At 33.8% G+C, this 144,179-nt stretch overlaps 11 protein-coding genes and 1 long non-coding RNA gene across 22 annotated transcripts; 9 read left to right on the top strand and 3 right to left on the bottom strand.

Moving 5' to 3' along the window:
* Nucleotides 1-8,851: 8,851 nt before the first annotated feature.
* LOC110637149 (uncharacterized protein At5g64816) lies at nt 8,852-12,719 on the top strand. 3 transcript variants are annotated; one of them, XR_002491467.2, is made up of 4 exons: nt 8,852-9,023; nt 11,229-11,617; nt 11,926-12,043; nt 12,450-12,719. XR_002491467.2 is itself a non-coding variant. In XM_021787110.2 (3 exons), the coding sequence occupies exon 2, from the start codon at nt 11,231-11,233 to the stop codon at nt 11,612-11,614; it is 384 nt and encodes a 127-aa protein (XP_021642802.2). In that variant the 5' UTR covers nt 8,852-9,023; nt 11,229-11,230; the 3' UTR covers nt 11,615-11,617; nt 12,450-12,719. The 3 variants fall into 3 exon arrangements, 2 of the variants coding, with proteins under 2 accessions (XP_021642802.2, XP_021642801.2); XM_021787110.2 differs by lacking the exon at nt 11,926-12,043; XM_021787109.2 differs by lacking the exons at nt 11,926-12,043; nt 12,450-12,719 and having other exon boundaries at nt 11,229-11,763.
* A 359-nt stretch (nt 12,720-13,078) lies between these two features.
* LOC110637140 (uncharacterized) lies at nt 13,079-15,822 on the bottom strand. 2 transcript variants are annotated; one of them, XM_021787098.2, is made up of 2 exons: nt 14,546-15,822; nt 13,079-13,361 (listed from the first exon to the last, which is right to left on the bottom strand). In XM_021787098.2, exon 1 carries the CDS (start codon nt 15,741-15,743, stop codon nt 14,679-14,681), a length of 1,065 nt encoding a protein of 354 aa, XP_021642790.2. In that variant the 5' UTR covers nt 15,744-15,822; the 3' UTR covers nt 13,079-13,361; nt 14,546-14,678. The 2 variants fall into 2 exon arrangements, with proteins under 2 accessions (XP_021642790.2, XP_021642789.2); XM_021787097.2 differs by lacking the exon at nt 13,079-13,361 and adding an exon at nt 14,014-14,342.
* Nucleotides 15,823-33,792: 17,970 nt separating this feature from the next.
* Nucleotides 33,793-45,194, top strand: LOC110637136 (MADS-box protein SVP). Of its 2 annotated transcripts, none has more exons than XM_021787091.2 (9): nt 33,793-33,981; nt 34,265-34,449; nt 43,285-43,363; nt 43,715-43,776; nt 44,007-44,106; nt 44,284-44,325; nt 44,503-44,544; nt 44,633-44,796; nt 44,945-45,194. In XM_021787091.2, the coding sequence occupies exons 2-9, from the start codon at nt 34,268-34,270 to the stop codon at nt 44,955-44,957; spliced, it is 684 nt and encodes a 227-aa protein (XP_021642783.1). In that variant the 5' UTR covers nt 33,793-33,981; nt 34,265-34,267; the 3' UTR covers nt 44,958-45,194. The 2 variants fall into 2 exon arrangements, with proteins under 2 accessions (XP_021642783.1, XP_021642785.1); XM_021787093.2 differs by having other exon boundaries at nt 33,816-33,981; nt 34,260-34,449.
* Nucleotides 45,195-47,062: 1,868 nt separating this feature from the next.
* On the top strand, nt 47,063-49,671 carry LOC110637141 (uncharacterized). The gene is made up of 3 exons (XR_002491466.2): nt 47,063-47,354; nt 48,015-48,187; nt 48,282-49,671. It is a non-coding gene; the product is annotated as an uncharacterized LOC110637141 (long non-coding RNA).
* Nucleotides 49,672-52,217: 2,546 nt separating this feature from the next.
* LOC110637139 (transcription factor bHLH30) lies at nt 52,218-54,585 on the top strand. 2 transcript variants are annotated; one of them, XM_058137923.1, is made up of 3 exons: nt 52,218-52,754; nt 52,859-53,317; nt 53,959-54,585. In XM_058137923.1, the coding sequence occupies exons 1-3, from the start codon at nt 52,533-52,535 to the stop codon at nt 53,965-53,967; spliced, it is 690 nt and encodes a 229-aa protein (XP_057993906.1). In that variant the 5' UTR covers nt 52,218-52,532; the 3' UTR covers nt 53,968-54,585. The 2 variants fall into 2 exon arrangements, with proteins under 2 accessions (XP_057993906.1, XP_021642788.2); XM_021787096.2 differs by lacking the exon at nt 53,959-54,585 and having other exon boundaries at nt 52,384-52,754; nt 52,859-53,378.
* Nucleotides 54,586-55,599: 1,014 nt separating this feature from the next.
* Nucleotides 55,600-62,357, top strand: LOC110637137 (AP-4 complex subunit mu). The gene is made up of 13 exons (XM_021787094.2): nt 55,600-55,796; nt 56,114-56,208; nt 56,789-56,992; nt 57,500-57,616; nt 57,722-57,850; nt 58,277-58,406; nt 59,538-59,641; nt 59,743-59,847; nt 60,121-60,215; nt 60,912-60,999; nt 61,113-61,173; nt 61,270-61,343; nt 62,052-62,357. The coding sequence occupies exons 1-13, from the start codon at nt 55,739-55,741 to the stop codon at nt 62,148-62,150; spliced, it is 1,359 nt and encodes a 452-aa protein (XP_021642786.1). The 5' UTR covers nt 55,600-55,738; the 3' UTR covers nt 62,151-62,357.
* Nucleotides 62,358-75,514: 13,157 nt separating this feature from the next.
* On the top strand, nt 75,515-77,228 carry LOC131174664 (uncharacterized). Its single transcript, XM_058138416.1, has 4 exons — nt 75,515-76,110; nt 76,255-76,390; nt 76,542-76,895; nt 77,037-77,228. The coding sequence occupies exons 1-4, from the start codon at nt 75,515-75,517 to the stop codon at nt 77,226-77,228; spliced, it is 1,278 nt and encodes a 425-aa protein (XP_057994399.1).
* A 6,241-nt stretch (nt 77,229-83,469) lies between these two features.
* Nucleotides 83,470-84,959, top strand: LOC110637108 (AT-hook motif nuclear-localized protein 28). The gene has a single exon (XM_021787051.2). The coding sequence runs from the start codon at nt 83,787-83,789 to the stop codon at nt 84,747-84,749; it is 963 nt and encodes a 320-aa protein (XP_021642743.2). The 5' UTR covers nt 83,470-83,786; the 3' UTR covers nt 84,750-84,959.
* A 5,871-nt stretch (nt 84,960-90,830) lies between these two features.
* On the bottom strand, nt 90,831-100,642 carry LOC110634174 (ubiquitin carboxyl-terminal hydrolase 17). 2 transcript variants are annotated; one of them, XM_021783109.2, is made up of 12 exons: nt 99,898-100,568; nt 97,796-98,977; nt 97,543-97,702; nt 97,360-97,448; nt 96,066-96,151; nt 95,792-95,954; nt 95,548-95,668; nt 95,240-95,397; nt 94,847-94,931; nt 94,561-94,773; nt 93,392-93,453; nt 90,831-93,312 (listed from the first exon to the last, which is right to left on the bottom strand). In XM_021783109.2, exons 1-12 carry the CDS (start codon nt 100,179-100,181, stop codon nt 92,604-92,606), a joined length of 3,312 nt encoding a protein of 1,103 aa, XP_021638801.2. In that variant the 5' UTR covers nt 100,182-100,568; the 3' UTR covers nt 90,831-92,603. The 2 variants fall into 2 exon arrangements, with proteins under 2 accessions (XP_021638801.2, XP_021638800.2); XM_021783108.2 differs by having other exon boundaries at nt 97,543-98,977; nt 99,898-100,642.
* Nucleotides 100,643-110,246: 9,604 nt separating this feature from the next.
* LOC110634196 (aspartyl protease AED3) lies at nt 110,247-111,761 on the top strand. The gene has a single exon (XM_021783140.2). The coding sequence runs from the start codon at nt 110,325-110,327 to the stop codon at nt 111,636-111,638; it is 1,314 nt and encodes a 437-aa protein (XP_021638832.2). The 5' UTR covers nt 110,247-110,324; the 3' UTR covers nt 111,639-111,761.
* Nucleotides 111,762-122,714: 10,953 nt separating this feature from the next.
* Nucleotides 122,715-124,077, top strand: LOC110634195 (mitochondrial uncoupling protein 5). Its single transcript, XM_021783139.2, has one exon. It carries the CDS (start codon nt 122,978-122,980, stop codon nt 123,959-123,961), a length of 984 nt encoding a protein of 327 aa, XP_021638831.2. The 5' UTR covers nt 122,715-122,977; the 3' UTR covers nt 123,962-124,077.
* Nucleotides 124,078-125,405: 1,328 nt separating this feature from the next.
* LOC110634188 (rho GTPase-activating protein REN1) lies at nt 125,406-142,942 on the bottom strand. Of its 5 annotated transcripts, none has more exons than XM_021783131.2 (24): nt 142,555-142,942; nt 142,369-142,474; nt 142,131-142,190; nt 141,631-141,667; nt 140,920-140,996; nt 140,686-140,756; nt 140,492-140,570; nt 139,894-140,050; nt 139,317-139,436; nt 137,479-137,556; nt 137,117-137,172; nt 136,963-137,032; nt 135,892-135,976; nt 134,259-134,502; nt 133,431-133,649; nt 133,033-133,281; nt 132,758-132,882; nt 128,561-128,621; nt 128,387-128,470; nt 127,532-127,645; nt 127,286-127,452; nt 127,070-127,133; nt 126,569-126,697; nt 125,406-126,297 (listed from the first exon to the last, which is right to left on the bottom strand). In XM_021783131.2, the coding sequence occupies exons 2-24, from the start codon at nt 142,405-142,407 to the stop codon at nt 125,962-125,964; spliced, it is 2,721 nt and encodes a 906-aa protein (XP_021638823.2). In that variant the 5' UTR covers nt 142,408-142,474; nt 142,555-142,942; the 3' UTR covers nt 125,406-125,961. The 5 variants fall into 5 exon arrangements, with proteins under 5 accessions (XP_021638823.2, XP_021638821.2, XP_021638822.2 ...); XM_021783129.2 differs by having other exon boundaries at nt 142,107-142,190; nt 142,555-142,941; XM_021783130.2 differs by having other exon boundaries at nt 133,431-133,640; nt 142,107-142,190; nt 142,555-142,940.
* Nucleotides 142,943-144,179: the final 1,237 nt, after the last annotated feature.

Below are 144,179 nucleotides of genomic sequence, written 5' to 3'. Positions count from 1 at the left end.
GGGTAACCCAGTGGGAAGTTGCGGTTCTCGCAACTAGGAGCCCTAGACCCAGGGGAAATTCATAAAATAATTTTTGGGACTCCAGAGAAGAGTCATTGAGGTTTCTATGGCATTAGAATGCCAAGAAAAGGTTTAGAAAAATTTTTCAATCGGTACAGACAATTTTGGTCTGTTAAGCCAAACGGAGGGCATTTTGGTCATTTCGCCTTCAGAGGTGATTTTTGGCCGACTTGTCCAGTTAAGTAAATAATTATTATGATCTAAAATATGAATAAATATTGCTAAAAATTGAATTGAAAATGAGTAGAAAAGAAAAGAAAAGAAAAATGAAAGAAATTGATAATAATGACATCACATGATGTCATTGCAATGCCCTCCACCAATCAAATTTCAACAAGCACTTTAAAAGAAGATAATTGAGACAAAAATTGAAAACAAATCTGCATCTTCTCTCCTAAACCAGCTGGCAGCCACCTCTCCCATTTCCACCATTTTTATCCTTCATTACACCTTGCTAACTTTGAATTTTTCACCATAAAATCCCTACCTTCCTTCATAAAAATTTAATATTACATCTTGAGCAAGTGTTTGGCAGCCTAGAAAAAGAAAGAAAGTGAAGTTTAAGCTTGGGAAAATTCTGCTCAAAAAGGTTAGTGCTATGTAATTCTTTCTTTCTTGTTAAACTATGTTAAGCATGTATAAGGAAGTAAAAATTGAAAGAAATTAAAAGGGATTATTGAGAAATTGTTGAGTTAGGGTTTGGGTTGAAGAATGAGATTTGATCTTGTGATGATGGAAGTAGGTTTTAATGGTCAATTAGTGACCATTTGGTTTGGTTTGAATCAGAAATGAAGTGAATTGGGTTGTGGGATTTGAGGTTGATGTGGCTGCCTAGTGAGAGCAGTAGGTGTGGCTGTGAGTCCAGCCTGTTTGGACAGCCATAACTTGGGCTGTGTAGGTTCAATTGGTGTTTGGCCAATTGGACATGAAACTAGACACATAATGGCATAATTTTGGTGAAGAAACCATGCCCAAAAGACCAAAGCAAGTGGACCAAAAACTTGCCCCAATCCGGATGTCCTGCAACCAGATTCTGCAGAATGACTAAATGAACAGTGATTGTTCATTTGGTCATAACTCATTGTAGAATAGCTCAATTGACCTGAAATTTTTACAGTAACAAGTTAAGATATAGACCAACAACTTTCATGAAGAAACCTACCCCAAATTATGACCAGAACTTATCCAACAAGGCAGTTGCAGTCACTGTTCACTGTATTGTAGATATGGTCAGTTCTGAAATTTTTCAATCCGGCCAGTTGTGGTTTTTGGATCATAACTTGAGTTACAAAACTCCAAATGGAGTGATTCAAAAAACGAAATTCAACTAGACAAAATAAGGAACAACTTTCATGTTTATCATTTTCTCAAATTCCCACTGCAACAGTAACTAATGGAACAGTAAAATTAGGATATAAAAACTGAAAATTCTGCTCCATTAGTTTTAAGCTTAGAAATTGTATTGGTGATTAATGCCAACAAGTTTTGAATGCAAAATATGGTATGTTGGGAGTATTAAAACCAATGTACCTATTTTCTATGCAAAAGTCAATATTTTTGTTGACTAATGAAGTGAATAGTAACACCAAAGCTTGAAATTCAAAAATTACAAAATTCAAAAGTATCAAATGCCCTAGTATACCTAACAAGATTGGTTTGGATAGTTTGGCATGCCAATAGGGTTCATTTAGCAGTACTGCACATGGCATTATTCCATTCCGTGAGTTCATGGCTTCTAGCCATTCTGACATTGTGTTGATATTTAGCCTTGTGCCTATTGTTATTACAGCTTATTAGCTGTTCTGTTGCACACCAGGAGATGCATATGTGACCGATGGTGTGACGGCCTGAGGTACTAGATACCCAGTGCCAGTTTACCCGTTTATCCAGTCCAGTCGTCCAGTATAGGTTACTTGGGCAACCAAAAGAATGAAAGTGGATAAATTTAACGAAATAATGAATATAACAAGTACAAAACAAGTAAGACATCGATACATTCAATGCATATTTATTTCTGTTATTTCCTTTTATTTTATTATTGGCACCACTAAGCATTATTGCTTAGCGCGTTGCTTTTGCCACGCGTAGGTTCTGGAGATACTGACAGAGAGCCCAGTAGACCACAGACTGGGTGAGACCTCCTACAGCTCTGCATAGTGTCCGTGTCACCTCACCATCTTCAGTGCATTGGTAGGACACTAGGTTTCATTTTGGTATTTTGTAATTAACTTTTATTTTCTTTTGTGTAAATGGAACTTATATAATGTATTTTGATGTTAATGTAAATAGTGAAAATTGTGGTTATGAATGAAAAATTTGAGTATTTATTTATTGCTTATATATATGAGTACCATGAGAAATGAATGATTGAGAAATGTTGTTGAAAAATATTGAGATTTTGATGATATTGGAGTTTGAGAATGATTGAATATGATTATCGGAAGTGTTTTTCACAGGTTTCGAAGAACTATTTTCTCCATTTTTAGCTGGTACTCTACCGGATTTTCTATAAAATTTTCGAAACCTCAAATAAATTATAATTTCAATAAATGACTTAAATGAATTATATTTCACAAGTTATATTCAAAACTATGATAAAAATTAATTAAGGAAGAATAAAAATGATTAAGATAAAATAGAGTGTTTCGGTACACCGTGTGACATATCTTACTCGGATATACTGTAGACGGGTAAGGGGTGTCACAATACTCATAGTTCATCTACAGCTTGGGTTTTAGATACTGGTGCCAGTTCTCACATTTCTAATGATATGCAGTAACTAGCAAATAGTAGCAGCTTGCGTTCTCAAGATATTAGAGTCCGGATTGGCAATGGCTCAACTGTTGAAGCTTTAGCCATAGGATCTAAATCTTTTTACATGTTTGGACATGTTTTGTGTTTGGATAATATTTTATATGTACCTGATGCTTTTAAGAACATCATTTCTATATCTAGTTTGACTAGAAATGGCTATGAATTTCAGTTTACAGATGATGTTTGTAATATTTACTTTGGAAATAAATATGTTGGTTCGGGTTATATGAATGATGGTCTTTATTATTTGGATAATAATGACAAACACAAATTGAATGCAAGTGATCTAAAAGAATGCAATGCCATGGTGAAAACCAACTCAAGTTCAAAATATATTTGGCACTTAAGGTTATGTCATGTTGCAGAAGATAGGATTGTAAAACTGAAGAAAATGGGGATTCTATCCTCATTGGGCTCTGAGCCTACTCCAACTTGTGAATCTTGCCTTCAGGGCAAAATAACTAGATCACCCTTTGTTGGACAAGGGCAAAGAGCTGAAAATATTTTGAAGCTAATACATAGTGATGTATGTGGTTCATTTAAAGAAATGGCTAGAGGGGCTTTCACTATTTTATTACCTTTACTGATGATAAATCAAGATTTGGGTATTTGTATTTGATGAAATACAAACATAAATCCTTTGAAAAGTTTAAAGAATTTAAATATGAAGTAGAAAATCAAACAAGAAAGAGCATTAAAGCTCTTCGATCAGATTGTGGAGGTGAATATTTGAGTATTAAATTTGATGAATACTTGAGAGAGCATGGCATTGTTTCTCAGCTGACTCCTCCAGGAATGCCACAGCTGAATGGTGTATCTAAAAGGAGAAATTGTACCCTATTGGATATGGTACGTAGTATGATGAGCTATATTAATATGCCAATCTTCTTTTGGGGATTTGCATTAGAATCAGCTTTGTATATTCTGAATAGGATTCCATCAAAATCAGTTTCTTCCACACCTTATGAGATATGGTATGGAAGAAAACCAAGTCTTAAGCATGTTAAGATTTGGGGTTGTCCAACTTATATCAAAAAGCTGAACACTGATAAATTGGAGACCAGATCAGAAAAAGGTCGATTTGTTGAATATCCGAAAGATAGTTTTGGATATTATTTTTATTTGCCTACTTCACAAAAGGTTGTGATAAGTAGAGATGCCACATTTCTTGAACAACAGTTGGTTCAAGAAGGAGGCAAAGGAAGGCAAATAGAGTTAGAATTGGAGAATTCTGACCAACCAACAGATCAGATGGATATAGATCCATCTAGTCAACCTATACCCGTTGATGAAACATCTACAGCTATTCCTCGTAGAACAACCAGGGTATCTCACCCATCAATGAGATATGGTTTTCTTCATGAAGAAGAACAAGAGTTGTTTACTCATGAAGAAGTAGATCATGGAGATGATCCACTTACCTATGAAGAAGCTATATCAGATATAGACTCTTCAAAATGGATTGATGCTATGAAATCCGAGATTGATTCCATGTATAAGAATCAAGTTTGGGATCTTGTTGACCCACCTGAAGGTATTGTACCTATAGGGAACAAATGGGTTTTCAAGAAGAAAATTGGTTCTAATGGAAAGGTAGAGACCTATAAGGCAAGGCTAGTAGCGAAAGGGTTTCGCCAAAGGCAAGGAGTCGACTATGAGGAGACTTTCTCGCCTGTTGCCATGCTTAAATCAATTAGGATTTTATTAGCAATAGCTGTATACTATGATTATGAGATTTGGCAGATGGATGTCAAAACAGCTTTTCTCAATGGATACATTGAAGAAAACATTTTCATGGAACAACCTAGGGATTTTGAATCCCAAGATGGTTCCAAGGTATGCAAGTTAAAGCGATCCATTTATGGGTTGAAACAAGCTTCGAGGAGTTGGAACATCCGTTTTGATGAAGCCATTAAATGCTTTGGTTTTATAAAAAATGAGGATGAGCCATGTGTATATTAGAAGGTTAGTGACAGTGCTATCATTTTCCTTGTCTTATATGTGGATAACATACTATTGATGGGTAATGATACAGGTATGTTGACAACTATAAAGGTATGGTTGTCAAATACATTCTCCATGAAAGACTTAGGGGAGGCAACCTATATTCTTGGGATTCGTATATATAGAGATAGAGCAAAAAGAATAATTGGTTTATCCCAAAGTCTATACTTGGAAAAGGTGTTAAAGAGGTTTAACATGCTTGATTCCAAGAGAGGATTGTTACTAGTGAGATATGGTATCCACCTTTCTAAAGAGATGTCTCCAAATACACCTGAAGAAAGAGATAAGATGGCCAGGATTCCATATGCTTTGGCTCTTGGAAGTTTAATGTATGCAATGTTGTGTACTAAGCCGGATATCGCATATGTTGTTAGTTTGACTAGCAGGTATCAATCCAATCCAGGTTTGGAACACTGGATAGCTGTCAAGAATATCCTTAAGTACTTGAGAAGAACTAAGGATTTATTCTTGATTTATGGAGGTGGAGACTTGCAATTGGATGGTTATACTGATTCTGATTTCCAATCAGATATCGATGATAGAAAGTCTACATCTGGATATGTGTTCATTTGCAATGGAGGTGCAGTCAGTTGGAAGAGTTCCAAACAGAGCACGACTGCAGATTCCACTACAGAGGCTGAGTATATTGCTGCATCAGATGCTGCAAAAGAAGCTGTTTGGATAAAGAAGTTCGGGATAGAACTTACAGTAGTTCCTTCCATTGAGTCAGCAGTTCCACTACACTGTGACAACAATGGAGCAGTCATACAGGCTAAGGAACCAAGGTCTCACCAGAAATCCAAACACATAGAAAGGCGTTACCACATTATCAGAGAAATAGTTGGGTGAGGTGATGTAGCCATGCAGAAAATAGCATCAGCTGAAAATCCAACTGATCCATTCACTAAGCCTATGTCACATACTCAGTTAGACTCACATCTTGAGAAGATAGGTCTAAGATATTGTAATGAATGACTCTAGTGCTAGTGGGAGATTGTTAGTAGTATGCCCTAGAGCATATCATTTAGTATGTATCTTGTACATATTTTTATTAATAAAAGGCATTTTCACTTTTCCGTTTACATAATATATTTATGTATAATAGAAAAGGTCCATTGATATTTTGTTAGCAATTCTATTCTTAAGTTGTTAAGAATATGAGTGACAGTATTTCTAGTACAAAGTATCATAAATAGGTTCACAATCGAGGATACTTCATAATAAGGACATGACTTATCTAGATAGATTGTATTCATGTTTGCTCCCAAGTTATTTATATGAGATATAAATAAGATGGAATGGTGAGTCTCATGCTATATAACAAACATGATAGGCACTTATACATGATAAGTAGGCCGAACCAGTGACACTTATGACAAGCACATGGAGTTTACTCTTGTCAATGTTTTGTCATAAATCATATCAGTGCATATAATCTTTAGACCTGAGATAGCACAGTTATCTTGTATATAGGTAGTTTGAGTTTGATACTGCTTTCATACTTGTACTATGTATGGGTATATGGGCATATGTTGGCTCCTACTAGTTATATATAGAGGTAGGTGTTGATCAAGATGGAATCTGTTTTTCTAAGTAAATAGAGATAAAATCCTATGTTCATTTAATTGTTCTTGATGTTTCAAGTTCCTGGCCAGGACAGATAGATTTATTCAGAAAAGAATTTCTGATGAGAAAAATCTTTTTAATCAATAACTAGAATTAAAAGATAACATAATATTCATAGCAAATGGAGTTTGACATAAACCATGACTCCAGCTTGAGTTGGGATTTTATAACAGAGAGATTCTAGTGCATGATAACATATGATTATAGGTTCATTTAAGGTAAACCTTATTACTAATTGAGTGGCCATAGCATGCTATGCTAGGTGTTAACCATGGTCTATGAGGTTCATAAAATGATTTAAAGAAATCATTTATGGTAAGAAAAAAGTTCTGATGATATTAAGAGTCGATACCATGTCTCATTGTCAATTAGTGATGAGCCTAGTAAGTCACACACATACACAAGTTATCACCTATTTAAATATGATTTAATTAATTAATTAAAGAGTTTAATTGATTAATTAAATAGGTTTGATTTGCAATTAAATTGCAAAGTCCATAGCATGACTTGAAACCAAATCTAGATTATTGGATGTATAGTATAAGTTAAATTTATATTTAAAGTGTTTAAATATGAATTTAATTAATGAAAAATTAATTAATAGAGATTAATTAATTAATTTATATTTGATATAAATTAGAAGAAGAAAAATAATTATTTTGGGTTAAAAACTCAAAATTAAGACACAGGGGTATTTTGATCATTTCACAGTGTGACACGTGGTACCATGAGATGGTGACACATGGGATTACACATAAGCTTGCCAAATATTTTTAATCATGTAAGATGATTAAAATCAAGATTAAATATAGGTTTGAAACTTGGCATAATGTGATTGGGTCACTTAAACCTAGAGCTAATAAAAGGGTGACATGTGGTAAGGATTTAATATGTTAACCTAGCTATATAAGTGTTGTTATGAAAAAGAAAAACAACCAGCAGCCACTCCTCTCCTTTGTCACGCCATTTTGAGGCTCTCCATCTATTCTTCTTCATCTCTCATCAATTCAAATATATTAGCCATCAATCTCTTGAATTAAGAACACTAGAAATTGTTTTTAGTGTCCTGTTTACATCTCTAATTTTTTAAAAGGCAGAACTTGAATTTCTAATTAATAAAAAAAGTTTTATAAGCTGTTCAAGGGCTGCCATAGATGTTATTGGTGTGGACAAACTAGAGGAACAACATCTAGTTTCCTGAAGATAAATCTCAAGGGCGCAGACACGCTGCAGTGTATCAAGAGGTTAGTGTAATCGTTATTGATTTAATCTAGGTTTCTAAAATTAATCTAATTAATTTTAAAATCTTAAATGACAAATACAGATTCAAAAACATATTAAAAGACTTTTAATATGTTGTTTATCATTGAAATCAAATAGATAAAAAATAAATTTTGCATAATGCATGTGACTCTAAATAAAAATTTTTGAATTCAATGATATAAATTTATATTTTTCACGCTTCTATTCCTTCACGAACAATTCATCCACCTCCTCGCTTGTCGACGACGATGATGTTATTTCACTTCCATCGTGATTGTACTGTACTCTCGGACTTACCTTGGTTCTTTAGCTTTTTGGGTTTTCTCTTCATTTTTCTCCTAGCGTTTAGGCATATCTCTTGCATGAAAACTGTCTTTGTCTACTTCTGTCTGACTGTGATCTCCTTAATCTAACCATGCAAGATTTCGTTAGGCAAAAGCCATGGCTGCGCTCCGTCGATCGTTTGTGGCGCTGTGATTTACCGGTTGTGTCCCTCTATCAAAAGTTGTGTTGCTTGTTTTTGTTTGTTGGGTCTTCTTCATTCGGGTGTAAGACCCGGTTTTTAGAGTTTTAGGGCTTTGTTGTATGTAGCCCTTGGGCTTGATTTATGGGCCTGATAGCCAGGTGATTTTTGGTACTTCATTGGACCTAGAACCTTTCTATGCACACAACTCTACCATTTTAAAGATTTTTAATGAAATAATCTTACCTTAGACAATAAAAAAAAAGAAGAAGCTATTTCAAATATCTAAATGAATATATAAAATATAACTATATCTTTGTTAACCTAAGAAATAAATAAATAAATAAGAAATAGCATCATCATTACAAAAAATAATTATTAATAATTAGCTATATGTGAATTTTTATTACTTTTTAATTTGGCAATCTCCTCGGTGAGGTATGCCCTAGAGTAGATTAAGATGTGATCTCCTTAATCTTATCAAATTAAAAGATGGGATGGTCTTCTCTCCTTTTATAAATTTTATCCATCTAAATATTATAATAATTATCTTTAAAAAAATTATCCAAAAAATAATTATTCTTAATAAAATAGAAATAGAATTATGTAAAATTTATAATGGGCGATTCATGACCCTAAAGAAAAAAAAGTCCATCTATAGCCGCTAGATCCAAAAGTACAGTGTGTCTTACCTTGCGCTCACTCGTGAAGCGGAGCGCCTACTAGTTTACTCCGTCAAAACCCTTTCTACGCTGTAATCCCTCGCATCTAAACCCTCCATGCAGGATTCCAGGTTAGTTCTCGCTCTATATCCCTCTCTTCTTGGTAATTTTGCCCGCTTTTAGCTAAATTTTGGGTTTCGATTTGATGGTTAACTGGTTTAATACTGTGAGAGTTCTGAAAAATTCAATTACAGAGTGTTTGTTAAATCCAGTTATTGCAAACGTTTCTTAGTTTGCCCTGATTAGTTATTTGGGCTAGCACTGATCTACTCTTTGCTTTGTATCTGTGGTGTTAAGCTTTCTGGGCTGAGCAGAGAGGGAAATAGTAATAGCAAAAGGGTTTAGTGAATCAAGTTATATATTCATCGAATGGAAGCTATCCTCGAAGAACCCAATTCATATATTTTCTTAAATTTTCAATCTAACGGTTGATATCTGTGGTTTAAGGAAGAGCCGAAGCCGATTAAAAAGAAAACTTTTTGTACTAAGTTCTTCAGCGATTTTAGTGAATGGGGGACTTATAGCCGATCTCAGCTAGTTTTGGACTGAGACTTAGTTGAGTACTGGCTTTTCATTTACAAGTTAAACTATTTGTGCTTGATTATTGTTGAAGTCTCATTTAACAATTGAATGCAAATAGAAACCCACTTAACCAAGAAATTTTTATTTTTCATTTTTCTTTTTGGGTGAATTACAACAAGGTCCGTGAGTTTTGACGATGATTACGAGTTGATTTTTGTATTTCTATAATTACATTAATACATCCCAAACTTTTTACTCCATCAACTATTAAGTTTTTCTGTCCAAACTTTCAGCTCTTTGCCATTAGTATATTATGAAAAGATCAAAAGTTTCCTTCTTTGCCAAGTCTCAAAGCTACCCTATCCTTTCCTTTTTCCTCTCTCTCAGATCCCATCTTTCTCCCTCGCTCACATTCTTCTTCTCTTTCACAATCTTTCTCTTCCTCTCAATGCTTTTCTCTTTTTTGCACTGCCATCTCCTCTATGCTTTTGCTTTTTTTTTTTTTTTTTTTTCCCTTCATGGCCACCACATTTTCCCTTCTCATTCAGATTATTCCCAAACCTAAAACCCAATTCTTTTCACCCTCAATTAGAATAAAATCCCAGCTTTCTCCATAACTCGTGTCACATTACTCCAACCTCTGGCTTGCTCTTTGCCTAGCCATCACAAGTAAAATTTGCAAATTCTATTTTCCTCTTCTTCTATTATTGAATGTAAAGGAATTTTTTCATTGTTGAGTTTTCAAATTTTCATGCCCTTTTTCTTGGTTTCAGTTAATATATCGACTGTCCACTTAGAAAAATTGACCTCAATTACACCTACCTTACATATTGAGGGGTTCTAGCTACAGAAAAATGGATTGACAATATAACCCCAGCAACTGAGATGGAACCAAGGCCATTGGCAACAAAATTTTCTGGTCAATCTCCTGATGCAACATATTAACCTGTATATTTCACTGCCTTCAGTTGCTTTTTCTTTGTCTCTCTAGCTTGCAATGCTGAGATCAAGCATCAAGTACGCCGAGTGCTTTCATGTCCTCTAAAATGGCAATGCATGAGTCATTCATGATGAATGCTCTGAGTCTTCAGAGCTGATGGCAAGTTACGCTGGCTTCATGATGGTAGGAGCTACTGGTCTGGTGGTTGCTACTGATGCAATTGAAACTGTTGTCTTGGGTTTTGGTTTTGGGACGGTTGTCTTTCACTTTTATATGCATTCTGGTTAGTGGAATGCAAGGGGGCATTTTTTTTTATGATTTTTTTGGGAATGTTAAATTGGAAGGTATGTGTTAAATTGGGATGCAGGGAGACAAAGAAGGTGAGGACGAAGTTTGAGTTGGCGCTCTTGAGGAAGGACTGAAGGGGATTGCCAAGAAGCAACCTAAGATTGGGAGAGAGAGGGATAAAGACGGTAGATGGAGGCAGAAGGGAGAGAGAGAGAGAGAGAGAGAGAAGGGGGGTAGGGGTGGTGTGATGGAAATGGAAGGGCAATGGGATATAAATTGGGAATAGATGAGGGTAAAATTTGATTTTAAAATTTCTCTCTCCTTAGACTTATTTCTTTTAGCTTGGACTATTGACAAAACCATTTTCAATTGGATGGAATGACTAAATGGTTGACGGACTAAAAATTTAGGGATGTGCTAATGTAATTGTGAAAATACAAGGATTAAAGGCAATACCCAAGGACTATTGTGATTCATCCTTTTCTTTTTTATTAACTAATTGCTGATCAAGAGCTTATGTTCACAGCTATGGTGGATCCATGGTGGTCTCTGTTAGGTGCTGCAATACCAGCTGTTATTGCAGGGCAAGCTTTTAGGATGAAGAAAAAGAGAGCTGAAGAGCAGAGGCTAAAGAGTGCCAGAGGACGTGAGAAAAGCTCTGATGAAATTTTTGTTTGTGAGAGGGTTTGCACTTCTAAGAGGATGTTAAAAAAGGTTGGTGCATTATCTAAAGACCCTACCATTGATACCTGTGTCACCGTTTGTGGTGTTTCTGAGCTTGATGCTTGTGCTGATGCTTGCGCGAGAACTGTCTGTGTTAATCAACATCAAGTGCCCAACTGGAATGATGTCTGTCTACGGAGGTGCCAAAGCGAGTGCCTTAGGCTATCCAATTCCTCTGTTACTTCTTAAGAGGTTAATGTGGCTTCACTAATTTACAAGAAGTTTCATGTAATTTACATTTTTTTACTATATATTGTTGATACACTCATTCCAAAGTGCTTGTATTATTCCTTTTTCTGCCTGAGCTTCTTAATTCTTATGCTTCTTTTGGTGTTCAATATGATGTTTTTAATATTTTTCTTTGCATTTTAGATCTGGATAGGTTTTTGTTGTGCTCAAAATGTCTTTTTAATTCTCATGCTTCTGAAGTTTGAATATTTTCTCTAGTTTCCATTGACCGCCAATTCTTTAATTGTATTGTTCCTATATTACCTGGGCAGAGAGTAGAAGCTGCAAGAATATAATTGGATGTTCGTATCTGGATATCAATGGATGTTTGGATGGAACCCATATTAGGCATGCATACTGCCCTAGAGCATCTCTTACAAAAAGATATAGGTGATTACTAATTCAATACTATATTCCAGCTGTCCATATCTGGTGTTCTATATTCTGCAGATAAGACTTCTCCGTAGCTAGCATATTATAGACAGTTATGTAGGGTTCCTCATTGGTGAAATGAATGCTCTGAGAGATCAAAATCTATGGGAGAGTTAGATGGCATTTTCATTGAATGCACTGGAAACTGAGCACACATGATGATGAGAGTATTAATCTGCAGGCTTTGGATAACTTCTATTAAGGAGATATAAATCCAGTCCCCCTAAATATTTTTTGCTCAAGCCTAATTGGTTAGAAATGCATAGTCTTGGGTGTTACTAACAATTTCTGTGTATTCTTTCAAGGCTAATTTGCTTCCAAGGCTTAGATGGTTCTCCATTGTGGGTTTTCTGTGGTTTTGCAGCATGTAGAACTGTGGAAGCAATGTTGGCTGTTGGTTCAGTGTTTGTAGTCCACTGCAATATGTAAATGTATTCTCCGGGGCACTCTAGTATCGTCCTGGCCATTGTTTTGAAGTCCGATCATAAAGCTGACGAGCTTGGCTGATGTTCAATGAGCTTGGCTCACAATGGATTCGGAATGGGAGCTCAGATCTTTTTTAACAACTGATAAACGATAGTTAACAAATTTTATTCGAACTCCACACGATATATACAAATCACAAATTCTTACTATAACTCCCTATTATTTGTATATACAAATGACAAATTCTTACTATAACTCCCTATTACTTGTATATACAAATTTCAAATCATAATATAATCGATCTACAAAGAGAGGTTACTGCTGTCTGATGATTCCTAGCAGTACAACACACACACACACATGCGCGCGCGCGTACAAGTTGGTAGAAAATACGCTTAACTGGTGGTTTGAGTTGGGCCCTTTAAATATTCTTAATAGTCCTATTAATTTTTAAACAAGATTTTGGTTAATAGATTTTTTAATTGTGAACCCAAATAAATTTTTTATGACTCGGTTTTAATTCAATTAGAGTCAAATCGTTTTTTTACTGTTCAATATTCATAAAAATCATTATAATATTATTTTAAAATATTATTCATCTAAAGTAAAAGAATAATTAAAATTAATAAAAATTATTAATACAACATTTCTTCTTTTTCCTCTTATCCTCCTCTTCTTCTTCTTCTTCTTTGTCAGCTATAGGAATGCACAGCAGGTACCCATTCCACCTCAACCTCTGGAGCTTTTGGATCCAACCGTCGTTACCGCTAGAGGACTCACTGGTCACCCTAGTCTATTTGATATTTGGATTAATCCTACACCCTCGTATGAAGCTTCATCTCGCTTCCTCCTGCGGCACAATCTCGATGGTGAAGACAACAAAAGGAATCGACGATCACAACAAAACCAAGAACACAATCAAGAAGAACAAAAAGCTGGGTCCAAACGCCGTGGCATTGAAGCTCAAGACTCCGAAAGACAACCCTTTCAAGGCCATTTGGTCCAGTTGCAAATTCGACATCCTAAACAAGAAAGATGAAAGGGCAAATAAAACCGCCTGGGACTCGCGCGATCCATCACCATCGAGAAGGCACCTCTCTCACTCTCAAATTCCACAAGAATTTGTGTATTTAATAAGCGTAAATGTTGATGTTTGATGGTGACAGAGGAAGAAGGTGAAGCCGACGGCGTACAAGCAAAGCAGGAAGTTTTTGGTGTTTGTAAACAAGCGAATTAAGAAGAATGATGAGCTTAGGAAGCTTGATAAGGCAATTATGCGATCAAATAGACAGAGTTTGGCATCATTACTGCCTTTGCTTTTTCCATGTTTACCTGGCTGGAAGAGTGAAGAGAAATCGGTGGATAAACATTTGATTATTAATGAATACAATAACCAATTCTAAACCCAAATTATGCGAACACCAACACGGTGATTTCGAGCTCACAAATCCTCAACTAGAAAATGTACATACTTGGAAAAACAAAGAAAAAAAGTATGCACCTTTAGTACCAATTATTATTAATTTCCTCACTACGTTCTTTGAGAATGTATAGTATGAAGTTCCAATCTCTCTTTCCACTTATAAATTTTCAAGTAAAACAGGTACATACTTGGCTAAACAAAGAACAAATTATGCACTTTCCAAATAATTAGACCTAGCCTGGTTGATTTTCTCATAATCCTCTTTAAGAAGATGGAGAGTAGGAGTTTCTCAAATTTGAATTCCATCCACTAATATGGTAGAAGTTTTCATTTTTATGATAAAAGATACAAAAAGGGAGGACAAACATTGATATGTAGCCTACCATGCTCACGGCCCATTTGGCCACCCTGTAAACCAAAAAAATTGGGCACATTTAGAATGCCTTGAATGAAACACAATTCTTCAATTCATAGTGAGAACTTGGCAAAATGACATTACCACATATCACCTTAAATTAACAAGTCAGTCACAAGAAAAAGCATCTAAACTCTACAAACAACAATAATTAAGAAAAGAGAAAAAAACAATAAATACAAGTCAACAGTAATACCTATGGACATCCCAAACTGTGGCAGCTATAACAGCCTCTTCCTTGAGCCTTCTTATATCTCTATCAACACAGAGATAAAACTTCCTTCACCTTCTCATCTGTCTCTTCTCACCAAATTGCAGTCCATATCAGACTAAAAACTTTGTAAGGGATATTTTCTTGGCCTTCCCCTCTTCTTTGGTAAACGCCCTGTGGCACTCCCATCTGAAACATGCACACCTCCACCACCTCTTGCTATCCCAGTCCTCGCAGGTGCTGCACCTGCACTCACATTACCATTTTTATCACTCACTTGCTGCCCCAAGGCAAACACTGGCGGCGTATCTGCCGTGGAGATGCCACCATTTTTATCACCAACTTGCTGCCCCGGGGAGAAAATTGGCGGCATCCAATTTGGAAACACAGACGCCTGTCCCGACCCAGACCCAATGTTTTTCGCTCCACTCTCTGAACTGCCAAACATAAAGCCCAAAGGAAAAAAACCCCAGCAGCAGTAATACGCCTCCTTCCCTGGTACCAAAGGCGGCAACGACTGTATCAACGCTGCGTGAAACGCCCTCTGGCAATTTTGGCACCTCAAACAGCAATCCTGATAAACCCGAGGATATTCGTATAAAATATAACAGTAAGGACAAGCAGTCCAAAACGACGATAGCTTCATCCTCTGACTCCGATCCTCGGAGCTATTACTAATGTTAGTTTTAATACTCTCGCCTGCATGTTTCTTCGCGACCGGGCGCTGGCTCCTTCGAACAGGCAATTTTTCCGAATTCGATAAATCAATCCTAGAAAACAAGCTCAATTCGTTGTCGTAGAGTGACTTTTTAGCGGGATCCGATAAGACGGCCCAAGCGTCCGCGACGAGCTTAAACGCTTGATCTGCGAAGGGGAACTTGTTCTTGTCTGGATGGAGAAGCAATGCGAGGCGGCGGTACTGCTTCTTTAAGAGATCCTGGTCGTCAGAGCGGCGGTCGATTTGCAAGATCGCGTACCAATCGTTGTGGTTGTTAATGCGTTTCTCAGCGGACAATAGAACGTCGGCCACGGCCAAGATCTGGTCTGAGCCGTCAAGGAGAGCCTCCGTTTCTTGGGCCAAGACGGCGAAGTCTCTTGTACCGTTGAAATCGCGAGACTGGAGAAGCTTCTCGGCGATTCCTAGCAGGCGTTCAGCTTCGGCCTTGTTGGAATTCTCGTTCATTTTGTTTTCGGTGGTTTTGGTTTTGGAAATGAGAAATGATGGCAATTGGTAAAGCAAGAAAACGATGGGCTGGTTGGTTGGTTGGTGGGCTTTGGGTGCTCAATGGCTGCACGCCATTTTTTGTTGCTGGACTTATTTGGGTTTTGTTTTTCCTAAAATGGCCTATTAGCATTAGGTGGTTTGATGATGGCATGAGGGTATTTTGGTTAATTTCATGCTGTATTTTTTTTTTAATTTTTAATGCTAATTATGAAATTATTAAATGAAATACTTAGTAAATCTCTGGCAAATTAATCTCTGAACCCCATAAATATAGTGTGCAAGTATTTTTGCATGGTTAAAAAATTTTGGCTAATATAATTAAAGCAGCAAATTTTGTTTTTTTTTTAATATACACCCTACTCTACTAAAAATTAAATAATTTATATTATTAAATTATTTTTGAAATTTTCTTTAAAAAAATTATTCTTAAATTTTATATTTTTAATGCATATTAAATAAGGTCTTAGCCCTATGAACTTAATATTTTTTTTAAAATAAATCATAAGTATCTGTTAGTTTATTGGAAAATGTCCATTATAGAGTAAAGTGCTTATAATGAGATTTTTTTTTTCTTTTTTTTTTATATTTTGGGTAATCAATCGAAGGTATCTCTTAGCCCACTGAATTAGGCCTAAACTACTCGCACCAAAAAAACTCATTATAGAGATAAAACGCTTCTAATGAGATTTTCTTTTTTTATTTTTTTTAGTAGTAAATCATAGATATCTTTTAACCCATTGGATTAGGTTTAATCATATTCAAGTCAGGGGGCCCATTATGGTGGTAAAGCGTTTTCAAAAGAAATTTTCATCATTCACAATGATTGAAAACTCGATATTGCTTAAGAGATACAAAATCTTTTAGCATTCATACCAATCTTATTAATAGCTTACTTATATTTTTACATAATTAAAAAAAAATCTAAGTAATATAGTTAAAGTAGTAAAATTTGTTATGTGAAAAAATAATAATAAATTTTATTTATTTTTTTAATATATCATTCACTGTTATTGTTGTCACGACCAACCTATGAGCCAGATCGGCACTGGGACTTGGACCAGTCTAAAGTACTCGAGGCCCATAGTAAGCCTAACTATTCCTTAACCCAATCCTAAAGCTCATTTTAAGCCCAATTTCAAGAATTCAACCGGACAAAATTCAATCATAATATGAACCATACAAAGGGGAGTTTTTGATTCGCCCCACCTGTAAACACAATATATAACAATTTGGGGAGCTCAGCTCACCCTTCACATACTCATCATGTCATAATAGCAAAAAGACAATTTGGAGCACTCACACACCCAATAATATTCCAACAGTAAATATATGGGAGCTGATCCCTTATACAGCTCTCTTAATCCAATCTCTGCCAGCGAGTGTCTCTCAAGCCGAACTTTCACTTGATAAATAAAATGCGGGGGCCAACGAAATCATCTCGAGCCGTGCTTACCCCGACTTATTCATAAAGGATCGGGTCCAAGTGAGTGTCTCTCAAGCCGCGTCTACCCGTCCTATCCATATCCAATACCACACACAACACGTACACCAACACACGCACACTGCTCCAAATTACCATAAATAACATCCATGACATTTCATCAATTAAAAATGCAATATAAAACGTGCCTAATGTTTAACTACATAGATACATATTTATAAGTGATGCATGGGCATGCTTGAACATATAATAATATTGAAATTATAATTAAAATTAATATTTTACTTACAGAAATGAACCGAGATCATTGCGATGGCTGGGCAGAGAAGGAAGGCTATCCCTGCTCACCTGAAAATTTCATTGCAATTATTTAATATATTTGACTCAATACAAGTTTATAAAGGACCAAAGATGCCCTAAGTTGTGCCGAAAATCTGACAGAGTCATCCCTATACTTGGAACCTACCCAACCTACAAAATGGTTCAAAATGCACTTCTATTTCCACAAGTCACATATTCATAACTTAATCACATCACATGGCCCCTCTTGGGCCCATCCAAATAATCAACGGCCACAATTTGAAAAATTATAAATTAGTCCATACAATTAACCTTTTTGCAAAAATTACACAAATGAACTCTAAAAATTCTAAAATTTTACCCCGCTGTCCTTAGCAATATTATTAAGCTAAAGCAAAAGGAATTATAATTTTTTAACCTATCATGAATATTTTTTAGATTTGTAATCATAATCAAGCACTAGATAATTAAGAAAAAGTAAGGTTCGGGTTTACCTATGCCAATTCTAACATTGGGAACGCATCCGGAACGTCTGAAAACGATAGGGTAGTCTATAATTTCGATTGAATTCTGAAATTTTTTCGGTAGCCTGTCTGCCCGACCCGAAATTACAGACTTGAGCAACTATTGAATTTTCTCGAATTGAAGGTACCTACGTGAAGCTCACAACACGGGGATTAGTATATAATTTTTACAGAATTTATTAAGCTCATTTAGTGCTTGGAAAAACACTGCGAATTTCTGTGGGATCCACCAAAAAATGGTGTCAAAAAAATTCGAAATGGATATTGCCGCGAAGCTCTTACCGAGGGGAGCACTCCGGTACTCTCAGATTTTTCATGAGTTTCACGGTTTACGAGAAATCTAGCATAAAAATCGAAATGGGCTAAAATTTTATGGATACAAATTGAACAAACCGCTAGATGGATTTTGGTGTTTTTGGTGTCTATGGAAAGCTCTCGAGGTGTAGATGGATTTTGGGACAATACCTGGTCCAATCGGTGGCCAAATCGGCCGGAATCGGCGGCCAAATCGGCCGGAATCGGCCCGAGAAGTCAAAGTAGCAAGCTGCACAAAGGGGAGTTTTGGGGTGCGTTTTCTGGCAATTCCAGGTGGCAGCCGGCAAGGGGAAGGGTACCATGATAGTCATTAGCATGAGGGGAAGGACTGAGTGGCTGCAGCGACTGCAGTGGGAAGGAGAGAGGAGAGAGAAAATGGCGATGGGAGAGAGAGCATCGGGTGCGCGGGGGAAGGAGAAGAAGAAAAGAAAAGGGCCAATCCAATTCGACCGGTCAGACCCGGTCCAGTTCGATTCGGTCGATTCAATTCAGAATACCCGAAATTAAATTTTTACTCTGCTCTAGGACAAAAAATAAGGCCCAAAAATTTCGAAAAAATTTCAGAAAACTCAAAAAAATTCATAGAATCTAAATATATTTTTAATTTTGCCACATGATCTTTAAATTAATTTTTAAAAATCATCTAAGTTTCACATTTTCGAAAAATCGAACTTGACTTCTAAAATTCGAAAAATTTCAAAAATTTTCCTAAAATTTAAATAAAATAAAATACTAATATTTATCCATAGAATAATTAATTTAAAAATTATGAGTGTTACAATTATTTTATTAAAAATTAAATAACTCATGTTACCAAATTATTCTTAAAATTTCCTTTTAAAAAATGATTCTTTAAATTAATAGATTTTACATTTTCAATGCATATTAAATTTAAATAATGTTATTAAATTAATAAATAAAATACTATTTTAAAAGAAAAGTTGCCTATAATTTAGAATAGATAAAAAGAAAAAGGAAACATATTTTTATGGGACATAAAAAGTATAAAATACAGTCTATATACATCAATACACATTAATAAAAAAATATTTTTTAATTATAAAGAATGAATTGAATGTACTAATTTTCCCTTTATCCCATATGATATTTTTTTAATTGCATCGTTGCATTACATGGCCCTAGAGGCAAATAAATTAACTGGAGGATGAAATTATCTAGAGCGAAAACTCACATAGAGATCAACATATCAATTATAGATTAAATTTTTATATTTAAATTTGTGCAAGATATTTATACACTTTAATTAATTTTATATATTTTTTAATATAAATATCTAATCTAATTGTTATTAATTTATGAGTTTGAACTTATATTAGATGCACGAATTTTAATTGAATTGAGCAATAATGTCAACTTCAAATGAATTTATAATATTATTTTAGTAATATGTCAGTTTAATGTCATTATCCTAATTTATCTTTCCCCCTTACAGAAAATTCGTTATCAAATTTTATACAAGGCAGAATAAAAGAACAGAGTTACACATTGAACAAATAAGGGTACTTACTACGCATGTCCCGCTCTGACTCCCAGGTGCATTTTTTTACTAATTGGCTCATCCACAATACCTTAACCATAGGGATCTATTTCGATCTTAGTTGTCTCACTTGGTAGTCCACTATGGCTACTGGCTGCTTCTCAAATGTCAAGTCTTCTTTCAGCTCTACTGTATCTGGATGTGACACATGAGAAGGATCAGGTATGTATTTCCTGAGCATGAAGATGTGAAATACAGGATGAACATGAGACAGGTTAGGGGGTAACTCCAACTGATAGGCAACTGCTCCAACTCTGTCAGTAACCTCAAAATGTCTAATATACCGAGATGCCAATTTGCCCTTCTTTCCAAAATCTCATAACTCCCTTCATTGGAGAAACCTTCAAGAATACGTAATCGCTTACTGCAAACTCTACATCCCTCCGTTTGGAATCTGCATAACTCTTCTGCCTGCTGAAAGCTGTTTTCAATTATTCCCTGATTAAAAGAACCATCTCAGAAGTGTATTACACCAGGTCTACATCATGCACCTTTGCTTCTCTCATTTCTGTCCAACACAGAGGAAACCTACACTTTCTGCCATACAACGCCTCATAGGGTGCCATCTCGATACTGGAATGATAACTGTTGTTGTAGAAAAACTCCACCAAAGGTAGCTGATAATCCAATTAACCTCTAAAATCCAGGACACACATACGAAGCATATCTTCTAGTGTCTGAATTGTCCTTTCGAACTGCTCGTCTGTATGAGGGTGAAAGGCGGTACTAAAGTTTAACTGCATGCCTAGTGCCTCTTACAGCTTTCTCTAAAATTGAGAAGTGAATTGGAGCCCTCTGTCAGATATTATGGAAGAAAAAACTCCATGCAATCTGACTATTTCTCAAATATAGAGCCTGGCGTATTATGCAATAGAATAGGTAGTTCTCACAGGCAATAAATGAGCTGATTTAGTCAGACGATCTACAATTATCCATATCGAATCATATTCCCGCGTGGTACGAGGCAACCCAGTTACAAAATCCATCGTGATCATTTTTCACTTTCATTCCGAGATAGGGAGCTCTTGTAGCTTCCTTGACGGCCTCTGGTATTCAAACTTCACCTTCTGACAAGTCAAGCACTTGGACACAAAGTCTGCTATATCTCTCTTCATGCCATTCTATCAGTAGCTATCTTTCACATCATGGTACATCTTAACGGAGCCTGGGTGGACATTGTAAGGTATATAGTGTGCCTCTTGTATGATCTCATTCCTAAGGTTGTCCACATCAGGCACACATATCCTGAAACCTTGCATAAGAGTGCCATCATTAGCAAATCTAAATTTGCATCATTTACCCTATTGTACTCTTTCTATAATCTTCATCAATTGCGAGTCCCTGTGCTGGGAAACTCTGATTCTGTCTCCAAGTCTGGTCTTACTGAAAAATGGGCCAATAATGCCCTCTCATCTGAAATATCCAAGATCAGACCTTTATCCATCAATCCATGTATTTCCTATATCAACAATTTCTTCTTCGCTGATATGTGCGCCAAGCTGCCAGAAGATTTTCTGCTCAGAGCATCTGCTACTACATCGACCTTCCCAGGATGAAACTTGATGGTACAATCATAGTCCTTTAGAAGTTCCATTCATCTCCTTTGTCTCAAGTTTAAATCCCTCTGTTGGAAGATGTACTTCAAACTATTGTGGTCAGTGTATATCTCACATACTTCACCATACAGTTAGTATTTCTAGATCTTTAATGCAAAGACTACAGCCGTCATTTTCAAGTCATGGGAGGGGTAGTTTTGCTCATGCCTCTTTAGCTGTCTTAAAGCATAAGCCACTACTTTCCCATGCTGCATCAAAACACATCCCAAACCAACTCTGGAGGCATCACAGTATACGGTATATCCTTCACCACTCATCGATAATGTTAACACAGGGGTTGTAGCTAGACATTCCTTAAGCTTCTGGAAGCTCTCCTCACAATCATCTATCCAAATGAACGGAATATTCTTCTAAGTTATGTTAGTTAGTGGAGCTGCTATCCTGGAGAAATTCTGTACAAAACACCTATATTAGCCAGCTAGGCCTAGAAAACTTTGCATCTCAGTAACTATTGTAGGCCTAAGCTAATCAGTAACCACCTCAATTTTCTTGGGATCCACTTGCATGCCTTCACTAGAAATCACGTGTCCCAAGAATGAGATGTTTTCTAGCCAAAATTTCACATTTTGAAAATTTTGCATATAGGTGGTGCTCCCTCAAACTCTGCAACACCATCCTCAAATACTACACATGTTCTTCCTCGGTCCGAGAGTATACCAAAAAATGTCATCTATGAATACGATGACAAAACAGTCCAGGAATGGCCTGAACACCTTGTTCATCAGGTCCATGAAGGCCGCTGGTGCATTAGTGAGTCCAAAAGATATCACCAAGAACTCATAATGGTCATATCTTGTCCTGAACGCTGTCTTGGGCACATCCTCATTCCTGATTCTCAACTGATGATAGTCTGACCGTAGATCTATTTTGGAAAAGAATCTAGCCCCTTGGAGTTGATCAAACAGATCATCGATCTGAGGAAGTGGATACTTGTTCTTCACAATCACCTTGTTTAGCTGTCTATAATTAATACATAACCTTAAGGACCCATCTTTCTTCCTCACAAATAGAACAGGAGCGCCCCAGGGGGAGGTACTTGGATAAATAAAACCGTTGTCCAGAAGCTCTTGTAGTTGCTCATTCAGTTCCTTCAATTCTGCTGGGGCTATCTTGTAAGGCAGCATTGATATGGAGTTTGTACCCAGTACAATGTCAATGCAGAACTTTATTTCTCTTCCTGGTGGTAACCCTTGAAGCTTCTCAAGGAAGACATCCATAAATTCTCTAACAACAGGAACATTCTCAATGTCAACACCTTGTACAGATGTATCTCTCACTAATGCCAAATACCCTTGACACCCACACCTCAGCATCTTTCTAGCACTAATTACTAACACCAAGTTATATGGAGCCACGCTCCTGTCACCATTAAAGCTAAACTCTTCCACACTAAGTATATAAAAATACACATTTTTGTTCCTACAGTCTAAAGTGGCATAATGAGTTGCCAGCCAATCCATTTCTAAAATTACATCGAAATCCATTACTGGAAGAGGAATCAAGTCTGCTAGGAGGATCCTTCCATCTACTACCACTGGGCTACCCAAAAAAACTATATCCACATCTATGTTATCACTAAGAGGGGTAGCTACAGACAAGGGGCATTCTAAAGTTGTAGGGTTCCTACCCAATCTTATGCCAAAAATGGGGGAGACAAATGAGTGCGTAGCACCCGGATCTTTCAAAACACGAGCCTTAGAGGAAAAGACTAGAAGAATACCTGCCACAACTGTATTGGAAGCCTGAGCATCCTAGTGGATTAAGGTGAAAACCTGAGCTTGACCCCTACCATACATTGCAGAATCCTGAAATTGACTTTTACCTCCTAACTTGCCTCCAAATCGACGTCCTTCTTGTCCTCGGCCCTATTGGCCAATGAACTGACCGCCTGCAATATTGGAAGCACCAAAATACAATTGACGAGGAACATTTGCAACGGAACACTGTGACCCCATCTATGGCTAATCGAACATGGGACATTCTCTAGCAAAGTGACTCTGCTGGCCACACCAAAAATATACTCTTGAACCCATCATATAAGATCCTGAATGTCCTCTTCCACACTGTGTGCAAGGTGCCAAGGAGGATCCTGAACCAGACCCAGAATTGCTGTAACCCGAACTATGACTACTACTGGATCCATACCCTGGTCTGAATCCTCGAGATCTGTGTTTAAAACCACCCTTCTTATTGTTTCTACTTCTTCCTCTGTAATGACTTTGGCCTCCACTATCCGTGGTACCCATGTAGGGAATACCTGAAGAACCCTCTGCTCTATTCTTCTTTGCCCTTTCACTGTATCTCCTGTATAACTAATTTCAATATGTTGGGCTCGATCAACTACCACATCAAAAGACTGATCATACATCATGGTCAGGATTGCATACTTCCTATCCAGCCCCTTTAGGAACCTCTTTGCCTTCATACTTTCTCTAGCCACTACTGTGGGGGCACACCTACTTAGTTCTAAAATTTCTGCAGCATATTCATCTACGGATCTGTCATTCTGCCTTGAGGCCTAAAAGGCTCACTGCTTTTGGTCTCTGAAGCTTTCTGGCACAAACCTATCGATGAACAGTTTCACAAACTGCGTCCAAGATAATCCTTCAATACGAGGTAGTACGTAGTCTGTCATCCACCACCTTAGCACTGGCCCCAATACATGCTGCATACACTCTACCAATCTCCTATTAGTTAACTACGATTCCACCCCTGCCTATTTGCAGGAGTCCAAAAATCGGTAAGCATCATCAGTTACATCATAGATATCAGGCACTAACTTCTTAAAATTAATTATTTGTTTGTAAGGTTCCTCTCTTGGTGCACTGGGCTGCTACTGTTGTGGAGGGTGGACCATATATTGTGCCATCATATCGATGGTTCTCTGTAATCCGGCTAGGGTAGCTGCCATTGGGTCTATAGGACCCTGGACCACAAAAGATTGTTCCTGTACTGGTGGCAGCTGCTCTTCTACTTGAGCAGCTCTAGGTCTTTTGCCCTGCCTCCTCGAGACAGGTGCCTCATCCTGTGCCGATACCTCTTCTGGCATATCCCGCTCTGGTGTAGTGGCAGCTCTTCTGCTTCTACGCATTTTCCTGAAATTCCGCAGCATTAGCCCAAAAAATTTGAAATGGCATGTTACACAATTCTATAGACTCATATTTACACACAATTATATGAAGCAGAAACAAAAAGCAAAGATGACAATGCAAGGATGAATGTGGACCCTATTCTCCGCATGTGACTCCTATTAGACTCTTTTCTAAAACTTTGGACATATATTCCCCATGAATTTGGAGCCTAAGCTCTGACATCACATTTGTCATGACTCAACCTATGAGTCAGACCGGCACTAGGACCTGAGCCAGCTTAAAACCCCCGAGGCCTGTAGTAAACCTAACTATTCCTTAATCCAATCCTAAGGCCCATTTTAAGCCCAATTTCAAGAATTCAACTGGCCAGAGTCCGATCATAATATGGACCGTACAACAGGGAGTTTTTCACTCATCTGACTTGTAAATACAATATATAACAATTTGGGAAGCTCAGTTCACCCTCCACATATTCATCATGTTATAATAGCAAAAGGCAATTTGAAGCACTCACACACCTAATAATGTTCAAACAGTACATATATGGAAGCTGATCCCCTATACAGCTCTCTTAATCCAATATTTGCCAGCGAGTATCTCTTAAGCTAGACTTTCGCTTGATAAACCAAATGCGAAGGCCAGCGAGATCATCTCAAGCCGTGCCTATCCCGACTTATCCATAAAGGACCGGGTCCCAGCAAGTGTCTCTCAAGCCGCGTCTACCCGTCCTATCCATATCCCATATCCAATATCACACACCACACGCACACCAATGCACGGACACTGCTCTAAATTACTATAAACAACATCCATGACACTTCATTAATTAAGAATGCAATATAAAACGTGCCTAGTATTTAACTACATAGATATATATTTATAAGTGATGCATGAGCATGCTTGAACATATAATAATATTGAAATTATAATTAAAATTAATATTTTAGTCACAGAATTGAACCGAGGTCACTGTGGCGGTTGGGCGGAGGAGGAAGGCTGTCCCGACTCACCTGAAAATTTTATTATAATTATTTAATATATTTGACTCAATACAAGTTTAGAAAGGACCAAATATACCCTAAGTCATATCGAAAATCTGGCAGAGTCTCCCCTATACTTAGGACCTATCCAACCTGCAAAAGGGTTCAAAATACACCTCTATTGTCACGACCCAACCTATGGGCCGGCATAAAGCCCCCAAGGCCCGTAGTGAGCCTTACTGTTTCTAAACCCATGATCAGGCCCATAATTTAGGCCCAACATGCATATAAAAATAATTTAAATTAAAATATTATAATTTTATTTCCGGCCAACTTAACTCAATAATTATCAGAAACTCAAATTAGGGGAGCCCAGCTCAATCCAGTTATATTATTTACAAATTGTTTAAGTATCACACAAATCTTTATTTATTAATCTTAAGAATTTAAATTAACACGATTTCTATCAAGGTCGATACTATTACTAACACATGCGGAGTTCTAAATTTCAAATTTAGAAAAATAATAAAACAATTAAATAACCGACGTTAAACCTGCAAGGAAGAAAGCTAGTTGCTCTGTAAAATAACCCCTACTATAGGCTGAAAAAATAGGTGAACAGGAGTAAGCGTTCGATTCAGAGAGTAAAATACTAATTTTAACCACAATTTCTATAGCTATTTAAAGCTAATGCATCATAAAGAATGGAATGCAACATCATCATAAATTTCATACAAATCACATCATAACAGTAAAAAGGTAATTTGGAGTACTCACACACTCAATACTATTCAATAGTACATATATGGGAGCTGATCTCCTATATAGCTCTCTTAATCCAACCTCTGCTACCGAGTGTCTCTTAAGCTGGACTTTCGCTTAATAAACCAAATGCTAGGTCCCAGCGAGTGTCTCTCAAGCCGTGTCTACCTCGACTTATCCATAAAGGACCGGGTCCCAGCTAGTGTCTGTCAAGCAGTGTCTACCTGTCCTGTCCATATCCAATACCATACCACATGCACGCCAACGCACGCACACTGCTCCAAATTACCACAAACAACATACATGGCACTTCATCAATTATGAACGCAATATAAAATGTGCCTAGTATTTAACTACATAGATACATATTTATAAGTTATGCATGGGCATGCTTGAACATATAATAATATCGAAATTATAATTAAAATTAATATTTTACTCACAGTACACCAGAGACGACGATAGAGGTTGGGTGAAGGAAGATGGTTGACCCTGATCACCTACGTAATTTTATTGTAAATTTATTAGTGCCAATTCAAATAAAAATAAATTTAAAGAGGCAATTATAATTTATGCCGAAAATTCGGCAGAATTTTATCTATACCTATGACCTACCCAACCTGCAAAAAGATTCAAATAACACTTCTAAATTCTCAATTTCCACAATCACATCTCATAAACATTATATGGCCCCTCCTGAGCCATTCAAATCAGACAATAGTCATAAACTTGAAAAATTATGTTTTAATCTCTATAATTGATATTTTATAAAAATCCACTCAAACAAGCTCTAAAAATTTTAAAATTTTGTCCTGCGGTCCTTAATAAAGTTATAAAGCCATCGCAAAAAAGAATTGTATTTTTTTAATTGCCCATGAATATTTTATTTAAGAATATTACTCAGTTCCATAAGTTCCATAAGTCCAATTCGATTGGTCCAACTCGGTCCAGTTCGATTCGGTCGGTTCGATTCAAGATACCCGAAATTAAATTTTTACTCCACCTTGGGACAAAAAACGAGGCCCAAAAATTTCAAAAAAATTTCAGAAAACTCAGAAAAATTTATAGAGTCTAAATATATTTTTAGTTTTATCACGTGGTCTTTAAATTAATTTTTAAAAATCATCTAAGTTTCATATTTTTGGAAAATCAAACTCGACTTCTAAAATTTGAAAAATTTCCTAAAATTTAAATAAAATAAAATACTAATATTTATCCATTAAAATAATTAATTTAAAAATTAGGGGTATTACAATTGTTTTATTAAAAATTAAATAACTCATGTTATCAAATTATTCTTAAAATTTTCTTTTAAAAATGATTCTTTAAATTAATAGATTTTACATTTTCAAATGCATATTAAATTTAAATAATGTTATTAAATAAATTAACTGGAGGATGAAATTATGCAGAGCTAAAACTCACATAGAGATCAATATATCAATTATAGATTAAATTTTTATATTTAAATTTGTGCAAGATATTTATACACTTTAATTAATTTTATATATATTTTAATATAAATATTTAATCTAACTGTTATTAATTTATGAATTTGAATTTATATTCGATATAAAATTTTTAATTGAATTGAGCAATAATATCAACTTCAAATGAATTTATAATATTATTTTATTAATATGTCAGTTTAATGTCATTATCCTAATTTATTGTACCAATTATTTTAATTTTTTATAAAATAAAATTAAAAATAAAATAAGAATCCAACTTGATTCCATTAGGTTTCATTCCCATGCTCATTACCCACAATTAAATGTATTCATGATTCATCCTTTATTTTTAGGAAAAGCAATACAAAGAAAGAAAGAAAGAAAGGGATTTGCCTAAAATGGTGTTTAGATCACGTTAAAAAAAATCAAGTTAATAATTTATTTTTTATTAAAATAATATCTTTCTAAAAAAAAAAAAAAAGAAAAGTGAATAATATTAATTCACTTGTGAAATGAAGGAGCTACAGCATGGGCCTTCAGAAATTGTTCAAGTTAGAAGCAGAAGCAGTTGGTCCCAGAGGGCTCAATCTGTTGGCGAACTGTCCCATGGGAAATCCAGACCCAGATAACCCATATTCATTACCACAAATTATACCTTAACGCGATAATTCCACGTAAGTTTACTCACGTGAAATGATAAATGGATAATAAAACAAAATTTTTAAAGTATAATTATGTATACATATTAAAAATAATTATTTTTTTAACTTAATTATTATCGAATTGTCATTCTCTGTCATATCCTTACTGTAAAATTAGTCATTCAGTACTGTGCTAAAATTGGTGGGATCCAGGTGGCCAGATGTCATTAAGGTTTGGAGACATGATATATGGGTAGTGTATATGGAAACACCAACTATAGAAGTGGTTAATTTTATAATAGATAGATAAAAACTACCTTCTATAGTTGGTGTTTCCAATTATAGAAATCTGTCGATGAGCAACTCATCTATTTTACTAGTGGACCAATGTATGATATAATTTATCTTATACTTAATTGATCCAATTAGCATCTGAAAATTTATTTTTAAAGATATTAATTAATATATATGTATAAAATAGATACATATATGCGTGTGCAGGCGGATGAAAGGTGATGTGCCTCTAATGATGAGGGTGGCAATACGATGGATACATTATAATGGAGTGGACCAATAATGGATACATTATATTATATTAATATAATGGAGTGGACGAATGAAGATTGATCATCCATTGTTAGAGAACGGCACCATTGTTGGGCAGCAAGATTAACACGAAAAGAGAAAGAAAGAGAACAAGTTGGACAATATTCCATTGATCCAGGATGAGGGGAAAATTCTCTTGGAAACAGAAAAACCGCATCGTAAATTTCAAAGGATTTGCAGGGTCCTACGCAAAGCTGGCATGTGGCCTCCAAGCAATGGGAATGCCCATCTTGGATTGCAAGTAAATAGAATAATGAAAGAGACTGACTTTTTTATTTTTTTATTGCGTGGCCTCTTGAGTCTTGAATCTTGATTTGGTGTTTTTGCAGTTTCTAGACTAGATTGGCTTGCCTATAAATTTTGCTTTCGTTGTTTCCAGATGAATTTTTTGCCTTGATAGATCGATTACCTTATTGCAACATTTACTCCGAGCTTCTTAGTGTCTTGTGTGTCGACTTCCCAATTCATCTAACATTCATTCACATTATTATTCATAATATTATTAATAACAATAAATAATTTTTTAGTTAATTTCTCTATTTTAAAATTAAATTAATTAATCTTTAATGGTTGTTAATAAATTAATTCTTCATTCACAAATATAATTTTTTTTTCCTCGTCATATATTCAATAATTTTTTATGATATTAGCATCTCAAAAAATTTTCAAACTTAATTATGCTCTATTATATGTCTTTTTTAAATATATAATATTAATTCTTTTAAAATATATAAAAAATAAGTATATTTAATTATCTTTTAAAATAATTATATATATAATATTAGCCTTTAAGAAAAATTTTCTGACTCCAATCTTGCACTTTGCCTTTGATCTAGCAACATAACCCCCTTCTTTCTCTTTGCACCCCACCACACTCTTCCCTCTCTTTTAGCGACCCAACCTCCATAGGCTCCATTCCCATCTCTCGCTCACCCAAAGGCCCCCACCACTCGTGTTTCTCACTTTCTACTCAAATTCCTCGTCCCTTTTTGTGCGTCTCATTCTCCTAGTCTTTACTTAAATCCCCCTCCCCTCTAGCTCCTCTCCACACCACCACTCACCCCTATTATCTCACTCCTTTCTTTAATTCTTGGATCACAACCCTTTCCTATTTCTCTAGTACCGCTTTTGAATCTTGACTCCTTTGCCTCCGTCACTTTTCTTCCATACATAACTTGCTTGGTTAATCATAATACCCAACTTAGTCTCCTATCGATCGCAACATCACTCAATTATGGTAATAGCAGGGGCTACATGGGCACGTGAATTTTGGTGTGCATAGTTCAATTCATTAAAAGTTGCAGTAGAATCTGCAACATTAGCAATTAAGTGGTGCCAATAATTAGAAATGATAAGGGTGGGATCACATTGCTCCCTTCATTCCTATAGGAGATCAGGATTAGGCAATTATTTCCTTGCCAGAGAGTAGGGTGGGGTGCAGAGAATTTTCTTTTTATTTTTAAACTGTGATAGATACTTACCATTTGGTTTGATGTTTGATTGTGGAGGAAAAATGGAGAGAAATTAGACGAGAAATGAAAAGAAAAGAAAATAAGAGAAATTTAATTTTCTTTCTGTTGTTTGGATTGTTTATTAGAATATGAATGGACTATAATTTATCTCTTAAATTAAAAAATAAAAATATATTTTATACCCTTGATGAAAGTAAAAGACTATTTTGAAACATAAAGTAGCAGAAATTATTTTTCTATTGAAGTGATTGAAGGACATTGAAATCATTTTTATGTTGACATGAACAATTTCCCTCCATTCCCCTTTAATTTAGAGAGAAATCATTTAGAACAAATGTAGCAGGTGAAGAAATACTTTTTCTCCTCATTTCTCCCCCTTTCCATCTTTGAATTACTGTCCAAATAAGGGAATTTATGAAAACTAAATTTGATTTCTTTTATCTTCTACTCATTTCTCTCATTCCAAACATAGGGTTAGATGTTACTAACTAAATGTAATGAAATTTATGTAACTTACAATAAGTACTAAATAAGTGTATAATAATTAACAAATTATAGAAATTAAATTTACTTGTTTCAAAATAATAAAATTTCTTATAAAAATTTTTATAATTATAACTAATCCAACAAATAATGGAGAAAAGCTCACGTTTGGAAAAACTACACACTTTTTGCACTTTTTTCCTTACCTTCCTCTCCCTTCATATATATTATTCGCTTTACAAAGACCAACTTCTATAGAGATTTGAAACAATATTCTGGTTCTGGGAACTTCCTCTTTATTTGATATCATAATTTGTAGACACCTTGATTGAAATTTTTTTTATTAGTTAAATAAAAAGATTTTAAAATTTATAAATTTTAAATTAAATATTTAAAATTAAATTTTTTAAATTTAAATCTTAGAATCTAAACGCAACTTAAAAGGGGTTAGAATCAATGGCTGAGAAGAGGCAGTGCTACTTCAAATATGCTGCTATCCTTTCGAAATACCCAGAAGGGCATGTGTATGAATGGGCTCCATTTTCTTTGCCTCGTTCAACGCATGTTTTATTGCTTTAAATTTCCTTGGGGACTTTGGCAGAGTAATTGGAGCCAAATTCTATCTTCTTCCCCCTTCCTCCAATAGCATATGAGGCTTTTGCTGCAACTTGACAAAAAAGATCCTTCCCCAATGTTCAAACAAACAAGCCTTTAACACATCCAGTGAGAGAGGAAATTCAAATTAAACAAAAATTTGAAGTTGAAGCAGACGAGGCTGCCTTTTGGGACCACATCTCATGTACGAATATGGACACACAGACAACGTTTGAGTTGAAGAAATGCAAAAACTACATTGAACAACTATAAAGCAAACTAAAGGTTTCTGTATTATCGAGTTTCAGGCGCCACTATACATTTCGACACAGTTTAATGCATATTTAATATACTGTAAATACAAGAGCCTTGTTTAATTAATTAAAAGATAGAATTCAAACTTCATTTTTTATAATATTAAAAATAATTTCAGTGATATATATTATTTAAAATTTATTATTGTCTTTTTTTTTATATATGCTAAAATTTGTTTCAATTGTGAAATTTATTATTTCTATATTAAGAATTATTAAATGGATATTATTACCTTTAACTGTTATTCGATTTATTTAATATTTTTTAGAAACACAATATATTAGTGGAGTTAATAATATTTTTATTTGTTTTGTGAAAAATATATTTTTATAAATATTTTTTTAATTTTTAAGATATTTAAGAAATTAATCATTAGAATATATATTTTTAGTAGAAAGAAAAATTAAATTATTTTAAAAGAAAATTATTTGCTCTTTTTAAGAGAAAAAATTATTTTTTAGACTTCAACAATATTATCATAGTATGAAAACACTTATATATATATATATATATATATATATTATTAATATAATGTTATAATAAAATAATAAAAACATTTTAATAAAAAATATATTTTTTAAATAAATAGTTTTTATATAAAAATTATTTTCATCAAATAAAATCGTAGTTATTTTTAGTTCTTTTGTAATAACAATAATAATAATAATAATAATAATAATAAAATAGCTTCGGCTTAGTGCTCCAAAGAGGTTTTAGTTCACTCAATCTAATGCATTGCAGGTGTAAATAAAGCTTTTTATCCAATAAATGGCGGGCAATTCATAGCCATCCATATTAGGAATATCAATATCAAGGGTTGCTAATTCCACATTACGATTACTCATTTTCAAAGGAAACTCTCCTATCAATATAAGAAAATGGGTTAATTCTACTGCATCTTAATTTAGAGAACCTTTTTTTCCTTTTTAATTAAAATTAATATAGTGTTTAATATAAATAAAATTTATTAAATTTTATGATATTCATTTATAAATTTAAATTTTTAATATTTGATTTAAATAAAAATTTATTTAAAATTTTTAATAAATAACTTCATGAAGTTAATTATAATTAAATTAAAATTTAATAAATTAATAAAATTTATAAATAAATTTTAAATTTAAAATTATATATATTTTCAGTGATAAAATTATCATCTTATTATATATTATTTGATTTATTTTAAATATAAAATTTATTTTATTTAAAATGAACTTCATATTAGATATAAAATATATTAAATAAAAAATTTATTTATAAATAATTTTATTATAAAATTTATTTATAAATAAAATAAATTTTGCTATAAAATTAAATTAAATAAAGTTTAAGAGAATTTTTTAATATTAAATAAAATCAAAAAAAGAAAGATCAAGTTATTTTTAATTTATAGAGTAATATTTTTTTAATTTATAATATTTAAATGAAAAATCACATAAATCAAAATTCTGTCCTTTAATTAAAAATAATATATATTATCTTCATAAATTAATCAAATAGAAATTCACTCTTAAATTAATTACCATATTTAACATATAAAAATTGGATGAAAATGAATAGTAGGCAAAGCAAAAACTAGTTACGATTTTCCCGGTTTCACTTTCACAAGCCAATTTATCGGGATAAAATGGGAGAGAAAATAATAAATATCGAATAGGTGGGGAGACGAGGGCTTTGATGGTGGCATGCCTATCTTTGTACGGAAAGCGATCGTCCACAAAAAAGAGAAATATAATTAGTCTAAAAAATATAGTTAATTAACCTTTAAAATTAAATAAACAGTATCCAAGTGGAGCTTCTCTTTCTTACTCTTCTATTCCTTTTTTAACTCTTTAAGGAAAATGAAAGATGTGAGGAAAAGACTCCCATTTACCTATAAAAGGGAATGCAACCTTTCCTTTCTTGAACACATTTACCTACTGAGCAACTCTCTCTGCAGTCTTCTCCTTTCTCTTTACCGTGCAGGTTCTACTTTCTCTACTTGGCTGGCTTTTAGTTCGACCCTAACTCAACCCAAAGCTCCTCAACGGTCCCAGAGCTAGCTAGGTGCGTATATGATGACAAATCCATCAATCCCATCTGTACTTATGGATGCATGTTCATGAGCTGAGATTTGGTGCCTCTTTCACCTTATATGGGTTTCTTTTGCCTGGATCTGAACTGGGTCTTTCTCATAGCTAGGGTTTCTGTAAATTCTTGTCTTGAATTTGCAAAACCCCACCTTTTTGTGCTCTATTTCTTTGCCATTTCGTGCGCTTCTTTCTTTCTTTGTTGTACGGACAATGTGAAAGTTTATGAATGTTCTTTTTTTTTTTTTTGGGAAGAGAAGAGGATGGCTAGAGAGAAGATCAAGATCAAGAAGATTGACAACATCACAGCCAGGCAAGTGACCTTCTCTAAGAGGAGACGAGGGCTTTTCAAGAAAGCTGAAGAGCTTTCTGTTCTTTGCGATGCTGAGGTTGCTCTCATCATTTTCTCTGCTACTGGCAAGCTCTTTGAGTATTGCAGCTCCAGGTACTTCCCTTTTACCTCTTTAATGCCATAGATCTCCTTGGATATCTTCAATGTATGCAGTTCTCCTCCTGTATTGAAGCCCTTCTTTATATACTGTGTCTCAAAGAGGTATGCTAAAAATAAATGGAAAAACTTATAAATCTTTTGCTGAAATTCCCATGGTTTTCTATGGATAAGAAACCTCATATGTATCTCCCAACTCCCAGAACTTGGAGAGAGGGATCAAAACGATCCATTTTTTTAGGTATAAACATCTCCAATTATACAATCTGGTCTTGCAACAAATAGAAGAAAAGTTGTACGTGTTTATGTTGTTTGTCTTGCGCGTGAAATCATCTCCTCACTCCTCCCCATAGTTGTACTATACCTGTAACAAGTTTGTATCTTCGTACGTATATGATATAGGGGGTTTTGCCAGTCCACTCCATTGCGAAAAATAATTAAAAAAACCCTTTTACACTGATACTTGCTTTGTGTGGAATCTTTGTGGTACTATATATACACATATATTAAGGTGTGAAAACACAGACGATGCAAATTTAATATATATTATCTTTTCTTCAACGTCCCTTAACTTGTTCTTGTTCTCAACTATTGTATGGAAACCCTTTGTGAAAAAGCCAACTTAAGTACAGTTTTTAAGAACTCATCAGCAACCAATTAAGTTTGGGTTTTTCTTCTTTTAACTTGGATTTTGTGGGGCAATGTGAAGATATATATTTGGGGTAGCTAGTCTCTTCAAATAGTACCTGAGATCTCTCTCTCTCTCTCTCTCTCTCTCTCTCTCTCTCTCTCTCTCTCTCTCTCTCTCTCTCTATATATATATATATATATATATATCATTGAGTGAGGCAGTGATTGGTGGCTAGTGAGACAGGACTCGTGATAATAACCGATAAGATTATTTGAATAAGATAGAAGATTAGAAAGATGATAAAAGTAATTAAGATTATAAAGATGATAAAAGTAATTAATTACCTTTTCTTATATATTTTTCATTTTTTTTTACTAACATATACTGTTTATGTGGACACTAATTAATCTTCTTCAATTTTCACCAAAGATTTCTAAATTCTCGATATATAATAATTATGTGGTTAAAATTTCCAAATGATCAGTCTTCTTCTTTCCTTTTTTCCTTGAAAGGAAGGAATTGCTGCCATTGTTGGTGCTTCAATTTTTCCACATGAAATAATAGAAATTCAATTCTCACTTTTGTGGTTCAGTGAATATATGTATAGTACATGAGAGCCTTAACATTTTCAGAACAATTTGAGCAGTCACATCTATCAAAAGAAAGAAATGGGTTTAAATTATGGGTCGTGTGCCTTTTTTTAAAATCTAACTTCATAGAAAGTCTTGCTTAGAGCTAATTAGCTATAGCTTTTCTCCATATATATACCTAAACGACCAAGGCCAGAGATGTAGAAATCAAAAGGGGTCTATTAGGATGAATTAGAAAACGGCATATTATAATTTATACCGTTAACCAAAATTCTTCTTGGCCTCTTATTTCACATCGCCTGTTTATGGATATCTAAACCTCTTTATACCCTGTTAGGCTTAGGTTTCTAATATGGAATCAATGCATAATTCCTTTCCTTTGGGTTGTTTCTCATAGGCTTATGTAGAAGTAGTCTGTTAATAAAAATTCTTCCCTCCCTTGTTGGCTGCTTATAAACTTTGGAACTTTTGAATAACCTATTAGCCTCTCTAATTTTAGCGCTTGGATTTTAAGGTTGAGTTTGGATTTCTAATATTTACCATAGACAAAAGGGTATTCTTTATAGTTTCATATTCATATGTGGATACTGCATATTTGTACAAATAATGCTTCTATATCTAATAGGGGAAAAAAAACATATGTACAATATGCAATAATAATGACATTCATTAGGGATAATTATACTCTTTACTCTTTGAGGGCTATGCATTATGCAATATGCATGCTTTAAAATGTTTTAAAAGAGTAACTGATAGCCTTATATAATTAAACCATTGCGAATTGATCTTATAGAAACGATAAATTATCAATCTTGAACCTTTTTGGAGAAGATTTTTTTTTTCTTTTAAGTATCTATATAATTTTTTTTAATAATTGATAAATAATAAATATTAAATTTTTTAGATTGGAAAAAAATAACTTGTATTATCATCATGGAAATAAATAGAAACCATATATATCTTTTGCAACACTAACATTTTTCAGAGATTATATGTTAAATTAAATTATATCGATATTTAAAATGCTAAATTAATTTTGTCAAACAAAAATGAGTTGAGAGAAATTTCAAAATAGCTGAAGATGATTGGAATTCCTACTAATAAAAGATGCAAAGAATGCATAGAGGACAAAGGTCAAAATGAAGAAGGCCTCAAAGAGGGAAAAAAAAGAAAATATATATATATATATATATATATATATATATATATATAGAAATGGTGTAGATCATGAGTATCCAATTTCAAATTGAACTAAAACTACAGAAAAATGTTTTTCATTTACACTATGTTTGGATGAAGGAAAGAAAATAATAGAAAGAAAATAAAAGAATGTGATGATTAGGAAGGAAAATAACTATCTCATTTTATGTTTGGATTAGAAGGGAAAATATTGAAAGAAAAGTTACTTTTTTAAATAATAAAATTACAATATTACCCTTAGATGTTCAAAAAGAACTTAAAAAAATATAGGAATATTTTTGTAATTTCAAACATTTTCTTTCCCCTTTTCCCCCAATTTGAAGAGAAAATGGGAGTGGAATCTAATTTTTATTTTCCTTTCAAAATATAAGTGAGTGGAAAATAAGGTTATTTTCCACTCAAATTTTCATTTCTCCCTCATTTTCCTTCAATCCAAACATAACATTAGTAATTTTTGTAAAATTGATTTTTTTTTTTATTACTATAGGTTAGTGAAGGAGAATGTAGAAATATAGAGATTCCAACTCTATATCTTTGCATTACTCATCATGCTTATGAGCAAATTATTGTAGCATATTATTGATTTGCAATGCTTGCTTTATACGCTACTCAATAATAGTTTAGGAGTTTTGATTTTAAACTTTCACATATTACTTAAACATTAATTCTTGATATGATAAAAATTTATATATACAATGAGAATTCAATAATTTATAAATATATTTCGTTTGTTAATGAAACATTATATTACAATTAAGATATGGGAAATTTTAGTTTTGATTTCAGTTGTGTAAGGAAAAACTAAGAGTTATAGAGTTATAATAAGCAACCTTCTTCCTCCTTTTAATAATTAATTGAATTTTTTGACATGTTCTTTTTATAAGCAAAATAACATTTCAATTTATTAATATGTTGCATAAGGTTCATTCATTCATGAAATCTAACCAAATATTCAAATATATATATATATATATATATATATATATATATATATATATATATATTCTTAAGGAGAATTTGGCTTGCAAATTATTAATTTCTTCTTTTAATGTTATTTTATTAATGTTTTAATTTATCTTTAATCAATTATGTTAATTTATTTTGAGAACTTTCAAACTTTCTTCTATTATCTAGTGCTTTCAAATTGTTTTTATTTCCTCTATTTTTTTAATTATTTCTATTCAAATTTTATCGGTCTTAATTCTCAAAATTTGTTTACATTTCTATTGATTCCTGATTACTTGTAATATTAGAAAGAGACAATTAAATCCTAAAACTGAAAAATTAAGTAGCACCAACTTAATATAAAAAAAGCAATAGTAGGAAGGAAAAATGTAATTATTTGTAGATGTATATCAAGATAAGACTCCAATGTTGGTTTTGCATATATTTCTTTTTATCTTTATTTTAATTTTATTTATCTTTATTATTTATCTACCAATTATCAAGATGACACTTTTTATAATTTTTTAATTAATTTATTTATTTTTATAAGTAATGTTATATTTTAATTATATATATGTTAACTAATTTATTTTTTCATAGAAAACGAATTACAAATAGTGATAAAAAATACATTTTTATAAAATATCAAAATTCGACATAAAGATTACAGTAATTATTACCTAATTTATATCACTATTACTATTGTAGTGTTATTTTGCAATTTTTTTTTTATTTTTTTTGTATAATTACCTTTGATTATAACTTGAATTTAAAACCTCACAATTTTGAAGACACTCCAAAACCATTAAGCTAAAATTGATTGATTTTATTTCTTTATTTTTGAAGAGATATTTGCACTATTCTTCTTCTTTTTTTTTTTTTTGTGCAAAATTATTGTAAATAAGGAGGAGGAAAGAATTAAGAAATCGTGTAATAAATTGAAAGTGAAATAAGATTGTTTGGGGTTTTGATGTCTTTATCTCAAACACATATTTGATTTTAATATTGCAATAATTTTCACTAATTTTTAGGGGAAAAAAAAGGTTTGAGGAACAAATAACAATAAAACAACTAAATCAAAATTTCAAAGAATTTAACATCAAATTTCTATTTATATTAAAAGTTAGAAGTGATAACTCGTCAAGCTATGAAATCTTGGTAATTCCATTACAAATTTGTTGCTAGAAACTTCAATAAAAAAAATTAAATAATAAAAATAATTAAATCTAAACAATTTGATGAGCAACCTGTTTTGCTAACCCTTCAACTATTGAATTATAATTTAACTTCTCTAAATAAATATACTAAATTTGTAACTTCATTAAAAATAAGACAAATTTCAGAGATCCTTTAATTGAAGATGAGCCATTGTATGACATTCTTAGAATCAGATTCAATTTTGACGTTAAAGTCTTTGATCCACAACAAAGAAGCATAAAGAGAAAGAGCTTCAGGCATAACAACAAGTAGTTTTGCTTTATTAGAGTCCATGATACCAACAAGGGAAGAAAACATGCAATGAAATGGAACAATAGAGAACAGACAATGCCATCCCTGCTAAAAAACTTCTATTTTTATTTTTGGGGACATGCCAAGCCAAACCCAAGATAATAATGTAGAAAGGGGAAAAAGAGCCTTATTTAGTAGCTTTGCAAGAGAATAAATAATGAAATTTCCTTTGATGGTGTGCTTCCATTCAAGCTTGTCATGCTTAAGGGGTACATTAACCACTCAAATATTATACCAAAATCTAGCCTTAATCAAAGCAGCTAGCCTTAATCAACTGACCAAAAAAAAAAAAAAAACAGCAGCTAGCCTTAATCAAAGTTCCACGAGAGTCCTCTTTGGTGAAGGATTCTCAAATATTTTTCTAAAGACTATAGCATATTGGATAGAAGGGACTAAATATGGATAAATACACCAACACTACTTTTAAGTAAAGCTTTCGTAGAGCCATTATTTTTGTAAGTAACATTAGAATAAGCCTTTCCAAACATGTTAGAAGAATCAGCCTTCTTACCATTACCTACTGATTCAATAGCACCTCTGACATTGTTGTGCACTTCAGTTGTACCAGTATCACAAGCATTGGTTCCATTGAAAGTATTAGATTTCTGCATGTGAATTGTTTTGCAGAAAGGATCTTTCTGAAAAATATTTTTTTTATATATTTTTTAATTTTTGAGACATTTAAAAAGTGGATTAACGAAAATATTTTCTTGGTTAAAATGAGAAGTAAAATGTAAAAATATATTATACATGCATGATATAAAATGCATACCATTAATTTGACAAATTAAACAATGACAAATATTTTTATTAATAAATTATTTTTCATAAAATAAATGAAGTTTTAGTGTTTAAAGTAGTTTCAACATGAGTTTTGTTGTCCCTAAAGTGATTGGGGAGAAAACTCTAACTAGTATTATTCACACACTTATTTCCTAGCATTTATAAAGCTAACCTTCTTTAGGTTCTTGCAATATTGGCAAATATATGTTCCAATGCAAATGTTATTTTCGTTGTTAAAATAGGCACACAAATTTAAGGTATACATATAATTGTACAATCACACAATATAGAAAATAAAATAAAAATAGATGCAAGATTTATGTGTTAAACTTTATGGTTTGCATTCACGGGTAAGATAAGAGAAAACTTTCTCTATGATGGAAAAAGAGGTGGACACAATCACTGAAAATTCTCAAACTTTAATCTCAGTAAATTTTTTGAATTTCTCATAATACTACTATAATAGGTAGAAAATATAACATTTATACTGATCTATACCCCAACGAGATCGATAATAGGCTTTGAGCTTAAAATTATCGGCTTATGCTCTCCATTACCATTATAGACCTCACAAAATATTCTAATTGGGTCGCAACATAAAATTTTCAAATTGAGTCACAAATCAAGTCCGAAGACATATCCAAAATTCAACTACATAAATAACAAATATGTTTCACTCAAACCTCAATATCTTTAAATTCACATTCTCTAATGAAAGCCAAATTTTCTACCTTTAATTTAACCTTAATGGTATATGTAGGTCTAAGAATATTTCAAATATCCTCAATACTTTGAATAGGCTAATTATTAGATACTCCCGGTCTGGATGCACCCTCACTCATAGAGTTGTGGGTTTCACATTTTTAAATTTTGGAAATAATTAATTTTTTGTGAGAAATGTGTGCATTACTTTTTAGTATATAGGGTTCACCAAATAATTTTCCCTTTGAATAAATGCTTTGGATTCCAGTTATTTAGGAAGTCATCAAAATACATAGAGAAGGAAGAGGGAGCTTTGATGCGAATTGCGATACATCCTTTAGATGCTTTTACTCAAGGCGAACCTGCACTTAAAGATTGGAAAAAAATAGGGAGGAAAAGGAAGAGGAACTTCTCTTGATCAAGTTCTAAATCCCTGTCTATCTCTCTCTAGTTGCCTAACCAAACCAAATTCAAAAGAATAAATTACAATGAGTTTTGGTGTTATTAACGTTTTCGTCCTTCTACTTTAAAAAATAGATTAAAAGACCTTGATACTTTATTATGTCAAACACTTTAGTCTTTTCATGCATTTATTTTGTATATTCTAACATATTTCTTCAGCTAAATAAGTTAAATGAGAGAGAATTTTTGATAAATTGTTTTATCTCTGAATTTTATTGTTACTAACAATTTCATCTCTCTATTTTGAAAAAATATATTAACATGTCCCTATACAAAGTTGGTAGCTTTAATGAGGCTATTTTGATCTTTTCCCAAAGTATTAATGGCTAAATGGATTAAAAATAGACAAAATTACTAAATTATCCATCGGAATCAAGCCTTGAAAACTTTTAATTAATTTATTTTCAAATTAAGAGAAAAAAGTATTAATAATAATAAAATACATAAAATAAAAAATAAGTTATTCTAATTTTATATTCTCAAATCTCAACTCATTACGGAGAAAAATTTTTGATTGAGAATGCTTCTCGAAATTAGTCTCTTAGTAGTTCATTTAGTAGTTATTAACATTTTGACAAAAATTTGAAGGTTAATTTTTATAGTTTGTTCTTTAATTTTATTTCCTATTTTATATTTGTTCCTTAATGTTAATTTATTATTACAAAATTTTTAAATTTTAGTTTTAGTTTACAAAAAAATTTTATAATTTGTAATAGCAGGTTTCTAAATTAATTAGAATCAGCATTCTCAATGGTCACGGTTATATTGGTCATGACTAGCACTCTACACATTGGATACCTGTCTTTGCAAAATGGGTATAGTTCACCACTCTTTGAGTCACCACTTCATGGGTCACCACTCCATGGATCGCAACTCCAAGTGTTGGTTTTCGCAAGATGGGATTGGCTCTTATATTAATTGATATGAACTGTTAAGCATCGTAAGTCATTAAAGTTACACCACGTGAGAATAGATCATCTAAGTAGAACTTACTATTGAAAACTGACTTGTAAGAAAAGAGTGTCTAGAGATTTATCAACTTATCACCAAGTTTGTTCTTAGCAATATAGGATCATAACATTGATATGTTTGTAAACAAAAACTATCATATTTAAGCATGTATCAAGAGAACGGTAGTTTTTGTTATAAGAAGAGCTAAAAATCAAGAAATTTAAATTGGTGGTATTTGGTATAACTGAAAATATTTAGTAGTTTAATTTGAAGTGTTGGAAAGTTGTTTGTGATATGCTGAAAATAAAATATTATACTTAATAAATTAATTTCATATATGTGACTTTTTATTTTAAGTTAAAATTAATTAAAATTTTTAAGTTTTGTGTAAATAAACATTATCAAATATACTTAAAATAAAAGAAAATAATTTTAAGTGCTTAATTATATTATCAAACACCCTTTTAAGCTACTTTTACATTAACTATATTATCAAATGTAATAGCATTTTAATTCAATGTGTTTAATTATTGTAATTTAAACTCAATTTTTTTTAATTAGGCGTTTAATTCAATGTGTTTAATTATTGTAATTTAATTTTTGTTAATTAGTTGTAATTTTATCCAAAAATTAAAATAGAATTGGGAGGTAGGGAGAGGAAACACAATAGCAATCTCTATCATTCAACAGAAAATATCTGATAAAATGTGCAATGAAATATGCCTTCCTGTAATTATATGTTGCTTGGCGTCAAATACCTGCATTAGACTTGCCCTTAGTTTGTAATCTTTATTAAATTTGGAGGATCATATATATATATAATTTTGCAATTTATTTTTTAACATTTATAATCATTGTTTGCATGGAATAGCATTTTAGTTCAATTCATCTAATTATGGTAATTTAAGTCTAATTTCTTAAATTAAGTGTAGTTTTATTAAAAAATTAAAATTTATTGAGAGGAAGTCTATGACACCAGAGATTCACTCACGGTGGCTATATAGTTTAAAAATTCTATTAAAAGCATGTATCCTGACAGTATTATTACTACTCTTGAAGCATGAAGGACATAATTGCAAGGTATAATCTGCATTCCAATAACCTCGACAAACTGGACCGACCATCACTTGAATTGGAGGTAATTTGTCTTTTTTTTTTTTTTTCATTATCTTCTTCCCATTATCACTAATTAATTACCTTCTTAATTGCTAAGCACAATGTGTTGTATTTTCTTTCATTATCTCTATGAATGGAGAACTCTTGCTATTCCATGAAGAATTGCTATTTCATATAAGATTAATATATGGAATGTAAACTAATCATAGTGTGAAAACTAGATAAAAAAATAGTTATAATTTTTTAAAAAGAAATTATTTTTAACGCGTAATATATAATTACTCGAATAGATGACTCAAATTTATGTAGTGTGATATCAATAATTATGTTCTTTATAATAATTGTGAATGACATTTCTCCATGTTTACTACAGTTAGAGAATAATAATCGCGCCCGGTTGACCAAAGAAGTTGCTGAAAAGACCTATCAACTAAGGTAATATCTTTAAAAATGATTTTACTTTTTGATATTTGATTTTTTTACTTAAACCTATTCATCATGGACTGACACAATACGTATGGTGGGATTCACATACATTTAAAATAAGTGCAATCTATATGTTTGTGTTTTGAATTCATGATCTATCAAGTTTAGACAATAATTTCATAAGTTTTGAGTATATAATGCAATATGTATTAAATAAGAGACTGTTCATTTTACTGTAGGCAGATGAGGGGAGAGAATCTGCAAGGATTAAACCTAGAGGAATTGCAGCAATTGGAAAAACTGCTTGAAGCTGGACTTACGCGTGTGCTTGAAACTAAGGTTATTTTGTATCATGTTATTTCCAACTTTTAATTGGTACAAGAGTAGGCATATACGACTTATATATACGAGCGCTCATGCACACCTACTAATTTGTAGAATTTCTTGACAATTTCTTCATATATTTTTATACACATATGTTATTAACTTGCAGTAGAGTTTTTTTGTTCTTTTCAGGGAGATAAGATAATGAATGAGATCTCTATGCTTGAAAAGAAGGTTAGATTACGTTATGAGTCATTTTATATATATATATATATAATTCAAGAAAGGAGTTAATCTGTAATAAGAAGATTGAAGTTCATCTTCACTTATTTAATTGTTTAGACTTCATAATCTTTTAGCCAAAAGGCTGAGCTTTAATGATCAAACCCATTGTTTTATTCCATAATGCAGGGAGCTCAACTACTAGAAGAGAATAAACGGCTAAAACAGAAGGTATGCCTAGAATATATATACAACGAGTGGTATTCCTTGTAGTTGAGTGGCAAGAGATGACGATGAGATTGCATCGTTGCGTATGCAGATGACGACTTTCTGGTGCAAAGGGAAAAGGCCAGTGCATTTGGAGTCGGATGTCGCTGTCCAACAGGAAGAAGGCATGTCATCGGAATCTGTCACTAACATCTGCAGCTGCAGCAGTGGCCCTCCTCTTGGGGATGATAGCTCCGATACATCTCTCAAACTAGGGTAAGCCTAGTGTTGCTGTTGTCACTTATCAAAGTAGTCCTTTATCAAATATGGAATAAGCAAGCAACTAATTATATTCCTTCTATTATCCCTTATCTTTTCATTGAAGTGGTGCGCTTTCTGTTGCTTTCTGTAAACTGTTTTGCAGGCTGCCCTTTTGAAGATGGTGGGAAGATAAAGTGAATTATCACAAGGAATAAAGCCAGGTCCTTATCATTTGAAGATAGGCTTCAAAAACTGCAGATATATTTATGTATGTTCATATATATATATACGCACACACTCTGTGGTAGATGTGAAAAAACTTGGATTCACTTTGCTTTCTTTTGATTATGGGTTGCCTCCTCCTGTATTGGTTGTGTTTTGTGTAGTCTAATTGCAGTCAAGACTTTCAATTTGGTCCTTCTCTAACTGTTATTGGTTCTTTAAACGACAATAATTAAATTTTAATTTTAAATTAATTCAGGTTCACTATATAATGTTTTTCACAATTTAATTTTATTCAAGATTAATTTTGCATTATTTAAAAAAAAATAATTTCGCATTAATTAAAAAAAATAATAGGTTTTATATAATGGCAGTTTGAGCTCATAAGCGAACCTGAAATGTAGTCAGACTTAGGCCGCCCGTACTGGCGGCCCTGATTCATTTATAGCCGTGTAAAAGATATTGGTTAATGGGAACTAATCATAATTAAAGAAAAAACCATTAACCGCAATATATTAATATTGGCACGGCATTAATTTTTAAAAAATTGTATTTAGAGATCATTAAATAACCTTTACCTTCTCATTAAAATTAGAAATAATTTTTTTTAATGAAATAACAAAATACACTGCAGTAATGTGGGAATATTTTATTATTTAATTTTTATATTTTTATAAAATTAATTATTTAATTTTTATATTTAAAAAAATATATTATTTGATTTTTAAATTTTATTTTTATTAAATTATTTAATTTATTTGTTAAATTGTTTCTGTTATTTAAATTATTATTCACTTCCTTTTTTTCAAGAAAACTTATTAGTTGATGATTGGATTTATAAAATTACTATTATTTAGTCATTCTATTTTAGTAAAATTAATTAATTAATTTATATATTTTTAAAAATATAATATTTTAAAAATATATTATTAAATAAAAATAAAAATTTTACTATATGAAATTAAATCTGAATTTAATTTTTTTTAATTTTTAATTTTTTAAAATTATTTTTATATTTTCTTTACAGAGAAATAATTTTTCTTAATTATTTAAAATTTTAAGAAAATTGATTAATGTTTTTTGTGGAAATAGCAATTGATGAGAATAAAGAGAGGATAAGGGAGAGAAATGTGTGGGTGTGGAGGAGAATAAATATGAAAAGATTGAGAAATAAAGGAAGATAAGAGAGAAATTAATGGAGAGAATTAAAGTTGTTTAAGTATAAAAAATAATTATGGAATTAAATAATTAATGAAATTAAATTACAGAGACTAATTAATGTGTTTTTTTAAATATAAAAATTAATTAATTTTATTAAAATAAAGAGATTAAATAATTATTTAATTAGGATTGTCTAGACTAAATACTTTAATAGAAGAAAAATGTAAGGATTAAATATTATATTTTTTAAAATTTAAAAATTAAATAATTAATTTATTTAATAAAATATAAAAATTAAATAATTAAATTCATTAAAATATAAAAATTAAGTAGTAATTAATCTTTTATTTTATTAAAAATCTTGCATGCCTTACTGTATCCAAAAAACTTTTTTTTTTTAATTAGAAAATGACTTATTGGCACCCCCTTAGTTTGGACAGAGTTAAAGGAGATTTAGAAAAATAATATAAAATAAGATAAAAGAAAATATGATATGGTAAAATAAGATAATAATTTTATTTATATTTGAAAAAAATGTAATGTAAATAAATATTTTATAATATTATTTTATTTAGTTTGATAATATTGGAAAGTGAGATTAAATGTAAAAATTATAAAATTATTATTTTTATAAAATTTATTATTTTATAATAAAAAGAGATATTTTAGAGATTTTTTAAAATTGATATGAGTAATATAAGAAATCAAAAAATAAAAATTTTTTCAGTTCTCCTCCACCCAACAAATTGACGGGTTAGAAATTCGATGATTCTGAGAGATTTTCAACCCTCCAAATAAACCTCAAAACCGTCCCTATCCCTCAACCCCGCCATTTCAAATAAATGAAAAAATCTTTTGAAATCATTCCTTAATTTCCCCTAACACCTTAACCCCGCAATCCAAACAAATTGTAACAGACGGCGGATAATAAAATGGCATAACTACGCAAAGCAAGAAACTGAAGAATTGGATTGTTAATGCAAGAGAACACAAGACAAAATCATTAAATCAAGCATAATGAACTTTCTGAGAAATATATTGTCAGTCTGACAGTGCTGCATCTATAAAGGAGCTCTGTTTTTTTTTTTTTTTTCTTTCCTTCTTTCTTTTTTTCTTCAAGACCATTTCGCCAATCTTTCAAGTGCCAAGTCACAGTCCACCAGCTCCTCTTGCAAACCCATTTCTCAGCTGTAAGTGCCCAAGTTGCTGTTCTTCTGTTTCTTATGATTTTGATTTGATCCTTGGCTTTGTTATTTTGTTTATTAAAATGGGATTTTTAGTTCATTACGGAATTTTTAAATGAAATTCAGAACAATGCAAGAAACAAGAACCTTTTCCTTTGAAGATAATGGGCTTCTACTCCATTTGGGTAAAAACTCTGGAGTTGTAGGATGTAAAAGCTTTTTTAAGTCTTAACTGATCAAATTATAGTTTTGGGTACTTAGGGTTATCAATGTTTAGGTGGATTAGGGTTATCAATGGTTTGGTGGATCACTTACTCCAGGACATGAGTTATGTCGTTCGTGTGTTCTTATCAGGGAAATCTTATCGTTCTAGTAATGTTCATATATGGCAACGTGAAATGGAGTTAATTGAATGATTGTTTGCTGTTTATTATACAGTAGAGGAGTTACTGTTTTATTTTATTTTCGTTTTTCTTTTTTTAATGGTAGAAGTGGGTGCTTGTGAAACCTTAACGAAATGTTCACGTGATCCTATTGGAGGATTTTCGTACGTTTAAAATTGGAGATTTTAAGAGAGAAACGATCTCTGAAAAGATTGCTTTTGTTTTTCTTGTCCATGAAGATAGTGATTTTATTATCAAGGGACTTACTTGCTTTTGAAACTAGATTTTTGTACACAAAAACGAAAAGCTATGGAAGGCAAAAGCTGTTCAAGTAGCAAAAGTCATGATAGAGATGATGGTGGGGAAAGAGTTGCAGCTGTGCAATTTGAAGAGGTGCCCAAGCTTGGGGAGGTAATTTGCGTCAAGCTTTCTGATGGCTCCTGGTGGCCGGCAGTGGTAGGCCGCATAAAATGTTTACCCCCCCTTTTTTTTTAATGCAGCCTTTTGCTAGAAAATCTCTTTCATTGTTCACTACTTATTTGTTTGGCAGGTTGTTGAGGACAATGTCAGTGGAAGCAATAAAGTAGGTGATAGATTAATAGGGGATGTTCATGTTAGGCTGGATGGAGGCTATGAATAGTTGGTGTCTTTTCCCATTCTGAAGTTTCTTTTTCGGCTCCAAGTAGTACTCGAACTTGAGACTTCATAGCCTGAGACGACATTAGTACCACTTAGCTTAAGCTGGTTGATGTTCTTAACCTTTTCTGTTCTTATTGGCAAACCTCTAAAGAATAAAATGTCTTGTATTTTCTGTTGTAGCATGTGCGTGGATCCTATTAAATGGTATAAGTTTCAGATTCTAAGTACTGACATACAACACTTTGTGATGCATCCTATTATATGTGTTTGATTGAATATACTATGCTTTCAACAGATTTCGACGATCAACTTGATTTTCTCTCTGCAGCTTTGAATCCATAGATAGTTGAGCAGAACAATGGCTGTTACCAAGAAATATTTAGGAAAGCTCTGGAGCAGGTAACCTTTATAGACCTTTTACTTGAGCTACTCCAAAGAAAGTCATGATTATGGTTTGAAGCTGCAAGTGTAGCACATAAATGACACATTATAGTGATTTGTGGTTTGCCTTGTAATTGGATATGACCATCGGATCTTTCTTCATCATAATCTGGTGGAGTAAAACAGAAAGTAGCCAAATCTAAAGGTTAGTCATCTTTCTTCCCATTTTCCTGTTTACATGGGCTTGTCTCTTTTATGTTTTTCCCTTGATGCATTGTGCCAGATATGGCATACATGAATGAGTTAGGCATGAATCCTGATCATACCTTGTATTTCATGAATAATATCTGCATTACTGTAGAGCAAGGTTTTATCTGTCATTGCTGATGCTTATTTTTAGTTGAGAAAGATTTAAGTAGCCTATCCCAACTAATTGAGGACTAAAGTTTGATTGAGTTGTGTGAATTTAAAGATGATGGACTTCTTGAGAATTTGAATGCCTTGTGTGAGAGGTTTGAACTTTGATGAACTGAGTGCAGGAAGAACCGAAGTCATGCAAACTCTTGGTCTAATTGCTCCTTCTGGATGTCCATTCCACAAAATGGATGCAGTTAACTATCTGAGATTTTGATGTATTTGTTACAACATAATAGAAATTTTCCATTTCCACTGGTGTAGTAAAAATCCTTCTCCTGCTCCTTATTCTTCTTCTTCTTTTTTTTTTTTTTGAGCTTTAATTTTCATGCAGGTTTTAGTAATTGTGTACAGATCAAAGCTTATATGTTTGAGAAAAGAAAAAAGAGCTCGATATGGGTGCAAGGTCACTTGTATCTCACCTTGCTGCTTTGAGCTTTTGGTGCTGGCACAAGGATTTGTGCTAGCAGGGAATCACAACAAATTTGTAGCCTATCTGATAATGCCTTAGATGCAAGTGTATTTTTAAAAAAAATTAATTGATTACTTATTGTTTTGCAAATTAAGCAATTTAAATTAATAAATAAATTTATGCAATTTAAGGCAAACATGCATTGCCCTTTTTTTTTTTTTTTAACTATTATTATTAACCTTGACCAAGAATTTCTGGAGCTTCCACAACAGTACTGTAAGTGATGTGGCCGTGTGGTATGTTAAATTCTGTAGATAGCCTAAATTTTGACATTAGGGGTCCAGCTTTTAAGAGAAGAAGCAGAACCACTTGTAAGTTTTTACTACTGTTACAACACCAGGGCTCTCCTCCATTGTTGCTTCGCTCTTTTATCTCTTCTTTTGTTTGCTTGTTTGCTTCATTTTTTTTCCTGACATTGTAGAGAATTAGATGAGAGAGAGATACAGGTCAGTTATTGGGATTAGTCCCACACCAATGTATGCACTAGAATGAGAAGAGAGATCAGAAAAGAAAATGCCAAAGGATTAGGGCTTCAATGGTTTTCTCTTTTGTGGATAAAATGTGTCATTTGGCTATCTCATTTTGTCCCAGTTTCTCAAAATCAATTTTAATTTTCTCCTTTTAAGTTCTTTAACCCAAACCTTTTCTCAAAAATGGAGCTGTTGGGTAACTTCAAATCCAATATCAAGACTCATATAAGAAAATGAAAAATTTATAATCTTATCTGTTTAAGGATATAAGTCTAACCTAATTTAAAAAGTAATTAACACAGAAAAATAGTAGGAAATAGGAACAAAAACAGGTAAATTGTGAGAGTAGGAAGTAGAAACATGCCAATTGCAGGGAGGAACTGTCACCTTCAAAGCCCATGTAATACGAATTCCCTTCCTACTGCTGTCCTCAGATGCACCTGTACTAGTCTGCGCGGCCATCAGAGGTTGATCTCACCTTTTCCACGGATCCACCCAACAGGCTCACATGCAAATTTTACAGATTGTCCCACCTTGTGCTTCTTTTCCTCCATTTCAAACATTGAACATTGAGAAATGAATAGTTTTCATATTCTACAAGAAAAATTCCACCAAAAAGCGATGCTTGTCCGCTCTAATAGGTGAAAATCAGAGTCAATAATAGAGAAATGCTTGGGTATACAGCTTACTTTACTTGCACAGGGAAGGATGGTGAGGGTGTATGTACACTGGAACAATACGTACTGCGTATTATGAAGTGATTATTTATAATCCTGTTTCAAGTGTGAAAGCGAAACGGCGAAATGATATATCAGTATGCAAAAGAGGTTGTCGGGCTATGATCGTTCCTGTCCCTTTTGATTCCCCTTTTCTCACTATTCCTTGCAGAAAAGTTGTCGGCGCCGCCGTATAGGTGCATTTTTAGTAATCCTTCTCTTCTGCCATTAAAACGACTCTGCCACGTTACCGTTTCACTGAATTGAATTAGAATTCACCGTTGTTTTACTCGCTGGGCAGCGGGGTTTATCGGCAAATGACGTCTAAAGGAAAGAATTTCTTATAATTCAAGCCATTAGTCATCAGTTCAACCATAAAAAATAACGTGAAATATTTCCGAGACTCGGAATAGAATTTAATTTGTTATTTGATTTTGAAAGTGTGGGGCTGAAATTCTTAGTTGCACCAAGGTATATAAATTATATATCAAATTAATTAAAAATTATAAAATTAAATTTTGATTAAATTATTTTAATTAATTTATATTTAATATTATTAAAAATATTTTATTAAAGTTAAATTTTAAATAAAAAATGATGGTTCTCATTTTTATTATTTTTAAATTAATTATTATTATTTTCTTTCAAAAAAAATTATTATTTACTTTTCATAAACTATCAATAATAAATAAAAATTTGTTTGAACACTTTTTAATTAAAAAATATTGAACTTAAATGGCTACTATCTACTGTCAACAGTCAACACTATATTTGGATAATTTATGAGGAAGAAAAATAATAAAAAATAATTTTTATTTTTTGCCCTTTACTTCTTTTTTTCAAATAAAGAAAAAATAAAAAGAAATTAAAAAAATATATTTATTTTTCTTTACTTGAAAAGAAAAGTGAAAAGAAAATAATATATTTTTTTAAATTATCATTTTATATTAACTTTTAGAAGATAAAAGAATATAAATGAAAAATAAAGGGTCATTAATGTAATTTTATAATTTATATTATAATTTTTTTATTTTTATTTTCTTTTTAAATTAAAGAGAAAATATATTTTTTATTCAAATAAAAAAAGTAAATATCTTAATTATTTTTCCTTTTTTATTTTTCTCAATTCAAATCTTATTACAGTTCAATTAATTAAAAGTAATTGGTTAACTTCTTATGCGGGTTCCTTCCCTCTGGGTTCTTACGTCATTCATTGTCCGCCGGATGGGATTCTATCCTGACTGCTTCGCGATGGAGCGGGCAAGATGCACACCCGGCAGGCCTGTTTCTTTTGTTTGTTTCCTCTTCTTGACTACTTAAAAAAGGAAATTGTTTTACCATAAGATATATAAATATTTTTTGTTTATTGAAAATGGGAGCAACGCGAAGAATTGCGCCTATGTGTCTTCACATTGGCTGGTGTGTACGTTCAGTTCACACATCTACTGCCCACCGAGCCCTTGTCCTCGAATAATGATTAACCTTTTCTATCCACACTTTGACGTAAAAAAACAAAATACAAAATATAAAAATAAAGAGGAGAAGGTAAACTTGAGTCTCCCACTAAAAACTTTCAACTTTCATTTTATCAAATTTTCTTACCTGTACGCTCTGCACTTTACCCCTTGCATGTCGTCCGCTTCTCCTCGCATGTCCTTCGCTTTTCCTCCCGCAATATATTTCGTTCTCTTTTCACACAGCTACCACGGATGCTTCCTTTTCAAGGCTGCTATGGGTTTGTTCATCGTGACCCAAGCGTCGTCAACGCCATGGACTTCAAAGTCGGAGCATCGATCCTCAGATCCTCGTCGAGATTGGGAAAGAGATCAACGAATGCATTCAAGAGCCACAAGGAAGCAGAGAGGAGACGCAGACAGCGTATCAACGCCCACCTCTCTACCCTCCGTTCTCTCCTCCCCAGCGTCACCAAGGTTGGTTATTATAGATTCTTATTGTATTTCTATTTCTTTTCGAAAGCGTCAGTTCGTGAGCATTGTCAAACATGAATTTCTCTCTTATTTTGGTTTATAAATAGACGGACAAGGCCTCCTTGCTAGCGAAGGTGGTGCATCACGTGAAGGAGCTAATAAGGCAAGCCGCTCAAGTGGCACGTCAGGACGGGGACGGTTTCTGTGGCAGCAGCAGCAGCAGCAGCAGCGGAGGAGGAGGAGGATCAGAGCCTGAAAAGTACTGTGCGTTCCCGGGAGAATCAGACGAGGCGACTCTGAGTTATTGTGATGGGGAAGCGAAGACGATGAGGGTGAGCGTGTGTTGTGAGAATAGACCAGGGTTGAATTGGGAATTATCGCAGGCGATCCGATTGGTTCGAGGCAGGGCGGTCCGGGCTGAGATGATGACGGTTGGAGGACTGACTAAGTGTGTGGTGGTGCTGCAATGGGCTAGTGGCGGTGGTGGAGATGAGGAGGCGAGAATCCTGAGAAGAGCGTTGAAGGCCGTCGTGGAGAATCGAGTCTCGGGTTGTGGGTTGGGCCAGGTGGTCCATGAAATGAAAAATAATGATTGATTTGAAATTGTGTATATTTTAATATTGTTCATTGGGAGTTGGTTCTACCATATGTGATGCGGTAGTAGCAATTATTAAAATTTCATGCCACCTTTTTACGAGAAACAAAACCGACAGCAAAATTAAGGTTTTATTTTTTACAATAAATAGCTCAATTGAAGTTACGCAATGTAAGATTTTTTGAAAAATTTTTATTTAAATTTAATTTATTATAAATTTAATATATAATTATATAAAATTTTTATATATTTAATAAATAAATTTTATTATATATTTTATATTTTAAATTTATAATAGATTAGATTTAGGAAAAAAAAATCTAGATCTTTATTGTGGTACTGTGATTCGGACAACTGCTGATTGGATTAGAGCACTAGTTAAAATGGAAATCAATGTTGAAGAAAAATACAAGCGATTAAGATTGCTCCATTTTCTTTGTTTGTTGGGCATGATACAGTGTTTTACGTTTGTTAGCGATTAAGATTGCTCCATTTTCTTTGTTTTGTTGGGCATGATACAGTGTTTTACGTTTGTTACGCATTGTTTTTAGTTTACTCCAAATGAAACGGAAATGCTGCCTGACCCAGATTGCAATGGTCCTGTTTTTGCAGCCTTCTTAGGCCAGGGGGGAAGGACCCAAGCATGCTTTGCTTTGCTTTACAACATTCACATGCATCCTTCCTTTTAAAGGGAGAAAAATAGACTAGTAGGCATATCCCAATACCATGGAGCTGGAAATGCGATAGCGCACAGCCATGTAACTTTTTGGCAAACGGATAAAAGCTTTCACTAGCGGGCAAGCATGTTATGCAAAGCTAAAAAGACAAGATCATGCTAGCTGGAGCTCTCCAAATTGTTTACCAGAAGAGAAATGGTCTGGCTGGCAATCCCGTAATTAAGCACCAAATGGATCATTTTATTTTACTTTATTTTCCCCTCATTTTTCTCTTATATATTCTTAATTTTTGTCCCAGTTAAATGCTCTTACGTACGTTATAGGATCAAGAATTTGTCCGATAATTGCTAACAGTAGCTTCCTTTAGATTTGATTTAGCGAACTGGGGCTTTCATGGCTTATTATGCCCTTTCCTGGCATTACCAATTCCTTGCCGGGTTTCCACAGAAATTGTCCTAGTTTCAATTCAGTAGACCAAGATATTCTTTAGAATCATTTCTCTATACTAAATTGAAGAAGAGATTTGAGAGCAGATCAATGATCTGCTACTCTATTATGGCAGCTACGGTGTATATGTTTTGCAGTAGGTTATATTTCAAAATTTGTTGAGTGAATTCACAAAATATTACTCTGAAATGCGTAGACATTTGTGGAGCAATTTTTCAAATGCATGGTGAGAATTGCAGCTTCAGCCTATGATCATCTCTCTTGTTACATAATAAATTAAATGCTTTGAATATATAATTACATAATAATAAAATATTATGATAAACTAATTAATTGGGGTCAACTTAATTGGTATAACAAATAAAAGGGTTCGTTATAAAAAATCCATTTATAAATTTTGTTTTGTTTTCGCTATAAGGACACATAATCCTTAAAAGTTATCATTCATAACAAGTGAAGTGAAAGACAAGTTTATCATTTTCAACTTAAAAATTGATGACAATAATTTAATCTCTAAATAATTTATTATTATTATTATTATTATTATTATTATTATTATTATTATTATTATTATATAATTAATATGTATTATTTTTTAATATTTAATTATTTTTTAATATTAAAATAATATTTTTATATTATATAATTATTTAAATAAAAAATAAAAATATTATTTTATTATTCAATATTATTAATTAAACTGAAAATATAAAAAATATCTTTATATTTTATATAATTAATTAAAATTAAAAATTATTATAATTAATTTTAATTATTTAAATAAAAAATATAATTTTTATATTTCATGTTTTTAATTTAAAATTAAAAATTTATAATTAAATAAAATTAAACATATAAAAATATTATTTTTATATTATTAATTAATATTTAAAAAATAAAATATAAAAATAATTAATTATAATTAATTAATATTAAAATAATTAATTAAATAATTAATATTAATAAATAATTAATTTTAAAAATATTTAAAAAATTAAAAAAAATAACTCAAGCATAAAAATGATGAGCGAGTTATATTTTCTTAGGTTAAATTAAATATAAATTAAAAATTTTAAATTAAATTAAATAAAAAATTAAAATTAAGTTAAAATTGAACCTTTCCTGGGGGAGGAAATTGAACTTTATTCGACACAGAACAGTGTCCAACACTTTAAAGTCCAGGCGAACAAGGAAAAATCGTCCAAGCCTAGTTTACAAAGACGCAGATTCAGAGAACAAAGGGAAGAGGAAGAAGAAGCTGAGAAATCATGATCTCTCAGTTCTTTGTGCTATCCCAGCGAGGCGATAATATTGTCTTTCGCGACTGTAAGCTCTCTTTCTTCGTTTTCTCCCTTATTGTATTGACGGATCTATCATAAACCTTGCCTAATCTTATATAATTCTGTTCAAAATTTCATAGACTAGCATCGTTAATATTCAAAACTAGTGGAGTTTTACTTTAGACGCCACAGATCCAGCGACTAGCTTTAAAATTTACTTTCTGATCTAAAACATTTCAATAGAGTTAGGTTGGATTTCGTTTTAGGTATTGGCTAATGGAGGAGAGTGAGCTTATATGTGTTGGAATTTCAGACTTGAGTTTTCTTTGTATTGATTTTATAGCTATGGTAATTGCACTGCAGATCGCGGTGAAGTACCAAAAGGAAGTGCAGAAATATTTTTCCGTAAAGTGAAGTTCTGGAAGGAGGATGGACAAGAAGAGGCGCCGCCTGTCTTTGTAGGTATTATGTTCCTGGATAAGTGTAGTTTCATATCCATTTTCATGCTAGGATTATATTATGGGGAAGAATTTGTGCCTTATTTGTTAATTGTTACTGAATTTCATGCGTTCTGTAATATGGATAGAATCATATTTCATTTTATTCTAGCTGCCTTTTGTGAGATATCGCAACAATTTATATTTGTTAGCTAAGTTATATCCCTCTAAGAGTTTTTCCCTCTTGATCATTCTAAAGGTTTCTTCCTTAAAAATAGTTTGTAATGATTAAGTGGAATTGAGGGCGTTCTCACAATGATAAAAGTTTTAGAATATTGGCCGTATAGCCTCTTGACAATTTATCTAGTGCATTTGGCATCTATTTTTGCACCATAGCCTTCTAAACGTTTATAATGTATTTGAATGCATTATTTTTTTCTACATGATGGCTATTATTAATTTTTTCTTATCAATATAATTGTGCTTTTAACTTATTTTTTGATGCAGTTTCTAGATTATTTTTCATTGAATATGCTGGCCAATATCATTTATTTGGGGCTGTAAGCTAATGTCCTTTTTTATATTTTTGTTCTATCAATAGAATGTGGATGGGGTGAACTATTTTCACGTAAAGGTTGTTGGATTATTATTTGTTGCAACCACAAGAGTTAATGTGTCACCTTCTCTGGTCTTGGAACTCTTGCAAAGGATTGCTCGTGTTATCAAAGATTACCTTGGAATTCTCAATGAAGATTCCTTGCGGAAAAACTTTGTGCTCGTATATGAATTGCTTGATGAAGTGATAGTAAGTTTTCTTATCATGATATCTATCCTTTCTTGTGCCATGTGAATTTTTCTGCGCTTCATTTGTAAACTGTACCATTAGATTGAAATGTTTGAAAATCAATTGTACTTTATCTGATTCTCAGGCTTGTGTTTCTGAATACTCTTTCTAGTTCTTCATCCTTGCTGTTGACTTTAGAAATTATAATATTTTCTTTCAACACTTCTATTATATTCATGCAGTTAAAGAGGCCATTTTTCTCTCCTTCAATTGTCATTTGATGACATTTATATTCTCTTCAGAGCTCATTGCAAAAATTCAAAATGACTCATTAGTGGGTTTTATGTAGCTCTTGCATCATGCTGTACCTTGTATTAATCAATTTGAATTTTTGGCAAACATTAATATTTACTTTTTGCATGTATAGAAGTAATAGAAGTGCTTTCCATGAAATTTTGACATTTTACTTGGGAAGTATAACTATTGGGGAAGTTTTTAGTAAGACTTGCAATTGTGTTCTTGTTCCAGGATTTTGGCTATGTACAAACCACGTCCACGGAATTGTTGAAGTCCTATGTTTTTAATGAGCCAATTGTGGTTGATGCTGGCCGCTTGCAGCCTCTGAACCCTGCTGCTATTTTTATGGTATGATGTGATCTTTTTATCCTCACTTAAATTAGATAATACTTGGCTAATATTGATTGTTGTTAGTACCTATCTTGCAATTGATTTGACTTTGGATGAATGCAGCAAGGGACAAAAAGGATGCCGGGTACAGCTGTAACAAAATCTGTAGTGGCGAATGAGCCTGGAGGTAGGAAGAGGGAGGAAATATTTGTGGATATAATCGAGAAAATCAGTGTCACATTCAGCTCTAGTGTAAGTATTGGTTATTTAAGAAAATCAGGTGACATTTCAATCCTAGTTACCTCTTGTTTTTGTTGATACCTTGTCATATCCATATACTTCCAGTTAATTATATTGAAATATACAACTAGATTTTAGTTTATTTTCCCCCAAATCTTGCACACATTCAATTGGCAAATTGCATTAACATTTTCTGCAGCAATGCAGTTGCAGATATTCACTGGATCAACTGGTTAACACTTAACAAGATTTGGTTGGAATTTCATGTGTGATCAATAAATCTCTTCATGTTACATTGAATTGTAATGATTCTTGATTTTCATGGAACCCATTTATGGTCTTTTGCCAAGTCCACTGATTTGTTTGTTCAATGAAATTTGAAAATACTTGTTTCATCCACATTAACCCATTTGTTATCAATGTTATTTCTACAAACAGGGTTATATACTGACATCTGAAATTGATGGCACCATTCAAATGAAGAGTTATCTCACTGGAAATCCAGAAATTCGGTTAGCCCTTAATGAAGACTTGAGCATAGGAAGAGGCAGTGGAAGATCAGTCTACGGTATATTTCAAGTTTTCTGACTATTACACCATACAATACATGTGTGATTACCCCAAAAAATTAACATATCATGATTATGTGGCTTTGCCAAGAGCATTTTTGGACTAGTACGATGAGTACACATTAAGGTTTTAGGATGTGGAAAAACCACATTACTTATAAATGGCAACTTTTCCAGTCACTAAATGGATATGTAATCTCTGATTATAAATTTGGTTACCCAATGAAAGTATTTTCTTGAATTTCAGTCAAAAGGATTATTTCCCCTTTTTCTTTATCTTTCTTTCTTTGTGTGACTATTACACCATACAATACATGTGTGATTACCCCAAAAAATTAACATATCATGATTATGTGGCTTTGCCAAGTGCATTTTTTGACCAGTACGATGAGTACACATCAAGGTTTTAGGATGTGGAAAAACCACATTACTTATAAATGGCAACTTTTCGAATCACTAAATGGATATGTAATCTCTGATTATAAATTTGGTTACCCAATGAAAGTATTTTCTTGAATTTCAGTCAAAAGGATTATTTCCCCTTTTTCTTTATCTTTCTTTCTTTGTGTGAGGGTGTTTATGATAACCATGATATTGATGAATATCTTTGAAGCTACTTTTTAAAATTTTTGGATTTGAATCTTTGAAGCTACTTTTTTTAATTTTTGGTCAAATCTCTCTCTCTCTCTCTCTCTCTCTCTCTCTCTCTCTATATATATATATATATATAGAAAAAAATACCCATGAACTCATTCACATTAGAAAATAGTGAGAGAAAAGCGAACACAAGATTTTACGAAGTTCAACAAGTGTACCTACATCCACCGACAACTCCCTGCTTTTTCACTACTGAAGAATATTGCAGCCCTATCTATATTGACCAATCCCTATACACTTAGGATTCTTTATACAAATAGGATTTACACAACCACCTCCAATGATATAAAATGCTCAAGACTACCAACACCGTATCATAATCATCCACAAACTGCATGCTGCCCGTTGCGGAGCTCCTTCCCTTCACTGAGGGCCTCTTAAGGAACAGTAAATTATTCTCTAACAAATATGAGCCTTAATATATATATATATATATATATATAAGTCTCAATGTTTGTTGCTTGCTATTACAGATTATAGGAGTTCATATGGGTCAGGAGCAGTGATACTTGATGATTGTAATTTTCATGAATCTGTACGTCTTGATAGTTTTGATCTGGATAGAACATTAACTCTGGTGAGTGAAATTCAAACAATACAAGCCTGAAAAATATTTGTTAATTAAGAGATCCGATTTCTCTCTCTTGCTCATTGTATAGGCAATTATATGCTTTTCAGGTACCCCCAGATGGTGAATTTCCTGTCATGAATTATCGTTTAACCCAGGAATTCAAACCTCCTTTCCGCATTAATACTTTGATTGAGGAAGCAGGAGCCGTCAAGGTGAACGCTATCTTACTCGTTGTAGCTATACTGGATAATGTAAATGGCTGAGAAAGAAAATTAACCGTTTATTATGACATTACAATATCTGTCTTGGGCATGAGACATGATGCTCCTAGCATTTTCTGTTTTTATCACATTGCTTTTGCTGGTGTATGATGGTCAAATATAACTAAATTATCATACAGAAATAGTTTGAAGTTATATTGCTCATCACCATTTTTATGTATCTTGTATAACCATGCTGTTCCCTGTATTTGCTGGTGCATACAGGCTGAGGTGATTCTTAAAATATCGGCCGAGTTCCCCTCAAGCATTACTGCAAACACAATTGCTGTACAGATGCCGTTGCCAAAATATACTACCAGGTATGATCCTATGCATTCTCTTTTTGGTGAGGTAAGCAGACAACATCCTTTGCACATGTTTTGGAACTTGCTTAATAATGCATTTCTGCAAAATTATATTTTATGATCTTGTGGTTTAAAGCATGTTTTCTAGTAGTGCTGCAAATTTGTCATCGGGATGCTAAAATAGAAATTCTGGACAAGCTTGGTTAACCTTTTTTCAAATGGAAAATGTCAAAGAGAAACTGTTCTAAAATGTGACCAGTCGTTTGCATGACTCACAATAAGCAAACATATAATTATTAGGAACTTTTCAAGTACTTGAATTGAGGGGAGATGGTAGACATACTTGGAAGCTCATTTTAAAGGGATAGCAGACTCGTGTTTGCCTTTTAAGCAATGAATCAATGACTAGTTACTGCTTTTTGTTAAAGAAGGCTACTAGGTTGTAAGGAATTATTGGAAGATTGGTAGACTTTGCAGGATCCTTGTAGATAGTTCATTAAACCATATAAGAAGAGGCGGACCTGTGCGTTGGTCAAGCTGCATTCAGCATTTAGCATGTTAAACTTAAAATTATTTGGAAAAGGTAGTTTTTCCTTACTTTTAGGTGAGTCAACAGAGAGAGATCATACTGATGGCGGTTGTCCAGATAATTTGTTTCTATGTAAAATACCGTAATTGTTTCTGATTAAATTTTCTGTCGGTCATTTGTAGAGCTACTTTTGAGTTGGAACCTGGAGCAATTGGGCAAACAACAGATTTTAAGGAAGCAAATAAGAGACTTGAATGGGGACTAAAGAAGGTGAGAATTTCTTAAATATACCTTGGAGTTCCATAAAGTTTGCCCTTTTAGTGCGGTTAGTTATTATGCATTAGTTAAGTAATATTTAACTTACATGTGCAAATGTGCAATAGATTGTTGGTGGATCTGAACATACATTACGCGCAAAGCTGACATTTTCACAGGAGTTGCATGGTATGAATTATCAATCATTTGCAATGAAACCATGCTTCAATTTGCAATGTTTCATTTCATATGGTGCCCAATCAAAATTTTTGTTGCTTGGTGCAGGGAATATCACGAAGGAGGCAGGACCCGTTAGCATGACATTCACAATACCAATGTACAATGCTTCTAGGCTTCAGGTGAACCGTTAACTTTGCCTGCTATCATTCCTTCTGGGAATTGAATGCACATGCTAGCAAAATTATGAAATGGTTGAAGTTTAGACTTCTGTTATTCATAGGCCACCTTAATTTATATTATACCCTTAGCTACGTTTGTTCCCACCCACTTTATTGTTTGCTGGGCCATTGCCTTGAGTTGAGTGGTCACTGGCCAGGTCAGGATGACCAAGTTCGGGTAGTCACTTCACAACATTTACCTGGAACAGGTATTATATATCATGTTTAAACTGTCAGACACGAATTAGAAGAGGTATCCCCATTAGTCCTTTTCTCCTTCCTTCCATCACAAATAATTTTTGCGTGAAGGAAAGTGACCCACACAAATTTATTCCAAAGATAGCATCTATTTCTGTCCAATCTCTGATCAATATTCCATTTCTCATCCTGAAATATTCTTTGGGGAAATAGTTGATTGCCTGTCATCTCCTTGCAACGCCCAGGGTTGTTTGTACTGTATGGTTTTCAAGGACGCTTTATGCACACGTAGTGGGTCGATTGTCGTTTGAAATAAGTTGCCTACGCCATCAGTTAAACTAAGTGCATCGTTCAAAATAACAATAATAATTAATAAATAAAATAAAATAGTGCATTCTTTAACTTCTAACTTAACTCCTTTGATTGCCTTTGAAGACACATCTAATTCTTTATTATGGTTTTTTGACGCAGGTGAAATACTTGCAGATAGCAAAGAAGTCTAATACCTATAACCCTTATCGATGGGTGAGATATGTCACACAGGCCAATTCTTATGTTGCTCGAATATGAGATGGCGGTCTTCCACCTACCTTTTTGTTATTATTTTTATTTGCTTCAATTTATCGTTTTATAAATTACCATAATAATATACTTCAGTTTGAGCCTTGTATTAGTAGCTTTGCTTTGCCAATTATTCTAACATTTTTAATGTTATGTGCTACTGGATTGTCATTTGTTTAAGTTAGTACGTGAAAGATGAAAAGATCCCTTCTGGAACGTCCATAAGAATTGCCAGGCAGTTTTTTTTTTAAAAAAAAAAAAATCAATTGCATATATAATTCTCTTATTGGCTTGCCAGTTGCCATTTGATATAATATGTATTCATTTAATAGGTATACATGTAATAGTGTATAATTTCTAAATAAACAGACGCTACTTGTACTAGTTTCTATGTTTTATATGACCACCTATTGTTATTCTTTGCTTGTGACAATGCGATTGTGTTTGTTAATAAGAGTATTAAAATCAGAATTTGTTGGGTAATCCATCGGCTCTCGAAAACGTGAAATGGTCAAGTAGATGGACATTACTTCACTCGACCTGGATACATATTGCAGCCAATTTATGGCCGCTGTGTGTGCCTAGGGTTGAGCACACGGTTGGTTCAGTATAAAATTGAACTACACAAATAATTAAATTGAATCAAACAGAAATATCTACCGTTAATTGGAATAGGTAATTTGGTTTCTATGCATAACTCAAGAACAATTCACAGCGAATTACATATTCACACAATTCAAGAACAATCCACAGTTTAGATTCACCATTGATAATTTCATATTTAAAATACATTCATGCAGAGGAAGAAGCAAATTTATTAATTTCTTCTCAAATTCACAATTTCAAGAAGAAGAAGAAATTTCAAAATAGCATATGTACAACTAAAAAAATAATAACAGAAATTTAGATCTACAATTACAAAATATTAGCAACAAAAAGTTCAATTAAAAAAACCCAAAACCTAAAATGACAAATCGAAACTAAAATAAAATAAATATCTAAACCAAACATGCATCTTGGATGGGCTGCGTTGCTGACTTGCTGCAATGATGGACTCGGATTTGACAGCCTATAGCAGGTGAGGTTGTCGTGGAAGTCGCGGAGGGCTGCAGGCAAGACAAGAGGTAGAGCGTGGTCGCAATGGGTGGGTGTGGCAATGTGACAATCGAGGTTGTAAGGGTTCCAGGGTGTTGTCAGGTTGGCGAGGGACAAACGAGAAGGAGAAGAAGAAGAAGAAGAGGAAGAGGGAAAGAAGAACGGCGGAGGAAAAATGGCAGATGGGCACAAACAGGATGGAGAGACAGAAGGGCGACGTTGAGGGAAAAATTAGTTTACACACTGGGCAACCTAGGGCAAAACGTTGAGTTTAGAAATATTCTGTTCGATTAAATTGGATTGAATTTTTTTATTTTAAAATTAAACTAAATTGAAATAATTAAAATTTTTAAAAATTAAAATTAAACTAAAATAAATTATTATAAAAATTATATTAAATTATTATTAAACTAAAATAATTTGATTTAATTTATTCAATTTAGATTAAATAATGCTTAGCTCTAGTACGCTACGTATAGGAGTGTGCAAACTGTTCGATTCAGTAATCGAACTGAATCGATAAAATCAAAAATTAAAAATTTAAAAATCAAACTAAATTAATTAATAAGAAAAAATTGAATCAAACCAAACAGATAAATATCGATTCAGTTCTATTTTAAATCGATCAAACTGAAATTTATAAATTGAGTATTTGATTTTCAATTGGGTTCGGTTCTGTTTTAAACTGATCAAACCTAAATCTTAGGGTTCGGTTCGGTTTTTTTTAATTTCCTTGATATATATATTAATAATTTTGGTTCGGTTCAGGTTTTTTTGATTTTTTATGAAAATAATCGAACCAAATCGATTAACCGAAATTATCAAAAATTATAAATTAAACCGAATCGATAGAGTTTTAAATTCAAATCAATTGAATCAAATTAACTCAATTCGGTTCAATTTTTTAATTTAAACCTAAAACTGCTCTCTCCTAGCCGCGTATGATTTTTATGTGAAAGGAGAGATGAAACAGTTAGAACACTAGGCTCCTGCCCCTCACCTACCAATTGTCAAAAAAATAAAATAAATTTCCATCCCGGCATCTTTTGGCCTTGACCCTACCCATGGCTTTTGTGCTTCCGAAGCCAGAATTGCCAGTCTTTGCCTAGGCATGAGTTGCCATCCCTCCCATTTGCCCCTGTCCCGAATCCTTAATTGCCCAAATTACCAAACCTTCCCAAGGACGCAGCAATTCCTTTCCTGTACCCCCTGCCCGCTCAACAACTAGTCCGTGTCTTCTTGAGCAGGGGATTTCAACAGCACAAATCTTAATAGGATAAGGATTTCACCTGCTCTGTAGTGTAGAATTCAAATCCAGTTACATGATGTTCATGTGTGTACACAAATGGTTGCTTTCTTGGCAAGGGTTTGAGGCTAGTTGCCTAGGCTTGTTCACTTTTATAGCGTGAACATGTGTGTGCTGGCTTTTGGGGTTGCTTTATTCATGTGCGACATTTAAATATGATTGAAACGTCACTTTTTGTGATCCTGTTTGTGCCAGTGACATGGACACCTATTCCTTTACAGGAAAATTGCTCTGAATCGAGAACAAGTGCGAACTTACTCTTATGAAATTCACTTACATATTTCCAGATCACTGCTTGTGGACTAAATTATCGATCTTTACAGGCAAGCGTAGCCAGCAAGACAGGTTGCTGGGTCCACCATTTTTTTTTTAAATAGAACTTTCTCTAATCTATTGAAAGAATTGAACTATTTTTCGTCTTCATGTGAGATATTCAAAGCACTTCAAATCGCTGTCTTTTAATGGGGCTAAACTTTCCAATATTATTAATTGAAAAGAGTTCAGTTCTTCAAAATTCAATGATCATATTCAAGTGGGACAATGTTCATCTTCACCCTCTGTGGATATTATAAACTAATCCAAAACCAAAAAGGTCAAAAGACTTGGTCCCATTCGCATTTAGTTACCCTATCTGAAGCCAACCTGCCTCTGGATTTATGTGTACTAATGGGAATCGTTGAATCTATACATGCATTTTCCTATTAATATTTTACCACCTTGTTTTTTGACTTTGAAAGATATGAGAACTAATTTCAGATTTTGACAAATATAGCTTACTGGATTTCATCTTGTATAATTCAACTTTTTTTTTTTTTTTAGCTGAAGAGCAATATTTAGTGCATTGACACTTAACTGCTTTGAAAATTTATAAACAGAAGAATTTCATGTGAGTCCCCTCATAGATGAAATTCACATGTTTTGAATGTGTAGAATAATGAAATTTATTATTATTTTATCTGATGTTTCTGTTTACATATAGGTCCTTGACTCCACAATAAATAGATGAACATGATGTTCACTCAATTTGGTCACTTTTGCCAATGTCAATAACTAATTTTCAAAGATGAATGTCTGGTCAGTTCAATGTTGGCTACTAGCAAGTATTAATTTTCCAGCAACGTCTCTATCAAACTTGGGGATACTCATTCAGAAATTTGAAAAATAATAGAAAAAAAGGGTAAAAATCTACACCCACTTGGGGTTTGATTAATAAATGAATGGAAATGACTTCCATTTGATATTGTGTTGCTTTTTCCACTAAGAATCTGCTATGGAATTTGATGAGAAGTTGAAACTTACAAGCAACTTTTTGACACATTTGCTCGCAATCATGTTAATCTGTCTTTTTTTTAAGGAAAAAAAAAAGGTTAACCTGTCTTTAAACGTCCCATTGTTAGTACTAATTTCAAGGTAATTATGAGCCTACAACATTGATTAATCTTAATTACCATGTTAATCTCACCATTTGGCCAAATTAGCATTCATTATTTTGCAAAGCCTTACAAATAATGATGATTAACTACAACTCCTAAAGAAATAACTAAAAGTAGTTCCTAATCCTAGAACTGGCCAAAGGCTGGGGTCTTGGTCTCTCCTTTGAATCAAAATTGATGGTCTGGTACAACGATTTAGTTTGGTTTAATCAATTAATTTCTTTAAAAAATTTAAAATTATTTAATTATTAAATTAACTCGAGTCAAATTAAATCAAAACTAATTCATAACTGAAATTACAATTAACCTTAAAATATAACTGTTTAGAATCGAAATTCGATGAGTCAATTTAGATTTGTCTTAATCACGTTTCGAAATTGAATCTTGATAGGCCTACCTAATCCTAAGTTCCCTACTGAGAAAGTTTGTCCTCCGCTTCTGTTTTTGTTGCTTTAGCCCTATAAATATTTTGTTTGCCCTTCAATTTGGAGGCATTTATATAATTATGCATTAGTACTAAAGTCGAAACTTAAAATTTGTTACATTTAAAAATTTTAAAAATATTGTAATTTAATGGTTAATACACAATAACTAATATACATAAAATCATTATCGTATTAATAATTTTTTATGATTGTTTGTGATCATAAAAATCTGTATGTACTTTAAAATGGTTGAACTAGACCCAATGCCTTCTGCGACATACGTACTATTATCATAATCACTTATGTAAGTTCGAAAAACTCTTATAATTAAATATTTTAAGCTTTTTCAAAGGTATTTAAAAATCCTAACAAAAAATATCGTACACACCAAATCACCATAAATCGATTGAAAGTATTAAAAACATTAAATAAGAAAGGGTTTGAGGAAGCTTTTACTCTTAACAAAAATCTAACATGGTTTCTAAGATAATAAGTAATTGCTATTGACTTATTTAGAAGAGATAGACATTCCAGCCATGAAGAAGATACAATAGACAAGATACCTGCTTGGTACATATGTTTAACAATTAATACCTTAAACTTGCATTGGCAATCCAGCATTGGACATATTGAGCGATACAACGCCATGCAAATATCAGCTAGGCATTCATTCTTAGGCTTATTAACTCTGAACATGTACTCTCATTTATACGCTCATGTCCACTAACTTAGGTATTGGAGTATCAAGTGAGAAAACCTTACTTAGCCTGTCGACCTCTATTTGTCTTATAGATTCATTCAAAATCCTTCACAAAGACTTACTCAATCCACTAAAGTGATCTCTACTTACGCAAACCTCGTAATATCTTTGAATTATATAAATTTCTGGTTTATCATTAAATAATTGCACAATCCAGTGGAATGTTGTCCTTGATTGTAGCACAATAACGGCTTGACAGTTGACACTATTTTAAAAACATTAAAGAGGTTTTTTTTTTTTTTTTTTTTAAGGAAATAAGTAAGAGTCTTAATACCTAAACTCTGATATTTGATAATGAAAGGTATCTGAGCATTGAATTATTTGTCTGATAACAAAATGAGATACAGTTGGCATATATATTTACCTTTACTTAATGTGGCATCCAAGTTAGATTTGCAGGCTCTGAAGAAACCCCAATTTCCTTTTCATCGATGATTTCGCTTTTGGCTTTCTGCTGATGAGGGATATATATATATATATATATATATATATATATATAGAGGTGCCTAATTTCATAGTTATGCTTTTAAACTAAACAAATAGGCTCAAGTTTTACTATATGTCTTCCATAAAAAAAAATAATAATAATAATTTTGGAAGATGTTAGATGACTTTTTTTTTTTAAGGTTTTATTTGAATTTGATAAAAATTTAAATTTAATATTTTCCCCATCCATTTTTATCAATGATGATTAAAAAATTAATTAAATTATTTAAATTATAATAATTTAAATAATTTTTAATTTTATTAAATCATTCTTTATCTCATTTAATAAAAAAAGAAAGATGACAAAAACAATTTTAAGAAATTATAAAAATAATTATTATATTTAATAGAAATAATAATAAAAATAAAAAAAATTAATACTATTAATTTTCTTAAAATAACAAATAATTTTAAACAAAACAACTTTTAAAATACGATAAGTAAAAATCAACCTATCTCATAATTCTAAACATTATTTCAATGCCATTTACAGTAAAAATAAGTAGTTAATGACCTAATATTTTAAATGCATTTGTTTTCGTGGAAACACAATAGTTGTAAATGTTTGAAAAAACGATGTTGAACCTGAAAATTATTGAAATTAATGTAAATTATAAATTACAGGGAGGTAAAAAGTTATATATGTTTATTTAAAAGATCTTATGATTTTTAATATTTTTATATTTAAGTATGTAAAAAGTCAGAAATTTTGTTTAGGGGAACTCATTTTATATAATTATGTGAAAATAAATACATATATTTCATTTCGTGAAAATTAAAATTACAATTTTTCAAAAAAATTGATAAAATTTTCTATTTTTTATATTGATGAATTTGTTATCAGCTTAAAAAAATTTGAGCATTAACTATTTCTTTCAATTACCTCAACTTTGATATTAGGAAAAAAAAAAAAAGAAATTATAGAAAATTTTGTAAAAAACTAAATATTCATATTTCTAAATTTTTTGCTAACTCATTAAATTTTATTATTAACAAAAATTTACCAAACTCAATAGAATATTATAATGATTAAATGAGAAATAAAAATAATGTACTAAAATTGATTTTTTTATTATTAATTTACCAAAGAATCTAAGCATTAAATTAAAATTTCTAGCTTTATTATTCTATAACATATTTGGTATTATAACATCTCTAAAAATCGGTAACATTAGAAAACCTCATTGATTTTTAGTATAATTTTTTTTTTAATTTTTAACTAAAACTCTAAGCACATCATTTACCTAAAGAGAAATTGATTGAATTTTCTTTTATTAGATAAATTATTAAATTTACTAGTAATTAGTGAAATTCATATTTACATACTCAATTTTTAAGAATTGAAATAAATTATTCTTATTCTTAAAAAATATATAAAATTTAATCTTTTTATTACATTTTAATCCCTCACTTATGTTAAATAACTTTTATTGTCTATTTTTTAGATAAAATAACATTTTAGTCTCTTAGCTTTGATTTTCTTAGAAATTAAAAATTAATTTTACCTAAATATTCAAGGACTAAAATGTTATTTAAAGCAAATTCATAAAGATTAATTATATAATATTTTAATTGTATAAGTAGATTGTTATAAAATTTAAAAAATTGAGTACTATATTTCTAAAAGAAAAAAGATATAAATGTTAATTTTATTAAAAGTAAGGGTGTTTAAGGTAATTTAACTTTTATTTTCATTCAAAAAACTATTATACCTCTAATTTCAAAATTTCAGGGGACTCAATGCCCTCGTTGGCTCCTTAATGCCTCCGTAAGTGATGTAATTCATTTGTTTAAGCCTTCACAAATAAATATTTTTGTTCTGTCAATGAAAAAGTATAAATCATAAATCCATTAATGTTATTAAATTTATGTTAATATGATAATATTTTAAATAACTTATTAAACTAATCGCATTAAAAATTTATTTCTTTTTTACTAATAAAACACATGATACTAGTTTATTATTAAAAAAAATATATACAAAATATTAATTGATGAAAGTTGATATGAGTGACAAAAGACTCTGCATCCATTAAGTAAGTTCGACTATTTAATTATTGTAAATGGAGAAAATTCTCATTAGAAAAGCTTTATCCCTATAATGAATATCTCTAATATAAATATGATTAGACCTAACTCACTAAAAAAAAGTTACAACCTTTCATTTTCAATTTAAGAAATTACAAACCTTTCACTTTCAATTTAAGAAATTACAAACCTTTCATTTTCAACCTAAGAAATGTAAAATTTAGATTGTAATAAAGTAATACATTATGGTTATGATTTTACACAAACAGTGCTAATAATGCTAACATGAAAAATAAAATTAATTTAAAATATTTATTTTAATTATAAAATAGTTTCCATTTAAAATAAAATTAAAAAATAAAAAAGAAACCAACTGTTCATTGTCTTCCTCCTCTTGAGTGGGATGACCATCTGCTGCAAAATTTTGACTGGTACTCCATCGTCTTCCTTCTTTTGAATGGATGAGCATCTGCTGTAATTTAATTACCAACTTTTTGTATTGAGCTTGCTTTTATTTTTTAAGCTCCCAATATTTGTATCACCAGCTTTCTTGTGATTCTAAGAGTTAATTTCTACTCAGTCTTGCTGATGGTGCAGATTCACTGTTTAAGGAACTTGATATTGTGGAGTAGACTCGGCCAAGGTCTGGTTCAAAACTGAAATCGGACTGGTTTAAACTGGACAGAAGAGTCACTTAAACACATTTACAAGGAAGAAGGGTGGGCGGGAGAAACTGCTTACAAAGCTAATGACTTTTGAGATAGGGTGGTTTGTTGATGATGAGAACACAAGTGCAATAATTTGTGCCAGGTTAGCAGCTGCAGCTAACATGATTCAAATTCCTTGTTGGAGGCCGGAGGTCATTGCTGGTTTGAGCATTCTTTGGTCTCTCTTTGCTTATGCACTAGGTACCTATTCTCTTATGCAGTTTAGCCATTGTGATGATTGTAGTGCGACCATTAGTGGAGCGTCTGAAATTTAATGAACGAAATGTTTGTATGTTTTATATATTATAAAAATAAATATAAATATTGTTATATATAAATATTAGTATAATTTCAATGAAAAGAAAAAAATAATAAATAATGGGATTGTACGTATTTGAAAGATAATTAAATGATAAGGAAGCAGTGCACAATATAAAAATTTCCCTGAATACAATAAAGACACAATCTAAATAGCCTATCTGTGATGATATTTCTAGATAAGGAAATAGAGATTGCAACTTGCCAAGTGGAAGAAAAGAACTGTGCTACAGGATGCATGCGGGTCCGCTTTCATGTTTACTTTACACATTTCGGAAGTTTAAAATTGGAAAAAGGTGGACCAATCTTTGTCTCACTTTTGTCTTCTTTATTTTTTTATTTTTTTTGTTTTTTAAATTAGAGATGACTATATACATAACACAAATAAAAGATGTGCTTCCTAAGCAAAAATGATTAGAAGAGCTCAAATATTTCCCTTTGATCAAGGGGTTCAAAAAGACTCATCTTTAAAAGAAAACCCATCTCATAAAAATTGCAACACAAAAGAATTAATCTATGTGAAACCTTCTTGTGAAAGTGAGCAGAGTGTTTGATAATATCTCTCCAACTAGTGGAGTTTTTCTCGTTCTCCTTAATAGCTTGCTGTTTCCCTTTTTCATCTCCTTATGCGTCTGCATTTATCCCAATCATTTATTTTCCATCTTTCCTAGTTCGCAACCTTCACCAAGTCCAACCTTTCTCTCTCACCATTATGAATCAGTTAGAATCTTCATTGCAAAATATAGTTACAGTGACGGAAACTTTGTCCTATGAGGAACCGTCTTTGGAATTCATATCAGCTGCAAACACAGGGACGCTTTTTACCGATAACAAGTTGGTAGTAAAAGTGATTAGGATGAAGAAATAAAATCCCTGCATTTTAAAATCAACTTTGTCAAAAAGTTGGAAATTAAAAGCAGATTGTCAAGTTTGGAGTGAACGAGCGGAAGCATGAAAAATATAAGTTTAGATCATTGAATTCAAAAAATTTTCTCTTAGGGTCTCATGCATCATGCAAGATTTATTTTTATCTATTTGATTTAAATGATAAACAGCATATTGAAACTCTTTTAATATATATTTTTGGATCTACATTTCTCATTTAAAATTTTAGAATTGACAAATTAATTCATTAGAACCCTAGATTAGATCAAAATCAAGTGTACTAACCTTTTGATGCACTGCAGTTGTGTTTGACACCTTTGGAATACGCCTAGGACACCAGATGTTGTACCTCTAGCTTGTCCACACCAAGATCACTAATGACAGCCCCTTGAACAACTTCTCAAGCCTTTCCAATTAATTAGAAAATCAGGTTTTTCCTTTAGAGAGATTACAGATATATATACAAGATACTAGAAACGATTTCTAGCAATTTTAATTTAAGAGAATGTTGTCAATTCTCTTTGAATTGATGAAAGATGAAGAAAAAGAGAAGGGAGAGATGCTTTGGGTGGCGGCACCAATGAAACAAATAGCAGATTAATTTTTTTTCTTTTCATCCTTTCCCTTATATAGCTAGTTCATCACTTAAAACTCTTGCCACATATCACCTTCTGATTGGCTCTTAGTTTAATTGACCCAATCACATTGTGCCAAGTGTCAAACTTAAATTTAATCTTGACTTTAATCATCTTATATGATTAAAAGATAATTGGCAAGCTTATGTGTAGTGCCATGTGTCACCATTTCATTGTGCCATATGTCACTATGTGAAATGACCAAAATACTCTTGTGTCTTAATTTTGAGTTCTTAACTCAAAATAATTATTTCACTTTTTCTAATCAATTTATATCAAATATAAATTAATTAATTAATCTATAAATTAATTAACTAATCTCTATTAATTAATTTCTCATAATTAAATTTATATTTAAATAAATTTATATTTAAACACTTTAAATATAAATTTAACTTATACTATACATCTAATAACTTAGATTTGGTTTCAAGCCATGCTAGGGACTTTGCAATCTAATTGGAAATCAAACATATTTAATAATTAATTAAATCACATTTAACTTAGTGATTACTTATGTATATGTGTGACTCACTAGACTCATTACTAATTGGCAATGAGATATGATATCAACTCTTAATATCATCAGAACTTTTTTTTACCATAAATGATTTCTCTAAATCATTTTATGCAGCTCATAACTATGGTTAATACCTAGCATAGCATGCCATAGCCACCCAATTAGTAATAATGTTTACCTTAAATAACCTATAATCATATGTTACCATGCACTAGAATCACTCTATTACAAAATCTCAATTCAAGCTGGAGTCATAGTTTATGTCAAACCCCATTTGCTATAAATATTATGTTCTCTTTTAATTCCTGTTATTGATTAAAAAGATTTTCTCATCAAAAATTCTTTTCTGATTAAATCTATCCTGGCCAGGAACTTGTAACATCAAGAATAATTAAATGAACATAGGATTTTATTCCTATTTACTTAGGATAACAGATTCCATATTGATCAACACCTACCTCCATATATAACTAGTAGGAGCCAACACATGCTCATATACCCATACACTGTACAAGTATGAAAGCAGTATCAAACTCAAACCACCTATATACAAGATAACTGTGCTATCTCAGGTCTAAAAATTATATGCACTGATATGATTTATGACAATACATTAACAAGAGTAAACTCCATGTGCTTGTCATAAATATCACTGGTTCAGCCTACTTATCGTGTATAAGTGTCTATCATGTTTGTTATATGGTATGAGACTCACCATTCCATCTTATTTATATCTTATATAAATACATTGGGAATAAACATGAATACAATCTTTCTGGATAAGTCACGTCCTGTGTGAAGTATTCTCGATTGTGAACCAATTTATGATACTTTGTGCTAAAAATACTGTCACTCATATTCTTAACAACTTAAGAATAATATTTCTAACAAAATATCAATTGACCTTTTCTATTACACATAAATATATTATGTAAACGGAAAAGTGAAAATGCCTTTTATTAATAAAACATATACAAGATACATACTAAATGATATGCTCTAGGTCATACTACTAATAAGGAGAGGTCAGGATAATTGCTACATTTTCACTTTTGATGATTGCGGAGAAATAGATGCCATAATGGAAGAAGGGCCTTGGTCGATAGATAATAACATGCTGCTAATCCAAATATGGCCTCCAGACAAATCCCTCCATGAAATTGAGTTTGAGACAACGAGATTCTGGATACAAATTCATGGGCTGCCTCCTAGTAACTGGAATAAGGATAGTGTTAGACGAATTGGGGTTCTTTTCGAAGGGTTGATCAAAATAGATGATTCGAGAATTGGCACTAAAAATTGGTGTTCCTTTTTTAGAATTAAAGTGTGGATAAACGTCCATAAGCCCTTACTCACAGGTTTCCAACTAAACAGAGAAGTGAATCGAAGGGAACGCGTTCAAATAAAATATGAGAAACTACCAACTTTTTGCTTCCTCTGTTGGATCATCGGCCACATTGTCAAGTACTGCCCAAAGAACCAAGAATTATCTTCTCAGAGTAATAGGAGAGAAGGATAGTTGAAATACGGAATATGGTCAATGGCAAAACCTCCCTTTCAAGGCATGTCTACAGATATTCCCCTACTGACCCAATCACCTTATTGCCATCACAGAACACCTGAACTGCCCTTTCTCTCTTTCCAACCATTGCATGTAGACAAGGAGACTTCAATCCTTGTGCATAATCTTAACGCGCCTTCAGATAGTTCACATATGCTAAAATCGAGGTCACCTACCCACATTTATTGCAAATATCTTCAAAATCAAGAGAAAGGAAACCCAGATGGTACGAAAGTAGTTCTTCGGAATCCCAATACATCTCCTGAGATGATTATACACCATAGAAAAGGGAAAGAAATACAGGCAGAATTAGTTTTCCTGGCTACCCTCTCTGATAACACTTCTCTAATGGAGCCTGTAACAAACTATCAAGAGAAGCCTTTTGCAGTCAGGGATGAAGGTATTAATGAGACAAAGATGCCCCATGCAGCTATCAAGATTGGATCTAAGCAAAGTATGAACTTTCTTCCCTTAGATGGTAATTATCCAAAACTTTCTGAAGACATAAACATTTGTTCCTAAAGTGGGCCAGAAGAGAAGCTTGGCCCATAATAGTAAAGCTCGGGGAACGTTTTTTAGTCAAACTTTAGAGCCTTCTCTTGAGCCTCATCGCAAATGACCCTCTCTCTCATCTTTAGCCCAACTTGACATTACAAAGCCTTTCAGCTTAGACCCAAACTTGTAGGAACCCAAATCGTTAGACTTCCTGGTCCATTTGGCATGTAGTGATCTGAAACCAAATTATATTATTGTTGGACTTGGGCCAGATGAGATAAAACAAATTTTGGGTTTTGCCACTGATCAAGAGAAAGGGGAAGGTTTAAAGGGAGGGACTGAAAATGACCAAGAGGATAAAGGAGAGCAGGCATCTCGCAAACTAAGAAAGAATTAACTAATGAAGAGGAAAAAGGGCCAGTCAGGCATAGGTGGAAAAAGAGGGCGAGGAGTTTAACACAGGTAGGGGAAAGCACTGAGGAGAGGCTGTTGGATAAGGACGAGGAGAATTCTTTGATACTAAATAAAATAGGAGATGAAGCAGATGAACGGGTGGTTAATTCATATTTCAACACTACTGGAGCTTTGGTGGCTGGCCAAGAGCCATTATGATCACCATGACTTCTTTAGTGTGAAACTTTCAGGGACTTGGGCAATCCCAAGCAGTTCAAGCTCTGAAAGAGCTTAATCATAAGCATAGCCCCTCCATTATTTTCTAAATGGAGACAAAACAAAAGCAGAACTATATGGAAATCATTAAAAGAAGAATGAATTTTTATAGAGCTTATTATGTTAATCCTATTAGGAAGGCAAGGGGCTTGGCACTCTGGTGGAGAAATGATGTTCAAGTGCAAGTCATTAAAGCTGTAAAAATTTTTATTGACGTGCATCTCTCACTGAAGGGAAACTCTAATAGTTTTAATGCAACTTTTATCTATGGCAATCCTTATAGGGAGGAACGTGATCTCCTTTGGGAGGATATTTTGTTATTAAAGGCTGTTAGCCCTGAACCTTGGCTGTGTATTAGTGATTTTAATGTGGTTTTATTGGAGGAGGAGAAATTAGGGGGTAGTCAGCTTAGTGCATCCCAAGTTAGAAAGTTTCAGTCTTTCATCTCCAAAAGTAATCTTATAGACTTGGGATATAAAAGACTATTGTATACTTGGCATAACAAACAATTTGGTCCTACATCCATCCAAGAGAGACCAGATAGAGCTTTAGGGTCGATAGAATGGTGTGAATTGTTCCCTAAAGCTGCAATCCTCCATGAAACTCTTAGAGGTTCAGACCATAGGCCTCTCATCCTGACTTTAGAGTTTCTGCCCATTAATCCAAATTTCCTTTTTCATTTTAAAAAGAAATGGTTATACCACCCTAATTACCAGGAAATAATTAATAAAGCCTGAAGGGTTGCTGATAGAGGTTACGCCATGTTTTCAATTGCTCATAAACTGAGAAGGTGCAGAAAAGTGTTGAGTAATTGGAATTATGCTCATTTTCGAGGGACAAAGAATGAGATTGAGAGATTGCAAAATCGTGTGGAAGAGATATATGCAGATCCTCTTAATTCGGAAAATAACCAAGCAAAGGAGAATGTGCTAGGCAAGCTTAATGTGCTCCAAAAGCAAGAGGAGGGACACTGAAAACAGAGGTCTCGTATAAACTGGCTTCATGCAGGGGATAGGAATACCCATTTTTTTTCACATGTTTACAATTCAGAGATGATAAAGAAATGCCATAATTAAGCTGCAAAGAGATGATGGCAGGTGGATTGACAGCCCTGAGGAGATTAAGACTAAAATTCTTTCCTTCTTTAAGCACTTATATAGAAGTAGTAGACCTTCGGGTATCCAGGAAGTGATTGAGCTTATCCCTGAATTGGTTTCCCAAGAGATGAATGACCAACTCTCAGCTCCAGTAACTGATGCAGATGTTAAAAAAGTTATTTTTGATTTAGGTGCTTCAAAAGCTCTAGGACCTGATGGTTTTTCAGGATTGTTTTATCAAAATAATTGGAATGTCATTGGCCCTGACATATGTAATACAGTCAAAAGCTTTTTTGTTAATGGTTTTCTTTGTAAACAGCTCAATAGGACAAATGTAACTCTTATTCCAAAATGTAAAAGTCCCTGCAATGTTAAACAATATAAGCTAATAAGCCTATGTAGTTTTCTATATAAGGTGATCTCCAAAATCATTATTTATAGGCTTAAACCTTGTATGAATGCTTTTATTATGCAGAACCAGGCAGCTTTCATCCCTAACAGAGCTATACAAGATAATATCATAATAGCTCATGAGGTCTTTGAACATCTGAGGAAACCTAAAGGTAAGAAGCACTCCATGGCTGTGAAGATTGATATGCATAAAGCGTATGACCAGGTTGAGTGGAAATTTTTCCAAGCAATTCTGTTGAACTTTGGTTTCTCTTAGGAGTGGGTGCACAGGGTAATGTAATGTGTCACAATTGTTAGTTATTCCATTTTGGTGAATCGAGCTCCAACCCCTCCTTTTTATCCCTCAAAAGGGTTGAGGCAATGGGACCCTCTCTCCTCTTACTTATTTTTGTTTGTCTCTCAAGCCCTATCTTGTTTAATTAATAGAGAACATCAGTTGGGCCATTTCAAAGGGTTTCAATTCAACATATTTACTCCCACTGTTACTAATATTCTCTTTGCAGATGACACTTTGATCTTTGGGAGAGCTACTAGGGCTGATGCAAAAGCTATAAAGTCAATTCTCCATTCATATGAAAAGGCGTCAGGGTAGAAAATCAATTTCCATAAGTCTAATGTGCAATTCAGTAAGAATTCTCACTCCAATCTTAGAAGGGAAATATTAGCAGTACTGGAAATGCATGAAATGTTGCCTAGAGAGAAGTATCTTGGATTGCCTTCAGTTTGGGGAAGATCAAAAGCTCAAGCCCTCAATTTTGTGGAAGAGAGAATTGGGGCTAAAACTCAAAGCTGGCAACAAAAACTGTCAACGCAAGCAAGTAGAGAAATACTAATCAAGTCTGTACTCCACGCAATCCCAGCATATTCAATGGCTATCCTAAGGTATTGTCACACCTTACCCCTCCGTAAGGTGCAAAATGATCCCGTAGTATATCTAATAAATTACCGAACTTCGCCTACCGATAACTCATTAAATACACTACAAGGGATTTTGAACAATTTCAATTCATTTTAAAATTGTAAAGTAATGTTAAAGCATTATTTAAAAGCCTTTAGTTGGAGTTTATGTCATAAACAAATATTTTAGTAAATATAATTTTTTACAAATTTTATAAAAATTTCGGCAGATTGCCAGCTGTAATTTAAGAAAATAGATCTTCAAAACCTGAAAAGAAAGCACTTCTAATACTAATTTTTCAATCTCAACTTCAATACTCCCCAATTTAATACAATCTCAATGCATTTTTAATATCCATCAATTCTCAATTCAATACAATTTAAAATAAACATCAATTTTTTTTAATATATCCAATATAAACACAAAAGTCTTCATTTTACAGAAAAAAAAAACAAAAATAGTATCATTACAAATTATACTGCACAACTGCTCAACTATTACAAAAGAAACATATGAACAAAAATATTTACATCAAACTAAATTACAAAGGGTATAAATAATATACCCATACAAAAATCCTCAAATGGTGCTCTCCTGTCACTGTAGCAGCTCACTCTGCTAATTTATCTTTTCTCTTATCTGTGACAACAACTAAAAGCTATCGTTGAGTAACTTTTACTCAATAGTGCATAATAAAAATTTAAAGTTGTTGAATATAAAAGCATACATTGATAACACATATTTAAATCCTTTCACATTTCATGAAATTGATGTCAACTTTTACAATACTATTTTATCAAAATAATTTATAAATCACAGTATTGTCAATCAATACACAACTTAGGTCATAATACAAAATTTTCAATCAATGCCATGTTGTACGCCACATCAAGGCAATCTTAACCCCACTAATTGAAATCAATGAGGGAGGTGGCTAGCTAGCTCTATGAGTACTCTTCCAATCTCAACCTCAAACTAGGAAGCCAGAGAGGGAGAAACATAGTCAATCTCAACCCCATAAATGGAGGAGGAATACAACGTTACTGTCATACTAAGTGTGAATCCAAAACCAAATTCAAAATCGTATTATTCAAATATTTCATGCAAAACACTAATCAATTTTCATTTCAAATTCATATTTACAAAGTAAGCAGCATAACATTTATCAAAGCATTATTTAGCAAAAATTATTCTAAAATATGTTAAAATATTTTTTTAATAGTAAATCAAAAGTGAAAAGTTATTGTGTACAAACCTCTAATGAGTCGCCTCTCTGCCTTGACTCACTTGTTCCCTATCATTTCCAGTATCTTTTTCTACTGAAATACACAATTTAAAACATTTTAATATTCATTCAACTCATTTCCCATAATTGATTCAACAAATAAATTTATGCATACTAAATTTTCCTTATAAGTTTCCTCTAAAGGTTGAATTCTTTGTATGTGGTATGTTTATGGTTACTATTTATTTGACCAATTGGTCAAAATATTGACTTTTTCATACTAAATAGTTATACTAATTCTAATCATCCCCATATACCACATTTTAAGTCACATTTTTATTAGCATTGATTGCCAAATTAAATTCAAAGTTTCCTAGGAGGAATTACAAATTTTCAGTTTTTGGTCACTTGATTTTACTATTCCATTGGACCTTCTACAGCGTAAATTTGGCCAACTTTCCTTCATCAAAGTTGTTCCTTAATGTCTTAGCATTAATTCTCTTTTTGAATCACTCCATTTGAAATTTTGTAGCTCAAGTTATGCTATTTCTAATGTGGCTGGCTAGATTGATAAAATCTAGAATTCTGGGCACAATTCTGGAAGATTTGAGGGACTAACTTTGGTTGGCAATTTTGACCATGTTTATCATGAAAATTGTTCTACTATGTCTATACTTTTCATTAGTATAAAAATCATGTCATTTGGACCTTTCTACACCAAGTTATGACAATTTGAATAAGTACTATTCATATGGTCAATTCTGTACAGTGACAGGGTGTGTGATCCGAATTCAATCTAATTTTTCACCAACATAAGGTCAGTTTTAGGGCTAGATTTCTACATAAAAATTGTATCTTTGGGTCTTAATTTTTATCTCCAATTGGCCTCACACTAATTGGAGCAACAGAATTTCAGTTATACTCATTTGAATGGGCATGGGTCAAGTTGCCAAAATTGACCCTTACACATACACCATTCAATCTTAGTTTCAATCATTCAATCACAATCCAATTCATACCAATTGACCAATTTAAGCCTCAATTAGATCAATTTGCATCAATTGACCAAATCCCTAAATTTTTCTCCAATTTCCCATTGGTCAAGAACCCTAATTATGAAATTGACATAATTCATGAAATCAAAGTGTATACAACACATTTACATACTAAACTAAGCTTGAATACACTTTTAATTCCAACAAATTCCATCAAATCCTAAGCATACTCAAGGTGGCCGAATTTCATGAGGTCTCTTAACATGTTATTTTTGTTTTATTTTCAACAATTTTCAACTTGTTTAGAGTGCTTAAGCATAGATTTAGAGAGAAATTAGAAGGATTACTACTAACCTTTTTTATGAGCCTTTGAGACTTCAATTCCCTTCAAATTTCTTCAAATTTTCTCCTTCTAATCTTTTTCTTGAAGTTCAATTTGAGGTTTTCTACAAGTTTTATAAGGGATTGGGGGTGAAATTTAGGGTTTAGAAAGCTTGGGGTAAGCTTTCATGGAGGAATTGGAAGAGAAATGAGAGAAAATGGTGAGAGAGATGAGAGAGAGAATTGGGGCAGCAAGGAATAAGATAAAATGAGGATTTTTACCTTTTTTTTAATTTATCTTGTTATACTTATCACAAAATAATTAAATTAAATTAAAATTCTTTATTACCTCATGCTTGTGTAAGGATGATATCATAATTCTTTTCTTTTTATTTTTTTTTTCATTTCATTTTCCTTTTCTTTCACTCACCTCTTCTCTTTTAATCAAATTTTTAATTTTTTTAATTTCCTAGATTTTATTAGACATTTAGGTCAAAAGTCACATCTAAGGGTGAATTGACCAAATTGCCCCTTACCGGTCTGATCCGTTTTTCTAGCAACATTTAATTGCTTCTGGAACTCTGGTTCAATTTTTTGAACTGGTTTTTTATTCTTTTCTGAGATTTTCACATTACCATTAGGTTCGCAATAATTCTTAAGGCTAGGGTGCCATAGGGTCCCACTCGAAAGTAGGGCAACGACTGAGCTCGCAGTCACTTTCCGGTTCCGTCACCCATCGCTGTGACCTTGGCTCATTTAACCCATTATATCTTGTTTTCTTCATTTGCATTTAACCTTCATGTAATGACTATTAATTTTTGTTTATGACTTTTCTAGATGACTTAATTATGGTTCTAAGCCTCTTAACTGTTCGGACCTACACTGGTCATCGGAACAGTAAAATGTATAGAACTAGTGAACATAGGGGCGTTTCAAGTATCCTCAATCTTTCTGTGCTTAGCTTAACAGCCTTTCTTCAATTTTTAGTGGGGAAGGAGAGATAAGGAAAAGAAGCTATGTTGGGTGGGTTGGAAGAGAGCAACCTTGCCAAAATTCATCGGTGGGATGGGTTTTAGAGATTTCAATAAGTTTAATTTAGCATGTCTAGTGAAGCAATGTTGGAGATTGATTAATAATCCTTCAAGTCTCTGGGCAAAAGTATTGAAAGGGCTGTGTTTTCCCCAAACAACCTTTTGGTAGGCTGTCAAATCTTGGAAATGTTCTTAGATATGGAAGAGTCTCTCAGATGGGAGGGAGGTTGAATCAATATAAATGATGGTAGTTCTACTTTAGCGTGGGAAGATCCTTGGATTCCATCAATTCCGGGTTTTAAAATTCAAAGGCCTATAAATTTCCCTTTAAATGTTAACTGGGTTGTTGATCTTATTGACCATGAGCATCTTGGGTGGAAAAGGATCTACTGGCTCAAATGTGTAGCGTAGAAAAAGCTAGAGCAATAATGTCAATTCCTATTGCTCGAAGGAGGTTCCATGATAGAACCATCTTGCATTATGACATATCTGGCATCTTCTCAGTTCGATCAGGGTACAGATTACTGGCAAGGAGGTCTTGGATTGATAGTGTGAGCAGATCAATGGTTTCTCACCAAATTCCATCAGCTGTGTGGAAGAAAACTTGGAATTTGTCAATTCCCCCCAAGATTAAAGTGTTCATTTGGCGAATGGTTATCAATGCTATTCTAGTGGAGGATAACTTAAAGAAGAGAGGGATGACAATCAGTCCCATAGGCCCTATATTTAACCAGGAAGCTGAAAACTACAGAGCATGCACTTTTGTGGTGTGATCATGCATGAGCTGCATGGTTTATTAGTCCCATTGGGTTTAAACCAAACCCCATTGGCTTCACTTCTATTGCCAGATGGTGATCGAGTTTAGTTACTCAAGTAATCGAAGGAAGATGGAATCAGGACCTCCTAGTTATCTCAGCCTTTTTTTGCTAGTGGATTTGGAAAGCAAGGAACAAAGCTCTTTTTGAACATATTCAACCAAATCCAAATTATACTGCTTGCAAGATATCCGAATCCCTTAATGAATTTTATGCAGTAACTTCATTGAATCTTTCTCCTCCATCAGATCCTATTGAAATGGGAGGATCTTTTACATCTTGGCATTGGCTTCTTCCTCCTAGAGGTACTTTTAAATTTAACTGTGATGTTGCTTGGACGAATGATTCCCCTTACTCATCCATTGCAGTGATAACTAGAAATTATTTAGGGAGGGTTGTTGACAGGGCTGTCAAGAAAATCATATATTCCTCCCCCTAGCTGGAAAAGCAAAAACTTTGTTACAAGCAATCAAGCTAGCTTCGAGTATGGAAGCACAGTCCATCATCCTTAAATCTAATTCTGATTCAAGAACTTAAGAGCTTTTAGAGTGATTGTTGTTGAGAAATCCAAGCTACGGTGAATGCTATTAGAGACCTAGCTTTCCACTTTGCTCATATTGAATTCTCTTATGTTAATAGGAAAGCTAATGGAGTAGATTACCACTTAGCTAAACTTAATTTTCATCATTTATTGCTATGTAATTAGTTAGGAGTGAAGCCTTTTCTTTTCATGCTATTTGTAATTCTAATACCCTTATGGCCTTGTAATGCATTGACATTTAAAAAAAAAAGTGTTTGAATTTTTTTACAATGGAGAAAAGATGGTTTTTCAAGATTTGCAGAGAGAGAGAGAGAGAGAGAGAGAGAGAGAGAGAGAGAGAGAGAGAGAGAGAGAGAGAGCTAGAAATAAACAATTTTGAAATGCCATGACGATGGAGATAGAGAAAGACAGAGAGAAATTAAAATTTGAGAGAAGATGCATAAAGAGCATTCCCCATGACCCAAAAGATACAACATCAACTAGTCATTGTCAATCCACTCGGTCGGGAATGCTCCAAAGGACTCTTCCCATTTGTCTACTCTTACTCTCCTCAATAATTTTTCATCTTTATCAAAACCTCTAAAGCCCAAAGGAGTTGCCATGTGGTTTGGGTTTAGCTAACCAAATCTCTATCCGTGGACCCTACCCTTCCACCTTTCCCAGCAGCGCCACTAGTCTTCACTTAGTTTCCAAGATCACCTACCTGTCCTTCCTCTTTATATTTGCACCCATCTCTCTCTCTCTCTCTCTCTCTCTCTCTCTCTCTGTTTAACTCGATAAACAATTCCGAGAAATAACACTCCTTTCTTGCTCATTCCCCGTCTCAGTCTCCGTATCTCATCCTCTTTCGTATCTATCGATCTTCTTATTTACCCTTTTTTTATTATATCTCTAACATCTTTCCAAGCAAATATCCTACCAATTTCACCATACCTACCCAAAATAGAGATTAAAATATAACCAAAACCAATCCCTACTCTCGAAAAACATGAAAGGTGAGTATGTAGAGCCACACCACCCACCAAAGCATGAAAACGTCACCCCTATGAACATGTTCTCCAAACTTCACCCCCACCACCACCACCACCACCACCACCATCTTCCCTTCACTCAGCACTTCCAACTCTCTCGTGAATCTGAGGACGATGACACTAGAAGCACCGGTGCTGCCGTCGTAACCACCCCTTCCCCCAACACTACCCCGACCACCACCACGCCAACCCAGAAACAGAAACCCACCGAACCCAATAGTAGTGCTGGCACTGATGGTGCCACTATCGAAGTTGTTCGCCGGCCCAGAGGCAGACCGCCTGGTTCCAAGAATAAACCTAGACCACCTGTTATCATTGCACGCGACGCTGAACCAGCTATGAGTCCTTACATTCTCGAAGTCCCTGGTGGAAGCGACGTCGTTGAAGCGATATCCAGCTTTTGCCGCCGCAAGAACATCGGTATCTGCGTTCTTTCAGGATCAGGCGCCGTTGCTAACGTCACTCTTCGTCAGCCGTCGACTCCTCCCGGGTCTACCATTACTTTCCATGGTAGCTTCGACATTTTATCGATCTCTGCTACTTTTTTGCCCCAAGCGGTGTCGTATCCAGTACCCAACACTTTCACTATCTCTTTGGCGGGTCCTCAGGGCCAGATCGTGGGTGGGTTTGTTGCTGGCAGCTTGGTAGCAGTTGGTGCTGTGTATGTCATCGCGGCGACGTTTAATAACCCGAGTTATCACCGGTTACCTGGTGAAGATGAAGGGAGAAATTCTGGGTCAGGCGGTGGTGGCGAGGGTCACTCTCCATCTGTGTCCGGTGCCGGTGCAGGCGGAGGAGATAGTGGACACACACAAGGTGGAGGCGAGTCGTGTGGGATGGCTATGTACAGTAGTCATTCGCCGTCTGATGTAATCTGGGCACCCACTGCTAGGCCACCACTTCCTCCACCGCCCTTCTAAAGGAGAGATGTATTAAAGTTACTGTGAATTTGTAGATTTTTTTTCTTTGAAAGAAAAAAACCTTTGGGCGTTGCTTTTATTTATCATCCTCATTATTGCTGTTTAATTTTATGTTTTCGGTGTTAATGTAACGTTGTAGTGATTCTAGCTTGGAGGAACAGTGTATTTTTTTGGAAAAATATATATATTTTCGTATTAATTAATTTTAAATCGTTGAATAGTCCAAAGAAATTACTTTATTGAGAAAATAGAGAAGTGAAAAGAAGCCTCACGGAGTGGTCTGTCCTATAGTGGTTTGAATGTACGACTGTGGAGGAGTCATGGATGTCGAAATAAGCACTTCTGTCTCATAATGGGGTTTTACAAGTTGGGATACTGCGTGATGGGTTTGCTTTTGAAGTTGGATACTGGGTAATATCTCTGCAATCCACAGCTGATGGCGAGGACTGGGGTGCTTAATTTCGGCTGCTGCAGCAGCAGCAGGAACAGGCTGCAGTTGCACCAGTGGGTGAAAGATTGTGCTGATTCTGATTGATTTTGGCCTTTGCTTGGCTTAAGCCCTCTTGAAATGAATAAAGCGTATGGCAGTGGGGAACGTGGCTAGGGCTGTGCTTGCTAGTTTCCTTATCAGAACGAGATAGAGATGCTTGTTTTATCCAATGCGTTCTTGAAAGCTCTCTTGCAATTTAATCTGCATGATCAATCTTTCAGAAAAAAAAAAAAAAAAAAGCCCTCTTCCAAAACCCACTTTAAATGATCTGTGTACTTTCTTTTGTCTATTTCTCTACTTCCTTTCCGTCTTTGTTTGACGGGAAAAAAAGAGAACATAGTGGAGCCAAAAGAATAGGGTTTCCTTCTTTTCTTGTACAGCCTTTTTATTTACGCCTCTAATGTTTTGATTCTTTAGCTATTCCTGGATTTTTAGGTTAGCTACGAAAGATCTTTGTTTGCTTTTCTCATAATCTAGATGTTTTACGTAGAATTTTATGTAAAATCAGCTAAGTTATATTGTGTTTTGATCATTTATTTCTTGTTTAATATTCAGGGAAGAGAGCTACCCTTCTTGGATTGTTTATATTATTTGAATTTATTAAGAAAAAAAAAGCCAGTCACTACCAAAACAACTGCGGGTGAAATTTTAGCTAAGATGAAGATTTATCAGAGGATCCTTAACATATCTTGCCATATATTCATATTAATTAAAACTATTTAAAATTAAACATATTTGCAACACGAAGTAATTAAATAAATATAATCAACTAAATCATATGAAAATATAATTAATTTAATGTTAGTGAAATTTAAAAGCTCCTAGCTTCGCAGTTTCAACTTTTTTTTTTTCTTGGTAAAAATAAGGGAAGTTAAACATGCTTAATCGTGAATAACTGAGAATAAAAAAAAAAAAGCTTTAATTGTGCAGGAAAAATGCATAAAAATTAAAAAGCATAAATAAACAGAAAAAAAATAATTTTCTCTATATTATTTGAATAAATTATTAAAATAAAAGAGATATAATTTCTCCTTAAAAAAATTATTATACCTTTATTTTTTTTTGTTTATCATATTGTAGAAGAGCATTTAAATATTTTAATATAAATAATATTTATTTCTCTTTATTTTCCTCTAATTTAGAAGGAAATATTTTTATTTAATTACATAAAATGATAAATGAAATTCTTTATTTCTATTTATTTAATATTTAAATAAAAAATTAAAAGAAGATAAATTTATTTTCTTTTCTCTCCACTTTATTTCCCCCTTTCTATATATAAAGGGTAAAATATGGAGAATCTAAAAAATTTAAAGAAATTAAATTTATTAGTTCGTTCAAATCCCTTTTTTTCTTTAAGTTAGAATTGAGTTGGAAAACAAAGCCAACGAACCACTTGCATGCTGAACACAATCTTCATATAATGGCGCCAACTATTCTTGACCATTCCTTTTTTTTTAAGGGGTTATATATTCTTGACCATTACTATTTGCCCAAACTTGACACTTTCTTCTTATTCTTCTTCAAAATTATTCTGATATCATCATAGCAGCATGTTCTTATTAGGGTTGATATAGATAATTTAGAAATGGGTTATCATGATCGATGTCATTGAACCATTACCACTTGAAATCTTGGCCCAATGTCTTACTTTTGTGCTATGCCTAAACCTAATCATATCTCTAGTTGTTCACAATTGACTTTGGCTGCCGTTTTGTCTTGGATTTTGCAGTGCGTCTAGAGAATGCCTTAAAGCATGTGGTCTACCTAACTATTTCCTGTTTGCTTTGGAGAAAAATTTTTACCCATCTCCATGAATTATGAAATCTTCAGTGATTCGCAAGAATTACGAAATGATTTTTATTAAATTTATAGACGGGTTAATTTGGTGTAAAATAGGGTGATGGCTACTTATAAATATATAAATTGTTATTTTTATGATGTCAATTTTTATTAAAATGTAACTTTGTTTTGTGTAAACGCTAATATAATAAGGCTAAAGTAAATTTGAAAAATTCAATTTGACTTGAATCGGGTCCAACGGAAATTGGTTAGGGTTAGTGCCTTTGATTTTACGGACTTAAACTACTAATTCTATCTTGAAATCAAAGTGAAATCAGACTGAAACTTAAAATAAATAAATTAGACTAAGATTTTAAAGCAAGCTGTTATCAAATAAATTTAATATTTTATTAATCAATTAAAAAAAAATTGAGTTTGTTTGATAGTGTCTATCTACTTCTGGATTATGAGTTGATCTTTCAAAATCTCATATTAATTGTAAACAACGTGTATATGTGGTATGAAATATAAAATTTAATATATTTTAATAAAATTATCATGATTTTATTAAAAAGTATGTGTATTCTTTATTTTATGTGTGTGTGCTCTTAATTAATTTTAAAAAATGAATTGAATATTTAAATAAATTATTATTATATTATTTATATTTTATTTTATAATTAAATATAAAAATAAAAATATAATAATACTACATTACATCATTTGTCATAAATGATTTATTTCAATTATTTTTCTTTTAATTGACAAGTGATTAATCTGATAATTTTGAAAGAGTTTTTTTTTTTCCTCCCTAATTCCTTCCTTCCAACCAAACATAATCTAGAAGATTATTTTATGTGTTAGTTAAGAATTAATAAATTTGATTTTAACTTCACAATAATTGAAATTTTAAGCTCCGTTTGTTGGAAGGAAATTTCCTTGAAAACAATTTCTTTATTTTCTAATGTTTGGAGTGTTTAAGAAATTTGATAAAAAGAAAATAAGTTATTGATAAGAGGAAAATAATCTTAAAATAAAATAAAAAAAAAAACTTCTTACTTTTAAAATCAGAAATCATTTTTTTAATCTCGCTTTCCCAACTTTTACGATATTTGGCTTGATAAATTTTGTGAACAATATAAGATATTAGATATATGTCAAACAATAAAAAATATTTTTATAAAAAATATTTTTACATATAAATTATTTTTCATAAAATAAACTCGTTCATAATTTCATAATATTTTATTACGTATTATTAACTTGAACTCTAATTTAATCATCATGTGTAGTTCTCATTATAGTCATCTCACTAATTACTTGATTAAAAAATTATTATTATCTTGGAAAATAAAACAAAAAAAAATGGTTAATCATCACATGTGAGAACAAATATCACATTTTAAAGGATACTTGGGAGAAGGCATGATTAATGAAAAAGAGTGTTGTTCATGTGTATATATATATATAATTGTGAGAAGCAGAAGGTGATACGAATTGAATTAGCTATATAAGATTTAAAGGTGCCTCACTTTCAAATGTAATCCAGCATTGTTGTAAAGAAGAGAGAGATATAGACTGACATGGATAGGTGACGATAAAGCTTTCCACACTTGCTGTCTGTTCCTGTTTTCATGGACATCTTCTTAATTAAAATTTATTATTATAATTACATCATATAAATTAATGCATGCCACTGTAATATAATTCAGAATTCATCATGTGCCATTACTTGTCTCTTTCATACAATACTTGATGATTGTCTATCACATTTTCATGCCAATTTTTTTTCTTTTTTCTCTCTTTTTGTCCTAAGCTTTTCCAGCTTCACCTTTAGCAAAGATATCAAGGCATGAAAGGGAGTCACAGAAATTAATTATGCAAGTTAGATAAATGGGGTACAATTTAGTTAATATTGTAAATCATTATTATATTTTTAATTTGTATTTATTATTAAGAGTTGATGAAATTCTCCTTTACCAAATATTGAAAAAAATTATATTTATTTTATGTATACCTTTAATGGTGATTTGAAAATTTTATTTTAAATATAAATATAATTCGTGAATAATATTTACAATTGAAGAAATAAATTCATTCACATGCTTTGATGCTCATGATTCTACCTTAGGGGAAAAGTAGGATTTTTTTTGAGATTTTAATGTTAAAGTTAGCTGAGATATGGATCTGTTAGACTTGGAATGGACAAAAGAGGAGCAAATGCAATGCATTTGTAGAGGATAGAGAGACTTCTCCTCTCGTCGGCAATTGCCATCGTCGGCTACGAGAGGAGGAGATGCCAAACTCTGCACTGGGCGCTATTTTCTTCTACTATTTTTTTTTTTTCTCTACTTTTGACTTTTTGACATGGGATCCGATTCAATAGTGGCTGACGCCATTAATCGATATAAATCCGTTAATTAATATTTTTTAGTGTAAAATATATAAAATTTCATATCAATTAATAATTTAAATTGTATAATTAGTCTTTTTTTTTTAATTTGATGTGGAAAATGTAAAATTTGTCTGAAATTAGTAGTAATTTTGTCTGGAATTTGAAGAAACCTTTAGACTTTTGAATGTGGGTGTCAGTCAATAAAAAAAAAAAAAAAATCCCATTTTCCCTTTTTCAAAATTCTTGACATATTCAATAAATGGATTGTGGCCTCTCAAAAAACACCCACAGCAAAATATTTTCTATATTAAACCATGGTGATGAGCCATCTTGAAAACTCTTGTTTGTTTTGGGAAAAAGGCATTGTTTTTCTCTCTTTATCTAAATATAAAAAAATATTTTTTTTTTCTTCTCATTATATTTGGATCAAAAAAAAAAAGAACGGCAAAAAAATAAAAAAAATAATAATGATAAGGATAAAGAAAATAATAATAATGAAGAGAAAATATATATATATATATATATATATATATATATATATTTATATTTAGATAAAGAGAGAAAAATAAAAGAAAAATTATTTTATAAATAATAAAATTATATTTTTATTCTTAAATTAAAAAATAAAAATTTATAAAATATTGGATATATTTATAATTTTTTATATTTTTTTCACTATTTTTATTTAAAAAATATTTTTCTCTTAAATTTTTTACCAATTCAAATATAAAATAATAAAAAATAAAATTATTTTTTTTTTAATTTTCTTTTCTTCCCTTATTGTCTTTTTATTCAAACATTGTGTAAGTCTGGCAGTATGAATCGACATGCTACAAAGAGGTAAAGGCAGACATGATAGGAGGAAGTACACGTGTAGGGCCAGAATGGCGCCAGTGGCAATGGAATAGAGTTGAAAGTCGACAAATGTCCTAAATACCTGTGTGAATGTAATAATTGGATGGGAAGTCAATTCAAATAAATCAGAAGCTTACCCTTGGTGTTACTTGCTAGTCCTCTCATCCACATACAAACATAAAAGAGGAATGGGTCCCCTCTGGTGGTATCTGTCTAGTTTTGGTGGGTAGTAGTTGTTGTACTAGTCTTCCTACTCCATCCACGCGCTTTGTCTTGTCTCTCCATTTGTCTTGCTCTTTTTTTTTTTAATCGAAAAATATAAATATTTATTTAATAACAAAATGACTTAAAAGTCCGTATAAAGCTTAAACCGGCAAAATCAATATTTCAAATCATACTAAAAACCCTTTAAAGAAACTAAGAAAGAAAATAAAAATTCAAATTACCACAAGCTCAGCCCATCTCTCACCCTAGTTAAAGAAAGAACAAATAAAAAGTAAAATATCTTCACTATACCACCACTATTACTGCCGTAGCTCCTTACGCCATCACTGGAAAATTTAAGAATCAAAAGAGAAATAAAGCTCTACAGATCAAAGTCGATTAGAGAGACTCATACAATCGTTTACAATGATAAACAAGGCAATCTAGGATTCAAAACAACCACAAGCAACATAGACTCATAGGTGGGTGAGGCCATGACGAACAGAGAAACAGAGGTCACAAAAACAGGTGAAACAATCTACATCATTAGCACCTAGAGGGCGTCTATAACTTAGATCAACAAAGACCCACTCGCGCTATAGCCTTCCATTCACCAACGAGCGAAGAAGATGCTCACGCCTCTAATACAATAAGCACAACTGCTGTTTAAGAAGAACAACTTCTTCCTTCAAAACTATTAGCAAGCTGATTCTATTAAGTATCTTCTTCTTGAGGCTCACTTCTTGCATGCAACACCCAAAGCTAATCTAGACAATCATTCAACCGTGGATCTAAAATGCCCTCCTTAATCTGAACCAATTCACCACAAAAGATGACATATTTATTTATGCACACAATCTTGCCCAGAAGCAAGGAGGGCATACCCCCTTCGGTCGCGCAGAGGAGACCGCTGAACCAAAGAGACAAAGATTTTTGCGAGAGAGAGAGAGAGAGAAAAAACCCCAAGAGACGTTTATTTGGCTCTCTTGTTTCTTACTGTTTTCTTCCTTTGTGCTTAATGAGACACTCGGTGGTTTTTGTAAGACTTCATGAGCAGATGTTGAAAGGAAAATGTAATTTCTTTATCTTCATAATTGTAATCCTTCCAAAATAAAAGTGATTGTGCTGCTTTTTGATTTTTCTTTTTTTTTTGCTGATCTTCAATTCACATATTCAATGGGCTCTTTTCTCTGTTTTTGTTTTGGTGAATTTTATTATGTCAGGATTCATTTAATGCTGTAATACCGAAAATGCTTTAGTCCTTTTCTTTGTCATGCCATCCAGAAAATGAACAGTTTCTTCATTTTTTTTTTAGTTACTCCCCAAAACGGGAATCTTGATTAAAATGAACCTCCAGAGAGGCAGGTGAATTAGACACCAGTTAACAAGGCATAAGCTTTCACAAACAGCTTTGGCAAGCCAATCAGCAACACAATAATCTGATCTTTTAACATGAACTGCATGCCAATTTGAAACCTTCACACTTCCAGAAGATGGACTGAACAATAGCAAAAATTTCCCAAGGAATGGGCTTATGGGGCTTTGGAAAGAAGCAGTTCAATTGCCTAAATCTTTGGGTGGACAAATTTCCATCCACCTCATTCCTTTGACATTTTCCTCTACTCGATCAAACTTAATTTTCTTACTTCCTACAACGAAATGAATAGCCATATAAGCAGTAGATTCCGAAAGTGGATCAGCATCATATTAGGCCTTGGGGTTCAAAACCAAAACTCCGATTGGATCTAATTTTTAGCTGGTCCAGCATGGAATTGCTCGAGCCCAACATATCCGTCCCTCCAGACTGATTAAAGCACATCGCTTAGTAACTAAATGGTAAAAAGAGGAACAAAGAAAGCCAACGAGGTAATTAATGTTAACTTATCATTTGGGATCTTGTTCTAAAGTATACAATTGACGGGGCCAAAGCCCTTTTGGGACTCATTATGGAAAAGGCCCCTAGCACTATGCTCCCTTTGACAATAACTTCAACTTGAGGGATGGGCTGAAAAAATAGCGACAGCTCATTTTCCTTAAACATGGCCAGCTACCCCAGTACATTAAATACAGCCGTCTCTTTCTCAACTCTTATTTACGAATCTAAATTAATTAATTGACTGAAAAATGCTTAATCTGTTCTTTTGCTCATTGACCTTCTAAATGATACACCAGATTTTACAGGGTTAACCCATACTAATTTTGCTGAGTCAGTCTCCCTACTGCTACTAATATTATTACTACTACCTAAATTTCTACATTGTTTACTCGAGTCACAAGGCAGAAAATGATCACCTTCCTTGGCTGCCAAATCCACCACCCTACTACTCCCACTAGGTACCCTATCCCAATCGCCACCCTCCATTGCTGAATCTGCAAAATCAGTTCGAGACCTGCTTGTCTCTGGTGAATGCCTCGAGCACAAGGGGGAAGAAGAAGAGGATGAACAAGTGTCAGAATCAGATGTGTTCCTCCAAGAGTTGTTCCAGCCACCAAAAATGTAATCTGAAAGATCATCAGTACTTGTAGAATCTCGGGTGCTCTCAGTGCTGCATGAACCCTCGTCTGAATTGCTGCTGGTAAAAGAATAATTGTCGCTTGATGAGTCCTCTTCTAAAATCCTTTGAAGTCGGTGGAATTTCAGATAGAAAGATTCAACGCTAGCCAAACTATCTGGAGGAATCGAATTGGGATGCAACTGGAAAACACTAGAACGAGTAGATGTGGATCTTGAATTCAATGCAGCATTCTTCTCAATGATTCTGGATGGACTGCCTTTCATTCTTGGATCAGGAGATACTATTCTGTTCCTTATCAATCTCGGAGCCCTGGGTGAGCACCTGAAATAAAATTAATTATTCAGAAACCAAAGCAATAATGTATCTTCATAAAACAAATAGAGCTCCCGAGATATGCCACCTTGCATAAAGAAGCATGTATGCCCCTTCTGTTAAGACCCTTCCAATCTCCACAGGTGTTACCTACTCAACAATGGCCAGCAAAAATAGAAAGTCAAGCTTATTTTAATGCTTCAACTGCATATAAAATATATTAAAACAAAGAAAGCAGAGAAACATTTCAGTTGACACATCTAAACTGTACATTTTGTGGACCAGAGGAACCACAACAAAATTCACACATCCATGTGTGGCCGCTATTAAAGGTTTTCTAAATATCACTAATTTAAAAAATAGGGGCAAAATATGATGGTCAAATTAGTTACAGAGGTCAAACCAAAGATACACCAAAGTTCCATTAGCCATTACCACAAAGTATCACCAGAATTCATATCTCAAAACAAATTTCATACTATCATCTCATCATAGATCACCAAAAATACCACCCACAAACATCATAAATCCTGCCAACAACTCTATCACCTAAAACCAAGGAGATTGTCTCATCAAATAGCCATTGCTGCCATCTTTGCCACCATTATTCCATTGCCACTATCCCAAGCAAAAAGACATAGTTTCCTCCTACACTGGTTTAGCTTCCAACCCCCTCCTCTTGGTCCCATTCTCAATGGTTATGCAACATCATTTTTTTTATTGCTTTGGATTCCAACAAGTCACACATGCAGATCCAAGTCTTCACTTGATTCCCTCTCTCAATTTCAAAGAACACTCACCACCAAGCCCAATTATCCTTTCCACACGTTCCTCATCTCCTTCTCATAATCAACAATGTCATCATATTCATTATGGCTTGAAATTAATTTTGAAAATTCTAAGAATCAAACAGCCATAAAGGTGTCAAACCAAAAGGAATTGTCATTCCATTGATTTATCTTACTACGCACCAATGACTGATTAATATACAGTTAAAAACATTACTTAACAACGCAGACTGGAGATTTCAGGCAAAAGAATGTGTTAAATTAGCCCTCGCATCCAAATAAACAGTCAGCTAAGATTTAGTGAAGTATAAAGAATAAATATATTAACGGCACATAAATGACAAAATAAAACAAGTTTCAAGGATGTATATAATTCATAATTAAAAAAAAATACATATATTATATATATATACATTATATATATATTATATATATATATACACACACACACACACACACACACACATACCGTGCTGTCATCAATCTTGAACCACTTGTTCTGAATATTTTTAACATAGCACACATAGTGACCGGAAAATGAAGCATTCATGTTATCCTGGTGGACAACCACTCCGTAAAGCCTGTATATGGGCGATTTATCACTTGTGCCACTCATATATGGCGCTAAATCCAGGATCTCGGGGAACCGAATGGACTTATTGAGCTTTCCAAATTTACCTGACTGTTAAGCACAGCATGGAATAAGAATTTGCTGAGGATACAGGATGAAAACAATCTTTCATAGCAAGAACTACCTGAAATCGCTTCAATGCAATTGTGAGGACATTGGGAGCCTCCAGTATTGTCAACTTTTTCTTGGCTCTCTCATAAGATTTGCATCTGAATAAAATGATCACACAGTACAAAAAAAAAAATTCATATTCCTAGAAAATGAGAATCTGTTAAAAACTATGAAAAGGAATAATTTGCACAAGACCATCATTTCAAAACACATGTTATATATATATATATATATATATATATATATATATATATATATATATATATATATAAGGGAGTTTGGCATAGAATACACACATCTCTTACATTACACATCCAAAAAGAAATCAAAGAATTCTATTGGAAGTATTATGACATCAACAAGATGACTTAGTACGTTTTAAGTGTAAAAAGTTGTTTGAACCAACCTGCTACATTGGTATTTGTTGTCTCCATCCAGAATCTCAGTACCCGTGAATTGTCTAAGTGCATCTTCAAGCTTCCCTATATCCCCTTCTATTTCAACAGTAAGATCCATCATTCTTTCATGTCGCTCTGACTTGTAATGGCACTTCATGCATCTTATCTGTTTTCATATTTATGTACAAAAAATTAAATTCCATCACGGACTTATCTTCTAATAAGAACCACCAAAATGCAAGCAAATATTAGGGGATAAAAAATGAGAAAAAATGAGAGTAAGTTTCTGAATATCAATAATCTCCAAAGGTTTCACCTTTGAATGAAGGTAGCCTCCAAAAGTAAGACCTATGAGAGTGGTTTCTTCTTCAAAGGAACCTAACGCATTCACCCCAGCTTCTTTAAGGCAAACAGATTGCATTGCATCAATAGAATACCTGTAAACTTATTTCACTAATTATCTTGTACAAATTCTCTAAAAGATGAAATCAATAAAGCATGGAGAAAGTGTTGCCATTACTCATAGGCAGCAAAACTTATAACCAGCTCTGTGAGCTCACCTTAGGAATTCATGTGCATCTTCTTCCCTCCCACTACCCAGCTGACTTCCAAGGCTTTGTAGCTGGGATAGTATTCCAATAGGGGAAAGAGGAGACTTCCCTTCCTTTGCCTTCAAAATTAAACTTTCAAACCCACAAGTGAAGCACCATTCTTTATTTACACCTGATATACAAAATAATTAAGGCCTTATTTGATACTATGCATAGTTATCAAACATACTAATTAAAGACTCAAACATGTGGAATTTAATATCAACTATGATAAGAAACATACACTCTTTAGAATGGAGCCCTTGAACAAAGTAAGCAGTCAGAGGAGGAGTAAATGCTAAGCATTGAAGTACAGCATTTGCATAACAACTGCAGAAATAGAATAGCATATATCATTATAGTTTATCGGATGTAGAACCAGGTAAATCAAGAGGAAAACTAATTTCCAAGAGACAAATTTTCAAAAGGTAAGGAAACACATTCTCTAGAGAAACAAATCCTCAAAAATATTTTTTTTAATTGTCAATAATTAATAATAATCAAAGCTAAGACAATACCCAAATTGCATAGGCATTTATAGACTAACAATCCTTCTACTACTACATTTAATAACCCTAACTCAACTCTAATTATGAATACTAAATAAGATAAACTAGGAAAATGATAATAAACCTAATAATAATAAATTCCTAAATAATAGAACTCTAAATTAAACTTCCTAATTCTACAATAAAAATAACTCCTAAATAGTATTAGGATCTTCATCTTCCCACACTGCATTATTGTCACAGCCTGAGAAAAGTCTACATAAAAGATGATTTCAACAAAAAGAATAGGCTAGGGGCAAGAGATCTGTAATTTTCCTGCAAAAATGGAACAGATTACCCACAAAAAATGAGGACACTGACAGTCCTTTTGGACTCAACATCTTAATCTAAATAAAATATGTCCATGCAGAAAAATGATATATCAGAACACACATGCATCAAGCCAACCAATATGGTGGTATCATGTAAGCAGATTACAAAATCTTTTATTGATGCATAGTTGATCGTATGCATATACAGGCAAGCATTAGCCTAGCACAATAGGTGATGAACTTGTGCATAATACTAGCACTGTGACTCAGTATGTGAAACATCATTATGAGAGAATACCACGCGCCAGCTTTTGCAACTGAATCACAAGTTCAAAATCAGTCACAATTTCCAATCAAGCAATTCCGAAAAAAATAAAAAAGGAAAGAATGGAAGCGAGGAGGAGGAGGAGAAGGAAGCCAACACCAAATGGTTTATGCAACAGTATAGTAAAAATATAAATGGCCAAGTAAGTTTGTCCACACTTCTTGCCTGCAAGTCTAATAACAACATAATAGGAACAAAAGCAGTAAAAATAATTGTGACTGTAAACAGAAGAAGGTACGATGCATCCTCCACATAGCCAAAACAACAGCCTCTATTTATAGGACCAATGATGCTTAAATATATATAGAAATGCCAAATATTTCGACTTCCATGAATAGTGCACCATTTAGTTATTTTGGTCTTCTATGAATTGGCTATATGTGATGAAAATACCTGTTTCCACAATTGATAAGGCCACAAGGTCGCATTTCTACCTTGTTAGAAGTATACAGCTTCACAAATAGATCATATGAGAAAAGCCCCTAAAAGAAAAACAATCAAGTTAAATTCTACTATAGCATAGGGGGAAATTGTTATAGAAGCAAATTAATAAAAGTAAAAACATTTAAATCAAACCTTATCATTGTATTTTCCACATCTAGGTCCTCTAAGTTGATCAACAACTTTCCGCACTGATGATTTCAGCCCACTAATAGTTGGAGAGGCAGTCACAGCATCAGCTTCAACATTATCAATCTTCCCAGATTTCACACTTGGAACTGAATGCCCATTGTCCCTAGAAGCCAAATGGGTTTCAGAAGCATTAGATGATACTCTAGACTTAGATACATGTGAAGTACTAACAGTGTCCTTGACAATAATATTTGACCTGTTAGAGCTGAAGGATGGGGATTTAAGATCATTGGACTTTGAAACAGTTGAATCAATTGTATGTAGTGCACCTCCACTTCTTGGAGGTAGATGAGGATATGAAGAGGATGATGGCACAGATTTATGCTCAGTTGGCTTTGACACATTTGAATCATGACTGGATTCATTATCCATATGACCAGACTTTTCACAGCTCACAGATGTGGACCTCCTGGCCTTTGGAATGCCATCACAAGTGTCTTCTGATAAAACTGCTCGATCAACAGGGCTACTGATCTCCGAAATAGCCCGATGTGCATTGTCTGATCTGATGCCTTTCACCTCTGAGCTTTGTACATTTGACGAAGGAACTTTGCGTCCAGATAAATCAAACTTAAAATGTAGGAATGACTCAGAATTGATGTTAGCCCCTTCTCTGGAACTGGACAGATCTGGATCATCCTGGACAACATTGCTGGTAACAACAGAGTCAAGATTTCTATCCCAGAAACCAGAAGAAACTTTACCAGGCTGAGTAATTGAACCATCGTGCATGGTATTAATACTCAGACCTGTAATATCAGTGGATGCACACTGAGTCTCTCCATCATTGCTGCGAGATATACTCTTATTTAATTTACTAAATTTATTAAAACTATCTACAGAATCAATCAAACTCGCAAACTTTGGAGACAGAGGCTCAGCATGATCCACCTTTTTCAAACCAGACTCAAGCACATCAGGGACAGTATCAGAAGATATTTGTCCATCTGATCGAGGTTCATTTGAACTGATACTCTTATTAATGGAAACATCATTTGAACTGATACTCTCACCAAAAGAAACATCATCAGATGATTCACCACCAACAGATGAAGTAGAGAAGCCAGAAAATGAGGTGCCCAATGATTCAGAAGTAGAAGAGGTTCCCTCTGTATTGGCAAAAGAATCAACTTCAAAAACATCACCTTTAACATGTGGAACTCCTTGATTGCCACCGGTTTTATATAGTACATGTCCCTCAGAGGAAGTTTCAATTCGTGCATGTCCATTTCTGCCACCATAAATATCATATTGTTTTTCTTTGGCCACATTCCGAGAAGAATTGCCTCCATCATCATTAACGTAGTAAGTGGCATTAGGAGGACAGCATTCTTCCTTGTGACCTTGCCGCCAGTGAATAATTTGACACTTACCAGAACTGAAACAAATCAAATTATAGCATAAATATACAAATGAAGCAGGGTAAAAAGAAGACAACCAAAACTACTGTCAGTAATTGGGAAATATAACCATCTTATCGATCATAGGTAAGAACTGACAAAAAGTTAACCAGTGAGTCCTATTTTCATCAACACACATTAGCACCAAAATCAGCTTCTACCTAAAAAAAAACAACTAGATGAGATGATATAAATCACCTTGCTACTCTATATAACAGATTAAAGAGACAAAAGAGCCATTTTTCCAATTACATACAAATTCTGCTGTCTTAATCCATATGTTGGACAGCCTCTCGTTTATTTTGAGAAACAGGATCCATTGTAAGGCCAAATATTTCACATTAATGGTTGTCCACAACATTTTGCACCTTAACAACCTAAAACTCTTGTAGGTTTTAATAAATGGAAGGAGTAATTCATTGAAACAAACATTATTCTACTTAGACATGTAAACTACCCATCTTGTTGGAATTTCAAACCTTGCATCTATAGTGCAGCTTTGGTCAGATTAGACAAATGCAATGACCAAAAATCCCAACAAATGTCTTTGAAAGAAAATTTTCTGAGATTGAATTCGCTTCCCCACTTCCACAAGTTTATTCTTCTCCTGTTTCCCCAGTTTACCTCATGCAATAGGAAGTAACAATCAGATTCTTATGAAATTTACTGTTCAAACTAGATTCTCCTCCGACAAATCTACAATTATCTCCAAATTAACCTCACAAACAAGAAATAAATCCTTCCACACTGAAATCCAAGCACGCATGAGGAAATGCTTGTATCCTAATCAAGGGTACATCCAGCAAACATCAAGCGCTAAAATTAAAATTGAAAAGAAGAAGAAGAAGAAGAAGAAGAAGAAAACTAATTCAACTTGATAATTGCAAAATTAACATACCAATATCTCACAGCTTTACACCGGGCACACCGTGTAGTGGTCGGACAATAACAAACAGCACACTGATAACTATTCCTCGAAACAGAAACCGCGCCGTACGAAACTGTAGCCTCAAGCTCGGCCCTAGCAGCCTCCTCCGAAGCCAAAATCAATAACCGCTTGATCTCCTCTTGCCTGGCAACGGAAAGCCGCCATTTCCGGCGAATTACAAAGGCGATCACCGGAAGCACCACACATAGCAGAGGGACCAGGCTCGAAAACCCTAGATCCCCGGTAACATGCATTTATCCAGCTGCACCTAACACGCATCCAGCAAAATTTACAATCCCTGACCTCCTAATCTCATCCCCACACACATAAGTGAGGAGGTTTCCGGTGGTGGCCAGCTATACACTGGAAGCTGCGCATGCACGGACGGCAAGATCGGAGACAGTTAAAATCACATGCCCCTTGCAGGGACGGCTACGATTGACAAACGGAATGTCATTCTTGTTAGGTAAGGAGATGTTATCTGAGCTCCCTTTTTTTTTTTTTTTTTTAAGTGTGAGCTAGTCGATTTCCCGTTTCCGGACAACCAGATCGAGGTTCTTGGGCTCTATTATTTACCGTTTTGGAAAGAGAGAGAGCAGCAGAGGGAGAATTCAGATGAGGACAATATAAATTGTGTGATTTAATTGGATTTAAAAAAATATTTTTTATAATAAAATAAAGACATTTTATGGTGGAGGGAAAGGAATTTTGTTTTCAGGCATCCAGAAGAGTGGATTCTTTGCTCATCAAATATTCGGACCGCTGGCCCACCTTAGTCTCGCCCGGTTCAACCGGACGGTCCAATTTCATTTTTATTCTGTTCTTATTGGTTATGCATTTGTTTTTTATATCAGATACCGATAGATGGTTGCCTGGCGGAAGCATGTGATGGTGGTGGGGTGCTTTGGGAGCTGTGTGAAGTTTTGGCCTGGTGTGAGATCGGACGGTTGATATTGTATGTAGTTACCTGATTTGATAGACTTACAAATTTTGATGACGATGATGGCACATTCACCATTTTTTATATGCAGGTTCCGTGGGCTCCACCTGATGGAATCCTCCATCTCATCCGTTCCTAGGCAAAGAGTTTCGTAAGTCTTGATCCCATCTAATGGGTTGTTTCTATAATTGACTTAGATTAAATTTATGATCTTACCATTTTGAAAATAATTTTAAAATTATTAAATTAAAATTTATTTACTAATTTATCTTAATATTATCTATCTTGATATTGCTTATTTAAGATAATTAAAAAGTATAATAATTTTAATAATAACATCAAACGAAGATTATTATATATAAAACCAATGAAAAATTTGCATGTAGTATTGGAGAATCAAAGGGTCAAAGTCGGACACTCATATTTTCTATAGCATTGGCGCTTTTAAGGTCCACAATTGAATGCTGTTGCGGCTAGGTTTACTTTATCGATCATTATTGCTTACGTCTACAACAACTCATGTGGAGGAACTTTCTCCATTTCGATTATACTTGTCCATAGCCAATTTGATATGACTCGTGCAACACAGCAATATTTTAAAATCTGACCAGTCATAATTCAATTAATTTATTATTTAATAAATAGAAACTAAAATTAATAATATTATGTTAAAATAAAGAATTTTACATATTTGATAATTTAATATGTAATTTTTGGAAAATAATTTTATAGCAAAATAAATTTATAAAAAAATGATACATTTTCATATTTTATGAAATTAAATTAAATTGTTTAAATAACTAAATTTAGATAATTATTATATATATATATATATATAAATATACAACTGTTATATGGATGTTAAAAAAGGGAAGATTTGTCTCATTAGGTAGGATCTTAGGTTGAGGCAGCAAAAGTTTATCATCTTTTTTCTATTTTATTGTACTGGCCAACCTACCTATGTGATTTTAGTTGGCCCTGCATCTCAAGCTGTCTTAATTGTTCTTTCTAATTCAAACGAAGAATCCACGTGCTAGACTTCTCTCTTCCTCTCCAAAACTCTTTTCATCTTGCAGTCCTTCAAGCTAAATGTAGCCAATTTTACCAAATTAATTTGTTTACTTTCACCTGTTAGGAACCAACTTTATTAATCTCTTCCTAATCCTTGTGTAGCTATGCAGGCTTTCTAGTTAAAATTTCACATCCAATATTGTCCATCCATTGATGTCAAAGATGGGGGAAGGATTAGGACGAAAATGCTAGGACCACTCTCATTATATGACTTTAAAACACATTTAATCAATTTTTTTTTATATATAATAAAAACCAAAAAAAAAAAATCTCACTTGAAAATCATCTGACACCCACAAAGGCCATGTAATTATAACTATCTAAGCAATCCAAAAAAAAAATATTACAATACATGACAGTTCATTCTAAAAATATGATTTATATTATTAATTAGGAAATTGTTATGCTTTTGCATAGTTAATAATAAAAATAATAATGATTTATATATTTTTAATTTTGATATATGATAATAAAATAATATTTTAAATTTATTGTTAATTATTCTATATTTTATTTTTATTATTTTTTTATGCAAGCTAAAATTTATATTTTTAAAATTTTTAATGAAGATTTCACAATAAAAATACAACAATATAATAGAAAGATTAATTAAAGATAAGAAATAATTAATTTGAGGTTGGTTAAATCCTATAGTCATTTTTAAAATATCCTCTTAAAGAAATATAATACATTCACACATTATTTTTATTTAGTAATATTAATGTTATTCTAAAGGTTAATATTGATAATTTGAAAAACATAAAGGTAATGCAAGACCGCAACAAAATTACATGTATGTATTATATAAAATAAATATGTCTTAATATATTGCAACTTATCTAATAACAGTAGCTATTTATTATAGCATTAAAAGGATAATCGTTAAAAATTTTAAATTTACATATACATAAGTAGAAAATGAATTATAATTAGTAACCAATTATTAAATAAAAATATTTATTTAAATTATGAACGTTAAAGTAATAATGACAATAATAAAGATATTTCAAAAATAAAAAAAATAAATACTTCACATAAAAGACAATAATTACTAATTATAAATAAATTAATCTCTATAAAATAAGCATTTAAGAAATTAATCATATTTGGTAATTAATTAGTAAATAAAATAATCATTTAAATTATAAAATTAAGATAATAATGAAAATAATAAAGATACTTTTAAAAAATAAAAAAAAATATTTAACTTAAAAGATATAAAAAATATTAATTATAAATAAATTAATTTCTATATAATAAGTATCACGTGCATGAAATATGTATAAAAGTCAATTTTTATAAAAATTTAATTCATGGTAAGTATGATGAATATTGGCATTTTAATTTATTTTTTTTAAATATTATCTCTATTTAAAAGTGTAATGAGATGAGGTAGTAGATTATCCAATAGTTCATCTTATTGAATACCACATCGAATTTAATAATAAGTCATTTATGTGGAGTTAGGTTAAATCAAATATATTAACTGATGACTCTAAGTCCCATTTTCTAAATAAATTAGGACCGTCATATCCGGATAACTTTTTTTTTTCCTTTATATATATATATATATATAGAGCAAGTAATTAATAAAGATCTATTGATATCCATTTAATTTTGCAATAAATAAAAAAAATCTAATTTTGAAAATGATACCAATAATTACTTGATTAGGTATCCTTTAGGTATATATAGTTAAGACTTTTTAAGACATAGTTCCTATGCAGGAACTGGTAAAATACTTATATTCTCTACATTTGGGATAAGTTTTACCAATAATCTCTTAATTTTAATTGTGTTTTATTTTCACCTATTATCTCATTTTTGTGATCATAAAATTCTTAAAATTTGAAAATATTATACTAAAACTCTCGATATCAAAATTTGATCAGTTTTATAACAAGATGTTTATATGTGATATCACAATGTAAAAAAGATAAAAAAAAAAAAAAAATCATCACAATTCTTTTGGCGCAATTGTTATTATAGATCAAATGTTTTTTTCTTTATCTTTACTTATGATCAAATATTTTTTTCTTTGTCCTTTCTTATCAATATCCACCTACAACACTTCTTACTGATTCAGTCATCTGCAGTGTTTCTCTTTTTTGTTTTATTTTTTGACACATAGCACTGTTGTAATGTCAGCATCTCACCGACTAAATTATGGTGAGAATGATTTTAGTATAATTTTTGAAATTTAAATTATTTTATGATAAAAAAAATTTGATGGACGAAAATAAAACTCCCGTCAAAATTAAGACAGCTAGCAAAAATAACCCCTACACTGCAAGCATTATTTGCAGGGAATTTTGTTACACTGCAAGCATCTTTTTATTGGGGAACGCATATGGTGTGAATATCTCAAGGACAAGCGAGAAAGAGCGGGAGGATGGCTTTAGCTTTTTCTATAGGGCAAGCTCTTTAGATCATTCATAAATACCGTAAATTGTTTTTTCTTAGCACATAAAACCATAAATTGTTTATATGCCTCATTATATATTATTGCAGTTTTGATCTTGATTTTGTAGTCAAATGCTAAGGTTTTATATGTAAATCTGAGAAAGAAGGGGTAAGCAGGTGCATGCCCGTCTGATCTCGGACTGAAAGGCTTTAAATTGAACAGTGTAAGTCAATTAAAAAATAGTTTAAAATTAGAAAGATTTTAAAATACACTGAAAATATTAAAAATTTATATTTTTTTACAGAAATAAAAAAATAACTTGAGTTTCATATGTTTATGAGAGTGGGTGTGCACTCAATAATTTCTTAATCAATAACTCTAATCTAAATGAGTATTTGGTACGAGATTAAATATTATTAATTATTTTTTTATAATTTTTAATTATTATTAATTTTTAATTTATTTATATCTTATTAAAATATTAAATATTAATCTTAGAATCGTAAATTAATAATTATTATTTTTATAGATGTAATTTAATTTAATATTTTTTTAAAATTTTTTAAATAGCGATTTCTATTGAGATGAATCAAATCTGACTGCGAGACCCGGGTACAACTTCCCTAGCATTCTTATTCTCATCCAATTAAATTAAAAAAATTAAAAATATTGATGGATTTTGATTTCAATTTTAATCTGGTCAATTCAGACAAAAAAATCTGGTCAATTTACATCCGTTCAAAAAAAAAAAAAGTCTCGTGCCCAGCACCGACCGTGCACGGTTCTGAGGTAAGACGAAAGATATTTGGTGTTACACTGTTAGGCCCGTGGAAATTTGAGCTCCAGCCCACAAATTGCGCAGACCTCCCGCTCAAACCCGCGCGTTTGAATAGCCGTTACCATCCCTTCCCTTTTTTTTTTTTTTTTTTTGAAGGTACCGTTAATTTTTTCTTTTTATTTTTTTAGGCCCCATCACCTGACTCAAGATCAATCAATCAATCATGACGGCGAACCTTGGCTAGTGGTCGTGGCGGTTGACTGCATTTAGCAGAGCATGTATTGAACGCCTTGAGATGGGCGCTCGACAACCTCAGGCTCCTATCCCCTGCGCCCGACTCTAATGAAACCCCAGGCTCCTCCATCATACTACACGTCCAATCTCCACCTCTGATTGTAGCTTGCCTCAATCCAGGCGTCGCCCCTTCGGGGGCCCAGTTACCATATGTTTTAACATTAACCTTTATGGTTTGATTTTTAGCATTTGGTTTGATTTTTAGTATTTTCCTCCCTAGTCAATTATTTACATGAGTTAAGCTGTACAGTCATATTTTATGATAGTGAGTGTTAAACAATGAAAGAGTCCTATTTATCTAAGATGAGAGTTGCGAAGATGATAATGTTATAGTGGATAAGTGGCTATACTAGATTAGATAAAATCTGTAATGAGAGTATTAGAGTAAGATAGGAGTGATGTTAAGGTAGAAGTAATGTTGATTAATGATAAATTGAGAGAAGAGAGATTAAAGTGATGTAGTTATGTGAAGCATAGATATATATGGAATCTCCAGTTAAATAAGTAGAGCACATTGACTTGAAGAAAAGTAATATAATATGACCTAAAAATATTACACATTTCTAATAATTTAATATAAAATTATTTAAAGTGAAGAAATAAAATTCATATAATCAATCCCAATAAATTTTTGAAATAAAAATTTACTTAAATTTAATTGAGTTAAGCTAATCACTGAGATAATTTAGAACATGTATCAGAGATTTACAGCTAAAAAAAAAGGTGAGGGCTCTTCTCTCTCTACGTATTTACTTGTTTAGTGTTAAGTACTTAAGTGTGTTAATCAATGGTTACGAGTCACAATCATATTAATTAAATTTTGCTAATTTATTTGGAATTCAATTTCTGCCTAGACGAATGTTAAATCGCAAGTGGGTACTGGGGATCCAAAGGAGAAGATTTGTGAAGCTGTTGAGAATCTGCAGAACGATTTGCTTGTGATGGGGTCTCGTATTTTTGGCCCTGTTAAGAGGCATTACTAGCAGTAGCAGCAGTGGTACACTGATAAATGTTGTTCATTACAAGTATTTGGGTAGTAGAATAAAATTGACTTGTTCATGTTGCATTCTTATTTAAGTTTTTATTGTTTTAAGGATTGATGTCATTTTTAGCCTAAGATAAATTTCTCTCAGGTTCTTATGCTTGGTTCAATGCCAGCTTTCAAGTACCCATGATTAGTATCCCCATGGAATAAGCATCCTTGTTGATGTGAATGGATATGAAGAAAAGTATTTTTCTCAACACATGAACACAGGGAGATGATAGTTTTGGCTATGTTTGGCGTTGGTTTTGTGGCTACTTTTCATCAAAAGCATTACCTTGGACGTTTTGACAAAAAGCATCACTTGTTTAGCATTGTCTATCCTAGTTCCAAAAGCTTCTATTAGCAATGCATTCAAGAAGGTGCTTCTGCTGTTAGTAGCTGCAAAACAAAACACAGAAGCTTAGAATTGGAGTTTGAATGGAATCAATATTTGAATGTTATCAGTACCTGAGAGTGCTTCTCTTGTTTTTACATTATGCAACTGACTAGTAATGGAAATTATTCACATAGCATATGAAAGTTTGCAATACGTACTTATCCCGTTTTAATAATTTTTTTAGGTGTTACTGTCCAAAATAGTACTGATTTATATCCCATCATAATATGGGATTTTTCTCCCATTTGCATGTGCCATGATTTCTATCATATCGTAGAATAAGAATTTTAGTTTTTCCAGATTTCAACATGCATTTTCTTACACTTGCAATTATCTACCTTCCTCTAATTCTATGATTTGATTACATGTCACCAACGTACTGAGAAACTTCAACATGAAGCTAAAATTTACAGCATACATTATAGTTTTTGCATGTCTTAAAATCCTTTTTTGTGCTTGTCTATTAGAAATTATTTGAAATGAAAAATGTGTTATCATCATAATTATTAAGGGCATTAGCAATATCGATTTAGAGTTATTTTGTTTTGGCAAGCCAATAAGGAGGAAGAGCTACCTCTTTCAGCCTAAAAATTGGTCATAACCAAAGAACTTCAGATTGAGGATTGCATGTCCACCTGTCTTACATAAACCGAGACAGAAAAAAAAAATTACCAACAGTTTGGATCTTATAAGTTGCAATGGTAAGAGTTTTAGCTTGTTTACTTCAGAGGATATTGGTAGCAGTATCACTGGAGACATTGAGTTACTATTTTTAATGGATCGAGAGAAGGCACAAAAACCCTGTGCAACTGATAAACTGAGTTTATCTCAGAGGCCGTTTGATTAACAAGGATCCCTTACAAAATTTTGATCATAAACTGTGGTCTGTGGGCGTTTCTCTTATCCTGTTCTAGGATTCATAATATTCTATATAACTTTGTAATGTTGTATGAACAAAGAGTTTTTACATCTTTCCAGATGCAGTGCTCGACAATGCACATATCAGTATGAATTCTACCATTGCAAATGTAGAACTTTTAAGCAGCACTTGGGTCTGGTTCCTTTTATCCATGATGTAATTTCAGAAGTGTCTAGCGTGCAGGATCACTCTGACAAGTTTCAAAGTCCTTTGATTTTGGAAACTGTATTCGTTCATGAAAGAGGGCTGTGGCCTGCTTCAGAAAGCAGTTAATATGGGGGCATAGTGGAATTAGAGTCCTGTTAATGAGAAATCATGAAACTTTAACACAAGTGAATGCATATACACCGGTAATTTTACTGTAAGTGATGGTTTATACTGAATTTTAGTTATTTCAAGTAGCAGTTGTCTTAATAGTGCATGCACATAAATGGTGGTTGGCTTCAGCTGATAATTTCGTGCCTTGGTATTAAGAAATTGCTATGCTTTCTGCAATGATTTTAGGATTAGTGGTAAGGGCCCCTGGAAAGTGATGTACAGATGCAACGAGGGCCATTTCCCTTTACACCAAACAACAGCAATGCTAAAACATTTGATGTTTTGTTACGTTCCACTTGTGTTTTGGCTCAATATTTGTTCAATATTCTGAATTTGTTTTCACGGTTGATGATTTACCGCTAGTGGGCATTACATATGCTGATAACAAACTTCACCACCCAAGGATTCAAAACCAATCAATGCTCTAGTGTTTACCTAATATCTTTAACTTTGATCTTGGTGTTCTTATCATCGTCTGTGGTTTTGAGACCCTTGGCCTCGCCAGCAGCAACTTGTTGTCCATCTTAAGGAAAAGATTAGTGAAGACAACCTTGGAAGGGTTGATTTCAACTTGACGGTGCTGTTCAATTAAATGATGTGCTCATTGTAAATTACCTATTTGAGATTGTAGACCTGGACAACACACCACCTGCACCTTGTACAACCATTGATGGGTGCTTCAGATGTGATCATATGTAACTTGTAAAGTGGCCATAATGTTGCAAGGCTTTCACTTGTGTCTATCAGATAAGTTGGACCGAATCTGAGCATCTTCTCTACTGTAATGTTCTGGTTTTGACACATGGGTAGCATAAACATGATATTTAAGGTGCATTTATTTTTCCTTGCTGCTGAAACTAGAGATGTGCATCAATTTTAAATTAATGGTTTTAAATGCAAATCCTATGTGATTTTACCTCGGATGAGACAAATATACTTGCTGGCGAAGGAGATGCATGGGAATTAGGATGAGACGAATAGCTGAAAAATGCATATGAGCAGCACATGGTTATTGGCTTATTGCAATTTCTGGTTACACGGCTTAAAATAATCATGAGCTCAGAAAGAATCCTGTATGAGACTGTTTCCCTTGATCTGCTGGAAAACAGATAGATAGGCAGAATTAATGGGTTCGACATTAGTCTGTTCCTCTGCGCAAGCTGACAAGTTTGCACTAGAAATGACAAATTAAACAGGTAGACCTCGTGAATTTTGGTGGGGACTTGCAAAAATCATTGAGTAGTAGATTAAGATTGCTTTGTTGTTTCACACTTTTACTTTGTGTCATCTTCTTTCTTTTGGTTTTCTGAAATGAAAGGGAAAGAAAAACCGCAGGTTCTCTACCCTGATCTGTTAAACTGCAGGACTCTTGTGATCAACCGAGTCGATTATGGCTTAATTCTCCTTCCAAGGGAAACAGAAAGGATTAGGGAAGCTTCAGTTCAGGCTTTGATCTGGGAAAGAGATTGGACGATGACAGCGTGGAACTGCTGGTAGAGCAGCTACTGGACTGGACCCATACGTGATAGTTGATCCGTCGTGAGAGTCTATTATGCCCGTGACCGACCGCGTCTTGTGCATTGGCCCGTGTGCTGACAAAATTCTTTTTTCTTTTTAGCATTTTTCAGATTTTTGCCTTTAATATGGATGAGTTCACATGCTGCTCTTGCATCTTTGCCTTGGTCCACAGATTCCTCAATGGTGACGTAAAATTCACTATGCTTGATAACTTCCTTGAGATGAAATAATTAAGGAAATAGTGAATTTTATGGTTTTAATCGTCTTATTCCAATGTATTTTTTGGGGATAGATCAAGAAGGTAAAAATCTAAAGCTAGATATTTAACAAGATAGTGACAATTCTTTTGGAGCATTATAAAGCTTGCATTCCCTTTCCCTAGAAACGGCATGTCTCCTTAATTTAGCTGAACTTTATTTCCAACTTGGATTTCTTTATCATATATCTCGACACATGGGAATTAATTTGCGGCCTATTGTAAGCATTCTTTTTCGCCCTCGTGGACCCCAGGTAATGTTCCATCTTGTGTGATAATGGATGTCATCATGTGATTAAAAAGATCCCTTATCTGGCCTAATCTTTCATCACATACCAATAATTACGAGGGTATTTGAGTAATTTCAAACCCTTAAACTCAATATGTATACTTGTTGTGTTTCTTGACTTCCCATGCATGCACACGCTACAATCTTTTTACCTTCTCTTTAATTTCCAATTTTTTCAGAGTCCAAGCCATGGACTCCGCGATTGTTGCCAAAATCTTCTTGTTTGCTCTTCTAATCTCAAGCACAAGAGCTCTTGACCCCTGTGCCTCTCAAGCAGATGGCTCAGATCTTTCAATCGTTCCCATCTACAGCAAATGCTCACCTTTCAATCCACCCAAACAGGATTCGTTGCTTAATACGGTCCTTAACATGGCCTCCAAAGACCCACAAAGGCTCAAGTATTTGTCAAGCCTAGCGGCCCAAATGACCACTTCTGTCCCAATTGCTCCAGGCAAGCAGGTCCTAAACATTGGCAACTATGTGGTCCGGGTCAAATTGGGTAGTCCGGGTCAATTGATGTTTATGGTCTTAGACACTAGCAATGATGCTGCTTGGGTACCCTGCTCCGGTTGCTTTGGCTGCTCCAGCACCACTTTCATTACCAATATCTCCTCCACTTACGGGTCACTGGATTGCTCCATGGCCCAATGCACCCAAGCCCATGGATTCTCCTGCCCGGCCACCGGCACCTCCTCCTGCCTTTTTAACCAATCATATGGTGGAGATTCCTCTTTCTCAGCTTCTCTTGTGCAAGATTCTTTAGGATTAGCCAATGATGTGATACCAAATTTTGCTTTTGGTTGCATCAATTCCATCTCTGGTGGGTCAATCCCTCCTCAAGGGCTGTTGGGTTTGGGTCGTGGGCCCTTATCGTTAATTTCGCAAACTGAATCACTCTATTCGGGTCTATTTTCATACTGTTTGCCTAGTTTCAAATCATATTATTTCTCAGGCTCGCTCAAACTCGGCCCGGCAGGTCAACCCAAAAACATTAGAACCACCCCACTTTTACGAAACCCACACCGGCCATCACTATACTATGTGAACCTCACTGGAGTTAGTGTAGGCCAGATTCGGGTACCAATTGCCTCGGAGCTCCTAACTTTTGACCCGAACACTGGAGCAGGGACCATAATTGACTCTGGCACAGTAATAACACGATTCATCGAACCGATTTACACAGCAATCAGAGATGAGTTCAGAAAACAAGTACAAGGGCCATTTCCATCTATTGGGGCATTTGATACGTGCTTTGCAGCAACAAATGAAGCAGTAGCACCAGCAATAACACTGCATTTGACAGGCCTGAACTTGGTATTGCCAATGGAGAACAGCTTGATACACAGCAGTGCAGGTTCGCTAGCATGCTTGGCTATGGCTGCAGCTCCAAATAATGTGAACTCAGTGCTTAATGTTATAGCCAACTTGCAGCAGCAGAACCTTAGGATCTTGTTTGATGCGCCCAATTCTCGCTTAGGAATCGCTCGTGAGCTGTGCAACTAGATTTTTTTTTTTGGGCTCTTGATTTGTAATTTGTTGTTGTGTTTGCAAAGTTATATGTTTCTATGTAATATAGGTGGTGGATTTAATAAATAGGAAAAGTCCTGTGTTTATGTTGTCTTGCTATAGAGAGTATTTTTTTATTAATATGTATTTTTTTTGTTATTTAAAAAAAGAATCATTTTATTATAATGTGAATTTCTAATATGTATAACTGCAATAGCTTTATTTTTTTTTTTTAAATTATTTATTTTAATCATTGTTTTATTTAGTTTGGGACTATAAAGAGATCAAATATGGATTTTTTTTTGTTTTTTTTGTTTTATTTTATTTTTGTCTGTGAAGGTGGTAACATTCATTGGATGAAAAAATAGAGCCTAGTTATAAAGGCTTAGTAAAGCCTAATCATACATCGTCCATGGGCCAAAATAAAAAAGCCTCTAATTTTACCTAGTAACCTTAACCTACAAACAAAAAGGGTCCAAGGCCCAGCCAGCAAACTCTAGACCAAGTAAAAATGAGTCTTCAACCCGGAAGTAGGGAAAAGCATTCGGTCGGTTCGGTTCCGAACCGAACCGAATATAAAAAACTAAAAAAATCAAATCGCTTAAAAATATAAATTGAATCGAACCGATTACATACGGAAAACCGAATAGAATCAAACCAAAAAATATCAGTTCAGTTTCGTTGCATTAAACCGAAAAATATTAGAATTTTTATTTTTTTGGGCTGCATTATGCATCTTAAGCCGAATTATGCATTTTGGACCTTGAGACTTATGTATCTTGGGCTAAAAAATTATTTGGGCCATTTTACTATTCGGTTTAATCGGTTTTAATCGATAAAAAACTGAATCGAACTAAAAACCGAATATGTTCAAATTTTCAAACAGAATCGAACCGATAAAATTAAAAAATCAAATCGATTGAGCTAAAATGATTCGATTCGGTTCGATTTTTTGGTTCACACCGAAAACTGCACAGCCCTACCCATAAGAGATTCAGTAGTAGTTATCAGGTAGTGCAGGTCTACCAGTTCGCACAACAAGGTTTCCTCATATTAGTGACATGCAAAATGTCACGGGCCCAGCTTCAGCACTTAGTTGGGACCGTGTGGCACTTGGCTTGAACTCTTCAAGACAAGTCAGCCCACAAGAATCTCACAACAACTGCGAGAAATCAGAGACATGGTTAGCATTAGGCCAAGTTAGGCTAATGTGGGAGGTATCACAAGCATTTCGTATAAATGGAGCAACAAATAAGCAAGCATCACAAGCATGAAAGGCACAACAAAGCAAGGCACAAGCATTTCATGAAAAGGCTACTTCATTCATTCATGGAACATAATTACAACCAGTCCATTATAGGCAGGGGGAAAACCTATAAGGAGCACACAACGGGACACGGCAAGCAAAGTGACTAGCTGGGTCAGTTGCCCACCTAAGGCCAACCAGTCACTCCCCCCTAAAGAGCATTTGGGACATAATGCCTTGTGGTAGGAGGATACATCAATATGCTTGAGTGGTCACACCCCTAAAATTACATAAATAAAAATAAAATACAAATTGTCTCTTTTGCCCCTTAAAGAGGTTATATTACACATCATTCTACCCAAACTTCCTACCCCTTGACATTTTCCCCCACTCAAATGGTCGACGTCCTCGTTGACTGCGCTTGTAGGAAATCTTCGATCTTCTAGACATATTGTTGAAGGTTGGTTGCTTTCTCCCAGCTGGTCTCCTCTGCGCTTAAGCCCTTCCATTTGACGAGATACTCCTTGTGTGGCAGCCTCTTGGTGGTTCTGACTACTCTTTCTGCAAGAATCTCTTCGACTCCTTGATTGATTGGTGGTGCAGTTGTGATGGCTGGCCTGGAGGATTTTTTGCTGCTGACATCAGTTTGATCAGCATGGTATGGCTTCAACCTGCTCACGTGGAAAACTGGGTGGATCTTCATCCATGCTGGTGGCTCTACTTTGTAGGAAACTTGGCCCACTTTGGTGATGATCGGCATAGGCCCTTCATACTTGCGGACCATCTGCTGTCCCGGTTGTGGAGAAATCTGAGTTGTTCTGGAAGTAACTTCACCATCACTAGGTCTCCCACTGTGAATTCCTGTGGTCGTCGATTTCCATTTGCCCATTTCTTCATGCGCTTCGATGCCTTTTCCAATCGAGCTCTGGCAATCTCAGTTGTTTACTTCCACTCCTTCATGAAGTGGTATGCTTTGGGATTCCTGCTGGTGTATGGACCATCCAATGTGTGAGGTGCCAAAGGTTGCTATCTTGAAACAATCTCAAAAGGACTTTTATTAGTGGCAGAACTCTTTAAAGAGTTGAAACAAAATTGTGCAACATCGAGCAAGGAGGCCCAATTCTTCTGACTGGCATTTACAAAATACCTCAAGTATTCCTCTAGTAAACCATTGAATCTTTCTGTTTGGCCGTCTGTTTGTGGATGAAAGCTGGTGGAGACATCTAATCTCGTCCCCAAGAGGCGAAACAATTCTGACCAGAAGGAGCCTATGAATCGGCCATCTCGATCGCTAATAATGCTCTTTGGGATCTCCTAGTATTTCACAATATTTTTGAAGAAGGCACGGGCTGTATTCTCAGCTGAACAGTATCTTGACATCGGCACAAAGGTTTCATATTTTGAGAATCTGTCAATTATCACCAAGATATGGTCATACTCCCCTACCTTCGGTAATCCCGCAATGAAATCAAGGGAGACACTCTCCCATGGTCTAGTTGGAACTGGCAGAGGTTGTAATAATCCTGCAGACTTTTGTCGATCCGCCTTGTCTTGTTGACAGACCAAGCAAGTCTTCGTGTATTCCCTCACATCATCTTCTAATTGAGGATCATCAAGAGATGCAGTACAAAAAAGAAGGCAGATGGGAGTCGGATCTCGAGCCAAAATCAGCGAGATCTCGGTTTGCTCCTGGTTGCTTTACTGAGGAGAAAGCGAAACAGCTTCGCATGTTGACTACTGATATGTCATCGTTTCACGATGCTATGTATCACTCAGTGATCGCGTCTCGGCTCGCTTCAGACTTCAAGAACCGATCCGATCAGTAGTCCTGGGGCATCCATGGCTAATATCTGGATCTTGATGTATTTCCTATATTTGATTTTCTTTTTTCTATAAATAGTTTTGTGAGTAAAACTTAATCTGGCTTGCAAACTTAATCTGGCTTGCTATTTTTCTTGATGATGCTCAGTGACGCATGGTGTTGTTGATTGGTTAGTTGTAAGATATGTTTGATCATGTAATTATTTAAGCTGAACTGCATCAGACCAAAGCTCTGTAAATTATTAATATACAAATTTGATGAAATTTGTTTTAATTGATTTTGCAATGATGAGTGATGCGTGAAAGAAACGTCGATGATGCTTACGTTGCATCAATTTTCTTTTGGGATTTATTAATTAGTGATTCAATTATAAATGATGTAGCATTTTAATCATTATTCTCTTCTAGAAGAACTTTAAAAATTTTCAAAATTTTTTATTTATGCCCAATTTCTAATAGATTAAAAAAAATTGTTAATTTGGGTATATAACATATTCATGGAGATCTGAGTTGGTGATTAAATTGTTTTTTTTTTTTTTAATGAAAAAAATGAAGACACGTCGAGATTATCGATTGATTTTTTTAATTTAACTTAATATTTTTTTAATTTAACTAAATTTCAAAGGAAAGGAGGTCATTGAACAATTCACTATCAATTCCCGCTTACAATTTTTAGAAAAAATAATATTTATTCATTATACTCAGGAGTGAGATAGGACTATCTCGTTAGATTAATTATTAGGCTGTATCACCCTGTGGTGATTAAATTGTCCTTGTGTGCCGATTGCAGCAAAATTTTGATCAGAAAATGAACCAACAACTTGCTAGTGCATTAAGCATATTCCCCCAAGCAAACGGACATAAAAGTACGAAAACTTGGGATTCTAAGCCAATGGGGTGATATTCGAAGCCCATCAATTTTTTCGTTAAAAAATAATTGATTTTTTCCCAAGAATGAAAGCTGGATGCGTCTGAGAAACGCGCGTAATGTTCTCAGTTGATGGTGGTCCTGAACTAGAGGTGGCTGCCGTCTGGGCCCGTTTCAACCGGAACCAAATCATCTAATTTTCATCAAATTTAGTGGTCAAATTATTGTTTATTTAGACTTGAAATCAAACCGAATAATTCTAATTTAATTCAAATTATATCATTTCAGGCCAATTTTGATGTAATTCAAAATCCAAATTAGAGGCCAAGACAATCATGAATTGCATACACAGTCGAGCTTCATTTTGTGATAAAAAAGATAATTATGGTTATGCAGCACCGTTAATAAAGGAAGGCTTTTTACCTAACAAAGTTGCTGATATAAATGTGACATTAATTATTTAATTAAAAAAATTAATTATAAATATAGATCCCATTTGAAACAAAATGTCTGGTCTTCCCCTCTTCCACCAGTTTTATCAATGCTACCGCTTGGGGATCCTTCTTTAAGCTATCCCAAATTTGCCTTTGCAATGATGTGTCTACCTGGCTCCTTGATAATTGAGCGAGATATTTCAAGGGTGCTAAGTTCGATTTCCTACTCAATGCATCTGCGACCCGATTAGAACTCCCTGGCTTATATTCAAATACGAAATCGAACTCTGCTAGGCATTATTGCCATCGTGCTTGTTTGGGAGTCAACTTTGGTTGAGAGAGGAAGTGGCTCACAGTTGTATTATCTGTCTTCACAACAAATCTTGACCCCAACAAGTAGTGCCTCCATATACGAAGACAGTGTACTACCGCCAATAACTCTTTCTCTTGAGCTGTATAGCGAAGTTCAACATCTTTTAGTTTTCGGCTTTCAAAAGCAATTGGATGTCCTTCTTGCATCAAAATTGCTCCCAGCGCTAAGTCTGAAGCATCAGTGTGTACCTCAAAAGGTTTTTCCATATCCGGGAGAGCTAACACTAGTTCTGCTATTATCATCTGCTTTAGTTTTTCGAATGTTGCTTGACAGTCTATAGTCCACTGCCATTTATTTCCCTTCATCAATAACTCCATGAGGGAGTAGATCTTTTGTGAATAGCCTTGCACGAACAGTCGATAGTAATTTGCTAACCCAAGAATAATCTCAATTCTGTAAGACCTTTGGGCACTGGCCAATCCTGAATTGCCCTTATCTTGGCTTGGTCCATCCGAATTCTCCCTTGCTCGATTACATGGCCCAGAAACTTAATCCTGGTTTGAGCAAAAGCACATTTCTCCTTCTTCAGAAAAAGCTTATTCTCCCTCAATTTTTCAAAAACAAGGCGAAGATGTTCTTTGTGCTCTTGTAAGGTGGAGCTATACACCACAATGTCATCGAGGTATACCACCAAGAATTTGTTAAGGTAGTTATGAAAAACCTGATTCATTAGAGTGCAGAAAGTGGCAGGAGCATTTGTTAGTCCAAAGGGCATTACAAGAAATTCAAAAGCACCATACCGTGTTACACAGGTAGTTTTCGGCTCATCTGCTTCTTTAATACGAACTTGATGATATCCCGATCGGAGATCTAACTTGGTGAAAAATTTAGCTTGCCCCAACTGGTTGAATAAGTCCGCAATCAAGGGAATGGGGTATTTATTTCATATTGTGAATTTATTCAGAGCCCGGTAATCCACACAAAGTCTCAAACTACCATCTTGCTTTTTTTGGAAAATGACTGGGGCACCAAATGGAGCTTTCGCTGATCGAATAAATTCTGCTTCCAATAACTCATCCAACTGCTTCCTTAATTCTGCCAATTTCGGTGGGGCCATTCTATAAGGGGCTCTTGCAGGAGGTTTGGTTCCTGGCAATAGCTCGATCTAATGATCTATACCACGTCGGGGCGGCAAGACTGTAGGTAACTGTTCGGGCATTACATCTTGAAACTTAGCCATCACATCTTGAATCTGCGGAGGGAATGGAGGTGCTTCTCCACCTTCTTTGACAAGGGGGACTACCACATATGACGGCTCCCCACGCTTGACACCTTTCTTAAACTGGAGGGCCTAACAACTCCTTTTCACTGATTGGGCTAAAACTTGTGGGAATGGTACATGGCTTGTCTCCCATTAATAAGATACAATCTGCAGCTGGGATTGGGATTGCTCGAGCTCTCTTCAGAAATTCCATTCCGATTACTACATCAAAGTCATCGAGGGGAGTCACTGTAAAATCTATTTTGCCATTCCAGGGTCCCATCTGACAGGACACCCCACGAGCAACCCCCACGGTGTTCAAGGCTTGAGAATTCACTGTCTTTATCTTTCCTGCATCTGCTTGCACAGTTAGCTTAAATCAGGTAACCAATGTGTCAGCTATAAAATTGTCAGTGGCACTTGTGTCTACCAAAGCTCGAGCATTTTTCCCATTGATGAGTAAGTCCACATACATCAATCCCCTCTCCGTAGTAGCTGTTGGTTTCTGTTTTTCCAAAGCTCCAAGAATTCGTAGGGCCCCCATTACTGAGGCATCAAGATCATTTGATTCCCTATCTTCTTCTTCTTCTTCTTCTTCGGGCTTCTTTTCTTCCTCAAAGATGGCCTTTAAGGCACTTAAAGCACTCTTGGTTAGACATTCTCTAGCCCGATGTGGCCCATCACAGAGAAAGCATTTCAACGGATTAGTCTTAAAGTAGTTGGTCTTATCAGTGGACATGTGTGCCGACCCCTGTCTTGAGTTACCCTGTTCCCTATTTTGGCTCATAGGTTTGTTGGTGTTAGGCCCCGAGGTCCAAGTTCTCCTTTCAGTCCCTCCAAAGGTGGAGTTGCTTCGATCCACTCCCCCACTCACATTTCGACCCCATTTGTTTGGGCGATTATCCGAACCTGGCGGGGAGTTAAACTTTCTCTTTGAGGCATTGCTTGTATAATCATCGAGACTTTCGGCTGCGGCTAAGGCAGTGCTGAGTTCCTTTACTCCCCGTCTGACCAGTTCATTCCTGGCCTAAGGCTTTAGACCCTTCTGGAAGTTGAACAATCTGTCAGCTTTAGACATATCCTTAATGTCAAGCATGAGTGCCATGAAGCTTCTTACATATTCCTGGATAGAGCCTGTGTACTGTAACTCTGCTAGCTTGCACCGCGCATTATAGGCCACATTTTCAGGATCAAATTGAGCCTTTAGTGCTTTCTTAAAATCGTCCCATGTGACAATGGAACATTGGCCAGAAATAGATTGCTCCATCTTGGTTCTCCACCATAGTTTTGCATCATTTGCCAAATACATCGGCACCATCTTCAATTGACCTGCATCAGAGTCATTTTTTGTAGCAGTGAAGTATAATTCCATTTCAAAGATGAAATTGTCTACCTCCCTGGCATCACGAGCACCTCCAAAAGACTTGGGCTCGAGGATTTTGGCTTTTCCCATCTCAAAGGCTCCCCCATTCGTATTGCTTGCTGCTTTCATGAGCAAACTCACCTGTCCCTGCAACACTTGGACTTCTCCTTGAAGTGTCTTTGCCGTTTCGACAACGTCTTCTTTCATGTCATTCACACTACCCACCAAGGAATCATGGGCGATGGTGAGGGCTTTTAAGCTTTCTGCACAATCCCCTGCTTGAGAGGCCTCTGCCTCTAATGCGAGCACTCTGCTCTCAATATCCCCCAATCGGATAATATTTGTTGGTAGGGAATTTTGGATGGCCTCAAGCTCTATTGGCTCATCCTCACCCCCAATCAATTTGGCTACCACAGCCACAAGTTGCTCAACTTTCTTCTCCAGCACCTCAACGTGCTTATTTTGTTGCTCAAGAGAGAGGCGGACAACTTCAAGTTCTTCTGTCAATGCCTCATATGTGGGACAATTATCAATGAGAGCAAAAGCGTGCTCGACCCTTCTCTCAAGGTCATCAAGTTGATTAGCAAGGTTGGTTATCCTCAATTCAGCTCACGGATCAATCGCTGCTCTGATACCAACTGTCACGGGCCCAGCTTCAGCACTCAGTTGGGACCGTGTGGCACTTGGCTTGAACTCTTCAAGACAAGTCAGCCCACAAGAATCTCACAACAACTGCGAGAAATCAGAGACATGGTTAGCATTAGGCCAAGTTAGGCTAATGTGGGAGGTATCACAAGCATTTCGTATAAATGGGGCAACAAATAAGCAAGCATCACAAGCATGAAAGGCACAACAAAGCAAGGCACAAGCATTTCATGAAAAGACTACTTCATTCATTCATGGAACATAATTACAACCAGTCCATTATAGGCAGGGGGGAAACCTATAAGGAGCACACAACGGGACACGGAAAGCAAAGTGACTAGCTGGGCTAGATGCCCACCCAAGGCCAACCAGTCACTCCCCCCTAAAGAGCATTTGGGACATAATGCCTTGTGGTAGGAGGATACATCAATATGCTTGAGTGGTCACACCTCTAAAATTACATAAATAAAAATAAAATACAAATTGTCTCTTTTGCCCCTTAAAGAGGTTATGTTACACATCATTCTACCCAAACTTCCTACCCCTTGAACTAAAATTAAAAAATCAAACCGTTCAACTAAAATGGCTCGATTCGGTTCGATTTTTCGGTTCACACCGAAAACTGCACAGCCCTACCCAGAAGAGATTCAGTAGTAGTTATCAGGTAGTGCCGGTCTACCAGTTCACACAACAAGGTTTCCTCATATTAGTGACATGCAAAATAGGACCTCAGCCAAACAAAACTACAAGGCCTATGATCAATTATAATAAAATTAATTTATAATTCATTATAACAAATAATCGTAATTAATTTATTATACATATATAACGGTTGCACTTTATAATTTCCTCCATACACTCACTAAAACTGTTGATTGTTTTGAAAATTTAATTTTAAAATGATATATTCCCCTCTTTCTTTATACATAAATTTCTTCTTTAATTTTTTCAATATCCTTAACAATTTTTTAATCACTTACAACTTTGAAATCTATCTTATAAATTTTATTAAATTAATTTAATTAAATTTTATTATCATCAAAATTAAGCTTGCTAAACAACTTTTTAAGAATATGCATTACGAGTTTACCACCCTCATGAAATAAGAGCCCAAGGCTGACAATTCATGGGCCAGGAGCCCAGAACAATGAGCAATCGTAGTTCCAAAAAATGGGACCCCTTCTAAGGGGCTAAGGCGTAAAACAGAAATGAAATTCATTTCATTGGTGCCAGCTGCGGGCCCCTTAAATCAAAATCTAAGGAGGCTTACTTACGAGAGAGATTGTACCGTATATAAATTTTTAGAGTTCATCTATGAATCTGAAATTCACCAAATTTCATATGCTCAATTTACCAGTATGCTCTATATTCTTTTTAGAATTCATTTATAATTTATCAAAACAGAATTTTATTTAAGTATAATTAATTCTATATTTTTTAAAAAATAAATCGTAAAATTGATCTATGTAATAAGTTGTATATTCAAAACAAAATTATCTAAGACTATTAGACATGGTAATATATTTGAATCTAATGATAAAGACTTTATGAATTTCATTATTTTTCAAAGAAAGAAAGAAAAAAAAAGGGTGTGTTTGAGACTTGAGACAATGTGATCCATCGAAGAGGTCAACAAAAAGTTGGTGGATATTTAAATAGAAGAGAGAAAAAGTCCAAAGACCAATGCAATTATGCAACTTCCAATTCCAATCTATAGCACCATTACCAAATCAATTTGCGAGAGAAATACATAAAACTTTTCCCACTTCTCATTAAGCCAGGTTGCTTCCTGGGCTGGCTTCACTTCAGCCTCCCCCATATATGCCTGGAATCCAATTGTTGATGTGATGCTTCCCCACAACTCAGATCAATCCACAATAAACGCCAAAGATTGATTTTTATTTTTTATTTTTTCTATTCTTTTAATTCTTTGGTGCATGTTCGACGGAGGTGAATAAAGGGAAAAAAAAAAAAATTTTAAAGAAAGGACTTATTGTCAAAGTAGGAGGGCATTCCCACCTTGTTTATTTTTTATTTTGAAAAAGTTACGTAACTCAATAAGGTTTTATTTATTTAAAAAAAAATTGACATTTTCCTCACCTTTTTTTTTTTTAAATTAATTTTCATTCCAAGTCTACTGGAGAGAAATAACTAATAATAAATCAGGTAGCCAGCTGAGCCCCCTTCCTTCTCTCCAGTGAGACGCAAGCAGGCTCCTTAACCATTTACTATTTTTTTCTTTATTTCTTTAATGGTTTGATGAGCGACCATATCTTTTCTAACATCTTATCATTTTTTTACTTATAGTTTTAGATCTATAATTTTTAGAGATTTTAGCTGCTATAAAATTTAATTCTAATTTCATATTTGGTATTCAATAAACAATTCACATATTAAAATTCTATAATATTAATAGTTTATAGCAAATTTACTAAACTAAATTAACAAGACAAGTGAGAATGGGAGGGTTTTTATATTAAAGGTTTATAAAAAAAGCAAAGGATACAAGAGTTAAAAAAGAAGTTCAATCTACTTCTAAACATTCATCCACTTTTAAACATTAGGAGATATAACATTTTATGATAAACTTTGTGATAAATTTTTTTAATATTTAAATATTAATATAATTATTATAAAAAAAGATATAATATTTTAAATTTAATCAAAATATTAAATATTACATTAAAAGCTATTATTAATCAGATTTAAAACTTATTAAATGAATCTTATATTGTTTAAACTATAAGAATTGATTATATTAATGAGATTCATATAAATCTCGTTTTTATCACTAAACTAAAGTAATAAAATTTATTAATTACATTAATAATATTTATATTTTATGATAACCTAGTTGAGCGCTCCAACAAGATGGGGCAGGAAACTTACAAAAAAAATTAGGGTTAGAGGATACAACCTAAAAAGTGGCGTCAAAGTCAAGCCGAGGGAGCTAACAACTGCATTGATAGAGGAAAAGGACGCGGTCACTCACCTCCCTCTCTAAAAACACGGACCCCAGCAACCGCGTATAACCTCCGCTTCAAGCCTTCAACGCAGCGTATCTACCTTCCCATTCTGCTTCCTTCTCGCTTTACTTTTCCCCTATATATTCTCTCCAACTCTCCTCTCCTACCCATCCCTAAAACCATTCTTTTCATCTTATTCTATTTTCACTAGCATATGTCTCAGAGACCTTCAGTCCCTCACTCTTCTTCCATTGCTTTTAGCCTCCATTCCCATCTTCTCGTCTCCAGTGACTTGAGTCCCAACTGGGTTTCATCTTTATAAAGTTTTTTTTTCTTGATTTTTGCCTTTTTTGGGTTCCATATTTTTCATTCTTTTTTAACCAGCAAGGAAAAACAAATTAGAGGAGAGATTACTAACCATGGGTGTCAAAGGTTTTGTTGAAGGTGGGATTGCTTCCATTGTTGCTGGCTGCTCCACTCATCCTCTCGATCTGATTAAGGTCCGCATGCAGCTTCAAGGGGAGAACTTGCCAAATCCTCACCATCAAATACACAACCTACGCCCTGCTTTCGCCTTCAATTCCTCCGCTTCTGCTGCCGTCATTCCTCCTAACTCCATCCATGTTCCTTCCCCAGCGCCGCCACCCCGCGTTGGTCCAGTCTCTGTCGGTGTCCGCATTGTACAGGCTGAAGGCGTTGCTGCATTGTTCTCCGGTGTTTCCGCCACTGTTCTCCGTCAGACACTCTACTCCACCACTCGCATGGGCCTGTACGATGTTCTCAAACAGAAGTGGACCAATCCAGATACCGGAAGCATGCCGTTGGTGAGCAAGATCACCGCTGGACTAATCGCCGGAGGAATCGGTGCGGCCGTCGGTAACCCAGCTGATGTGGCCATGGTCAGGATGCAAGCCGACGGACGGCTTCCTCTGGCTCAGCGGCGCAACTACAATGGCGTGATTGACGCCATCACGCGAATGTCGAGGCAGGAAGGAATAGCCAGCCTGTGGCGCGGGTCTTCCCTGACTGTCAACCGCGCAATGATCGTGACCGCATCGCAACTGGCGTCCTACGACCAAATCAAAGAAGCGATTTTGGGGAAGGGAGTGATGAAGGACGGGCTGGGGACACACGTGACGGCGAGCTTCGCGGCAGGCTTTGTGGCTGCGGTAGCATCAAATCCGGTGGATGTTATCAAGACTAGGGTTATGAACATGAAAGTGGAGGCAGGAAAAGCCGCGCCGTACAACGGGGCCATTGACTGCGCAATGAAGACAGTGAAAGCTGAAGGGGTTATGGCCCTTTACAAGGGGTTTATACCTACGATTTCAAGGCAGGGGCCTTTCACTGTGGTTCTTTTTGTGACGCTTGAGCAAGTTAGGAAATTGCTCAAGGATTTTTAATCAATTATTGATGATGATGACAAAATTATTATTAGTATTGGTTTGAGTCATAAGAAATTGAAATGCAGTCTTATTATTATTGATAATAAAATTATAATTTAGATTTTTTTTTTAAATTTCCGAAATAATCTACAGTGTTTTTACATTATATTTAGATAAATTTTGAGAGAAAAAAAGGAAATAAAAGAAGAAAAATATTTTTTATTTTTTTTATGTTTAGATGTGTAGAAAATAAAAAAAATAAAAATTTGTAAAAAAATAAAGAGTAAATAGTATAAATTTTTTTTATTTCTCATTTTTTTTAATTTAGAGAAAAAAATAATTAAAAAAAATAAAATTTTGTTCCCTTATTTTCTTCTATTATCCAAATAAGAGAAAATATTTTTCTCTAATTAGTTTTTTCTGCTCCTTTTTCACCTACCAAACACGGTGTTAACGTTACCTCCTGCAAGCTTTCAAAAAACGAAAAAAGTTTCCTCCTGCAAAAGCGTTAATTCTTATTACTCGTAGTTGTATGCGCGTGGCCCTTCTGTTGAATTTTCCTTTCAAAAGTATTACTTGCCCTTAATATCGATGCATGTCACGGTCAGCTCTGGGGGGTTGCCAATTTCTGCAACAAGTTCTCTTTGGGAGTTCTTGATGAAGAAACGACTTATTGCCAGCCGCTTTTGGAGTCTAGTGTTGTGCGTGTGAACTGTGGAACTTGTGACCGGCACGTGGTGCTGTAACTACTTGAGTTTCTGGGACCCGCCACTTGAGCTGTTGGCCGAGTTTTATGACTTTTTCTATAACGATAAGCTATTCGTAAAAATAATGCTATTTAAATTTAATTAATATTATTAAAATTTAAATTTATCTTAAATTTAATTAAAATTTATTTTTAATTATTTAAATTCACTTCAAGTGATTATTATTATATAAAAAAAATTGAATGTATTTATTTTTATATATTTTAATTAATATTTTATAAAAAAAATTATTTTATTAATAGTTTAAATTTTAAAATTTTAATAATTTCATAAAATATTTAAATTTTATTTTATATAAAATAAAATATATAAATATTTATAAATATTATTACAAAAAATATATATTTTATATTTAATTAATTATTTATATAAATAAATTCGAACAATAAATACTCAATATGTAAAACTCAAATCAGACCCAAACTGGATCATCACTTATATTATTTTTCAAATTCAAATCCGTCATAAACCCAATTATATAATGCTTATACCTGCTCTATTAGAGTTCGATTGGATCGGATATCTGCAAAAATTTGATTAGTTACCATCTCTAGCTACGCCTTCGTGTAAAGCCATTATAGAAGGGGTTTGGTAATCTATTATCGAGTTCCATCAACTTGTATCTATTCTCCAATAACTCGGGGATAGAAAAAATGGAAATTGAAGAGGAATAAACTTATTGATGTTACTGAAAATTGCAGAAAAAATTGGGTAATGAAATTCATCTAATCAAAATTATTTGCAGGACAACCGATGAATCAAAATTAGACCCTCAAGACAATAGGTGGAGGCTTGATTCCAGGTCATGCAAGCTCACAGTGGCCAAGCAACTCCAATTACATTAAAAAGTAAGTTCACCCATGCAAAGGATGCAACAGAAATACTGCTTGGTCTCTAAACCAGCAAATAACTTTAACTTACAAGCAATTCAGCCTACGACTCGACTTACATCAAGGTGATGGTTGATATGTACATCCTGGGCCCGGGGTTAGTGGGGTGTTTGGTGTGGCGCGGCTGGTGGTGGGGTTCATGGACACCCAAGTACTTTGACGCATTGCTCTATCCTATTACCAAGTGCCATGATCTATCTACACAAATTGCTGAGGACATAAACAATGCTTGTGAGTGCACATAAATGATCACTCATTTAGTATCATCTGGGGTTGGTTCTTGGAGTTGCCTGAGGTTGGGCTTCTGATCCTTTAATTTTGCCAGAATTGTGGGATCCATGGCCTTCAGATTTTCCTTTGTCTAGATCTTGGGGATGTTGATTTCCAAAGATTTTCCTCCATCTTGGAGATTATCCGATTTTCTAGATTTTTCAAAATTTTTATGTGATTGACCTTCTGTTCCCAGCCCTTTTTCTGGATTTTGAACAGAATGAACTTCTGAACCTTGGCTCTTCTCAGGGATTTGGGGTGATTGACGGACCTCTGATCCTCTAACTTTACTAGTTGTAGTTGCTTGACCTGAAGCTCGACCTTTATCCATATTTTGGAGTTCACTGGTAAGCTGGCTTCGTCGTTCCTTCAAAAAATTGAGTCTGGTTGTCAACTTTGTCAGTGCAGAAGTTGTGGAATTCAATCCCTGTTGTGCACACAGTTGCGGCAAGTAGCATGAGTATATTTAGAACTAACAGTTCCAAAGAAAGCAATTGTGAAATTCTTTCAGGCCAACTTGGCTACTCGAATAAGCAATTACTTTAATGCTTCTTAGAGAAACTAGAGAATTTTGTATGCCAGAATATTCAGAATCCATCTTACATACACATCACGCATCCAACTCACCAAGGCAATAATCTGATTTTCCCATGAGGAGTTCTGTTTTCCCAACACAGCTAGAAAGTTTAATGTTTTACCTCAATCCTTGAGCTAGACTTTTTGGAATTGGTTGAAGACCTGGAGTTGCTACTACGTGCTGGATCTGGCTGCTGGCTTTGAGGTGGAGTCTTGTTTGATAAATTAGTTGATTTGTCTGCACAAGTATCCTGTCATAACGCAAACCCACTGTTAATGCACAGAGAGTGGATTTCCAATGACAACAAATGCTAATTAACAGGTTGATCTAGATTCCGAAGAATCTTCTTTTATGTTTATTATTCAATCTAATAAAATCGATCACAAGGTTATTTTTCAAGCTTAAACAAAGTCTGGTTATCTGCGAAGAAGCTAAGGGAATGCTGTGTATACTGGGAACTCCATTTTTAAACAATGGCAGGCTCAGATTAATTAGGATTCTCTAAGAGATCGAGGAAGCCATTATGCTTTTCTCTATTTTTTTTGCTAACCGCAAATCGGGTTTCATCTAAGACCTATTAATGGCAAGTTAAGCACATATACAAGCACCAACATGCAGTTACCTTATTTGCAGACCTTCCAACATTTGAAGTTGCATTAGCTTCAGTATCTCTCTGTTTATCTTTCCTGCAAAGAAAGACAGCAACAGCAAGTTAAGCACGTATGCACCATCACAGTTTCTTTTTGTTCTTCTGTTTTCCCAAAGGAAGAGACGCAAGATCCTTCCCCCTATCCCCCCATCACACATCATCTATTTGAACTTTGAAGCCATACTATACCACTTTGCTTGATGGTTTGAAGTATGCATTGGCTGATTGCTTGAATCACGCGTGGAGCCATGGTTTTGCTCGCACTGTTGATTCAGCTGCACACTGAGATCATCAACCTTCTGCTTCATATTGACATCTGCCTCTGCTTGACTTACTTCCTCAAGCTCTTTCTTCACCTGTAGCACACTTGCAAGTTAATAATTTGATGCATGATGATGACAAATCATAATTAGCATGTATTGGAGTTGAACTAACTTTTTCCCCAACAATAGCTGGAACAGATTGGTGTGCCTGAGATTCGTTAAGTCCTGCTTCCAGAATCATCCTCTTTTCTCTCTCCTTTTGCAGCTCTTCCTGCAGTCTTGCCACCTGTAAATACAATTAACATCAACAATCACAATTATACTTACTCATCAGTGTCAACGTTATATTGAAAAAATTCATAAAGAAATTCAACTTAGTGCACCTATTTTACCAGATGAGAACATAATAATAATAACAACAACAACAACAACAACAACAATACATTCAGATTATAGGCAACTAAGAATGTCTGTCTCTAGGCATTAAGTAATGTCAACATGATTCTAATTTCTTTTTTTGCATATCCCTTGGCCCATAAATATGTTGTTTTATTACTGAAAATCACTACAACTTGAATTAGTCCATGCTGAAAAGGTAAATGAAGTTACCTGAGAATCACAAAGATTTCCTCTTCTAGCTAAATGCTTTCAAAATATAAAACATGGATTTGTCATTGCACCACCATTTTTAAGGAGGGCAAAAAAGAAAAATGAAAAGCATGCAATAGAAATCATATGCTGATGTTGATGTCCTCACTTAAACTGCATAAAATTCTTACTTCTATGTAGCCAAACTAAGGTAAATTCTTAGCTCTTTCACACTAACACTATCAAACAAATCTGTTTCCCTTCCCATGTCTCCTAACCAGGACAATGAAGGGAGAGTGGGGGAGGGAAAAAAAAGAAGACCTAAAAGTTTGTTCATTCTCCTCTGCTTGCCCCAGTGAAATAGGGAAGACACAAAAAAGGAAAAAGGAAAGAACCAATACAACAGCACGAGTAGTGAATTCTCCCATAAAGAACATACATCTTGCTCAAGGGCTAGACGGCGCTCATGCAAGGCCTTCTTTCGTTTTTCCAAGTTGGCTTGCAAAACTGCATTAACTTTAACCTGTTAGGGAAAATAAAGTGAATTATTGTGAAACTCTCCAAAAAACTTCAATATTGATTACAAGTAAGAGGCGCCATTAGAAATATGCACCTCTTCAGAAATTCTATGTTGCAAGTCAATTTTAGCAGACTCCAGCTTCTGGATTTCAACTCTACATTAAGATCAAAAAGTCAGATGCAATCATACTTGGAGCAAACAAATAGCTGACCATGACATGTAAAGAAAGGTCTTATGCCAATCCTAAAATGTCTATTTTTGAAAAAAAAAATCTAAAACAAGAATTAAAGTAGTGTGTTTGAAAGTTGATGCATCGTTAAATCCTACGAGATGCATAAATATTGACTGGGAGTGTCAACATTGAAAGTGTCGTCACTCAAAGCTAGACACCACAAAGATGAGAGTAACTAACTATAATAAGTGATTATGAAAGAAATCCCACATTTATTAACCACTAAGCAATAGAACTGGATAGTGATAGAATGCAGGAGGAAAAGAGAAGGATAAGTTGGAAGGAGATGGGGAGACTTACGAATGGACATCCAAATCTTCACTGATACAACCACAAAAACTAATTAACAAAAAAAGTAACAGCATTCCCAAGCTCGGATAAAGGAGGAGGGTTGCGGTAGGTGACAACTAGCGTAAAAATTTCTTCACACCCTATGATATGGATTCAAATGATATAAATGTTGGGGCGTCCTCTACTAACGACGCGCTACATCGGAGCCCGGGTGTAGTGAGAAATATGCAAGGGTGTAGGGCGTTCACCGAAAGCGACGCGCCATGCTGGCGCCCGGGTGTGGTGTTAAGTGAGCAAGGGTTCCCACATCATGGACGGGTGTGGTGTTAAGTGAGCAAGGGTTCCCACATCATGGACGGGTGTGGGTAAAGAAGTTAGTCCATAGGACAGATAGTAGAATAAATAGTGGAACAGAACACAAAATAGACATAGAAAACAATAGAAGATATCATAGAAGGAGACCAATTAGGAAGGAGCAGGATAGGAGGAGGATCAGGGTTGGCACTTGAAATGTTGGATCACTTACAAGAAAATTAATGGAGCTTGTGGATACCTTGGAAAGGAGAAGGGTGAATATTGCTTGCATTCAGGAGACTAAATAAGTAGGAGAGAAAAGTAAGGAATTGGGTAATTCATGGTACAAACTGTGGTTTACTGGAAATGAGAGAAACAAGAACGGAGTGGGCATAATCATAGACAGAACATTGAAAGACGCAGTAATAGCTGTGAAAAGAGTAGGAGATAGAATTATACTAGTAAAGCTAGTACTAGAAGGAGAAACAATAAATATAGTTAGTGCTTATGCCCCACAAATAGGACTAGACAGTGAGAGTAAACAAAAGTTTTGGGAAGATATGGATGATTTAATGCAAAGCATACCGAATGAAGAGAATGTTTTCATTGGTGGAGATTTGAATGGGTATGTAGGAAGTGATAGACAAGGTTATGAGAATATTCATAGAGGTTTTGGTTTTGGCAGTCGAAATGAGGAGGGAAAAAGCATCCTGGATTTTGCTATGGCATACGACCTAATATTAGCAAATACCTACTTTATAAAAAGAGAGCCACATTTAGTGACTTTCAAAAGTGGGCAACATAGAAGCCAAATCGACTTCCTCTTAACTAGGAAGACAAATAGAGCTCTATGCAAGGATTGCAAGGTCATTCCAGGAGAGGCTTTAACAAGTCAACATCGGTTGGTGATCTTGGATGTCAAGTTTAGGAACAATTCAAGTAAGGTCAGAAGAAATAGTGTAGCTCGAACAAAGTGGTGGGAGTTCAAAGGAGTAAAGCAAGTGAAGTTCAAAAATGAGCTTCTCGAGTCCGAAGTATGGAAGCTGGATATGGAGGCCAATGATATGTGGATACAGATGGCATCAAAGATTAGACAAGTAGCTAAAAAAGTACTTGGAGAGTCTAAAGGACAGGGACCACCCTCAAAAGAGAGATGGTGGTGGAATGAGAAAGTACAAAAAGCAGTGAAGAGAAAAAGGGAATGGTATAAGAAATTACCTAAATGTGATAATAATGAGGCATATGAACAGTACAAGATAGCAAAGAAAGAGGCAAAAAAGGCAGTTAGTCAAGCAAGAGCACAGGCCTTTGAAAAGTTATATGAGAAACTTGGAACCAAAGAAGGGGAGAAAGATATTTATAGATTAGCAAGGAGGAGAGAAAGGAAATGTCAAGATCTCAATCAAGTTAGGTGCATTAAGGATAAAGAAGGAAAAGTGTTGGTGAAAGATGAGGACATTAAAGAAAGATGGAGAAATTATTTTAATGATCTCTTTAATAATAGTCAAAATGGTAATAGTGTGAATATAGATTATAAAACAATAGAAAAGAATGTGAATTATACTAGAAGGATTAGATCTTTAGAAGTAAAGGAAGCACTTAAGAGAATGAAAGTGGGTAAAGCCTGTGGACCCGATGAAATACCAATTGAAGTGTGGAAGTATTTGAGAGATATGGGAGTGGCATGGTTAACTAAATTATTTAATAAGATTCTAAACTCAAAGAAAATGCCTGATGAATTGAGGAAGAGTATTTTAGTACCTATTTTTAAAAATAAGGGAGACATATAGAGTTGCTCAAACTATAGAGGAATTAAACTCATGAGCCATACTATGAAATTGAGGGAGAGAGTTGTGGAGCATCGACTACGTCATGATACTTCTATCTCTCTCAATCAATTTGGTTTCATGCCCGGTCGTTCAACTATGGAAGCGATCTTTCTCATTAGAAGCTTGATGGAGAAATATAGAGATGTGAAGAAAGATCTACACATGGTTTTTATTGATTTGGAGAAGGCTTATGATAGTGTTCCAAGAGAGGTCTTATGGAATGTGTTAGAACAAAAAAGGGTATCTATTAGGTACATACAAGTATTGAAAGATATGTATGAAGGAGCAACTACTATTGTGCGCACAGTGGGAGGGGACACAAGAGATTTTCCGATCTCAATTGGATTACACCAAGGATCAGCCATAAGCCCTTACCTTGTTACATTAGTTTTAGATGAACTGACGAAACATATACAAGAGAGTATTCCTTGGTGCATGATGTTTGTGGATGATATTGTTCTGATAGATGAGACACGAGAAGAAGTCAATAGAAAGCTAGAACTTTGGAGAAGTACTCTAGAGTCAAAGGGTTTTAAGTTAAGTAGAACGAAGACAGAATACATGCATTGCAAGTTCAGTGAAGGCCAAACTGGTGATAGGGAAGGAGTTAGTTTAAATGGAGTGATACTGCCCCAAAGTAATCACTTTAAATATCTAGGCTCAGTCCTTCAAGTAGATGGGGGATGTGAGAAGGATGTTAGTCATAGGATTAAAGCCGGATGGTTGAAGTGGAGACGTGCCACGGGAGTTTTATGTGATCGTAAGATTCCCAATAAATTGAAAGGAAAATTTTACCGTACAGCCATACGATCGGCTATGTTATATGGTAGTGAGTGTTGGGCACTGAAAGAGTCGTATTCATCTAAGATAAGAGTTGCAGAGATGAGAATGTTAAGGTGGATGAGTGGCCATACTAGACTAGATAAAGTCCGTAATGAGAGTATTAGAGAAAAGGTAGGAGTGGTGCCAATTGAAGATAAGTTGAGAGAAGGGAGATTGAGGTGGTTTGGTCATGTGACGCGTAGACATACGGAGGCTCCAGTTAGACAAGTAGAGCACATTAGGTTAGAAGATAGAAAGAAAAAAAGGGGTAGACCTAAATTGACTTGGAGGAGAGTAGTAAAACATGACCTATAAGTATTACACATTTCTGAGGATTTAACCCAAAATCGTTTAGAGTGGAGAAAGCGAATCCATATAGCCGGACCCAAATTTTTGGGATAAAAGCTTAGTTGAGTTGAGTTGAGTTGAGTACATCAATTACATCTTATTTCCTTGGAATATCTTTTTGATCAGGGTAACAACATAAAAATGAATGTCAGCCAAATATAACATATTTCTCTTTTTAGGGATTCAAAATTAATCTATAGTGGTCACTTCTCTCTGTCCGTCTCTCATGCATGCTTACAAACTCACGCAAAGCATTAGTTAGACTTAGACCAACCAAGAAGTTAAGTCTAACACATTTCCTATTTACCCTTCAATTAACAAGTTGAACAAATTAAAGTCAATCTACACAGTGATGGTGTCAACAATGTGGAACACAATTTTTGTTTTAGGACGCAAAAATGACTATAACAATGTAAAATAAGCCCTCAAAAACATAAAATAAGGTGTCGCATGAATGAAATAAGCAAAACTTACTCGTCATCAAAAGTGTAATCAGTGGATGCCATAGAAACATTCTTCCTTGCCTGAACTCCAGTCCAAAAGTAAAGGGGGAAAAAGAATATCAGATCAGAAATAGCTATTACTTGTAATATAAACTCCTGTAATGGAAAAATGATTGACTAAGCAAATCTAATGTCCAATTTCCCTTTAAAAAAAAGAAAGAAAAACAAAGTTGGTGAAGGTTCAGTGGGAAGAAAATAACTAATAATGAAACAACAAACCACATTATAGACACAAGATATACTCACAGAGATATATGCAGATGGATCACCAGTTTGCATGTTCTCCAAATTTGTTTCCCCAGGGAAATCTCCTACTAATTCATGTGACTCAATGATTTGAGTAGCCAAATTATTGTAACTTTGGCCCTGAATATTCTCACTCTTTTCTGCATCATGATGTGAGGGTAATGAAATTTGAACTGAATTTGACAATTCTTCAACCCTACAATCATTATCTACTTGAGCGGACTTGGAATCGGGGCTATGATCATCACCCTGCATCTTAGAAGCAGATGAAGTAAGTGTTTTGCATTTTTATTGTCTTAACAATCCAATACACTCTATGTGCAACCATATTTTCATGTATATATTGTACAAATTACATAGATTCTTATGCTCTAAACTCTAAAGTACAGATAACAGACCTTACTGTGAGATATATCATTGTCCTCTGATTCACCACTGTCAGTTCCAGTTGATGCATTTCCAAGATCATCATCTGAATATGCATCAGACTCTTGTGATGCATCATCCTCATCATCATCTTCATAGGATTCATCATCATCTGTTACCTCCTCATCCTCACTTTCACACTCGTCTGAGTCGGAGTATAATCCAGGGGACATGATTCCTTCCTGAAGAAGCTATATGAACTCATAAGAAGCGTAAAGTAAAAACTTGTAGATGAAGAAAAAGCTGTAAAATTTTTCAACTTTGAAATTTTGATATTTCTCTTATTATTTAGTCTAATTACCTTTAGCACACCAATAATGGCCTATACTTTGCATTATATTGCACTATAAAGTCACCATATCATTTCAAATGTGTATACTTTATACTATTTGTGTTTTTACTCCTCAAGTCAGGACAAAATTCAGGGGCAAGTGCTGCTAAACTGAAAACCATTAAAGGAAGATAAGGGCACGAGTTTCCTCCTCTAAATGGATTTCAGAAACATTAATGAGTTTACGTGATATTAATACAAAATGAAAAATGAAAAATCTGTTGAGCTTAACTTGCCATCCCCACCAAATGGCTGCTTGTCTCTCCATATTCATTTTAGACCCCAAAGTCTTCCTCAAGTAATTCAAACATAGTTAGTGCCTATATCTTTGTAAATCCTAATGAAAACCCTGAGTAGAAAGGAAAACCTTCCAAATTTAAATATCAGCATTCTTTTCACGATAATGGAAATCATATCAATATATCACAGGTGATTCTAAATAAAAAAAAAGGAGAGAATTACAGCTTACACTGAATATCTTATCATACTCCTCCAATAATATTATAACAATGGCTTGAGCATGATTAGCTGCAGCAGCTGCTTGCAGAAGTTGAAGAGAACCATCACCTCCCACATCAAAATCATTTTCAATTTCACACTCACCAGCTAGAAGGGGACGCAGAAGTAAAGGTGCCATACAAGCAGCAACAGCTGAAGTGCTCATTCGATTCTCAGCTTTGTGGGAAGCCACAGTTTGCATCATCAACAGAATTCTGAACACCAAAAAAAAAAAAGTGAAATACAACTATTTAAATCAACGCCATAGGCTGAGCAGAGACATTATGTAAATAGTTGAAGGACATCATGCACAAACAAAAAAAGATAAGGGAAATCTTATACAATATAAATTAGCTGACCGTTCTGCTGGATGACGTGTGTATTTCGAGAGGTTGTATGGTACGAGAGCCTGTGTAACCCCATATGAGTGCTATAGAGTATAGATTATACAACCGTATTGTACAGCCCATGTAACCTAAGGTCGCTTTGACAAGTGAACAATCATTACCTCTTCAGAGAGGTCGTCTTACTACCTCTCACAAGGAGGCGTCCCTTATTTTAAATATGAATAGACGAGGTCTCTCACATGGGTAACAAGCTCATTAATACCAGAGATACGTTGCGTCAACCTAATGAGGGCCCTAGGTGCTCTTCCTTGATGACAAGATGTTTTAGCTGGCTAAGTAAATATAAACAGACATCCGCTATTAATGCACCATAAGTCTATGACCTAGCAGGCATTCAGGTCTATATTTGTTAGACTCACAGTAACTGCTACTTCAAGGTGTCAGAGTAATGATAATACCCTATGAGGACATCTTATGACATTTTTACTGGACCTACATTGAATACTACAGGTCCATTTGTACAAAATCATAATACATGGCACTAATCTATTGGATGTTAAGAAGTATATATACATTAACTACAACAGGTATAGACATTTGGAAAAACTCACATTCTCTGTATTCATTTACTAAGAACATTTACTCTTTCTCTTAGTCCTGATTGTCCCTATTCTTACTTAACCACAGAGTGCCAAGTGGGGAAACCCCTTGGCCCTTTAACTCTATGTCGCCTTGCAGATTGTGTAGTCATAAAATCCTACAGACCAGACAAGTGCCCAAAAGTAGTCGTACAAGTCTTGAAGGGCACCGTATTTCACTTAACCAGCTTTGGTAGAACCCAGACTTAGTGTCCTCATGTCATTCATCTAAGATATCATCTGTATCAGCAGTTATCAAAATCTAACACATTATTATACTCATTCCTACTCTCAACCATGAATGCGACGGTTCACGTGATGCAGCTTTACAATCCAAATGACTAAAATTAAGTCTAGTCTAAAATTATAATTACAGAAAGGAAAAAAAAAATCTCAGCTTACTATAAGCTGAAACACTTGGAACACATCCCCACTCCCCTTCCAAATTCTGCCTTCCATTTCTTGGGCATAGACTTGGAACAGATAGAGAAATAAATCATAAAATGCACGTTAAAATTGTCTGAGAGAATCCAAAGCAAATTTGGCCGGGAAACCAAATTATAAATGATAATTAGGAAGAAAAAACATGGGGGACAAAACAGAAAAGATACATCACTACCTTTGTAATAAGCGACGGTTTGGCTCAGGGAAGGTTTCTAATATTGCTACTCGCATGGCATTAACTCGATTGCCACGATCTTTTCCTACATTGCAAAAGAAATTTGTCAAATAATGAAATGGCATTGAAAAATATGCAAGCAACTGAAGACACCCAAACGCAATGTCATAGGAATAAAATGTAGAAACAAATTTCCTTGACTAATTTCCACTGAATTTTTTAGGAAACTTACAACTTCAGGAGATCAAGAATTTCAGCATAATAGCTACAATTGTTAAAGTTACATGAATTTCCAGCACCTTCCTTTCAATTAATTCATGTTACTCCTCGCTACAACAATCTTTGACCTGATTCTTTAACTTAGTTGTAAATCCAAGAAATTTTTGTTCTTAATATCAGTGAAGATCAATTTGTTCAAGACAGATTTCAAATCAAATCTTTAGTAGATTTTAAAAATACCATTAATGTAAAAGCATATCTAATCAATCACATACTACACAGTAAGGAAACTGAATAACTATGCCCTGTATAACAAACACAGCCAAGATATGGATATTAAGGTAATTATGCACAAAAATAAAACAATTCAGAGTAGAACTGGGACAGATATGGGCGTGTTTTATGATTTACCATGCATAACACTTAAACAAATTTGTATTTCACTTGCCAACAGAATTGCATACTACTAAAATTTTTTTAGTACATGTGAAAGGCAAAATAAACAATAAGAGGTAATGGAGCTTTACATTGTTCAACATAGTTTTTTATGTCGCAAAACCAAAAACATCCATCTTTCATCCTATTTAATTTGACTGACAAACAGAACCATAATACTGCTCAAAAACTCTACTTCAAATAGTAGTAAGAGAAATTATATGTTTGGAACAAAAACGGTGGAGTTCAAAATAAGGATTGTGCATCAATAAAGTTTCTACAAAAAAAAAATGTCAATTTAAATGGCACTTGTGATATTTCCAAATTACATTGAAGTATAACGTGCATAGCTAATAGATAAAGCAACATAATATCAGATGACAATGATAAAAATACACACTTCAACAACAGACTTACGAAATGCTTCTAGCAGTGCTTTGCAGCAAGATGCAGGGACTGGAGAGGATGGCAACTCACGGAGGAAAAACTGGAAGATTGCAAGAACATTGAATAAGAAAGTAATGATTTCATAATATGTTGTAGACTGCATTCATTATGATAAAGAAAATACCTTGACACAATCAGCAATCACATGTGCATCTTCCTCTGGAGAGAACTCTGATTTTCCTGAATCATAAAGCATGTCCAAAACCTTTAAAATATAAAAGGGTAACTCAGAACCAAAAATATCTCCAACATGAGACTCACATTTAACTGCCTTCACGATATATACTACTCCATAAATGCAGACAGGGTTTGCTAATTATGACAAAAAACATTTTATATTTTGCAAGCTAGTCAAATGTAATTCAAGGAAAAGAATACCTGAACATTAAATTTTAGATTGGTCTAAAATGTGAATGTGAAAAAATTGCCTACATCAGTTGCCTTTTGAAAACAAACAAGAAGTACTACAAAAGAAATTTAGTAAACCTTGTTCATATTCCTGAATTCGATGCTCAACATCATCAACAGCTGCAGCTTGACGTAAAATTCCTTCCACCTTGACTCCTGTTTATTAGTTTTCAGTTGATCAGATTCAAACAACTGGGAAAAGAAAACAAATCTGTCCATATTTAACCAACAGCAGATTCCTGACTTTCAAGAGATCTTGGTAGATTAAGAAAAGACCTCAACATGAAAGCTTTATTAGGAAACTTCAAAAGGTAAAGTAAGTTGGAAGAAATTTTTGAAAGGGAAAGTACAGGATTTTTTATGAGATCCTTTTCGTTTATCTCAAAACTAAAAATGAATAGGAAAAGAAAGAGAAGTTATTATTTTCTTCAAAGGAATACAAAACTATAATAGATTATAAAACTTCAAGTAATGAATACAACTAACAAATTACATGCACTTTTTGAAGGGCAGCTTGAAAGTCGATAACAAAGAAAAAAGTACTTGTACAGACTTTTTCCTTCTACAAGAAAACAACCCATAGACTCTACAAAGAGACAAGGCAAGGTCAATCACCCAAATCATACTGGCAAAAGGAAGTGCATAAATTGGGCCAGGGGGATTTTCTGTAGCACAAAAATTACTTAAAAGGGTAAACTACAATTTTATAATGAGTTTTGGCTAAACCTGCAACTTAGTCCCTGCAGTTTTAAAATTAACCAATTTAGTCCTTAACATTTTAATAAACCTACAAATTAGTCCCTGCCATTAAAATTCCAATTAAGTCTAATAAAAATGATAAAAATCCCTTAACTCTAATTTCAATTTAAAAACAATTTAGTCCTTGAGTTTTTTTTTATTGACAATCTAGTCCCTGAGATTTGGTTAAACCTACAACTTAGTTCTTATGGTTTTAAAAGCAAGTAATTAGTCCTTAACATTTTAATAAATATACAAGTTAATCGAATCATAGTTAATTCCCCATTAAATTTAGCAAAAGTTAATTCCCCATTAATTTTAGCAAAAATGACCAAAATAACTTTAACTCTATTTTCAATCAGAAAACAATTTTGTCCCTAAAATTTCATTCTATTAACAATTTGCATCCAGATTCATATTTTATTTTCTTTTTTATATATAACAATATAATATGTGAAAATATTATAAATTGATAAATAGATCATTATTTATATACTATTAAAATAATAATGACATAAATAGAATTTTATAAAATTATAATGGCTTATTTGTAAATAGTTATAATATTTAAGGATCAATTTGTAAAATATATAAATGATTTTGTAATTAATCAAAATTTTCAAGGACCTTAAAGTAATTAATTCATATTTTTAATAATTATAATTTAAATTTAAAATATTTAATTTAATAAGACTCACATTTTAAAAATAGAAGGATAAATCGTTAATAAAACAAAACATCAGAGACTAAATTATTTTTAGATTGAAAATAAAGTTAAGAGTATTTTGATAATTTTTGTTAAAATTATAGGTAACTTAACTGGAATTCTAACAGCTGAGACTAGCTTGTAGGTTTATTAAAATGTCTAGGATTAAATTACTTGGTTAAAACTACAAAGACTAAGTTATAGGTTTAACCCAATATCAGGGACTAAATTGTAATTTACCCAACAAAAAAAAAAAACATAAACTTGGGGCAAAGCACTTGCCAATTATGTTGTTTCTGATAACAAATGCATTCTCCCTTAAGCACAAGAAGAAAACGTATGCCAACCAACAAATAGTAAAGTGTTTCATATTCAGCGGAGAGAATAATGCAAGAAGGTAATTTAATGGTAGAACACACCTTAAAATAGTAGTAAACGGTGCCACAAGCAAGCATGGGAAAGAAAAACCTACCGTGCTCTTCTATATACCTAAGAGCCTTTTCTAGGAAAGACGGAGATCCATCAACATCTTCTAAAGCAAGTAAAACTGGTCTGCCAATGACCATAGCTTTTTTGGGCACTTTATCCTTCACTGCAGAGGAGAGAAATAAAGCATCACCAGCATCCCAATTAAGTTAAAAATGGAAGAGAAAAATGGTTTCCTAGTTCAAAACTTCATAAAAGAACTCATGCAGCAAAAAATATTCTAAAAGAACTTTGAAGATTGCCATGCCCAATAATTCAGAGATGGGGCCTGGGGACACCAATTATGACAATAAATGAAAAGAAAATTTGGAAGAAAGATCTAAAGGTCATGGGTGAACACCACAAGTAAACTACTAAAAAAATTGGCATAAGGCTGTTCCTTGTTTTACATAAAAAGTGCGCTATTAGCACTTATAACCACCTAGAATTTCAATATCTTATCGGTTTTGCTGTGTAAAATCCTTAATGTCTTGCCCCATCTAAGCAAAAATTCAAGCCATGCAAGAATCTCAATTACAGCTGCAAGTGGCAATCATAAAACATGACGCCAAAAAAGAACATACACGTTACCGCACACTGGTCCAAAGAACAATCAATTTCATCATTCTGATCGTTCTTGAAGATACCATTTTGCCCCATCACAAGAGCAGCACTTGGTGCTCCTGCCAGAGCATTCTCAAGTGCAGTCTTCCACTCATATAAATCTTCTAAAGTTTCAGCCTGCAAGACACATCAAAACACTATATATCAATAGAAGATAACACAATTTCAACAAGGCAATGATAAATAGTGGGGAACGCTCCCAATTTTCATTTCTGCCCATCATTTAACATTACCACATTTGCTTGATTGATGATTTCTTCAGTAAATTTTGACCACTCAAAACAAACATCAATTCTTTTACCCCACAAGCCCCCTTGATTAAAATGTTATTCATAGAATTGAAAGCAAAGTCAATTTTCACTAACCACTCCCACCAAAGCACCAGTTCATACTTCATAAAGGGAATATAGTGAAGTACAAAGTGTCCGAGTTCTGACTTCCTTGACTTTGACAGGATTGAGTTTAATGTAAAACTCAAAATGGCTTGTTTGTTTGGTTTTGTGATATAATACAGAAAAAGCAATCTCAAAATAGACAAATAAAGGAATAGAAAGCCACCTTAAGAGTGAAAGCTCGCCCATCACGACCATCAGGAAAGAGAACAGTCAAAAGTTTTTTGTCTGATTTCACAACCACACTAGAAATCAACCAAAGAAAGTACTATGAAGTAAGTAAATTAGACTCAAATTCTGTTGTGCAAACAACTATTACAAACAAAATAGAATTTAACTGTTTAGAAAAAGCAAGCCGACCTGCCTGAATTGTTGAGATCAATACCACCAAGAGTCAAGTTCACTTCACTCCCTTTTTGAGTAACAACACTCTGGAACGTTCAAATATAGTAGGTGAACCTTGTAAAACTATAAAAACGCAACCAACATGCAGAAAGAAGGGGATGGGAATAAATTTTTACAATTACAATATTAGATGCTGTTGTCCATAGGAAATGCGTGTTTGCAAATTAAAAAGTATGCAAAAGTACTTACTGGATCACTTCGGAAGAAAACCAGTGAAGTTCGTGTAAGAATAAACCACCGCTTCTTCCAGGATGTCCAACCAATTCCTATGTAAAGAATTTAGAGAATACAAAGTGATTAGAGATAAATCTTAGATGTTCACAATATATATATATGTGTATAGATTGTTGTACATAACTCAACTCCGATAAGTTGTTACACCATGTTCCCTATACAGATACCTAAACTCTGATTAACGTACAACTCTAAACAGAGAACTGGAGCTTTTTTTTTTTTATATAAAGTTCAATCTAAGGTCAAGAGTTGGAATCATCAAAACAGCCTCTCTGCAAAAGAGCAGAAGAAAAAAAATGCCTACAATCGACAACCTTCACAAAGCAGATAGCTCTCCACTAGGGACACCCTTAATAAATTTCTGTGGGATCTTATCAAAATTCACATAATGTGAGTTTGAAGCAAGTTCTAACTCTACCTTCTTTCTTTTTCCATAATTTCTTTCCGTCAACGGAAATGCATAAGCAGGATATATAAACAAACGTATGTTGGTTCAGGAAGCATCAAGAATTGTACCATTTTTAGATGACTTGATACAAGCACATTTAAATGTTAACTGTAAGAATTCTTGATGATATAAATACATAAACAACAAACAGTATCTTGCTTTTTATCATTAGGTGTAAGAATTAAGAAAAATACATAAATACGAGTTTTGAAAGACACCTTTAGATGATATAAAAAGAGGCCCACTCTTGAAAACCTGCAATAAAGATTATATACATTAGGCCGCAAAAGGACCATTAGATTCAAAACAAGAGATTATAGATCAAAATTAAAAATAACCAATAGACTCCATCAAGCAATAAACTCCAAAGCATACATTTTAATATATATTAGAGGATAAAATCCTATGTCTTATGATTACTTTCTTAAAAAGCACTACTTAGAGAATGGTGTACTTAAATGAGGCAACTGTCATCAAACTTTATTTTCACATATCATAAAAAAAAAATTAATTATAATTTCTGCGCATAATCCATCTCAATTATTAGGTTCGAAAAAGAGAAAAAGAAAAAAATTACTATGACAATTGACAAATAACCTTATCAATAGCTGTAACAATGACGATAATCATGAGGATCTCATGAGAATTTCAAAGATAAAAATTATTTTTCTCAAAAAATGAAAAAGCAAATCACCGTATTCCCAGCCCGGGAACCAACATTTTCAGACTGTCCCTGCGGCGGAGTTCCCGCAGGAGGTTGAGCAGCACCGCCATCTCCCTACACAAAACAAAACAAAACAAAACAACAGACATAAATAAATCACAAAAAAAAAAAAAAAACACTACTTCAAATGCGATCACGGTATACATTGAAATTCAATTTTTCAAAATAGCGGCCAAGCCAACAAAAAACAGATTATAAAATTTAATTGGCATCGTTTTGCATCACATTGTACCTGAGACAATTCTGTGTTTGTGTTCTTGTTCGTAGTCATCACTTGATCCGCGAATCACTAAAAATCGCATCTCAGTGGACGATCAGCAAGCGAATACACTCTGCACCTGCACCACCATGGCCACATTGATCAAGCTCAAACTCAATTCACGGAAACAAATTCATAGCTAAAAAATGGTTAATGTACCCGGTTTTGGATAGGGAGAAAGAGGAGAAAAGAGAAGAGAAGCAAGCGTAAAGATAGAAAGAGAACAGAAGCGAGACTTTTTTGAGAAAATTTCTTTTCCTTTTTTTTCCCCCTTAGATAGCTGTGGTGGTAGTTTCTCCTTTCTCTCCAGAATTGATTTTCCAACAGAAACCCGGTGGTCAAGCAAATAACCTCCGCAAAGAAAGCGGGGGTCTCTCCTAACACGAGGCAGTGACACTTGTACACGTCATACGCGTTCTTCTCTCAGCGAACGTGTTGGAGGGAGTATATGATTCATGGAGGGCATTCCCTGTAACTTCCACTCATGTCACAGTCTGTCTATTTCTTGCACACTCACCCCTTCGCGTTGTTTTCATTGTACCCTTGTCATTGGCTTGGCCGCTCAATTATATGTTATGTTCCTGTTCCCCAGCACTCCAATAATCTAGTAAATGTTTTATAATATAGATATCTTAACATTTTTTTTTGATAATTTAATTTTCAAAGAGTTTTTATACAATAAAAATAAATTATGTAACATCTATTTCTTTTTAATTTAGCGATCACATGTGAAGCCTCTATAAAATCTACTGCATTTTTAGCGAATAACCATGGGAGTAACAGGATGGAGCATTGGAATGTTTTGTCTCGAGTCAGACATGAAACATGGGGCTGAAGCATCCGTGTCTATTGGCAGAACTTCAAATTCAAACACAAGACGCATATTCCTGGATTGAGAAATTTCCCTTTCTGCAATCAGTGTTTATGCAAATGGATCATCAATTGTAAAGGTCCACGTGACTCGCAGTCGCACATGGATTTTCTCTACAAAAGCTGCCACTGTCGATGCTTCTCCGCCAGTTTCAAGAGAAAGCACAATGGGTTCTAATAAGGCCTGGCCTATTAACCTCAAGGCCTAGGCCGAGCAAGATCGACCTCATCCCTCGAGTGATGAGAGCGGTGAGGAAAGAACAACTTAAACCGTTGGGCCAAGAGAAGAACGATTTCAAGGCCTAAAACTGGGCTGTTATTGATTTGTTATGCCAGCGTTCCACCACCTTAGGCAATTCTGGATTAACCATCAATTTGTCTCCTTCTTTATTATTTTCAGAAGTTTTTAAATTTTAATTGCATCTTATTGTTATATATATTTGTATTGATGATAATATGGAAATTAATTTTATAATTAAAATTTAAATAAATAATAATAAAAAAAAGAGAAAAAAAGAAAAGATAGCAGGATAGGAACATTGGCAATAGGCATTTTCACACGACTGATAGCATAGCAAACGCTAATGCATTAAATCTATGGAACCAAGAGAAGATACCTAATCAAAATTTTAATATTAATTTAAGGAAAGCTTGTCTTAAATTTCACATAAATCACGTGACATAAAAAAAGGATCAAACTTATATGACACATTATGGAGTTCAAATTCTAATTCTAATTGAAACTAATTATACAAAAGAATCCATGGCATACCCTTTCTCTTCTCTTCCTTTCTCTTATTTCTACGCCCCTCTCTACCTTATCAAGGGTTCTTCTCTCAATATGTCAATGTTCTCTCCTACTTTCCACTATTGAAATAATAGCTAAGAAAGGCATTTGGCGGATGGAGGTGACG

The sequence above is a fragment of the Hevea brasiliensis genome, chromosome 16, assembly GCF_030052815.1.
Source record: "Hevea brasiliensis isolate MT/VB/25A 57/8 chromosome 16, ASM3005281v1, whole genome shotgun sequence".
Classification (NCBI taxonomy): domain Eukaryota; kingdom Viridiplantae; phylum Streptophyta; class Magnoliopsida; order Malpighiales; family Euphorbiaceae; genus Hevea; species Hevea brasiliensis.
Note: the sequence above shows the minus strand (reverse complement) of the source record. Positions and strands in the feature narration are given on the sequence as shown.

Bases quoted from the DNA above. Each gene is read 5' to 3' on its own strand.
- LOC110637137 (XM_021787094.2), top strand. From the start codon at position 55,739: ATGATCTCTCAGTTCTTTGTGCTATCCCAGCGAGGCGATAATATTGTC. The intron at 61,000-61,112 runs GTGAGAATTTCT...AATGTGCAATAG, and splicing joins TTGAATGGGGACTAAAGAAG to ATTGTTGGTGGATCTGAACA. The intron at 61,344-62,051 runs GTGAACCGTTAA...TTTTTGACGCAG, and splicing joins ACAATGCTTCTAGGCTTCAG to GTGAAATACTTGCAGATAGC.
- LOC110637139 (XM_021787096.2), top strand. From the start codon at position 52,533: ATGCTTCCTTTTCAAGGCTGCTATGGGTTTGTTCATCGTGACCCAAGC. The intron at 52,755-52,858 runs GTTGGTTATTAT...GTTTATAAATAG, and splicing joins TCCTCCCCAGCGTCACCAAG to ACGGACAAGGCCTCCTTGCT.
- LOC110637136 (XM_021787091.2), top strand. From the start codon at position 34,268: ATGGCTAGAGAGAAGATCAAGATCAAGAAGATTGACAACATCACAGCC. The intron at 43,777-44,006 runs GTAATATCTTTA...ATTTTACTGTAG, and splicing joins GAAAAGACCTATCAACTAAG to GCAGATGAGGGGAGAGAATC. The intron at 44,107-44,283 runs GTTATTTTGTAT...TGTTCTTTTCAG, and splicing joins CGCGTGTGCTTGAAACTAAG to GGAGATAAGATAATGAATGA.
- LOC110634196 (XM_021783140.2), top strand. From the start codon at position 110,325: ATGGACTCCGCGATTGTTGCCAAAATCTTCTTGTTTGCTCTTCTAATC.
- LOC110634188 (XM_021783129.2), bottom strand. From the start codon at position 142,407: ATGACTACGAACAAGAACACAAACACAGAATTGTCTCAG. The intron at 132,883-133,032 runs GTGAGTATATCT...TTTCCATTACAG, and splicing joins ATCCATCTGCATATATCTCT to GAGTTTATATTACAAGTAAT. The intron at 127,134-127,285 runs GTATAGTATGGC...CTTTCTTTGCAG, and splicing joins TCAAACCATCAAGCAAAGTG to GAAAGATAAACAGAGAGATA.
- LOC110637140 (XM_021787098.2), bottom strand. From the start codon at position 15,743: ATGAACGAGAATTCCAACAAGGCCGAAGCTGAACGCCTGCTAGGAATC.
- LOC110637149 (XM_021787110.2), top strand. From the start codon at position 11,231: ATGGTGGATCCATGGTGGTCTCTGTTAGGTGCTGCAATACCAGCTGTT.
- LOC110637108 (XM_021787051.2), top strand. From the start codon at position 83,787: ATGAAAGGTGAGTATGTAGAGCCACACCACCCACCAAAGCATGAAAAC.
- LOC131174664 (XM_058138416.1), top strand. From the start codon at position 75,515: ATGGAGACAAAACAAAAGCAGAACTATATGGAAATCATTAAAAGAAGA. The intron at 76,391-76,541 runs GTGCTAGGCAAG...GCCATAATTAAG, and splicing joins ATAACCAAGCAAAGGAGAAT to CTGCAAAGAGATGATGGCAG. The intron at 76,896-77,036 runs GTAACTCTTATT...TTTATTATGCAG, and splicing joins AACAGCTCAATAGGACAAAT to AACCAGGCAGCTTTCATCCC.
- LOC110634174 (XM_021783108.2), bottom strand. From the start codon at position 100,181: ATGCATGTTACCGGGGATCTAGGGTTTTCGAGCCTGGTCCCTCTGCTA. The intron at 98,978-99,897 runs GTATGTTAATTT...GATTTGTTTCAG, and splicing joins TGTAAAGCTGTGAGATATTG to TTCTGGTAAGTGTCAAATTA. The intron at 95,669-95,791 runs GTGAGCTCACAG...ATAAGTTTACAG, and splicing joins GATGCACATGAATTCCTAAG to GTATTCTATTGATGCAATGC.
- LOC110634195 (XM_021783139.2), top strand. From the start codon at position 122,978: ATGGGTGTCAAAGGTTTTGTTGAAGGTGGGATTGCTTCCATTGTTGCT.